Genomic DNA, 144,179 nt, shown 5'->3' on the forward strand with positions numbered 1-144,179 from the left:
ACTTATAATGTTTTCTTTGACTTCACTTGAAAAGTCGTTAATCTATATAGTAATTATCTGTCAGACGACTAAATTGACATAAACCACTTGAGTGTTACCATCACTAACAAAATTTCCGTACAATATACAGTACCGTCAATGGATCTTGGCAGGTCTGAACTACGTGCAGAAGGCTGCGCAATAAGTCTTTTTTAGAACCAAATGGTGGCATGAGGCGAGGTGCGGGGGCGGCGATCTAAGCGAGAGATTGACCATTTCTAAATACAATTGACCCTTTATCGATCAAATCAATCGCAATCGATATTTTTATTTAGAGTTTATTGTTTTTTTATATGATATATTTATTAAACGAAACAAAATTTAGAAATATAGTTAATTTTGTCATTAATAAACGATATTTCGACATGAAAATAAAACTAAGAGAAAGTATTTTCTCAATTGAAAGTTATGATTTACTCGAATATCAATTATCATTAACGACTATTTGAGTAAAGACTGTTTAAGAAAATTTAAAACATCAATATAACATTGAAAATAAATATATTTTTGTGTGATAAGTAATTTGTCTCGAAGTAATCGATTTTAAGAAAATCGATTAAACAACGCCCTCACGCACGCCACTTGGACATCCCTTTTTGGTTACTTCGTGAATCTTCGTGCTTATTCGGCAATACTCGGTACCCGGTAATATGTCTCTGTCACACGTTAGGATCGGCGTTGTGTTAGTGTCACTATCTCTTTCTGAGTGCAGTCGGTAACAAAACTTTTCGTATATTTCATTATTACTGTTGTTAATTTTTATAAGTTAAGTATTTTGTTTTTTTTTTATGTTAAATGGGCCGACGTTTGGCCGCTATCTCGCATGATGGTAAGTGATGATGCGGCCTACGATCTACGATCGTCTGCCCATAAGCTACCTATTCACTCGGGCTTTGAAGACACCCAGGTTATACCCATCAGGAAACACAGACTCCGGCAAGGAGTTCCGCTCTCTAGCAGTTCGCACAAGGAAGCTTGAAGCGAAGCGCTTCGTGTGTATGGGTGGGATATCCACCATGAAACGGTGACGCTTCGCCGATTGTCTTGTGGTTCGATGATGGAAAGGACTAGGAGGAATCAAGTTGTGCAATTCCCCCGCACACTCTCCGAAATGTATCCGGTAAAAAACGGAAAGGCTTGCGACCTTGCGCCTGTGTTCAAGGCTTTGAAGCCGGGCCTCCACAAGCGCATTGTTAGTTTTTGTTTAGTGTTTAAGTTTGCAATTAATTTGTGCAAATGTCAGTTGGCACTTATATTATTAAATATGCCACCAAAATACAATAGAGTTTTAAATCGCCAAGCGAGAAAACTCATTTATGATTTAACGCAGTTTATGAAAAAATAATATATTTGGTTTATTTGTACTTCGTCACTGATTAGGGAATTTTATTAGTACATTAGGTTTATAAAAAATAATATTGCAGTAATAGTTTTGAACACGAATGTACCTGCGCGAAAGTTCGCAAAGCCTAACTTCAGACCTGCCAGGTCTCGTTGACAGCACTTGTACTAATCTGCATTTACGTTTCATTTCACACAATTTCATTCAGCAGTATGGATGAGCAATAGCAATTAGGGCTATATTTAACCGGGATACCATAGCACCGCTACCAACAAAATGTATCTATAGATAGTTACTCACCTGGTGTCCGCTTGCTTGCGCAACCAATCTGGCGGTTTGACCAGCTCGTAGCATGGTAACACAAAATGTTACTGGTCGCACCCAAGCTGTGCACGCCACCACTAATTAATATCGAGCCGTATAGTGTTTTACTTACTCAGCCGCCATCGCCAGTCTGGCCACTAGTGCTATCTCTTCCAGGTCCATTTTGATACTGTCGCAGTGTAGTGTGGCGATTCTGGTGTCTAGTTTAGTGTCTTACGGACACCACGGTGGTGCCTAATGTCCTTCATGTCAATGTGAGTGTTCTACGCAACGTTCTTTTTTTCAACGTCCTTGGTTCTACGTAGATAAATAGGTCATAGTAACTAAGTAATAATAATAAGTATAAAATCCAATGCCGAAATCCTAAACTTGTGCGAAACTTCTTGCAAGAAAATGCCGTTGGAATCGAGCCCCACCATGAAGCTCATTTGGTCTAGGCCCGGGAACTTCATTGTATAACCGAAATTCTTGGAATTACGAGAATAAAGAAATAACTGTAACTAAAATATTAACAACTTAATAATAATGTCCATGGGCGGCGCTGATCGCTTACCATCAAGTGACTCGTATGCTCGTTTGCGTCCTATTCCATAAAAAAAATAGCTCATTGCTTCTGCGTGTAAGTCTAAAGGTGCTCCCACACAGCAGTTATATAACGTTATACAACATTGTGTAACATTTATAATAGCATGTAACATACTCTACAACCACTGTTATAATTTATTTAAACACAAATGTTATTGTTACACATTGTTGTATAACGTTATGTAACCACTGTGTGGGAGCACCCTAAGGTTGCCAGAGTGTCACATTCGTTGTTTCAAAAGACTAAAAGACCTTTTATCCAATTTCTTGTTGATATTTTTAGTTCAAGGACGTTCCTTTTTTCAACTTCCTTGTGTTAGTGCATAGTTTAAATATGTAAAACTATTTTTTAAATAAATAAAGTAAACAAAAATTGTGGGAAAGACAAAATCAAAAAAAAAAAAAAAAAAATAAATAATAAAATTATTTCTGGTACAACTAAAAGAAAATTAGAAATAGAAATTACAAATAAAAAATACAAATATATTATTATTTATCTTTTATTAATTTTATTCGGAGAACAAGTATTCAACCGTTTTTTATAATATTACGGCCAGTAATAACAATTTAAAAAAATATGGGCATAGATTATAAACTTGCGATGCCGTTTTAAGATGGAAAAAAGAGTCTATAAATGATGGCACCAAAAAAAAAATTCATTGTTTGTAAAAGAAATCATAAAATATTAATGATTGATTGTTGTTTACAATAAATTAAAATGCTTCATGTAATGCGTAATAGTGAATTCGTAATTTGATAATATTGAAGTGACAATGATTGAATTGTATTGTACTTATGTAACTAAATTTCTTTTGAAAATTATTTGAATTGTTGGGGATTGGAAATGTGATATTGGGTAAGTACTTTGATAAACGGATCCTCAGAAATCACAACCTGTTTATTTTCTTCACCGTCATTTTCATTTCTAAGTACGTTTCTCCTGAGTGAGTAAGATTTATTTAAGTTGTCTTATTTCAAGTTTATTATAGTTTACGGACTATTAATGTAATGTGGTGGTGCTCGGCAACACAATATTTGACTGTACGATTCGGTGGCTGGGCAACGTGTAGTGGTTTCGATTCCCGCACGCTACAAGTTTTATGTAATCCACTAGTGTTGTGGTTCCGGCTCTAGGTGTCATGTGGTATGTAAGATTCTATTGTATGTTTTTTATTTTTATTAATATTAGGTATTTCTTCGTCATTATCATCATTGTCATCATATTAGCCAGAAGACGTCCACTGCTAAAGATAAGATAATACGTATTTGCTCAAACTAGTAACGACTTTATCGAAAAATGTTGATAATTATTCCGTAACCTAATACCGTAAAGGTAGCGATGTTTGTTTTCGTATCGTAACACCAAAACAATAACATCTTATTTGATAACATCACACCTATTGTCCCCACAACTATCTTTATTTTCCCGCCAAAGTTGTATAAACTATATATAACAATCATTTTTCGCCGGTAGTCATAAGAGTCGAGAGTTAACGAATGCAAATCTAAATGCTATAGAAAAGTTTCGCAAACCCTAAAAAGCATTTGGCTTAACTTGAGAATAAACGGATAATATTATATTATAAGTTTTTAAACTGACATGGTCACTAACACTATTATTAGAACTTATTACGGGATATTTACCATGTTTATTTAATTTGGCGAGTTTCCGATATTTCGGCACTGTTCTGTTCAGTTAATCCGTGATCATGGCGCTTGCAACAGTGCCGAAATATCGGAAACTCGCCAAATTAAATAAACATGGTAAATATCCCGTAATAAGTTCTAATAATAATATTATATTAATTATATTTGCGTAATCCATAGAAATTGTTATACAAGGTCTGGATGCGATGTATAGGTAAAGTTTATATTATGTTTATTTCATTAATTACCAATTCGTTTAGTTTTTTACGGATCTTGGTCCCGAATTCTGCTGCAGACGAGTAAACTCTGGTACAATTTCTGGCAGTCACGTTTTCTACCACTCGAACAATCAGATAGCTCATACAATGTTCTACCACAAAATAACTCTTTTTATCTGTACAGGTTCCATAAAAAGGAATAAGTTGTTCAAAAGCAATTTTCGCTAATGTATAATTTCGGCCCCATGGAACAAAAGCGCGGAGCCACCATGGATGGACATGAATCCTGTACAATTTCAAAATACATGCCACCGAAAATGTGCTGGCGGCCGGCCACCCGGTGCGGTCGGGAAGCGAGAGGACGTTCACACTGCGTCGTATAATAATGCTTGCCTAGCGAGTTGCTACCAGTAGGTATTATATTATTATGTATACTGTCGCATTGAAACAATTTCTTATCGAGGACATCTCTCAACTCATAGAAAAACATAAATGTTATAATATTAAGAAAACGCGTGCATTATGTTTATTATAACTGTTATTATTTCAAAGTCACATTTACGCCATACTTGGCTCTGATAACAGGTAATGAATCTAAAATATCTTACATTACTCTCGTCAGTAAGCTTAACTCCGCAACGGAGTCACGATTGGTCCGATGCAGATGCTTTCAAGGCAAGAAAGAAAAACTCATTAATGCCATCTAAGACACATTATCTGCAACTAGAGCACGCCGCGCCGCAGTATCTTTTAGGAGTAGAATCACAATTCCTCCGACCCATAGCAGGTACCTACGTAGTTGTGGGGTTACTTCCCTTCACTACTTGCGAGGGAAATCTTTGCATCGGGGTCGTGAATTAAGGGGACGTTGACCTCTTCTGATGTAATATTGTGTACACGTGTACAGTACTTATTAATATCATCTACACAATAAATGGCACCAGAGGTCCGTATCGTTGAGAACTTATTTCGATGATCGTAAAGCAACGATAAGAAAGACGACTACAGCGGACTGCTTGTACTCGCGTTCGCACAGAAAACGACCGCTTTCGGCAATGATCGTTGGAGGAGAAGTGATGACTCGTGTACCCCACTGAACTGCGAACCATGCTACACAGCGCCGAGTGTGCTCGCTATGGCTGGTTTCAGAAAAGTTAGAGACAGCGTTGTGAGTACACGTATTTTCAGTTCAAATAAGATAGAACAAATACTTAATGGATACGTTTCCATGGCGGTGTTGTGGTGATAGTGCGTAATGTGTATAGGTCAATTTTTCTCAATTTTAAAAGTGTTTTGTTTTACAGTGTTATAAAGCGTGTTAAATGTTATATTAATAGTTAATTTAAATGTTATAATTCGTATATATGTAAAATATTGACAACGGATTTTATTTATATTTATTTGTAAAACGGTACGTAAGCACTACTAAGTATTATTTGAAAACTTTGAATGAGTCTTATAAAATTTAACATTATTATAAGCCTGACGTAACTCGATACGAACACACCTATGTACGAGTCACGACTGAAAGCGTAGTGATACGGCGAAGTGCACTAGAATAATAATTATAGTGCAGTATTTAAAACACATTAGATATTACTTCCATTACGTTGGTTTCCTAAAATAAAATGTCTGATCACATATTTTTAGTTAATAATAATGTAATAAAATAATAATAAACCGCTTATCAGCTATCGTCATAACAACATCGGCATTTTTATATCAAAGAAAAAGATTTTAATTCTTTAGGAATAAAGTCTAAAATTGTTAGATCTGAGATTTTTTATATACAAACACATAGGTATGCTTTTGTAACTTATATGGCATGTTGTCCTTGTATAGATGCGGGCTTAGACAATGCGGATTATTTCAAAGTTGCATTTATTTTTATAAAATTTCGTTATCTTTTATTTACTTTCGAATGTAAACGTCTGACAATAAAATGGAATGAAAGAACAAAATTTTCGGCTTTCTACAAGTATTTTGTTCCCAATACTGAGTTGAGCTATTTACTTTAAATTAATTTGGTATTTTTTTGTTTAACTTTTGTCTCTTTAAGTCACATAATGAAGTATGACTACAATATACATTAGTGGGCAAAGCGTAGGCCCTGACATTTCACACGACACTCGTTTGTATAAATCCATAAAGTCCCAGTGGCGATGCCTTTGTCAGCATTGCGGTTCTATTCATTGTATACTTTTTTATTTTATGCTACTATTTTTTTTACATGTAGAGAAATGTGCACTTGCAATTTTTAACACGTACAGCAAATTCTAAGTTCCGAAGCTATACCAAACCGTGATGCATATATTTAAACACTAACTCGAGCATTATACATAGTTTGCACTATTGAATAAGTAACGTATTAAATATATTAATTGTCAATAATAATGACGAACATTTTAAGTAATTAATGTACTTGGTACATTGAGTTCACTTTCATGCTTACCAGCATTTATGTACGTATATGTACTTAAGACTATAGGTACTCTTTCCAATGGGAACGAATAATTCGTATTTTCTCTTTATTCGTACGAGAACTTCCGTTTCAAATTGATATCGAGCGCATGTTTGGGTGTCCTAGGCGTATATAACGCAATAGAAGCGTGGCTGTGTACTTTCAGACAGTCAAGGTTACGTCGTGTAACTCAATGTAGTTGACGGCCGTGGTCCTGCCTGAAATAAATGTTAATGTTACATAAATGCTACAAATATTTTAAATTCATTCAAAGTATTGTATTGCGATTTTGCATATATAACTTTTAATTATAAATTACAATTACTTTTTGTTTGTTAAAATTTATACCTGCTTTAGATTGCCGTTCAGTAACCCAATAAAAGTATTGCCGTGCAATTATCGCCATTGGGTTTGTTGAAATTGAATCGAATTTGAATAAACTACCCACCGACAGTTCATGACAGTAGGTATAGAAGCACCAACACAGAGTGTTTATTTAATTTAGGCTTTATGTCAATGCGGTTACTGTCGGAAATGGTTTGAGTGAGAAAACGGTGTTGTATTGCGGATTTTCCGCTACTGCAAGCATTTAACTTTGATATTTTTGGCGCAATGAACGTCATTATCTTTCGAGTAAATATTACAAAGGCTCTGCCACTTTTTGCTATGCTTGTTTTACTTGTATTGTATTTTATTTAAGATGATAATCTTTCATTAAATGAACGATTAAATGTGTCAAAATGTCAAGACATATTAATAAGATTATTTTAGTACTTTAAAAACCTTTGTTTCTTATGAAAAACTTTCTGTAACGACATACAACATACTTTTATGGTAATGTTGTTCATTACTGTAGCTACAGTGGCATAGCTAAATGAAATGAGCACGTTTATACACGATATGACATACAAGGCTATAACTAATGGTTATACGGTAGGTAAAGCCTGTTGTTAGTTAGCAGGTTTGCTGGAATTTTTACAGCCATTGGAATTCGGATACAACAAAAAAATTTAAAATAAAATAAATAATTTCGTCAAACCGTAGAGAAAGTAAATTGTACTTCTTACCCTAACAATATTTGTTCAGGTCAGTGAGCTTTGCTACTGTGGCAAAGTGTAGCTGGCTTTTAATGAAAACTGCAGTCGGCGCCACGAATCCCGCCGCTGCTTTAGTTGAAGCATGGTACCTATTTGAATAGAGGCCAACACTGGTGAAACATTCTCAATTGCACGGCAGAACTTATCAACATTTAGTTTATAAAAGTCAGAATTACGCAATAATTATTTAATAGTAAAATGTGGCGTAATTTTACCCTAGTCAGCTTTGTGAAAACTTTGTAACGTACTACGTACATTCTGTATGCTAGGGTTGTACTAAGATTGCAGTTAGACATGCTACTTAATGCAAGCGGCTGGAATCAAAAGCGTGCAATTTTCCACGTGAACCTTTACGTAACGACAGAAATTCCCGAGAACAAGCTGTGGACTGGGCGTTGCCTCTTGCCTACATTAGCATGTTTATTATATGGAAAGTGGCATCAACCACGCTACACAGTGTAGTTTGAAATTTTCAAAGTCAATTTACTGTAACTAGTCCTGAGGAAAATAGCTAAAAAAACACACTTAGTCAAAATGACTATGTACTACCAAAGTCGGATAACACAAAAGTACTACAAGTACCAAACATTATAAAATGTCTAATACTTCATAGGGATCCTAGAGTACGGTCCAAAGATTTTGTCGTCATGTCTAAAATGTGAACTAACTCTTTTTTACAGGTTGCGTGCAAGCTGGCCCCGTTTTGTCGAAACCAGATCAAAACGGCCTAGCCTCAAATAATGCGGCAAAAAGCTACAAAAGAAAATCGCCCTTATAAACTTAGGTATGTGGTTTAATGTTCCAGCGTCTCTAGTTTAAGTTGGCTTTGAATACTTTCTTTTCGTTCTTTAAATACCAGTTTTATATTTTTGGAACGGAATTTTTATTTTTAAATAGATTCGCTACGATGAACGACACGGGGTGTGCGATAACAATGAACTTATTATATTTTATTTAAATTTTGGAATTACATATTTTGTTATTTACAGTAAGGTTTTTTTTGGAAAAAAAAATAGGTGTAAAAGGTATATATACATACTCGAGTATCAACAAATTATGATCAAAATTTGTATTCCGATTGAAAATTATGTTCGAAATATGTGTTTCGAACAGATATGAATAGGACTAGGTTTATTATGGTTTAACATTTTACCAAATATTTTTGAATTTCCTTTTCCTTTCTTACAACAATTGATCGAGCCAGAAAGTTCGCAGTACCCAAAATTTAACCCAAAAGGTTCACCCTCGCTATTTTTATCTCTGTCACACGTTACCATCGAGGGAAGTCCCTCTCATACTTACCTAACAAATCGATACTTTCCGAGGATTACGTCACTCACCGAGGCCTAAATCTACTGTGGTTTCATCATCCAATTGACCTAATATGAAATTAGAAAATTAATTTATAATAATATTTTTTATATTACATACGCTGCAAAAATTTTCTAATTTATTAAAAAAAATAACTGTAGTATTGTCATGATGTTACATTTACTGATGTTTAAAATTAGTATATTAGTAAGCTGATATTATTTCAAATGTTATTTTATTAGTATATTCGAACAGGTGCAAAATAGCGCAATGCGTAGCATGAGTGACTAACGTGCGAAAATGAAATGTTCGCTCAGATTAAACTGGTAAAGGCTAAACACAGTAGTTACACAATAGGTTATTCATCCCATAACTATTAAAATTTAATCGGATAAAATTAAGTAAGCCTTGCATATTCCTCGATACTGTTCCTACGAGGATCAATATCCAAGCCGGTATTACAATATTGATATTAGAAAACTTTTTCTAATATGAATATTGTAATAAACTAGATGTTCACAAGTTCCAAATAAATGACTGTAGTAAATAACTTTACGATCGTCGACTCGTTCAATTTACGCTCGTATTTCTCGGTGAACTAATATAAAAGGAGAAAAGCTAATTATGTTGGCCTCAATCTCGCAAATTGATCACGCTGAACAGTTTTGCTCGTGTTGCATGGCTGCTCGCCTGTACCTTTTGCGCTAACACATTTTACACGCACGAGGCGAGCCGTATTAAACAAACCTTACAAGTGTCTAATCAACGTGGCGTTTAAAAATTAGTGTTTGCCTTAGTAACTAAATAATTTTGTCATTCATTATTCTTCCGTCCGTCGCGCGTCGTAATTATATTATTCCTTTATTATTATCGTGGTAGAAATATATTTATAGACATTTAATTTTAATTAATCAGTAACAATGCTCAACAAATTCTAGTAAGCTTTCGTTCAAATTATGGTTCTATGCGGCAAACTAATCGAACAGACTGCGACTCATAATAAGCAGAGTTCGATGCTGGTACCTCACTGAATCATAACTAGGCCATTGAACCGTTTTATGACACTCCTGTGAAAGGGGCGGTGAACTAAGCAGAGCTTATTCACACCTCTATCTACGTATGTACATCAGTTGAGGTACCAACCCTACTAGTGCCATCTCTGGAAGAGCGTACACAGCTCTGCGCAAATATCTCGTTGTGCTAGTCATCGGTAGTACTACAGCACAATTAGTTTTTATTTTAAAAGTTTGTTTCTTTTATAACAAATTTTATTCAACTTATACCTACTTGCTTTTGAATAGGTGATTACCTATTTCAAGTACTTACCTATGCTAACAACAAAACAAACATTTATTTTTGTCATGTAATTTATTTTTATTTACATAGAGGAATGTACACATTAATAGGTATTTTAACAAACGGGGATTAATAATTATATTGTGGTGCCCACGTCACATTGACTAAGAAACTGATACCAGCACCACCTACCGGTTTTAGAGACAAACATGCATACAGATGATATTGTATGAAACTTTAGGTAAATGTTTTCCCAACAACAACGCCATCTGTCGGACGCAACATATCTCCATAGTTTCACAATAATGCCTTTCCACACTAAAATATTTTACTAAGTGCGTTATACAAGAATAATATAGATGGCATCACAGTTTCCTTATCAACCTAATTATAATACATTACAACAATTCACAATACAATTTAACATATAAGTATTATTCACATTAAACACGATTTATTTCAATTAATAAAAATGTTATCCTGCTTATTTACAATGTCAATATAAATGAAATCACATGGTTTGGCTTCAATCCGCAAAGCGCATGCGTAAAATGCCGCGTGGCTTGGATTTCATTACTAGGAACGCGTGTTTATGTGAATAAGTTTTGTTTTTAAACAGATAAATGACAACAATAACAACTTAATCAATAATTTAGAAAACATTTTACCTTTATAAATATCTCGATCTCATGCTTGTTTTGCATGTCAATTCTGTAAGAATAATATGCAAAATATAAAAATAAAGATATATCTTAGCTCTCTAAGGTGAAAGACGGGGTAGTTGTGCTTAGTGATAGCGCGGGCTACCAGCCGGGGACCTAGCTGTACGCCAACTGCCGGTGCCTAAACTATATGAGAAGCTTGTATTTCAGTCATGCGCACTGTGCCTGTTTCTGCAGTTTGATTTATTGCAAAAATAACTTCATTTCAACCTGTTTAGGACCACTAATACTATTGGCTAATTCTGAATTAGCGTGTCAAATAGCATGTTTAATTGTTTTAAGGTTTACCACTACTAGATACAAGATTGTAAGATACTATCGTACAAACCTGAAACTTTTAAGAACCTGTTTTTAAGTTAACCATTTGTTAACTTAAAAACAGGTTCTTAAAGGTTCTCTTTAGTTGTTGAACCAACAAGATTATATACAAGATTATATAGGTCGGCTATCAGTGTTTACTACTTAGCAACTACTATTTATACTGATTAGTGTCTCTATACTGAATTAAGTTTGTTTTTTTTTTTGTACCTATATTGCCAACTCAGAAGGTAGATATTGTTACGCACAATATTCAAGACTAGCTACTTCCGCGCGGTTTCACCCGCCCTGCTCGGCTCCTATTGGCCATAGCGTGATGTTTTGTAGCCTATAGCTTTCCTCGATAACTGCACTATCCAACACAAAAATAATTATTCAATTCGGGCCAGTAGTTCCGGAGATTAGCGCGTTCAAACAAACAAACAAACAATCAAACAAACAAACTCTTCAGCTTTATAATATTAGTATATATTTTATAGATATGAATTTTGGGGTTCCGATTTGAAACTCACTTAACAACTATGAAACAGAAAGGACTACCGCCTGATCAGGAAGAAGGACTGCGCCTTAGATTGTTTGAAAACTTGAAACTCATGAAAACTAACTGGTGGTGCCAATCAGCGTTCGCGCTAAAACTTAACGGGTCAATCAAAGTTCAGTATTTTAATTCCCCGCGCCTATCATACCTATTGAATTCAATTTTTGGCAGGTAATGACAGAATCAAGACCTTTTTGAACCATTCTCCAACAACCAACTCAAAAACTCAAGCTTAAACACAAAAACCTCAAGAATCAACCAACTCTCAAAAACTCAAGCTTAAACGCGTAATAAACATATTTCTTAAACACTTATAATAATTAGATGAATAAGCAAACATGGGTTTGCAAAGTAATCAACCGTTTGTTGTAATCAATTCGGTGTATTTTTAATATCAAGTAACATATATTGTCATTATCTTACGTAATACGCCCTTGTTATACTCACCCTAATATAATAATTCTTCTCACATGTTCATATTAAAACTAAACTTAACACTCACATTATGTCGGACAGCGACACATTATAAGGAGAGCGAACAGCAACTAAGTAATCACTCAATGTTTCCGAACTCCTCCACATTTATGCCGTGCTAGTAACTGGGAAGCGTTTCGTTGCCATGGTTACGGCCGAGCGTCCGAGTTATAAGGACTACTGCGCATGTCTTTGTAAAAGAAATTTTTATTGCCATGATACGGGTTTACCGTGTTTACCATTTTATTATTGAAAGCTCTTGTGCTATTAAAGAGAGATTTTATGTACATACTTACGTAGACGTACCCAATATAGGATTTAAACTACGTATCTGTACGCAATATTACCTAATACAATCTAACAATTATTGTGTTTAGATAAAAAAAGGCACTTGGCATATAATTTTAACAAGTAGATAAAACACGATGAAAAGAAATAAAACCTTTTAGTACATTTCCAATTTCTATCTATAGTGTTCAAATGAGTTTCTTAAGCCTCAAGTGACCTCAAGTTTACGGCCTCAGTCAGCTACAGTCCACGGTAATTGCCTACGACAAAGTTTCTTGTAACTTTGCAGTCTCTAACAGCTATTCTACTTATTTATTTTCAAAAATCAAGGAAATTAAAAAAATCTTAAAAATTTATAGATTTATTAATTACATTTTATTCCATAATAGCTACTCCCTCGCGGTTTGCGCTGCTGGACCTTTATTGATAACTAGCTACTTCCGCGCGGCTTCACCCGCTCTGCTCGGTTCCTTTTAATCGTAGCGTGATGTTTTATAGCATATAACCTTCCTCGATAAATGCGCTATCCAACACCAAAATAATTATTTAAATCGGACCAGTAGTTCCTGAGATTAGCGCGTTCAAACAAACAAACAAACTCTTCAGCTTTATAATATTAGTATAGATTTTTCGTTAGTGCGAAAATTCTTACAAGAAGATGCGGTTGAAAACGAACCATGAAGTTCACTTGGTTTAGGCCCGTGGACTTCATTAATACCGAACTTTTTAAAATTTCGAGAAAAGGAAAGACCAATAAACTTATCATAAAGAATTATTCAATTAAAACCAATAGTTACGGAGATGAGTGCATTTAAAAATACTCTCACAAGAGCTCAGTTTCACAAGAAATATATTCTTGTGTAGCTGAAGAGTATAAAGAAGAATATAAAGCTGAAGAGTATACCTTCTATAGGTATACATTAAAGTAAAAATAAATAAATATTTATTTATTCCATATATTTATTTAAAATTATCTAAAATTTCATTTTTAAATACTATTAAAAAAATAAAAACATATTACATGTTTTTAATTTTTTGGCATATCTTTCCAAAAGATACAACAATTTTTAGGTAACGTCGTATTGATTTATCGTATAAAATGTGACTGCTTGACGTTATTTTTTTTTTTCAAATTGCGCTGAGGTCAATGATCTATCAGCCCTCACACATATTTTGGGTGCCGGGTGTTATAAAGAGGGGTGATCGAAACGAACTCATCTCGTTTTTGAATTTGGATAACTAAAATAAACATGCTTTTAATTAGGAATATCGTAAAATATCATGAAAATGTTTCGTGTACATAAACGCCAGATCGAGTGCCCAAGTGTTCTTGCGAGACTCATGCAATGGAAGAAAGAAAAAAAAGGATGAGATTGAGAGAGATGATAAATTTAGCACGTGCAAGTTGAATACGGGACTGGTACTGGGTGAACTAAAGTGAGAGCGAGAGGGAAGACTCGCGACGTCTCTTGTGTCACGTCACGTATTGTTTACAATTCAGCCTTTAGTAAGAACAAAGTAGTTGGATGACTCGCACGTACTTTAATTTTTTACTTTGAAATAAGTTTGTTGTGTAGTTTTAAACCTGAAATAGTTGTGTGTTCTTGTCTCTATTGGAAGAATTTGTTACTTATATCGTAAAATTTATAGAATGTGCCATCCTAAACAGTGTAATTAATAAATTATGTGATCTGTGGTATTCTGCACGAGCCTGGGCCGAGTGCAGCGCATCGGCATTCGCAGTTTAATTTAATAAGAGTAATGTTTGTCCATTCTTCTTATGTAAAGGTAAACAATGGATTGTGAATACTATAGTGGCATTCCTCTGCTATTGTATGGACTACGTACACAAGCGAACTCTGCACTGTAAACTGTAAATAATTTGCTAAAATTTGGAACTGTGCTAACTGTATATTTATTTTGTATTACTTACCCTTTCCTTACTCTGCTTTAGCGATTAATTATACTAATCAACTGTATTTGTGGATATTGCAATGGTTTTGGTTGGTTTTACAAACAAAACAATTATTACATAGAAGTCACTTCTATGTAATAATTATTTTGTTTGTAGCTACCTAATATACTAACATAGTGCACTAATATATGTCTATTTAGTTATTTGCTTATTGTACCTAATTGTAAATCTTGTTGGTTACCGTAATCTGTCAAATAACTGAACTTTTTATAAGAAGTTGCCTTTCGTAATAACTTACTAATATAGCAATATGTTAAATCATGTGTAATGTTGAGTAAAAATAAACTATTAAAGTACACTGTGTTTTATTGACTTCTTTTTTTTGCCATAGCTCAGCGATAGATATGTACCTACTAAGCTTAAATGTGGTTTGTCTTTATTTTACTGAAGTACAAATATATTGGTAGCATCTGCTATGTTTTTCCGACCCAGTAATAGATCCTTATAGCTATGTTAACACCTGCATAAAAGCCTCAGAGTACCTTGAGAGTCGAATATATTTTATATTAATTATCATCTATAAGTGTATATAAATAATACGATTAAATAACATAACTATCTGGTATGAAACTACTTTTGTTGATGATCTGATGATGAATGATCATGTTGTACCGTTAGGTCATTACTGTACCTACATATAATAATCTTTCCTTAATTTATTCAAATGCGAATTGAAGATTTACGTACTTTTTAAATTAATCTTTAAGTTTATTTTAAATACATAGGAAATTAGAATTATAATTAGCAAGGTTTTTTTATACCCATGTATACTAAAATTCAAATTATAATCTTTACAATTATCTTGAACTATGTATTTATACGCATATTTCACTCAAAAGTTAACTAATGTCGCAGCTCGCAGTACTCAATAATTCATCTCTCACGAACATATGACATCCTGGTAGTTAAAAATTGTTGCCATGTCGATTCGCTGCCCGCCGGAGTCAATGAGATCAGATGATAAACCAATTGATCGACTAGTCGTGCAACTTGACAGCTCAGTTGTGGGATGGTTTAAGTTAAAATCAGTTTTGTTAGGAATAACATCCAGATTGGTATTAGACTGTGCCCTAGATTATTAGTTCTGTCTAAGCCTTTGTCGGATGTTTGTTTCTTTATCTGATATGAGTGTAAACAGTAAACACACTGATGTCAATGGAATAGAGCCTATATGTATACATAATTTGCAGGTATAATTAACTGACATGTTTAAGTTAATCTGCAAACAATTATTTCGAAAGGCTTAATTATTATGGTTATTTATAACGTGATATTTCGATGATTATGTATAGTTAAATACCGAAACAAGTTCTAATTAACTCAGCTCAGTGATAGAAATGACTTTAAGGATATATATAGTATAAATGTAATTTATTTGCCGCTACCAGCTAATGTTATACATAGCGTGTTTAATCAATCGGTTCATTAATAATTCTTTTACAAGATCTTACTTACTTTTTCAGGAGCAATCAGCACGCTTCCAAACCTGCTGGCAAAGTGCGCAACACTATGCAGGTAAAGATAAAATACTTTCGTAAAGGATGGTAAATTAATTATTTTTCTCCTTAACAGTTAGAATAATAAAACATATTGGACAGTTGGATAAGATAATCTATAACATAACATATTAAATGAAAAAAACATTGTCTCATTTCAGTGTTATCAAGCAATTTCTCTTTACTTAAGTACGTGTGATCTAATCTAAAAGCGTTTCAAATAGCGTATTGTATTGTCCAATATTTTTATTTATCAAACTTTCTATACCAAAGTGTTTTTTGACTTCTTCATAATCATGTCCATTTTATCTCATTTACACCATGGGTTGTAAAAATTACTGTCGTGACAGTAGCTAATGTAATGTGTTTGTGGAATAGTGATATTACTACCTTGTGTACATTTGTGAACGTATTAGATTGACTCATTTTTGCTCAACCAACTTATTTAGTTGTATTACCTAAGGCTGGCGTAAAATACCTCTTACTTATGTTAGTTTAGTACTGAAAACACCTCGCATACTTGAGTAGTAATTATCAAACATACTTTAGGCTACGTTCCGTAGGATTCTCCACTTCGTCAAGATTATCACAATCACTCACAGAATCAAATTATTCCATTTCTCACTAGTTAATAACTTTTTACTTCTTTAAACAACAGTTGTGGTCCTCCATATAACAAAGGCATAATCATGCGTGTAAGTGCATGCACGTATGTATGTGGCACGGCTCCGCATTTGCATGCGGATAAACATGGTTAGAAAATCCCAACGAATAATCGTCGAGCAGAGAAAGCCCACCAGGCACGATTATCTTGCGTTGCGTGGTCAGAGGATTTTCCTTTTCCGAACTTAGGGAACTTTACTCCTATTTAATTTAATCTTAACTTAGATTTGGACATAGTATTATTTTGTATCAAAAATAAATTTACTTGTTGGCCGTCGATGTAATATTAGAACGCACAATTTATCGATTTTTCTATTATACTTAGGAACTGTAAAGCAAAATTTAAAATAAACATGTATTTACAAAAATATATAAAATTGCCCTCTTTTGGGACTTTTATGTACTTCTGCGCGATCTGTGCCGTTTTGAACGCAAACAGTTGGTATAGGGTTTGATAGATGGCGTTGTCTCTAATAAGTAAGGGTAATGTAAAAAGGTTAACAGCACGAAATTGTGTTTGACTAAAAAGAAACAAATGTTTTTTTTTTTGCTTTATGGTTATTTTGTACATCAACCTATTCATATTGTACGAAACTTAAAATAAAATATGTTATTCGTTTATAATTTTTATAACGTCAATCTGTTTAGTAGACAATCCTGGTTCAATTAACCATTATTTGTCAACATTATATTATAATTATAGATAAATCTTGAATGCGTCAGTTTCTATAATCATCATTTATTTTTTATTCAAGTTAAAGTTTAGTTTTTTAAAGTCTCTAAGAATGATTTCTAGCACCATAACTCGTAGTACTTGTATCATTACAAGACAAATAAATGCGATATTATTGAGATTAGCATTATATATAATGGGAATCAATATTTTGAGTTATGTTTGAATCGTTTTATTCAGTAAAATAAATACTTGAAACCTTGAAAATATAACAAAAATCATTCAAAAGAGATTTTGATTTATTCTAAAGGTCTTTTGTGAATTTGCATTAAAATAAAGACTAAGGTTTATAATGTTTTCAAAAACTTCCCGGTCGTAACTAACAAACTACTAAAATAGGAAGCAAAAGGGTGGCCAGCACATGCAGGACTTGAACCTGCGACCTTCGCGTTTCAACCACGTACGCGATGCTCTACACCATCCAACTGAGCTAATGTGCCAGGTACTAACCCTGTCGAAATTTGCGATCTCTTTCGTCCTTGCAGTGCAGCCAGCTACATCAGCGCCCTATGTCCTTGGATAATAACGGATGCAACTGCGGCCAGACACGGAACTAACGCAAGTACTGACAACCCCTCCCAACTCAACACACACACACGAATGTCCCTGTGTGTTGTTTAAATATCATATTGTTCTACATAAAAAAGTTCTGTAGATAGAAATAAATGAAATAGTTATTAATAATATTTTTTTAATATCTACAGGTTTCTCTGAATGTTGGAAAATGTTACCTTTATATTTTTGCTTCTTTTAAAATCAAGGAAAAATATTTGGGCCTATGAAAATTCTAATGCAGTTGGAATTTAATAATTGGTCAGAAATCATGAATATAATTGTAAAATAGACCTTTACAATTGAGTGACAACATTTTTATATCTTATATGTATATCTATTTTGAGAAAAAGAAAATATGTGGTACAAAAGTATGTATATATATATATAAGATTTTGAAATAATTCTATCAAAATCTATACTTTTTTACTAAGTAGATAACTAAGTTACAATATAATTAACCAGTTGTTTTAGTATATTGTGTACTTATGTATATAAGTCTATGAGTCTAGGTACATAATCTATTAATAGGAATCGCTGTTCATTTGTGTCTATATTGGCTAGAGTCTTGTCTAATTTTTTTGTCATTTCTGTTACTTGGGTGTGTGTGGTTTGGTCATGTTCTCATAATGAGCAATTCAGTTAAGGATATGGCTAATTTTCATCTTAAAATAGTTGTGAAATTAACTTCCACAAGGACAAGTTTAAAATGTAAATAAAATGTAAAGAGATGGTTTTATTTGTTCTTGTAAAGTGGCATCAAGGAAATTTATAAAATAATCGTCGTTGTTGGACCTTTACTGTTGACTGTTGGTAATTAAATAAAAGTGCTGGAAATACAGGTCAGATTTCTGAATTACAAATATTAAATTTAATGTTTGAATTTTCAATCACGATTTACGAGGTTATATAGGAACAATTTTCAACTCTAATTATTACATTTTGAATAGGCCAGTAAATATTTTCGTAACAGCATTCCAAAAACTACCCCTATGCTCGATAGATGGCGTAGCTCGATTTAAAAGCAAGCTATCGTTTGCTTCACTCGGTTTGGTTAGGGTGGATGGCTGCAATGAACAAAGGGCGTACATTTCTCTGGAAAGTACGTCGGGCATGATATGTGTTCATATTTTTGGATAAATCCATTAAACACGGCTAGTACGTGTTGTGGATTTGAGAACAACTAGAAAACACTCAATAGATAATAATTATACATATATATTTATAGGGCTAGGTAGATATATTAGGTCTATAAGAAGTACAACTATAATATCACATATTTATTCATTGCATTCGAATATTTATAAAATAAGCTCTACCTGTGTGAGAGTGACATCTCAATAAGGCTTCCCAAATCATGATTTATTCTAATCTTTGTATGAACGAATTATTTTTTAATCCATTATTTTCTTACGACCGCGCTGACATTATGCTTTACCTAAGGCTTCACCACACATTCAATAGACTTTAATAGAGTATGTAATTTTTTTTTATTTTGCACATTATGTAACTGGATTCAGCTTCTTATTAATATTTTGTTTTGCACCATTTCTCGGTGCCGTGCCGGTACGTCATGCCGCTTGTATTCGAGTGATCGCAGAGCTCAATACTTTGGGATTTGGATCAAAATGATGGGATCCCAATGTAAAGATATAATATTAATTTCTCATAAGTAACTAATGAGAAGTTGAAACCTAAATTATGGATCATTTTTGTCAATCGTTTTGTCAAATAATTATTGTTTGTTGCAAGTCTTTTTACATATTTTCGTTGAATAATTGACGACTGACGTTCAAATTAAACCAATACGAATCCAAGTTAGCCACGGAAGGGTGTAGATCATTGTACAACCCTAACATGGCCAAGAATTAAATGCATCGACGATATCCTTTACAAAAGTAATGCGATAAACTGTATTCGTGTTGGATTACACTTGGCGAGAAAGTGGATTGCGTCCAGATCAATGTTTCACATTTTAAATTGAAAAAAAAATTATGCAATGTCTTTATTCTTGCCGAAGTATTTTATATATAAAAAGTTACCTACTTTATTTTTTATGTAGGTATAGGATTTCGATAAAAGTAAAATACATAATACAACTTAGTATCTACCTATATCTAGTTTTGTTGTTTGTAATAATTAAATAGTAGTCAAGTGCTTTTTCTTGATCTTATCTTTAGGTGTTATCGTGTACTTCTGAGTCATTATCGTGATTTTTATAATTTTTCACCATCGAATTTTTCATACCGTTTTCAATCAGTTTAATATTTTTCCAGATGTTTGACAATTAGATGTCATTTACTGCAAACTCGTTCCGTAAGTTGCGGTTGCTCTCTCTCTCAAAATATTATATATTATAGATAGCATAGTGTTCTCTACTTCGTATATGCTCAACATAATTCGTCCGGCCCTGTTTCATTTGATAAGGTCGACGATAATAAATTAGGTTTTATTATTTAGTATTTATTAATAAATAAAAATTAATCCATTTACTGTAACTCTAATCCGGTATTTTACGGTTTTGAATGCTCCGGGTACTCCACTATATGTTCGGGTCGGCAAACGGTGTGCAAGACTATTATAAAATTTTTAATGTTTTCTTAAGTCCACGTTAGTGAACTTTACAAAAATTACGCTTTACCTTCAATACGAATTAAAGCGATGGCACTTCCTCACAGACGTCGCGCGCCGGCTACCCTAATGAAATCGCGGTAACGAAACCATAGCTCGCTTTTAAATCGAGCAGCACCATCTATCGAGCTTATGGGTAGTTTTGGAGTGAATGGTTGTAATTCGTTTTTAATATTAGATGGTAAATGAAATTTACGATTTTATAGCTTCCAAACGGTTTTATATAAATTGAAATTGTATAAAAATGTTGTTGATACTAAATTAAGCGTGCAGTAACTTGCTCTTTGATGTAGCACAAAGTTGTAGACAAAAGGTGTATTTTTTAGTATTAAATACTGTTTCTAAAGATAGGAAAAATTATAGGTAATTATTTACTGTTTAAATAGAACTATACACTAAATATAATATGCTATTAATTCGCCGTCTGTACCAATACAGTCAAAAACTACCCCTATGCTCGATAGATGGTGTTGCTCGATTTAAAAGCAAGCTATCGTTTGCTTCACTCGGTTTGGTTAGGGTAGGCCGCGGTGCAGCGATACGTTACTCCTGTCAGTTTTATTAACTTACCTCGAAACAAAAAAGAGGTGAATTTTTGTATAAGTCCATTCACGTGGGCTTAAGAATACCATAAAATCACCGAAGTTATGTTACTTCAGTTCATCAGACAATATAATTATAATTCATCGTATCTGTGCTGAAACAGGCCTCTTCCAATAAATCTCAAAACTGCCGGTTGATAGTATTTACATGTATATCATTTTAAATTGTACTATAAGGAACACTGTTTGTTCACTTGTTCACTGAAAATGTAGGGGCGTAATATTTTCTTGAACAACTTCTAGTCGTTTTTCATTATATCTTTTATTGAATAAAATGACACTCCTTTTTCTCCTATTACGGTTAAATATACTTCTCTTGGAGGACTAAGGGGGAGGACTTTGTTCAGCAGTGGTCGTCTCTCGGCTGATGATGATGATGATACTTCTCTTTATAATAAAATTTTGGTGTTTTGCCTCTTTGCGTAACAAATTTTGTTTTGTACAGTGCATTCGCTTCTTGATACGGCTGTGCCATGCCTCAACACAGTTATTGGTTCTATGTCTATCACCGACACAACTTACATTTGCATTTTTTTTTGGCAGCCTTTCGTTTACGAAATTATGTTTAAAATTTTCGACTTCTTTATTTTTCTTAGAATTAACATTAACAATTGCGTTCCACCCAGCAGAAATCAGGTTTTTGGCAAAGATTAAACTGCTTTGCCTTTCTCTATACAACTCTTTGGTAATGGAAAAAACATCCAGTTATTTCGCATTCTGGGATTACAGTTTTCATACCTAGCGTTAATTTGAGCCTTCTCGTAATCACATTTGAAATTGTTAATTACAATCTCAAATTTATCTTTTAGTACAGAGAAAACACGAATGTATGTTTCGGTGGTCTTCTCCGGGAGAAGTCCGTATACCATGGCTACTACAAAAGTATGCTTTTTGATACTTTATATATCCATGTGAATACTGTTCAGCTGATAGAAGGGTGAAGGTACAAATTTAAAAGTACCATTTGCTCGAAATAAGGGCATCCTTTATAGCCTTTAAAGAGAGAGCGGTATTAAAATTTAGTTACTTATTTGTGTTTCCATATTCAGTAATTAAAAACTTATCTTTCAGAATATCCGGTAATTTTACATCTTTCAGGTTGTTAAATTTTATCGATTTAACATTAAGCACATTTTGCGAGCCCTATACATTGAACACTTTTGGGAGTTGAATGAGGGTACGTTAGATGTGTTTGTATTGGAATTACTATCATCGTTCGAAATATCTAACCCAGTAAAACACTCCTCATACAACTTACGCACGGGCGAGTAGCGGGTGCTTACTTTTCTTTTAAAATCTTGTTGTGATAAGTGTATACGGATGCGTAGGTACTCTTCCTCAATACTCTGGTCCTTTCGCTATTTATGGTGATGGACACCGCACAGTCGCCTCGGTTCACACATCGACCCGTCTTTATTTCTCTCTTTGCTATTATAGTCCAGTCAATTTAGGAATTCACCTCGGAATTCGAGATACCCAGCTGTAATTTTGTATATACTTGTACAGGGTGTCCCTGAAGTCGACGTCCAACAGGCATCAGATGATCGGCAAGGTTCCAAAAGTTATCAGAAAAATATAAAAAAAATTCTAAGTCCTACAGTTTTTAAATTACAGTGACTTATATGTTATCCACGAAAAAGTACACCCTGTGCCAGTCTTTTGACTCTTGTTGCTACAAATCTTTATTTTTTCGGCTGCAGTCTTCCTTACATTATCCTGAATAGTGCTCCAGTAATATGGAATCATAAATTCTTAGCCAACTGCTTTAGATTGGAAAACATTGTTAGTTTTAGAGGAACCAAATACTCTGAATAAAATTTTCACCTTACTTTAAGTGACTGTACTGAATAAATTATGTATGGCGCTAGTAGTGGCAAATTTCACCAAAGTTGGCGCATTTAATAAGGATTATAAAATGGTATAGCACTTTGCACATTTTTTTTTAAATTCGACACAAAAAAAGATTTTTCAATGAAACTCCGTTTCGATAAATTTATTTGAACTTACTAAAAATTCTTCTAGTGTACTCAAATCATACGTTATAACCTCGTATGCACTAGACAGCACTTTGCACGCGATTTGTTATCATCATGTTGAAAATCAGCGAGGATCTCTTGTCTAACAACATTGTCTGTCTACTCATGATTTCGCTTGCAGCTTTCGTCGGCAATATTACTAGACTTACTAGAGGAACTGATGTTGTATAGGTATCATGTTTCACTAAATAATATTAAATGAATGCAATATGATGTTCATAGTGCATCAAACACATTATCGAATGTGTAGTAAAATCAAAAGGAACGGACGCGGCAGATTCATGTACACAGCATATCGACGCGGTAGTGGTATGGTGTACATGAGCCCTTACGCACAATTACTCGTCATATCCCCATCAAAAAAAAAAAAAAAGAAATGGGTGAATCCTCCGATTAAGTTACGTGTTCATGCCTTGTGATCAAATGCGGGATGAAGCATCAAATATTCTTTAGTTTGTCGAGAAAGAGTTATTTGCACCGTTACAAGGAATTGCAGGTAAAGCAAAAAATAATTTAAAAAATAAATAATAATCAACACGGCGCAAAAAAGCCAGTGCTCAGCTAAAATGCCGAAGCCCGAGTACGATGGCTCGAGATGCACAACACCAGTTCGTCTAGCGATAATATTGCTGACGAATGCTGCAAGCGAAGTCACGAGTAAACAGACAATGTTGTTTGACAAGAGATCCTCGCTGATTTTCAACATGATGATAACAAATAGCGTGCAAAGTGTTGTCTAGTGCATACGAGGTTATAACGTATGATTTGAGTACACTAGAAGAATTTTTAGTAAGTTCAAATAAATTTATCGAAACGGAGTTTCATTGAAAAATCTTTTTTTTGTGTCGAATTTACGAAATAATGTGCAAAGTGCTATACCATTTTATAATCCTTATTAAATGCGCCAACTTTGGTGAAATTTGCCACTACTAGCGCCATACATAATTTATTCAGTACAGTCACTTAAAGTAAGGTGAAAATTTTATTCAGAGTATTTGGTTCCTCTAAAACTAACAATGTTTTCCAATCTAAAGCAGTTGGCTAAGAATTTATGATTCCATATTACTGGAGCACTATTCAGGATAATGTAAGGAAGACTGCAGCCGAAAAAATAAAGATTTGTAGCAACAAGAGTCAAAAGACTGGCACAGGGTGTACTTTTTCGTGGATAACACATAAGTCACTGTAATTTAAAAACTGTAGGACTTAGAATTTTTTTTATATTTTTCTGATAACAGTTGGAACCTTGCCGATCTTCTAGTGCCCGTTGGACGTCGATTTCAGGGACACCCTGTATATTGACCCCCTAAAACTTGTCTCAAAACCTACATATGGTAGGGTGTAAGCAACCCTTAAAATTCAGGGTCAAAGGGCCCAAAAATCGATTTTTTGCGTTTTTTTCGAAATATCTCTTTTCCTATGGGTTTTTGGTAGTTGTATTCAACAGCAATATTGTGAAATACAAAATTTTCTACAACTTTTGTCTAAACTTTTTTTTTATACAGTGAACCGTTTTCGAGATAAAGGGCGGAGAGCGCGCGGTCACTGCATCTCTTCAAAAAAATTTTTTTTCGCCTAACCTATTCGTGATGGTTGTCTATGGATAGGACATTAAAAAATACGTCATGGTTCCTAAAACCATTTTTCGTCAAAATCAATCGTTTGAAAGATAGACGCTTCCAAAGTGGAAAAATGAGGTCTATAGAATGTGTCCTGCCCTCTAACTTTTAAAATAAGTGAGTAAGAAAACTAAAAAAAATATATGCTGTAGATTTTAATGGAAACTTTCAACGAAAATTGGTTTGAATGAGAATTGATTAACAATTGATTAAAAGAATTGAGAAAGTGGAAAATTAAGTTTTTTTTTAAATGTATCAATTCTTAAAAACTAATTATGATATCTCGTTCAAACCAATTTTTGTTGAAAGTTTCCATTAAAATCTACAGCATATATTTTTTTTAAGTTTTCTTACTCACTTATTTTAAAAGTTAGAGGGCAGGACACATTCTATAGACCTCATTTTTCCACTTTGGAAGCGTCTATCTTTCAAACGATTGATTTTGACGAAAAATGGTTTTAGGAACCATGACGTATTTTTTAATGTCCTATTCATAGACAACCATCACGGATAGGTTAGACGAAAAAAAATATTTTTTTGAAGAGATGCACTGACCGCGCCCTCTCCGCCCTCTATCTCGAAAACGGTTCACCGTATAAAAAAAAAGTTTAGACAAAAGTTGTAGAAAATTTTATATTTCATAATATTGCTATTGCATACAACTACCAAAAACCCATAGGAAATGAGATATTTCGAAAAAACCGCAAAAAAACGATTTTTGGGCCCTTTTTTTTTTGAGGGGGGAAAATCATCCAATGACTTTTCTCGCCTTGGGCGAGGCGAGAGGGAGTGTCAGGCTCTTACTGACACTGGGCCCTTTGACCCTGAATTTTAAGGGTTGCTTACACCCTACCATATGTAGGTTTTGAGACAAGTTTTAGGGGGTCAATATACAAGTATATACAAAATTACAGCTTGGTATCTCGCATTCCGAGATTCTTACCTAATTTTGCCTTATTTGACTGGACTATTATATCTGTACAATCCAAATAATAATGTTTCTTTTCCGACTCCATGTGTTGCCATGTAAATACAGCACAATTAAACCGCAAAGAAAATTACACTCGTAATAAAGATAAAATTGACAGGCAACGATTTTACTATCAAGCTCCTTTCTTAACTGATCTGGCACATGAGCATGTCTTTCACATCCAAATACTCTGGATGTGAAAGACATGCTCATGTGCCAGATCTATCTATAGGGATAATATCTGGAGTGAGATCATAAGTTTTTATGTTTGTTCAGGTTTGATTCTAGACGCGTCATCATCATTTTCTATATAATTTTATGAAAGTGTCATCTAATATACGTTTGATATTTATGACTAGATCTTTATTGAACTTTCATTAATTTCAACATCTTTAAATGTATATTTTGCTTCAACAAGCTTTGCTTGTTTAGTGATTTTAATGCATAGAGCGAGTGCTTCTTTAATACCGCTTCCTTGCATAATTTGACCTATTGCTCCTAGTAAGGAGTCAGACTTGGAGGATTTCATTTACTGGTGGTAAATGAAATCCTCCAAGTCTGACGATGTTTTTGCTACTTCAGCGCCCTCAGGTGCGGCTAATACGATTTCTTGAGCTTTGGCATATAGAGGGAGGTCGAAAGTCACAATGCTTACAGTGTGGCCACCTGGTCATATCGTTTTTCCTTTTTAAAATGCACAGAGTAAAGTCGTATACATAATATTATAATTACTGACTGGTTCTTCAAATAATTTATTGTCTTTCACGTATTCTCTTTTTAGATGCAGTAATAGAACACTTTCGAGTATAAGTTTTAGAATAGTGTTCATGTTTTGTCACAGATTTCAGTTATTTGAGATATTTCACAAAGACATCTGCTCTTTTAATACTTGCATTACATTGATTAATGCACGTTGCATTAATCAATGTAATGCAGTAACAAATTTAGAACAAATAAATCGTAATAGTCTTATATTCTTTATTTATTAATGATATAAAATTGATAAATAATATGATATACATTTTTTTCATACACGGGAATGATGGGGATCTCTTAGGTTTTGTTTATAATTGTATTTTGAACAATTGTTCTAATATTTAGCTTCTTGCGAATTTATATAATCTTTTGTCTAATTTGACTGGACTATATTGAGGATATTGATATCCTATTCAGTCCGGTACTAAGTTATTTCAATGAAAATAAATGTAAAATATCAAATTGAAAAGTACATTTAAACAGTTTATGACTATGTGATGATTCATTTATTGATATTTAGTAATTTTTAGTTTTCTTTATATCAAAACATCAAAAAGTTCGTCCGCATCGTCAGCATTGCCATGCTGTATGGCCAGGCCTCTGACCGAGGAACAGACCAGCCCTTTTTGCGCTCGGATCCCACGAACCTAAAGTCTCAACACCAATCTTCTGTTTTCTGCAGTAGCAGCAGTCGAACTAGCACAACCCACCGTTGCTGAAAAATGAGAAGCTGCTAGGGTTTCGATTCAGGTTGCGTCCCACACCAAAGACTTTTGTAACCAGGGTATAATGGACATAATTCTTGATATCATCGGGTGTCAAACCCTTTGGTTCCAAAACAGCTGGCATTCCGGCGATGATAAGAGCTAAATGCCGAGCTATCCGGGCCCACTTCTGCAGCGTGGTAGTCCGTGGATTCCGAGGTAGTTGACCATCCTACCGCATTAACCGCGATGCACTTGATAACATAGAGTGCACTTAGACGCAAACAAGCGGCAAGCCGACAAGTTAAGTCATCCAATATACTGCCAATATTGAGTGCTGGAAGTACCTGAAGTCATAGGCCTGACTCCCACTCACCCACAGCAACCAATAGGCGGGCTAGCTTCGCAGGATTAGTGCTCGTATTAATGAAATTGTATCGTCTCATTGTTTCTTGGAGGTTGGCTTCCATAGGACATGATTTCTTCCTGACACGGCGCACAGTGGGCTGAATTTCATTTTTGGGGAATTAGGGGAAAGTACATTTCCCACAAAATTCTGTCACCATTAACGAGTTTCATAGGAACTAGACTTCCCGTGAAAACACTCGAGTCGTTAGAATCTGCTTCATTTGTCTGCTTGTAATTTGACTGATTAGAGGCACCAACAAAACCCCATTTACTAATTAACTCAAGTTTTTTTTTCATCTTCTCCAATTCCAACAAATTTCAAGATCCTTTCAGTAGTTTTGTCCAGAATTGATTATAACTTTTGTTAATTCAAGATAAAATGAAGTTCAAAACTTTTGCAAATATAATTTATTTTCAGTCATCGACCAATTTCTCCATTAACAATTTCGCGCCATTTTTTAAATATCCCATTTGATGTTCCCTTTTTCAAGCAATTATTTTTAAAACAATCTATATAATTTATGGAATCATAAAAGAGGTTTAATATACCTGTTTATTATTATTTATTCCGATGAGTAATAATACTTAATAATTAAATAATATTTGGCTAGATCCGTCTGGTGTTACTAGTGGTTGTTAACACTTTATTACCGCAGAGGTATCTTTTGCCTTTTGAATAGAATAATATGATGGTAGTAACTCAACCGCTTCATCTCGAATAGACTTTCTCAACATAACATATTGCCATTTCGTCAATTTTAGAGACATCAGTTATGATGTCTAACCCTTCAGAAGGCATTGTATCTTTTTTTGTAGAAAAAGCAAAATCTTTAATTCGTTTGACCTCGTGGGGTTTTCAACATGTATTCTAATAATTCAGCAACATCATTATTACCACGTGCCTATAATGAAGACATAAATTTTGGGGCGAATCAGTAGTATCGTATTAAAGTGAAAGCACTATGTAAATAATTTTTGGAAAATTTAGATACCGGGAGATGGAGAGAGCATTTGTCTACAATTTGTAAGTTGTAAGGAGCTATAGTAGAAAACTTGTTAAAATTTTCTTGTTTGTCCGGAAAGAATATTTAGCATTTGGAAATATAGAATTTTAAGCCAGTATGATAGTATTATTCACCATTATTGAATTATAATCCATGGATCACGTGGCACTTAGAATAAAACATAATATACGTAATTTAGAAACTTGCACGGGCATACATAAAACATGACAAAAGAACATATTTTTTTTATTACATCTTCAACAAAATATTATTAGAAATCTGGAAAGCTGGTTCTTTACCCTTGTTGACAAACCGGTATAGGCGTCGGCCGTATTAGTTTAGTTATTCTTATTTTTATTTATCGTCATTATAATGTTACTCTAACAAGGTAGTGCGCTCAAAAGCATTTCAAATAACAATAATTTTAAATTACTGTATCAATATAATACATTTTACATATTTTTAGACTTGACTATGACTACCGCCATTATTTACATATTTTTACATAAATATATCAAAGATGAACAAGCTTATTCTATTGTTAACTTCGGATTTTCTAGGGGAATTTATAGCTAAGTATTTAGCACCTTCTTCCCAAATCTGTCACCCTGGTAGGCTACAGTGGTTTTGAACTTGTTTCTCCTTGCTAAGAACGGATCAATATAATTTAAACCAGAGTTACGTAACCATACTGCAGACTATCGTGACTTTGACCGACACGGAATATTTTGACCGCTATCGGTTTCAGTGTTTCTACGAACTTTTACTCGTATTGTAAACAATGATGTTATGTTCAGTTTCATTTTTGGGCACTGCATGCTTTGATGATGCTTCACCATCATTAATTAGTGGGAAAATATAGGCCCACTTTACTGCGAAAATTCGGAAAAATAAGGTATAATATTAACTTATATCATGTAAAATGCAATTGTAAATGGGAATAAAGTTTCACGATATTTAAACATAATCACCTTATTCAAAGTAAAAAAGAAAATATAACTAAAACGCTATATTTTTTTTTTGTAATTCACCCACCCCTGTATGTGTAGACTGAATAAAGATACGACTTGAAAAGTGTTAGAGCGGGACACGGAATGTATGAGTCGTCCAAGGCAGTTCGTGGCCTTCAGTCATGGTGTAGTTGCTGTGGGGATCGCACGTCTACAAGTTTTAGGATTGGTACAAGTTTTTAATTTTATTTTCATCGCAGAATGTCTGGTTTATAACTGTGGATATGACATAAAAAACGCTTTCCTGCAAATTGTATTGACAAAGTGAAGAAAATTGTGTAATTCCGACGATATGTGACAATAAATTTCAATACGGAACGTGGCACTCCTAGCTTTAGTTCTATAATGTTTTGAACTTCTCTGAAGTCTCTAAAAGGTAAAATATGCGATTACAGGCTATTAGAGACACGCGTGCATACCTATTTATTGTAATATATTGTATATACACTTATATTTATGACTGCAAAAGCGATTTTCTCATCTATGATCTGATCTATGGGATTATATTGTTAAATACCTTACGATGTATATCAAACATATGCCTAAAGAGGGTCTTTATTATTTAACAATTTAAAGACACAGCCTGAGCGAACGCATTTTCTAATCAGGTTCATGCTGAGTGCAACACTGTTTTCACATCAACATTGCGACCCGCAGTGCAGTATTGAATGGACTGAACTAGAATAAAGTTGACGTAATTTCGTATTTTTAAGAATGCAGTTGTGTTAAAGCAGTTAAATAAACTGACGCTACATAGCGCTGATTCATATTATTATACTCCGACCAATATTATATTATTGTTAGTTTATAATAATAAAAAAAATTGTAGCTAGCCTGCCTTTCAATTAATCATCCTTTTAGTCTGCATGCTTTTTACGCCCCTACTAATGATACAAAAAGAAAATAACGGACGTCATCAATTTGAACCGTGATTATGCCACAATCATGGAAATGTTCACGTATGATTAGACATTTAAAGCTGCTGAGTTCACAGCGGCCTCTGTTCTGGCATGCCTACTTGTGCTTCATTGAGCACACTCGTTCAATGAATACAACAGTATATTTAAGTACTAGCGAATGGGATCTATGGGATTATAATGCTAAAATTTGGATGGTTAATGCCGGTTTAGAAAATTAATAAAATAATAATATACCTAATCATACTTCTGAAGTACCCTGAAGTAAAAGTGGTGTTAATAGAATAGAGGTGCTTCGAATTTATGAGCTGACTATATTATTGAAAAAGAAATTCACTTGAGCACCAATTTAAAATTAAACTACATCACGTGACTTTGATTACTGAAACCGTATATTAGTGTGAGGTTTTAAGAATTGCTGATACAGGTGATCATTTGTATCTACGCCACGTAAGTATTCATGCCTTTAGGCGCAATCATTAATGGAAACTAAGATGGTAAGCAAATCACAACTCATTTGCTTTGCAATATAAATATGATTAAAGTAACCGTCACGAGAAGCTATAAATTATGTAAACAAACATCTTTTACTAAGTAAACATTTTATACTGCGAGATAATAATAACTTGAACATATTCAATCGGCATGAAATATAGACGAGTTATATGAAAGTAACAACCTATTTAATTTAGTCGAATTATATTTTAACGACGCAAAGCGCTATCGTTTGTGTTTCTTGGTACCGGAACGCGTCCGTCGCAGGGATTGTAAACTATCGGGACGTCATTTTGAAATATACAGTCATTCGAGTTTCGAATGCTTACGAGTTTGTTTCATTGCTTTGCATATATCGCGGATCTGGTTGTTATTGTTAATTTTGTTATTGTTTCGTTATCACTTTTTACTTTTACGTTGTGAACTCCTGAACACTTGTTTACAAAATTTATAGCTTCTCGTGACGGGGACTTTAGATAGATTATTATTAATATCTGTTATCAGATCAGCACTAAGAAAAGTATTTTTATTGAATCAATATGTTGTTGTATATTTATTATTGTGTGAATCTTTTACATAAATCTAAATAATTAATTCGTCCTTTTAGTGACCATTTTTTGACCGAATGACTTTGACTGTTGTTTTACTGTGTTGTTATTTATTTATATTCATTATATGTGTAATTTAACGTTCTCTTAAAATTATTTGATTCTTATTAAGAAACTACAATGTGAGTTTATGGAGACTTTTCTTGTGCTGAAATTAGAACCATTGCTCAATAGCTTTGCGCATATTCTTCTTAGCGGAAAAATAATTATAGATAAATGCACTCTAATGGAAATATAATCGTATGAAATGCTTTTGCGTTTCGAGATTTTTCTCGAAACATTTTAAGCGTGCTTAATTAAGTGTCGTATTTATCGTATTTTACTCATTTCTATAAAAAGCCAGTATCATGATGTTGTTTACAGTAATTGTTGTAAGTAGAATACAGGAGTTTATTATTTTGGCCGGGTAGCTTTTGATGATGTGGTATAATTTCAAATACATTAAGATATTGTTTGATATCGAGCATGAAATAAACGTAGTAGAGGTACATAAGAGCTTACACCAGTAATATACACATCTGTGTACTTAATTTTAAATCCATTAAACATGTTAATTATTATGTTATCGGCTTACTCACGTACTGTTTTGACGAGGAACTCGACTAGTTTCAAGCCATGCTAGAGGCTCATATTCATGAGCAGCATTCCGCGACACACGACGCGGCGATTGTCGCGCTGATTCCAGACAGAGGGCGCGATGGGCGCGATCCTCGAATTGCCAGTAGTAGTGAGTAAGCCGATAACATAATAATTAATTTAGTATGTCTCACGAAAGTTACCATTAAACATGATATAATCGAAATTCGTCCAGTTCTTCCGTAACATTTTTATCAATTACTTAATGACATGTAGGAGCAGGCCAGGTAAAATGGACAGTCTATTGCAATATATTATGATATCTATATTTCAACTTGACATATATTTTGAAGAAAATGGAAACCAATTGGGTAGTAGACAGGGTATGAAAACTACAATTTTGATTTGTTTGTAAATAATATTTATATAAATATTAGGACCGATTTTTCAACGCCATATATTAATCGTCATATAGTTTTTCCATAAGTAGTCAGACATCAATTTTATTTTATGAATAGGTATATTTTGTATTTTTTTATTTTGTAATGTAATGTCACAATTCTATTAATAAAATTGAGTTTGGTTTAGGTGTGGGAAGTTGTTACGTCCTGGGGCCGTATTATGAACTTTTAAACATCCATGCAAGTTCTAGGCAATTCACTTCACGCCCGTAAACTGCCTGGCTAAATTTCATATTATGACATACATTTATTAGGCCGCCTTCTGAATTGTTTACTTTGACTATGGCTGGTTTGTAATGTTTGCCGGCGACGTTCGGAAGTATACATTTCTTATTTTCGGTAAGTTACGGTTTTCTTTTAGTATTGAAACATAAGATAATATATTTCCAAAACAGAATATATCATAAAGCAATACGTACAAAACATAGTTAAATATAAATCAAATAATATTGACCTTGGATAACAATTTAAATTGGACTTGTACGTTATGTGATATAGATATAGTTTTCGAACGCAGCTTAAGCTTATTTTCGATACAAATGCGCGGCACCGGCGCGTTTAAAAAACGTGGTGTGCATAGGCCATTAGAAGCTTTTAAAAACTAAAAAAGGGACAGGAGGATATATAAATAAAACACCAATATTAGTATAAAATATGTATTATTCATCTTCAATAATTAGGAGAATGTCATCTTAGAACTGTGTAGGGGGTCGGGGTACGTATATTTTTTTGGTATCTTTCCCAACTGAGATACCATATTATACAGGCTGAGATGCACGCCACGGACGAATAACTGATAAAATCGTCTCATCTTCCAAGACATCACCAATAGAGTTACTGCGACCAGTCGCAATCGTACAATTTACACAGCGATCCATGTCGTCAATATCCGATTGATAGGCTTAAACAGTTGTCCAAAATAGAGAGTCAGGTAATTTAGAGATGCAAGATCCGTCAAAAGTCCTTTATAAAGCCGAGGTCGTGGGGTTAAACAATAAAACATGGAAAATACGTGCGCACTCAGAACGAACGAGTGTCATCCGTCAATCGGTGACTGACTGATGTCAGACAGAAGTGTTTTAAGAAGTTTAAATCACAGAGTACGTAATACATAAGTGATTATTTAGTTTTATAACTTAATTTAAGTTTTCTCGCTTCCTAGATAGAAACAAGGTACCATAATTTCCCTTAGAAAAAAATGACGGTTTTTTTAATATACATTTCAACTAGTTAACTGCTGGGCCCAAAAGTCCCCTTCTCCTTTATTTGCAATTTTATTCGGTTGCAACAAGTACTTGTTGAATTTTTATTTTCGATTTTCAATTTTTGTTTTCTTATTTCTATGAGTAGCCGGTGCACCTCTTCCTTGGTAATACCACGTCACCCACGTGAACATTCATGCCTGAGGTGGTATATTCTCCATTGTAGTTTCGGATTTCGTCAGACAATAAAAGCCTCTTCTGTTGATGTCGATGGGAAGTTTTGGCTGACATCTTCTGGATGTTTGGATGCAATTGATGTTTTTTTTTATGTTTTTTGCACATCGCAAAGATTCGCACTAAATCCTCGGTAAGCCTATACCTTTTAACCAATTCACGGTCAGTGATCGAGTTCAAATATTTTAAAGACTAATACTGCAGTATTTTCCTCTGTATACGAGTATATGTGGTCGACTAAATACACGAACTTAGCATCTCAGCTCACAAACACGAATTTATTAATACTAAATTAAATTATATATTATATTATATTAAATTTATTCTGGCGATAGTAATAAAATCAATAGTAAATATTACATAGAATAAGCTTTTTGAGTGTGAATTTATTTGGCTCATAATACTATCTTCCTGTCCTACGTTGTAGCTTCTTCTATTTATATATATCGAATTATATATGTATTTATAAACGCGTCCGCAACAGGAGAAAATCCTAATGTAAGGCAATGTTTTGTTTTTTTTATTTGTTTACTGTGGATTAGTTTGTATGCTGTGCCATGTGTAGGAATTATTTATGGACATGTGCCTGTCTATATGTTTTGTGTACGCTTGGCCAAATTTATGGATAACACTATAATTAGGGTAAACCATAACATGTGGTTATATCCTACTATTATAATTGAAATGCGAAAGTTTGTATACATGTTTGTTTGTTTGTTAATCCTACAAAACAGCTGTACAGATTTCAATGTCTATTAAACTGGTCTGGGATAACACAGGTTATTTATGATCCCACGGGAGCGGGTGAAATCGCTGGTGGAAGCTAGTATTATAAATAACAATAAACCCATCTTTATTGGTGTGGAATGTTTTATCTCATTTAAGTTTAATTACTTAAGAAACTTAGAAGAATCTCGAGTTAAAAAAAATCTGCTGAGCCAAAAGGACAAAATTTATGCTCCAAATTGTCATAAGGTTACGTACAATATAGAATGTATACTGAAGTTATTTGCTTTACATGAGTTAAACATTCTATTCTCTAAAGGTTTATTTTTATGGTTTTTACGTTATCTCTTGTACCTGTTATTTGTGATGATAAAAATATCCGAAAAAAATCTTTAAGGGGAGGTTTAGAACTAATTTAGAGCCCAGCATCTGATGCCGTTATTATCTCCATAATTTTAGCACTCTGGTTTTTCCTTTAGGTTTCGAATCAGGCAGTTGTCAGTGCGCCATTGATTCACACGCGCTGGGACCGCCAAAAAGTATGGAGATGAAGGTAAGAGGCCTTCATAAAAAAGTAAAAAATATTTCAGCAAATAAATTTTGATTCTATTCTGAGAATATCATAAAAAAAAATCCTTTTTGCTTTTTAATACATATAAAATTACCAAGAAACTCTCCTAAACAGGTACTTTCATACAGTTGACTAGACGACGTTATCTCTTTTTCCCTACCCATTTGTCGTTTTTTTAGCTTTCTTCTTCTGTAACATTAGGTAAATTTTGAACTGCATTGTCAGTAGGATCACTAATACGATTCTCATAGCGCTCGACTGAGGTATGTTACATAACTAAAGAAAATAATATACTTATGGCCGTTTTCATTAATTTATTTCAATAGTTAATGATTCGAAGTTTGAGTTATGATTGTGTTTTCACTTCACTATGGCTTATTTATTAATACTTGGATGGCAAAAATAACACTGAAGGTCTCCTTCATTTAAAGAACTTCTCTATCAAACAAAGACAAACGTGCTTTTTCCTATACCTGTTTCAAAATTTCCTTGCCCTTATGTCCCACGGTTTGAATGCCTGTTCAGATGCGGCCAGACACAGAACTAAAATGTGCATTACTTTTCGGCGTAGTGCAAGCAATCCGATCTAGATGGCACGCGTTTCAATAAAACTAAGGTTTCCTGAGAACTTTAAAAAGCTTTAAACCATAGTTTTTGCTTTATTTATTTTTTATCGTCATGATCGCGTTTTACACTGTCGTAGGTAGACAAAGGTGCACGTTATGACACGTGATTTGTACTGTACAATACCTATAACTTACGAGTATATTAAAGTAAACTATATGTGACTGTATTTTTGTACAAAATTTGCTTAATATAGTAATAGTTATTTCTTTTTCTTAATATTTTTAAAGTGGTAAAAATCCTATTGGTATACATTTACAATTACGTGGGAAAATATTTTTCTTTTTTTGTCATATCTCGTATGCTACTTACGTTATATTACTTACTTACTTATCTCACGCATGCGCTCTTAGCACTATGACGAAAGCGGTCGCAATTTTGGAAGTTACTTGCACATGGCACATTAGCTCAGCTGGATGGGATAGAGCGTCGTGTATCGAGACACGAAGGTCGCAGGTTCAAGTCCTGCATGTGCTGGCCAACCTTTTTGCTATTTTTCAGCTTACATTTTCAGGAGACTAGGTTAAAAACTATCATTCAATTTTTTGACGTTAATGCAATAAATTATCTTTCAAACTGTAAAATTCGAGATTGTTCCATCTTTTTGTTATGTACAATGACGTCAGCGCCCTTCGTCCTTGAAATATGATTTGCGGTTGCGGCCAGACATGGAACTAAATCACGCAGATGCAATAAAAGTGGTGCATATCATTTTAGCCAGATGTCACTTTTCAAGGACAGGTAGTTGAGTATCATTAAATTAACTTGTTCGTACTTACTATTGACAAAGTTGTATTTTCTTGGCTACAATTTTTTAAAGTTTCTGTTTTTCTGGAATCCCAACATCAGATCCTAACTTATGAATAAGGATATAATCCTCAATTGATAGTAAATTGAATAAAATATATGTAATATATAAGAAAATATCTTAATTGAAGAAATATAGCTTATTTTTGAGATTTTACTTTTATATTTCCTAGATCCTGGAGACCCCAGACTTGATTTTATTGCCTTGGTTACAGGTATTCTTTAAAGCGAAAAAAAAATTTTTTTAAATTGGTCCATAAATACTCATACGAACGAATTTTTCATGACATGAACTATACCAGATTTTTCAAATGAACGTGTATAAAACTGATGTTAGGAAGTATGCTATATTTTTTATACGTTTTTATAGGACGTGGGGCAATATTGATACATTTCATATTCGGTTTCCATTACCTTTCCATTCTGGCAAAAAACGGCTTAATATTATAATACACATGAGACCTTATAAGTTATGATAGGTCGTGAACATAATTATGCATCGCGTGATATGTACTAGTAAAATAATTAAATTTGATTCAACTATCCTTATTAAATCGTATATCTCGTCCTAGTATCTCACGCATGCGCCCTTAGTACTGTGACGAAAGCGGTCGCAATTTTGGAAGTTACTTGCACATGGCACATTAGCTCAGCTGGATGGAATAGAGCATCGTGTATCGAGACACGAAGGTCGCAGGTTCAAGTCCTGCATGTGCTGGCCAACCTTTTTGCTACAATTTTTTTTTACACTTCACCTGTACAGACGGCTAAGTTAGAAAATATTATATTTTTTCACTGATAATTTTCTTGTATTTTTATGCCATTTATTAATATTAAACTTAACCAAACTGGGTTGTACTCAATTACAGTTGATTTGTAGTTAGTCTATCAAAAGGCGCCATCTGGTACATGCCATTCGCATCACGTAAAGCCTTAATGCACATTTAAGTTTCGTGTCTATCCGCTGCTGAAATTTAACTCCATAACTTTGTCAATCAATAAAATGATGGGATGCAAGTGATGGTAAATTTCAATGAGGTTTTCACAAGCCAGTGTAGCGCAGCTTTATCCAGCTGAGTGTCACTGGCTTGTGTATTAAGTTTCTTTAGTTTACTTTTTTTTTCGAAAAACATAGAACCATTTAAAATATTTTTATTTAAATATTTTTTTAATTTTTCTTATTAATATGTTTAATAACGCAGAAGACTATCACGGAAAAATCAAACTAAATATATAAATGTCTATTGGTAGATGAAATACTGCGAAAATTATAATGAAAACATAGTATTTTTATATTTATCCTTTTCTTAGAGTCGGCCGTTAATATATCCTTGAAACTTTAAAGTGAGAACCTGAGAAGAAGAAATGTCATGAAATAAAAGTATACGTTTATGTTTATTTATATATTTTTTATTTACGAAACAAAGTGTGTCTTCGCCTTATTACGAGACGTAGTACTATCTTATTTAGTAGTTAGTTATTGCATTAATAAATTGTGCAGGTAACTTAAAATTTACAGATATTACGTATTAAAATATGTATGTATGATAAACAAAAAAAGTAATTGAATTTCATATTCATAATAAAAATGGACAAGAAGTAAGACCGAAATTTGTCTCTACAAGAGCAAAGTTCGACCCTACTAAAATGTGCAGCATTTCACTGAGTAATACAAACTGAATGAGCTAGATGGCGCATGTGCATTTTATTAAGTTTTCATTACGTAATCCGAAATTATTAATACTTATGTAAAAAGGACAAAATGTAGATGACGATATAAAGTAATTTAATTTATTGTCCTTAACTTCGTATAATATGCATATACTTCGTATAATGTACTTGTTTATCTCTTTCTAAAAATTTAACAAATGATAAATAAATCGTCGGTACTTTCTTCACTCACTTCACCCAATTCTTGAATGATTTGGGACTTATTTAGACCACTGCAAAGAATATTGTGATTTTCCTTCGTCAAATATTTGATAAACCCAATTCTTTAAAGAAATGTACATCGACTGCGACATGGTTTTACAGTTTAATTTATGTATTTTTACAGTTTAATTTCCCTTGTGAGTTAGTTGAACTTTAGTCCAGCATACATAATTTATAAAATAGATTACAGTTTTACAGTAAAATGAATAATATGAATTGTAAATAAACATTCTTTGCTATTAAAATAAACAGTATTTAATATATTATAGATTTCTCAATTATACCACAATCATGTTATGCCAAATTTCATTTTTATTTTGATAAGATACTTGCATCTTACAAAAATCGTAAAAAGATTAGATAAAAAGAGTAGATTTATTAAAAAAATTAAAACATAAAATCAAAAAGCTACGGGCGCATGCAGGACTTGAACCTACGACCTTCGCGCCTGAAACGCGACGCTCTATACCATCCAACTGAGCTAATGCACCCTGTAACTAAGATTCCCAAATTTTCGACCTCTTCCATCCATCTCGTTTTATACAGTGACGTCACCCCTTGTCCCTTTGTCCTCCTCTTCGAAGTAGTATATGCAGATGCTGGTGGACTTAAAACAAATTAAAAATAATTTAATACACATTGCTTCTCGCTTAGATCTGTATTTTGGCAAATCAGGAGTTTAAGAAAGTCTTTCTAATCATACATAATGTATAAACTGCACTATATTTTATTAAACGATAGGATAATTTAGAACCAAAAGCGTTTCAAAGTAGACTAAAAATATAAAACTATAACATTAATTGCCATACTCGCATGTTTTGTTAGAAAACTTAACAAAAAGGTTTTCGGCACATGCAGGACTCGAACCCACGACCTTCGCGTCTCGATACGCAACGCTCTAACCCATCCAACTGAGCTAATGTGCCTGTGAAAATCATTTCGAAAATGGCGATCGCTTTCGTCCTTTTGACAACACGAGTGCGACATTAGCGCCCTTTTTGACCTTGAAATTTGAAAAGCGACGGCCAGACGTAGAACTAAGAGGGTCCTTGCAAACGAAGGGATGCAAGCCATATTAAACAGATGGCACCTGTTTGAAACATTAAAGCATCATATATTTAACAACTGAGGCTTATCCTTCAATTAGAAGTATTTTTTAACTACATAATTCAAGATTTCTCATTGTCGTCAATTTCATCGCTTAAACCTAAAATTACTTTTACCTAACCCTAAAAATATACCTACTTTTAACGCCTTTTCCTTTCTTGTTTCGTATCCTTTTACTTTCTTGTTTCTTTACCAATTTAAAGGAATGTACTTTACCAGTAAAGCTAACGAGAATCAGGGTAATATTATTATACATTTATTGAAATTGACAAATAATGAATGACACTTCGTTATCAACATTGTCGAAGATCAGAAATTCAACAAGCTGATAAGGCCGTTAATTGTTTTAAATAAATACACATCGTTTGTTGTTAATTCTAACCTTAAGAATACTTTAAGACATCCTTCAGAACTAATAACTTAACGTTTTATTTAATCATCTTTAAAGTACTAATTTGATAATCATGTTGCGAACAAAATATCAAAAAATATAATCTTTTGATGAATTTTCTATTAGATCAAAATGTGGTGCTCTTGTCGATTCATTTAAATATACCTGTATAAGATACCAATGCAGGTATTGTAACGACACATCAGTTGACGAAAATATGTAACACAAAATTCTCTAACTCCTCAAAAATTGAAAATATTATCTTGATTTATATAATCTGTATGAATGGTGTAAGTTACATGGCCAATTTTCCCTAGTGTAACAATTTTTTACAATGAAAATTAAATTAATTTTCACGAAATCACAAATTTTACATTTAAAGCGTTCTAATTTTGATGATAAGAAATGCCGATTCTTGGTCAAAGTCTCAAAATAAAAATTACATCGATACCTCCGATAGTTATTTGTTTGTTTTTCGCCATTACTGGCGCATGCGTGAAATGCAGTTTGTAATAATTTGGAAAAGTAGGAAGTAAAGGTTTTTTACTATTAAACGCACGTATCACTGGGTAACACAAGCTTTTTATTAAATTTTAAGCAGCTATTGTGATTCTAATAGTGACACCATGCACCTATAGGAAGGTCCAACATATCCGCACACTGTAAAATAAAACCCTTATAACACCAAATATTAAAGAAGTAAGACGAAAATATTACAGCCAAGTTTCGTATTAGCATTTGAAATTAAACAATAATACGGTGTAGGAAAATATCGTGAAGAAACCTGGACTAATAAATTCTAATTATAAGTTCAAAATCGCCAACCCACCTTGAGTAGACGGAGTGATTCATTTTCCATCATAAACAATTTAAATAAAAATGTATTATAGTTTATTCTTACTACAAATATTTATCCCCAAAGGACGAAAGTGGTCACCAATTTCGAGCTGTTCCTACAGAGCACATTAGCTTAGTTGGATAGAGCATCGCATCCGGGGTTGTGAGCGAAGGTCGTAGGTTCAAATCCTGCATGTGCTCGTAATTCTTTTATACTTCTTTTTGAAAAATATACTAAATATTTATTTAACTCTTAAATTTTTCTGGTGTGTAGTTCGTAAGATCATATTTAGACGAAGAAAATGCGTGATTAAATTGAATTTTCTGTATTTTTCCTGAATTTTAGACTATAAATCAACGAGAGTACCTAAATGTATTGCAATATTATTCTAGAACATTATTCTTTGGATTTTTATAAACGTTCTTAGTCTGGACCGCTTTCACCCTATTTTAAACAAGTGCCATCTGGTTTATATGAATTGCATCGCTTTAGTTTGAAAGCGCATACATGCTTTGTATGCCGCTCACAGCGGCAGCTGTGAGCCACAGTTTCAAGTAAAAGAGCGCTATTGTCGTCATGTAATCAAAGGGTCGGCGATTTAAACACTATAATTTTAATAAAATTAAAAAAATTAATGCATAGGATGTATGTATAGTATATAAGTATAGGTACCTAGACAGTAAAAACTGCTTTTACCATGATTGTTCAAAATTGGAGGCTTCTAAATCGCTAGTGACATCTAACTGCAATTTATTGAACGAGTATGAAGCGAGCTTCGGTGGAACTTTATAGGAACTGAACATATCTCGGTACTACTGCACCAGTGCAGAGGGCTGTAAGCTATGAGACCTTATAGGTACATACCACACCACTTAAATAAAATTAATAATGTAGATGTTAGACGAATATTTACGTAATAAAAATCTATTTTAAATCTAAAAAGAAAAACTTTATAATTAAAAAATTTAATGATGCGCATGAGGGATTCGAACCCACGACTTCCTGGCCACTCCGCCAGACCAGGCACTCTACCACTGAGCTAATGCGCCTGTATTATAACAGGCAAAATAAGGGGTTACCTTGCTACATTTTGTGGTTTACTTTAACCTTGCAAATTTTAAAATCTTATTGAATTAATAAGAAGTATTAAAAATTGTATGAATGTTTCTACCTTCTTGGATAATATACAACATTTCTAATACAAAAGAAATGCTCGTCAACTTTTAATTTCTTTTTTATTGAATAGTTTTTTTGACTAATTCTTAACATGATTTATTTTATTTCACTAATATTATAATTATTATCGACTTTGACTAAGTATTTGTTTGTAAAAAGCCAACTAGTTGAGTGTTTGACTAATCGTTAAATTATTGTGGTGATCAAATTAATTTTTTTCTTTATTCAATTTCAAAGTTTTGAGAAGTGGTTTCACCAATACAAAGAGGCGTTGTCTTGAAAAAAAAAACGATCCTAATCTTTTTCACATCATACATATAAGGGAATTAGGAACTATGGTGACGCAATGCAACTAATTTGATCTGAAACTGCATTAGTTTTAGGTACATAAAGTACGCAAAACCGTTCAACGTCCTACCAGGCTCGACGTGATAGCCAGGAGTTACTCAGTTGTAGGGCGGCGCTAGTAAAGTTACGCCCACGTCACGTTTCAATACTACTACTAGTCGGGGAGCCTGGGAAGATATTACGGGAGATATTCAAACGCGTTTGATTTAACATTATTGAAACTTTTGATTAACCGTTTAGTTACAGTGAAGCAGCGTCCTCTGATAAACCCAACTTTTTGAACTACTATCTCCAATCCGCTGGCCAAGAGTGCCCATTATGTTACATTTTTTAGGAGCAGTAAATGTAATGATTTAAATAAATCAATATTTTAATTTAGTAAAATATAATTTTTCGAGAAAAATGCATATCATCATCATCATCATCATCAGCCGAGAGACGTCAGAGACGAAAAATGCATATAAAAACAGAAAATGATCCCGCAATGTGGCTTGAAATTAGTAGAGGTTTTAGCCAAAATTGAGTTCGTGTGTAAGCCGTTTAACATAATAAATTACTTTCAACACTGACTGTAAAGAGTTCCGATAACTACACACTGCGGCAATTTACTCCCATTTCTTACCAAAAATACTTGTTTTTCTGGCTGTGTTATTAAATGTTATAATGAGAATACATACGTCCTACGCTGTGGAGCCTATCTCAGAAAAAAAAAAATAATTTGACCCGTTAATCTCAAAAAAAAATCTTTTTACAACCAAATCTTCAAAATTTAGTAAGTAGGTAACTTCAAACTTAACATCTTCAGCTCTTATACTATTAATGAATGAAACGCTCAATTTTATTAAATTCCGGAATGGAAAGAGATAAAATATTTTCGCTATCGAAGAGACAGAGAAACACGATCATTTTCTGGATCGGTGGTATGGGGTAAAATGCTTTGGACAGCCTTCAGACAGGATCGTAGGTGTTACCCGTCCTCACCTACCGCCTGACGCAGGTGCTTACCGGACACGGAACACGGATTCGGCGGGAGGAAACGCCCATGTCGGCACGTGGATCACGGTGGAACATGTAGCGGTGTGCCCTGCATGGGCTGAGCAAGGGATGTGATCGGCGACGGTGACCTCTCGCGTCCGACTTTGGTCCAGGCCATGATGCGGAGCGAGAGGGAATGGGATGCCGTCTCCTCCTTCTGCGAAGCAGTCATGCTAGCTAAGGAGGAGGCGGAGCGCGTGAGGGAACGATCCTCCTCACGCCCCAGGCGCGGCAGAAGACACTCCGGGCGTCGGGGATCGCGTGACGATCTCCAGCCACCGTAAGTGCGGGTCTGCAGACGGCGAGCAAGGGTAGCTCGCCGCCCGACCAGAACCAGACCCGTGCGTACGGCGCGTCGCGTTCCGCGCGCGCCTCAAAGAGCCAGACCACCACAGATGGGGCCCAGTAGGGCTGATGCCTGATCCGGAGCTGCGGACAACGTAAAAGGTTACCGGGGCTCCGGCTCAAAGCAGGAGAAGGAACGGGGTGGTTTTTAGTCAGTAAGAGTCTGACACTCCCTCCCGCCTCACCCAAGGCGGGAGAAGTCATTGGATGATTTTCCCCCCTCAAAAAAAAAAAAAAAAAAAAAAGGTAACTTCAAACTTAACATCTTCAGCTCTTATACTATTAATGAATGAAACGCTCAATTTTATTAAATTCCGGAATGGAAAGAGATAAAATATTTTCGCTATCGAAGAGACAGAGAAACACGATCATTTTCTGGATCGGTGGTATGGGGTAAAATGCTTTGGACAGCCTTCAGACAGGATCGTAGGTGTTACCCGACACTACTCACACATACAACTTCACTGTGAAAGAAAGAGACAGTGATATAAATAAAGCCTATGTTTGCAAGGGAGGTAGGATCTTTGTATGTTTGAACATCTCCAAAGTATTTACACTATCCGACACGACACAAAATAATAATAATTAAGGTTAAATCCTATCAATATTTGACATTTTCTTGACGGCTGTCAATTTTGTAAGACCTCTATGACGATAATGATTTCCTGGTAGCTGAGGGCCGAATGTATGGCAAAACCGGCCGCGCGCCGTACTAGGCGTGCATTTTGCAAGGAGGTTAACCTGCGCACTAGGTGAAAACTGTGCCTCTACCCCCCCTTCTGCGCAAGTTCTGTTTACACCCAACGACAAAACTGACAGGTCGTGACGTCATCGGATCACGATTTTCGCATGGGGAGCAAGGCAGAAATGTTATATTTTTCATGTTCTTATTCATTAGATTGGAAGTTAGTTCTTTGATATATTTAATTTTTCAGAATCATTCACTTTTCACTTGATTTTTCACGTCACACGTATCTATTTTTGTTACGTTACTAAGACATTAGTAAATGATAAATGGTATTTATTTTTGCAAATAGGTTATAAAATAACACTTGTACACGTCAATCTCTTAAATAACTAGATGAGGCCTGCATTTCCTATCGGACTACTCTGAGAAGAAATGCCGAAACAAACTCAGAGGTCATAATCTCTTTTAAAGTCCAGAAAATCAATTAAAGATGTCGGAGAACCGTGCAAGTTGATTCTGTAGTGGTCTTTTGAGGAAAGAACCACAGCAGTTTGAGCGGACCTGTTCAGATGGCAGCACGCATGTGTCAGTTTATCATTAGCTCAGCTGACGGCTGTTGCTGAATGATCCGACGAACAATACTAACCAAAAGAACATTTGGGTAGGCCACACAAATGCTCAAACTGTCAGAATATAATTTACTAAAAATAAAATGACTAGCAAAAGTCTCACACGGTCCTCAAACTAACAATTTTAAAAGGAAATATAAAAATATAAAAGGAAAAATTATATAAAACAATGTCAAGTTATGGAAGAATGTTTGCGAAACGCGAGTCTCTCATTCATTGTTAAAATTATTGATTTTTTACTCAATGCTTTGATATGAATTGTGCTATGTAGGTAAGGTTAATTTGAGTCTCTGGAGGATATATTGCAATGTAGACGCTTGTATAGAGTACTAATATTGTTTCATAAGCTTATTGCGTTATATGGTATTAATTTTTAAAATATTTATCTATATGTAATTAATTATATAAATAATTATTTTTATTTATATGAGAATAGTCATCTGATCCTTTTTCATTTTTTTTTTTGGTTTTTTGATTCTTTTGATGATTATTTTGTTAATCACGCCTTGAAAGGGTAGGCAGAGGTATACACATTCAATGTGAAATACATTTTTCCCTATTTAAATCTTCGTTACTTTTGGTTATACATTTTTGTGACAACAATAAGATATCCTCACGCCTTTACATCCCTGAAAGGTTTGTTTGGTCTTGTTGAAATACATATAAAAACTAAAAGCCACTAACTCTGTTTAACCACTTTTGCCGCGTAAATTTGAATTATCCCCAAACAGAATTCACTAAATTCATATTTCAAATGTATTAATTCGCTAATACTGAAATAATATTCTTAAAATTAAAATGAATCGCCGATCATAATGTCGTAGGTCGTAGTATCATAATGAATCGAAATTTTTGTACGTGTAATAATTGTTACGTGTTATTAAAATGAAAATGTTGTTTAAGAGATTATGGTTTAATAATTATAATACACCAAGACAGGTTGTTATAAAATGTCATGGTAATTTCTCGATATTTTGGTTGGAAGGCATCCGTCTGATAGAATAACTTGATTTGAAGCTTAGCTTTACTTTAATCACAAGAATAATGAGTTGTTAAAAAATAATTTCGACCCAGCCAGGACTCGAACCTGGAACCTTCTGATCCGCAATCAGACGCGTTATCCATTACGCCACAGGGCCCGATGTTAAATGCGTTAAAAAAGGCTATCTGTTTCTGAATGTGTTGCACTAAAATGCATTTTGTGCATCATTAAACAATGCATTTAGGCTGATTCAATAAGTACCACAAGTATTGTCTCAGTACAGTTTTAGACAATGCATTGACAGCATGTTAGGCTAAATAAAATAATATGATAAATAAAACTCTTTTTTTTATAATCGTAAGTATCTCATAAACATGGTTATATTTATATAGAAGCAATAAATAAACGAGTATTACTTATTCGTCTTACATCATGCACTTTTGAATATTTCAAAACTGACATAACATTCTGAGTAACAGATATTCAGAATTATATATCAGTATGGTTTGGTTTTGTAAGATTAAACAAAATGTTTTTACTATCTAGCTAAATTTTTCCCTCAAATTTACCTAGTTAGATAATATCATGTAAAAATAAACGTTTAAAAACAAAAAGTGCCAATAAGTAAAGTCAAACTTTCTTTGTCAGTCATCTCCGTGTGCGTTTGCGCACTTGTTAATTTGATAATACTTACTGTAACAGATCATCCAAGATGATTGGTTTATAAGCTTCCAAATTTGCGACACGTTACGGTACGTTTTTATTACTTTACGACGTCAGCGCCCTTTATCCTTGAAATAAGCATTATTTCTATTGCGACCAGACAGGGAACTAAAATGTGCAGCTGTTGTGTTAAGTAATGTAAGTCGTAAAAACTAGATGGCACACATTTTAAATAAGCTGACAAACGATAAGATCTGTTTACTTAAATTATTATTTTTTAAGTTTTAAATTAAAGTGTTAAGGTTTGCGCTATTTAAATTTAAGCGCTGAATTTGAATAAAATATGATTTTGAACGAGCCCTATATATGTCGATATGCGACAACTGTTGTATCATTCGACCTTGTTGCCGGCCGCGAAATTTGCTTATATACCCACAATCATAAATCTTCGCTTAATCAAGTAACTGTCGGATTTTGTACCGCGAACAAAATCTTCGACGAGCAATAGCACAGAAATCGTTTGCTTTAAAATAAGCTTCGATTGCGAACGCACTTTCTTCACCCGTCCACTGCGACATCGTGGCTAAGGAATCCGCATGAATGACGAATCGAAAGAGACCACCCCGACCGCCCCTCCGCTAACGGTTCGAAAATAGTTTGAAATTTAAATCCTAATTCTGCCACCGGACACCCTGTATAAGAACACCGGATTAACAATAGTGTAAAATTAACCATAACAGAATTTTGAAATAATAATAAGAAATTAATATAAAAAAAATTCGAGTGGTGTTCAGCATTATCAGAAAATACAGTAAATGCCCTATCATTAACCTAATCTCCATATGATTAAAAAAAAGTAAAAGTATAAGGACGGCACATGCAGGACTTGAACCCACGACCTTCGCTCTCGTTAAGCGACGCTCTATTCCATCCAACTGAGCTAATGTGCCTGTGAAAATGACTTTAAATTTGGCGATCGCTTTCGTCCTTTTCATAAATTTGGCGACAGTAGCGCCCCTTTTGCGTGTAGATGCGGTTAAACAAAGTTACTGAAAAAAAACACACATGGTGTTGACTATTTATTTATGAATTCACTAAAATATTAATATTATATATCTGATTGTTCATTGTAGTTCATAATTGATTTTAGCGTAGTGAGTACTTCTATAAGATAATTCAATATAATAAAAAAAATTAAAACAGAGAATTGCCAGATGATTCTGCTAAACATTTTATCATTGACGATGATGAAAGAACATTAAGGTCTACATCGTGCAAGTGAACGTTTTCCAGCAACTGGTATAGAATAGCATAACGGTCTCTCCCTGGAGTCCGTGGCTTAGAATTCGATGTAACGTCCACAATAAAAGGTAAATTTCCAGGGGTTGTGTAAAGCCGTAAAGATATTTTCGTGGGAGACCTCACTGGTGGATCGCGAATTATTACTATAACAGCCGATATTTTTGTCTTTAAAGAAAATAATACTTCAAGATCTCTTTTTATATTTGTAGTTTTTAATCTATGTTTGAATATTTTCATTACACAATTTTGCGAAAGTATAAGTTTAGAACATTCTTCATCAACCTGCCCACATCATCAGATTAAAATAATATCATGATTTTTTATTGTTTTACTAATAATAAGTTATCTTTATTATCTTTCTTTTTTTAGCTCATGAGGTTGTAGACATGTGGGATGTAGATTCAGCAATCATTGTGCCGATAGTCGTATCTGCCAATGGCCTTATAGCCAAAAGCCTCGACCAACACCTGAGTAGGCTAACGTTAGATGGTTGGATCAAGAGCCTGATGCAGAAGGCAGTACTTCTGGATACGGCGCGTATTGGCCGGAAATTCCTCTCTCTTGAGCCCTGACTGCCGGTAGCTTGGATTTATCCCGATACTGGTGGGCTACTGCTTTTTATATTTTTAAATGTGTTTTTTTTTAAATTGAATATTTAATAATGTAAATATCAAGAAAGGTAAATAAATAAATGAATAATAATAAGTTATCTTTAAAAAATAAAGTTAATATTTCAAAATATAAAAAACAGCATAGTAACTACAACATAATAAAATATGTAATCAAATTATTTTCAATTTTAAAATAAATATTGAGTATGACAACAAAAGGAAAATATGTTGGTAGTTGTTGTACATAAATCATATATTTAAAAAAATATATAAGGCGTTCATTTCAAATCTCGTGGTGACTGACATCTAGCAGGGAAGTAGTCGAAGCAGTACCGAACGAGCATGGTACCGAACCATGTGATTCGTATGAATGACGTGGAGGGGCGTTGTAGTAGCCTCAACCAGATGAAATTGCAAATTTATGCTATATCTTAACTTATGCGGAGTTAACTATGTATATACATGCTAGTAATAGAACGAAATAAATATTTTTCAATCTGTGGAACCAAATTTAAAACCTGTAATGGTATTATTTAACAGTTATTTGAGATTTTCTATTGTACTTCGACGAATAGGAAGCCCAATTTCAGATTTTCAATCACATCCTCGGTAGTATAGTGGTTAGTATGGCCGCCTGTCACGCGGATGACCGGGGTTCGATTCCCCGCCGAGGAGAACGTTTTACATTTTTGAACGTTATTTTAAACTTAAAATATTATATATTTTTACTTAATTTATTATTATATTACGTGGCACTGTAAAATCCAAAAAAAAAATATGTTAAAACACAAAATATAGTCAATTTAATAAATTTTCGTTGTCTTTTCGAAGGTCTTCTATTTAAAATATTGTTCAAAATGAAGCTACGTTACACTTTAAATATATCTTATTAAAATTTTATTGCCGTGTGTTGAACTGGACTCAGTGATTCGTACCGATTTATTTTTTTTGTGAAGTAAGGTTAGTCTTTGTTAGTTTTAGTCTTTTAGTCTTTGTCAAAATAATATTAAAAAGAAATAAATTTAATATTAATAATGCACTCATACTTACATACATTCATAAACACAGGATACGTACGAAAGAAAATGTTTAACAATCGGGTAAAAAGATCGGTAATTTTTTTTTTAACTACATGGATGAAACCTGTATTTTTACTATTTTCTGTTTCTATTTACACACTACATAATGATTCACTAAATAACACTACATAATGGTTCACTAATTTACAAGAATATAAAATGTAATGCTAACAATAAAATTCTACTACGTGATATCTATTATAATGCTACGTCATAGCTAGACTCGTGCTACGTCGTAGCTAGAATCGCGCTCCGACGTAGCAAGACGCACGCAGTTGTAGCTACGCGCTTTCTACTTCGTAGCTGGTCTAGCTACGTCGTAGCAGAATAGAGTTACTTCGTAACTAGATGTAGTCTGTGTGTCTGATGTGTCTAGTTCTTGTCGTTAATTAATTTCATGTATATGAGTCGACCTCTGAGGGTAAGCCCTGCTTGCCGAGGTTAGTATTTGGATGGGTGGCAATTTATTATCGAACTACCTTCCAAATAGGTTCTAGTTGATGTAATGGGGATATAAACCTTGACTTTTGGAATGTTTATCTTATGATAACAGAGACAAGATCACTAATTACTTGATCAGGATCATATTTTTGATAATATAAGAGGCACTATATTGAAAATACTATATTTTATTTTCCATAAGAATATCTATCCAAAAAGAGGTATCTTATTTCTATTCAGTGATGCGCCCAACAGTATCCATTGTCCTTTAACTTTATACTTCTGTGTATTTTTTTAGCTTTAAGTTGGTGATTCCGTCAAACAACCCCCACCATACCCTGCTAACATACACATCCGTAATTGGCCACAGACCGTCAAAGACTACATTTAATAAATTGAAGACACGACTTAATAATTTGTTTATAAAATTCTGTAGGTATTTGTAGATTTATTCGTTTAAAGCATTGTCCATTTTTATGTTTTAAATTTACTTTACCAAATTTAGTTTCAGATAATATTAAAATGGAGGTAATTTTTGAGAATTAAAGATAAAATTGAGTAAAAAGATAAAATGAGGAATACAAATTAGCACTAGTTAACGAATATAATTATTAAAACGCATCATTAAACATAATAATATCAGCAGCCAGTACCTTTCCTTTCGTAAGTCAAGTCTGTTGTATAAAACATCTGTGCCACTCAACAAGATGGCTGACTGTGATATCCTTGCTAGTGTGGGGTAACAGACTGGGTTACCATTTTGCTAAAACTCCCCAATAATGTGTAAATGAAATGGTCTTAGAGACAAAAAACCTTCAATTAGCCGCTCAAAACGGATAATTGAAGGTTTTTGATAAAATTCATAAATAACGACTAAAGTTATTATTTGTAGAGACGGATATCAAAGATGTATATAAAGCATGTAATTACGTTACTCGGTAAAGGGCACTAAATCGATCACTTCATTTTTGTTTTTGTAAAATGGTGGCTAAAATATTTAATTTTCTTTTGTGTCAAAATAGCTCAATTATATTGTATATTATTAGATTTATGTGATGAGTTTTATTAAAATATTTCTCAAAATAAGCGCTCTTGAGCTGACCTATTTGTTGTTTTAAAAAGTATTCCGGGGAAATTGGCGCTTTCAAGCTGACCACCTTGATATTTCTCCGTCCTTGTCGCTCTTATGTATAATTCCATTTCGTAAAGTTGAAAGCTTAAATTTAAATTTATATGTTCAATCTATTGTTGGATGAAAATATAAATGTGGTCAAAAGATTTTTCACTTTGTATTTTATCATTATACTGTGTCACTTTTCGTTGAAGTTTTCTTTCGACGCTAGAAAATCATAAAAACCTGCATCGCGCAAGCGAAGTTTTCCTGCAACTCTGATAGGATAACAAATTTCAATAGCTTCCTTCGGGGGTCCGTTGCTACTCTGGAAACTGTTGAACCAGGCAGGTGTTACTAGTCTTGGTAGTTGACACAAGACCACAGTAGTAGCAGATTTGACCCCCACTTTTACTACTTTTTTTATACAAACAAACAAACATATGTTAGAATCACTTTTTATGATCCAGAAGCCTTATTTATTTATTTATTTTTTGTTATTATAATATATAGGAAGATCAGGTGTAGATAACTCTGCACCGACGCGCTTGCCGGACTTATAAAAGGTGTGCTTATTCTTGAAACCAATCTCAATACCGATGCAATTTCAATCCAATAAAATCTATTTGACTATTTAATGTCAAAACAGATTTTTGAAGTCTGTTATAAAGATTATCTAACGTTTAAATTATAAGTTAAATAGGACTACAACGCACCCCAACGATCACCATATGAAGTGCCTCGGCCAGCACAGGGTTTAAACGCTGTGGATTTAATTTACCCTGTGAATACTTCGTACTTCACCGACCCTCTGGTAGATGTCACTATATTACATTTCACTACTTCTACTCGCAAGTTGTAAGTTTTATTATTTTTGGGATCCATCATGACTTTGATATTTCAAATATTTTTATTACAGCCTAATAAGTGCTTTTAGAGTCATCCTTTGAGCAGTCTTCCTATACATGAGCACAATGACCATGTGAAATAATATTTGATTTTTTTTATAATTATATTAATGAGTCTTACAGGGATGACAAACTTACTGAAACTACTGGCGCTTACTTGATATCTACAAACACATACAAACTAACAACTTCCTCAAAGCCTGATCTCTGATCAAATGTGATCACTTTGTGTTGATGCGTGTTTCCGCAAATAATGTTTTTCATACGACTTGCCACTGATGTGATTGCTGAGCACAACCATATTCATTTCAGTTTGTATGTGACAGTTTTAAACCGCACTAAAATATATTTTCATTCGGTAGCCAGTTGGTCTATGCACTGCACCAACCAAGCAGTCGAATATGAAATCATTATTGCTAATTATTAATTTATAATAGACTTCCTCGTTGATTGAGTGGTCGCAAATGCGACTGCCGGACAATGATCCAGGAAATGTCCAGTATATGGCAATAGGCACACCCCCTATTACATCAAGGACTTATAACACAAATGGTGAATAGTGTACATTGTATAGCGGCATTACATGGTGTAATGTGCAGATGCACAGGTAAAGGCAGAGATCTGCCTAGCCCTTCGGGTATAAAAGGCGTGACTTTGTTTGAAAATGATACTACACGTATGATGTCATAGTAATTTTATTGCAAAACCATCACCATCAAATATTATTACATTCAAGGCGCACAGGAGCCATTCAAGAAACTGTTTAAATAATCTACAATTAATTGCCGCGACATGTCACAAATTGTTTAATTAATATCTTTTAGAGTATGCCATAATATTATATCTGCGGTATCGACAATCAAAAAACTCTTTAAATAATCTACAATAAGTTGCTGCTACACGTAACAAAGTTGTTATTCCACTCGATCTGGTGCTGCAGGTTTGTTCGCAGTCTCGAGTTGTCGTCCAACCACGACGCCATGATGTCAACTGAAAACAATAATAAGACACATATTTAATTTTTTCTAAACTCGCTGTTCGAGGATATGGTAGTCAAGATTAAGAATGTGTACCAACTTCCAACTATCAGATCGATCTCTCGACAGGAAGGGTGTAAAATAAAATTAATATTTTTTCCAAAACATATTAACAATCGGGTAACTAAACTAAACGAAACTGTTTCATATAAATATAATTCAAGAAAATAGAACAGGTGTCCGTTGCCTATATTCACTATTTCACATACTTTCAATTTGAATTGCAGAAAATTTGGGCGCATAATATACATAAATTTAAAATAATTTCGTAAAAAGTTTATGTTAAGGAGCAAATGTATACATACATGTAGTATAATCGCTACACCGACCCGTCGCTAGTGTGGCAGCCATCTTGGTCACGGACAGCGTAAACTGTAAAAAAAAACAATTGGAATTGGATCATCATCATTGACTTTCTCAAACACTTTATCTTGCTTCACTTACATTTGTACTATCAAACTAAACATTCTCTCATTCTCCACACCTGATATCTCATGAGTCATTCATTCACCCAATAAAACTATTAATATTATTCTTATTTCACTCATTCATCATAAACGTGTATTCAATTATTTACCTGTATTATCTCCCACCTTCGTTGTACTAGTAACTTCGTTCGTTCGTTAGTAATATTGAAATACAAAGAATAATCAATAATGTATTTATTTATTTTGTCAAATACGTCTGTATCGCGGGCAGTACGTAATGAGACTGGTTAGATTTGCGCGGACCAGGACGCTGCCCCGCACGAATGTAACTAGTCTTATTTACACAGTACATCTATACAACACAGACGTGTATTGTAGGGATGTACAGTGTAGCAGCAGTGTTATCGATAAAGTATCGAAATTTTCTCATAATTATCTACAAAACTAAATTTTATTAACCTCCGTTATATACAGGCTGACTATGAATTCGACGTATTCCTCTCGGGAGGTGATAACACAACTAATTTCCTACGAAATTAGCCCTGAGGTCCTTGGGCGGAAAGTGGCTAGTTTCTGAGATATCCAACATTATTGGTTTCGGTAAAAAAAATCCCCGAATTGATTACAAAAACATCAATCAATAAATAAAAAAATACTGGTTGGATTTTAGTAGTTTTAGTTTTAATCAGTTGCCAATACATCAGTTATCATTTATAAAATAATGGCAGAAATATCATTCGCTATAAAATAACAAGTAATTTCGTATTAAATTTTGTTTTGTGTCACTAATTTGGTCGATAGAAAACTGGATTTATTTCAAAAAATATATATGCATAGAGATGGACAGCATATGTTTTTTTTATGATTTGCTTATTATGAACGTTACATAAGATTTAACTGTGCAGTTCTAATCTATCGATACTATCGACATCATGTCTTCCCTGAGATTAAGCATCCGCTCTGCACACAGGTACACTTGCGTCGCACGCACACATTCAGAACCCTAACAGATGTTAATCGATAACTTGTATACAGAAATATACAATGTGATAGGCGTGGGACTTCTAACCCGTTAAGGCTGAGTACTACATCTAATTTTATCGACAAAAAAATAATATAGGGGGTTGAACCCCTAATTGAAAATATTGGAAAATAGTGATTTTTTCGGTAAAAATTATTCACAAATGATTTTTTTTCTCACCAAAACATTATCATACATATGAAAAAAGTAATGAATTAGTTAGCTAAGGTTATTAGCTACCGTTTGTCGTTTTTTTTTTGTTTCTACGACGCATACAACCTTTGATGTCAAAAAAAGTAAAAAAACTATTAAAATAGCCATAACTTTTAGGGGGAGGGGATTCGACCCCTTCGACCCCCGACTTTTGTCGATAAAATTAGATGTAGAACTCAGCCTTAACGGGTTAGAAGTCTCACCCCTATCACATTGTATAATGTACTTACATACAGTTCCTGGCCACATTAATAGACGCACCACGCTTTTTAGTAGGTAATTATTTTGAAGTTTTCATTGAGCGTAGCGTAATGTTTTATATCTCATAACCTTCCTTAACAAATGGACTATCTCCGACAAAAAGGTTTTTCAATTGGAACAAGTACTTCCGGAGATAAGCGCGTGAGTAATGTAGTAAAGATATGGGAATTAATTAACACTTTTGTTCTACAAATATAAAAAAGTACAAATCAAAAACATATAATAAAGTTTTAATAAATATACATATATGACACATTGAGTAAACACATCTAAACGTATTACAAATTGAAAAAAAATAACCGTGCGTCTAATAATATGGCCAGGGACTGTAAATGCCATACAACCCTAACCCCAACTCACCTCTGCTCTGCGTTTTCGTACAAAAGTGTTTTGGTCAAATTCGTAGCTACTGTAAGTTGTTTATACAGAAATTATTTATCTACATGGCTTGCAGCAGAATGGTATACCACTTAGGTTGCTAAAGTCAAGTCTGATCACTCTACTCAGACACGCTTACCAGACCAAGGCGCTTACGCTTGAAACCAATCTCAACGTCAATGCAATTTAAAGCCAATAAAACTTCAATATTATTAAACGTCAAAACAGATTCCTGAAGTCTGTTATAATTATTATCAAAATGTTTGAATTATAAGTTAAATAGGCTACATAGACTACAACGCACCCCAACGATCACCATATGAAGTGCCTCGGCCAGCACAGGGTTTAAACGCTGTGGATTTAATTTACCCTACAGGGTAGTACGAAGTATTCACAGGTGAATACTTCGTACTTCACCGACCCTCTGGTAGATGTCACTATATGAACATTTCACTGCTTCTACTCGCAAGTTGTAAGTTTTATTATTTTTGGAATCCATCATGAATTTGATATTTCAAATATTTTTATTACAGTCTAAAAAGTTATTTTAGTGTATCCTTTGAAAAGCCTTCCTTTACTTTTTTTCCTTACGGCCGAGTGAAATAATATGTGAAAATTTATTTTTAATATAACTATGGCTTATTTAATAAACTCTAGAAAACATAATAATTATTAACATCTAGAAGTCCTCCTTACGTGACTCATGTTTGTTGAATAAATGAAATGTATGCCACACAAAAACATGGCTGACGCGACCGTGAAATACCAGCTAGTACGGGGGGTATGAGGCTGGGATACCAACTTATAAAAACTCCTCCATACTAAGTAAATCAAATTTACTTCTGGTTTAGACCTAAAATACTTGATGGCAAATTGAAAGTTTTGACAAGCCGTATTTAAAGTTTGAAAAAAGAAGAAATGTGTCTCCGAAATGTCTGTTTCGTATATGCTATGGGTGCATAAATAGAATAATAACAACAAATTTCACAAAGTAGCTGGGCTCTATCATCGATGAAAAGAAATGTACGTAGAGAACTTTCGAATGGTGGCACTAAATTTGACACTTGCTTTTTCTTTCGTTTTCGCATAAAAAGGTTCCATTTGAGATAGAAAAATTGCAAAGTCATGACAAAACTGGGAAAAAAATAAATTTATTTGTTGTTTTGGTCATAAGTGGTTAAGGAATATTTCCGGGAAAATGGCGCTTTGAAGCTGACCACCTTGTTGTTTCTCTGTCCTTGTCAATCGTGTGTAAACTTCCATTTAGTAAATTTGAAAGTTTAAATTCTAATTTTTAAGTTCAATCTATAGTTGGATGAAAATATAAATGTGGCCAAAAGATTTTTGGCTTCGTATTTTGTCATTATACTGTGTAACTTTTCGTTGAAGTTTGTTTACAACGCTAGAAAATGTTAAAAACCTGCATCGCACAAGCGAAGTTTTCCTGCAACTCTGATAGGATAACAAATTTCAACAGCTTCCTTCAGGGGTCCGTTGCTACTCTGGAAACTGTTGAACCAGAGGCAGGTGTTACTAGTCTTGGTAGTTGACACAAGACCACAGCAGTAGCAGATTTGACCCCCACCTTTTGTAATTTTTTTCTACAAACAAACAATAATATGATAGAATCACTTTTTGTGATCTTGAAGCCTTTTTGTATTTATTTTTATTGGTTATTATTAGAAAAAGGTCAAGTGTGGACGACTAAGCCGTCTGACTACGTACTCTTTCCTGACCAGATAGAAGTACCCAAAAACGTATTTAGGCAATTAAAATATTTTAGGTGTAATTTTGATAATACATATTACACATGAATTAAACATCTCGTGGTAACTGGCATCTAGCAGATGAGTTGTGAAAGAAGAACGGCACGAGCTTGCTGCTGGGCTTATGTAATTTGAATGAGTGGCGTAGGAGGGCGTTGAGGCGTTAAACAAAATAAAATATTTCTAACATTTTCTAACAAGTAAGTAATTAACAAAATGCTGACTGAAATAAATTGGAGTTTGTCTGACATTCAAATCAAATTAATAGCCAATTTGAACCCTCTTCTTTTTTTTCTCAGAAACTAATACAAACATGTTTAAATGTATGTAATGAATAAACCAACTTTTTATGATTTTTAAACTTTTTTACAGTTTTTAATTAACCGTTTCTTGAGAAAAGCCAAGAATAGATTATAGTCCAGTCATTTGGTAGTTTTACCTGGAAAGTTTTCCGGGAGTTTTGAAAATTGGTGAATTTATAGATTTGGGTATGCTCTTTTCGAATTTCAACTTTGCCACCTCGTACAACCGCCGCTCGCGCCGCCATATTGAAAAAATGGCGGCTAAAAATGGTTTTTTATTAATATCTCCGTTCCGACGCATTTTACGAAAAAATATTTATTTACAAAATTAAACTAGAAAAAATTCCTACAATTTATGTATTGATAACTTTTTCATAAAATCAATAGTTTTTGGCGTACGAGCGCCGCAAAGTATTATTCATCTGCACCACCACGTGTACAAACTATGTGTGTTGTGCAGCAACGACTGTCGCAACCGAGGGCTGGGCTCGCTGTCATTGCAGAGGTAAGTCCCCTGTTTGAGGAGTGGCTAGAGAAGCGCCATGGCGTCCTCACCTACCGCCTGACGCAGGTGCTTACCGGACACAGGAGTTTCGGTAGGATCCTGTTTTTGATTGGGCGGGAGGAAACGCCCGGGTGTCATCACTGCGAAGACCGCCCGGAGGACACGGTGGAACATATAACATAACACATATAACATCAGAAACAGGAACCTACCGAAACTTCCCTGTTTGTACAACACACATTGTTTGTAAACGGTTTTTTATTAATATCTCCGTTCCGACGCATTTTACGAAAAAATATTTATCTACAAAATTAAACTAGAAAAAATTTCCTACAATTTATGTATTGATAACTTTTTCATAAAATCAATAGTTTTTGGCGTACGAGCGCCGCAAAGTATTATTCATCTGCACCACCACGTGTACAAACAATGTGTTTTTTTTAAATGTATCAATTCTTAAAAACTAATTATGATATCTCGTTCAAACCAATTTTCTTTGAAAGTTTCCATTAAAATCTACAGTATATATTTTTTTAGTTTTCTTACTCACTTATTTTAAAAGTTAGAGGGCAGGACACATTCGATAGACCTCATTTTTCCACTTTGGAAGTGTCTATCTTTCAAACAATTGATTTTGACGAAAAATGGTTTTAGGAACCATGACGTATTTTAATGGCCTATCCATATACAACCATCACGGATAGGTTAGACGAAAAAAATATTTTTTGAAATACAAAACCCATAGGAGGTGCAGTCTCCGCCCTCTATCTCGGAAACGGTGCACGGTATGGACTTGAAAAAAAGTTTAGACAAAAGTTGTAGAGAATTTTGTATTCTACAATATTGGTATTAAATGCAAATACCAAAAACCCATAGGAAATGAGATATTTCCAAAAAAGCGCAAAAAAACGTTTTTTGGTACCTTTTGACCTTAAAATTTAATAGTTGCTTACACCCTACCATATGTAGGTTTTGAGACAAGTTTCAGGCAGTCATTATACAAGTACTCTTGGGCTATACAAAATTACAGCTGGGTATCTCAAATTCCGAGGTGGACCGCCCTACTAATCCAATCCTGAGAATTAATTTGTACTGGACAATCGTCTTGATTTTATGAAAAAGTTAAAACAATCAATACATTCATTCTTAAATTGAAAAGTAGGATAATTAATTTTCTAGTTTAAATGGTTTGCTTTTTTCGGATTTGTGAGATAATGGATATTGTGATAGTTTATCCAGCACATAAACTACTGTGCAATGGTTGGATACGGTTCCCAGATATTGGCATGGGGGTCCAACTACATGGCAAGCGCGGTGTCCAGAATCGAACGCTGGTTGATTTTTACATGAAGTCCCTTGTTTATGCAGAGGGAATTGGCAGAATATCGAAATTCTTCTCCAAAACATAGTGACGAAATAAAACGCATATTCAGCCCAAGAGTGAACGTCATAGGGATAAGGAAGTGTGTTCGAGCAAGTATACGTCGTAGGGAAGATCATTTTGCAAAATTTAGCAAATTAAGATGTTTTTAAAATTCGCTTTTCTCTTTACACTCTACTTATCATCAAAAATTTGTTTTTGGGAGTAAATAATTTTACATAGCTAATAAACCCAAGGAAGTTTTTCAAATAGTTTGTACGCTTAGTGTCATATATTTTTTTCGAAATAAATCCAATCTATTGACCAAATTAGTGAAACAAAACCATAGGAAATACTTGCTAATTTAAAACGAATGATATTTCTGCCATTATTAGTATTCATAAATGATAACTGATGTATTGGCAACTGAAAACTAAAATAACTTCCAACCAGTATTTTTTTATTTATTGATGTTTTTGTAATCAAGGTATTTTTACCCCAAAAAATGTTTATTCAGAAATCTACAGGGCTATTTTTGTAGGAAAAGTTGACTGGAATTCAAAGTATATACTACTAATATGTTTCTATCTACTCTTAATATGTTTCCTTGAATCGAAGCACACCTGCCACATTATTTTTTAAATACAGAACGAAAGCAAAATACAAATAAGCTATGTTTTGGCCGCTTATTTTGTAAATTCTTCATAAAAAATATTTTTCTAGGTTTTAAATGTTCTTTAAGGACTCGCATGTCGCACATTATGTAGCTAAACAGGGTGAAAAATAGCGCGGAACTTACTTTACTTAAACGCACCTTAAGAACTTTATTTTGAGAATGTGGTTGATTAGGATGAAAAATGCAATTGTTTAAAGTAACGCGCTCAAATAAAGACTACAAACTAAGTTAGAAAACAAATAGGGTGTGCAATAATAATAATAATAATAAGTCCGCAAGGCAGCTTGTGGCGAGCTGTTGGGCAGTGGCGACCCCACGGACCTGACTCCCGGGAGAGGCCCTACTTTTTAACTCCGGTTGGTACTCGTGACTATCCGGAGTGGCCTCTCCTACCTCACTCTTGCCTTAATCGGCTGGTTTGAGTGGAGATTCGCAAGAGTGGAGTTGCCTTCAGCTCCACTTGGGGGAAGGACGTATCCCAGTAAGATGCTGGTAGGGGTCTTGACCGTACTTCCGGGATTGCTCTGATAGCCGTGGGATGCCTCCCCTTCCTCAAGCAGCTCAACGGATGTTGCTTCCCTTGTCGCTACATGCTAGCGGCCGTTTCCGGGGGCCCACTATTGAGTTTGCGAGTCACCCCCTGCCTGTTTATCCGTATTTTTCAATATTGGTCAGGGGCAGGGGCCATAGTCCCCATAGTTAACCGGTTAACTATTCCACAGCCACCCACACCCATATCCCTATCATTTCCTTTTACCATATCTCACAATAGTCCTGCATCAACCGGGGATTGTCCTTTGGTGTACTTCCATAGTGCATACAGGGATAATCGCCGGATGATGTCCCCTTACATTTAGATTAAAATTGTTCAACGGGCCTCTGCGAGTTGGCTTCGGCCCCTCGTACGCCTTCCAAAGGTCCGGGACCCTGTGGTCCCGTGATTATGTAAAGAACATACATAATAATAATAAATATTTATTTCAGAACAAATGTCCATACAGAAATTATACACACAATGACAAAACACAATTAAAAATGGTTACAAAGAAGAGAAATTACACATTAAAAAATTTACAACACTTGAGCACGTAAAAATGCTTGCAGGATATTTGCATCATGTTTTTCCGCAATCACTCTTAGGATGCTGTTAGTGCTACTCCTTACTCTGCTCAGTAACGACGCGAGGCGTTTGCGTACTATGGCATGAAAGCCATCTACCCTGGCTTCCGCAAACATACTGAAAGCACTGCAAAATCGGGGCAGCCCCAACAACATCCTAAATCCGTTGTTATATTGGACACGCAGGGCACTAAGCGTCCTCTGCGTATACCTGAACCACAGGTTGCACGTGTAGAAAGTTTGGCAGTAGGCTCTAAACAGTGTGACTTTAACTTGTTCACTACAACGCACAAACCTGCGGGCCAGCATATTGCTTCTAACCGCCAGTGCCCTCCGTTCCCTCTCAATGTCAACGTTGTCTTCAAGGTCCTCAGTAACGTAGTGTCCTAGATATTTAAATTTTTCTACCCGCTTGAGTTCAATGCCACTTAGCTTTATTGCGGGCACATTTAATCTACACTTACCAGGGGCCCTGAAGACCATATACACACTCTTGTCAGCGTTGTATTTTAAACCATGCTGAAGGCTATATGTTTGACATATTGTGAGCAACTGTCTCATAGCATTTACAGTTGGGGTCAGCAGCACCATGTCGTCCGCGTAACTAAAGTTGTTCATACAAACGTTGTCGATCCAGCATCCTACTCGAGTGCTGCTGAGCCCAACTATAAGCTCGTTAACGTACAGGTTGAAGAGCTTAGGAGAACTCAAACCACCTTGTCTCACTCCGCACTCCAACCTGTACGTGTCTGAGAAGGTGTTTGGCCATCTTACATAATTATTCTGGTTTCGGTACCAGAAATGAAAAATACGTTGCACCTGTGTAGGCACGCCAGTTTTCCTGAGTTTCTCCCATAACAAGTCATACGACACAAGGTCGAATGCTTTGGAGAGGTCAAGAAAGCATGCATACACAGGTGTATTTCTTTTCGTGTAATATTGAACCGTGTGCTTCAGGCTCAGAATTGCGCTTTCAGTGGAAAGTCCTGCTCGAAAACCGAACTGTGCGTCATGATGACGATATTAAGATGTTTATCAAGTTCTGAGTCGAGCACACTGTCCAAAACCTTGGCTACGATCGTAGCCAAAGAAATCGGCCGGTAGTTGTTCTTATCGGACAAATCGCCAGTTTTATTTTTAACAATTGGTACTATGATTGTTTTCATAAGATCTGGAGGCAAGTACGAGTGATTCAGACATAAGGTATAAAACATCGCGAGCACGCGTGGTAAATGAACACCAGCGTATTTTAAATGCTCGATACTGAGTCCATCATGACCCGGCGACTTGCCCCTAGACATGCTGCTCACAATTTGACGAACTTGTTTAGCAGACACGTTATACAATTCACCGGTCCGCTAGACCCAGGATCTGCAGAACACGGCCCCAGAGGAGACTTGGTGGTAAAATGTTCTCTAAAGAGTTCAGCTATATCTCTGCTATCACTCGCACCCCCACACTCACTGGAAGGCCAGTCTTATGGTTTAAACTATTTGTTGCTTTCCAAAAATCACTAAAGTTTTTAGAGGCACGACATTCTGAAATTATTTCCATTTTTAACTGTTCTTTATTGTTGTAACACCACTTTAATCTCTTTTTAAACAATTTGCGACTTTCACACATTTCCTCATATACAGTACCAGATTGTGGCCTATTTTGAGAAACCCAGTATAAAAATTTACTTCTAGCTTCCCTGTGAGCTTCACATACATACTTATTCCAGCCTATCACATGCTTTTTCTTACGCTTATGAGACTGAGTATTACAGGTGATAATAGCTGAGTCTGTTATTGCCCTTATTATATCCTTATATAGTTTATCTAAATATATTCTATGTTCCTTACAATTACAAATATCACAACTACATTGCCTTAACTCTACAGGAAAATCTATTAATTTAAGTTTACTATTGCACAATTTGGTATAACTTTTTATCTGCTCCTTAGTTCTATAGCCCCATACAGCTTTATTTATTCTATTAATACTACAATGGTTATTTTTACATATAATTGCACTTAACTCACACTCAATGACTATGGGCAAATGATCTGACCAAAACATATCATAATTAACATATACATTCTTAACAGTTTGTTTGGCAGATTGACTAGTAACACAGTGATCGAGCCACCTCACACACCCGTGAGCCTCGCTTATAAATGTATAATTATTTGCTACACTTCCTAGTACATCTATATCCACACAGGACCATTGTTGATCCATACATAAATTAATTAATTCGTTACCGAACAATTCTCCCGGATGAGCATTAAAATCTCCTAGTAAGTACACAGATTCTATAGAGTAATGGTCAACTATCGCACATACCTCGCCAAAACATGTCGTAAACTCCTCCAAATTGTCTATTCCATTTGTCGGCATGTAAATACTAAACACAAGGAATGCACGATCTCCTAAAGACACTTTTATTGCACTGATACGCGGATTATTGCACTCAATAACAGTTACCTCTTTGAACACACTTTTACGCCACAATATTGCCACACCGCCGTAAGGTCGTCCTTTAAAAACACCGGTTGAAAGATCCACCGCTGATGTGCCTGTGTACGCAAAGTCCTGGTCGATTGTGCCCAATATCGGTATGTCATAGGGAAATAGCCAGGTCTCTTGTAGGGCTACTATATCCGCCGAGCAACACAGTTTTCTAACACAATCAATTGATCTTTTTATCGATTTACAGTTAAAACTGACAATGGCACACCCTATTATTGGGTTAACTTATTCTTATATATCTTATTGGATTAACTGGTTATTGAACCAAGATTAGAAAAGTGAAAATCCTTCGATCAGGCCAGATGATCCTGGCTGGTGGGCGATGATGCCGAACATTTGAAGGTTGGAAATTACTATCTGTGCTAATTTGTGAGTGAATTTCACGTGTTGCTTGCGCGGCAAATGTTACCTAGTAAGATATGAGGACATACGCAACGCATGATGAGTGTATATTTTTGCCAAGTAGATACTAAGCTCATAGATCGATTGCCAGATTCTGGATGAATTATGAAATGATTCTATATTCAAGTGTCAGTCAGACAGTAATGACACCGCAGCTAGATTCGTACAAAATCGTAGCAAGACGAGTGCTACTTCGTAGCTAGACGAGTGCTACGTCGTAGCTAGACGAGTGCTACGTCATAGCTAGACGCGTGCTACGTCGTAGCTAGACGCGTGCTACGTCGTAGCTAGACACGCGCTACGTCGTAGCTAGACGCGTACTACGTCGTCGCTAGTCGCATGCTACGTCGTAGCTAGATGCGTGCTACATCATAGCCAGTCTGGCTACGTCGTAGCAGAATAGAACAACTCTTCGAGACCGTCAAAGACACGAAATTATTGTGTACAGATGGTAATATAGAATGCGTATTATAAATCATTTTTATCTATTAAATACTGCCTAAAAACTGTGCTGGATGGTCAAAATTTTCGTACCACGCGTTTGCTAAAAACCATACTATAGACATTACATGAGCACATGTGCCCAAAGTACGTCTGCCACTCTTACATGAACGATAATAATGATTTAAAGCCTCCAACCCAAGGTGGTCTGAGTTTACAAGTATATATAGGTATATTAACTGCAAGATTTGTCTTCAATAAATTTTAACCGTCCTAAGAGCCCTTTAAACATTGGATGTCATCTGTTGGTTATTCAACTTGTCACAAAAAATTTAACTATACCTGTCAACATTTTAAAAGCAACATTTTAAATATCCGAATGTGCATCGTTACAATTTATAAGACAAATTAAAACATTATTATGTTCGGTTCGGTAAACGGTGTGCTTTTGTTTAATTTTACAAAGTATTCTTAAGTCCACGTTAATGGACTGTACAAAAATTCACTCACTCAAAGAGTTGATGTGGTACGCGGAGGAAAAGTAGCCCCCATGAAGAACATCGCGCGCCGGCTACCCTAATGAAATCGCGGTAACGAAACCATAGCTCGCTTTTAAATCGAGCAGCACCATCTATCGAGCTTATGGGTAGTTTTGGAGTGAATGGTTGTAATTCGTTTTTAATATTAGATGGTAAAGCCCTTATTAATGAAATTTACGATTTTATAGCTTCCAAACGGTATTATATAAATTGAAATTATATAAAAATGTTGTTGATACTAAATTAAGCGTGCAACAACTTGCTTGTTTTTAAAGATAGGAAAAATTATAGGTAATTATTTACTGTTTAAATAGAACTATACACTAAATAAATGCCATTAATTTGGCGTCTGTACCAATACAGAAAAAAACTACCCCTATGCTCGATAGATGGTGTTGCTCGATTTAAAAGCAAGCTATCGTTTGCTTCACTCGGTTTGGTTAGGGTAGGCCGCGGCGCAGCAACACGTTACTCCTGTCAGTTTTATAAACTTACCTCTCAGCAAAAAAGAGGTCAATTTTTGTAAAGCCCATTCACGTGGGCTTAAGAAAACTTTGAAAATTTAATGTGCAATGATATATTTTGTTTCAGTCTTGTTGAAAATGCAAGAGATAATAATAAAATATGTATGCGTAAATACTTTAAATGAATAATTCCATGTTATGACGGTTATGTGAATTTCTACTGCCTGTACTGGCACTTTTTATTTTTTTTAGATAAATAGTAATAAAAAATAAACAATTATTAATATCATTATAAAATGGCTTACTACTTTGTACATTATTTGTTAAATTTGGCAGAAAACAATATTTCAACTACATTCAGTTTCGATCAATTTGTTTGCCCTTACAAAAAGGCTTAGGCCGCGGCGCAGCTACACGTTACTCCTGTCAGTTTTATAAACTTACCTCTAAGCAAAAAAGAGGTGAATTTTTGTATAAGCCCATTCACGTGGGCTTAAGAAAACTTTGAAATTGAATGTGAAATTTTTTCCTGATAAATGCAATCCGGGTCTTTTCTAGACCCGAGTGTATGTGTACTTTCTAAGTCTGTGTGCTCCGTCTTTTTCGCTTCGCCATCCTGGCAGTGAGCGAATTGATGGCCAAACGCAGACTTATCAACGCCAAACAAAAAATATTTCGATCGCGTTGAAAATTCAAGACATGTAATAAATTTATGCTTTCATATGTTTTGACGTTTATGTGAATTTCCTGAAAATCAGGATGGGCGATATTATTTATGAAACTTGTACTGGCATTTTTATCTTTTTATATAAAGAGTAAATAAATAATTAGAAAAAAATGTAATAAACTAGCTTTTGACCACGGCTACGCTCGTGTTAAGAAGTTTTATTATATATTCATGGAATTTAATAAAATCCTTTCTTAGGGAGTGCCAAAGTTGGCCTCGCTGTAATAGCAGCGGTAAGTCCCCTCTTTGAGGAGTGGCTTGAGCGACGTCACGGTGTCCTCACCTACCGCCTGACGCAGGTGCTTATCGGACACGGAAGTTTCGATACTACTACTTTCGGGCCTACTCCGGTTCTCGAATGCGAAGTTTCTCGTTTAATGTTCAGCCGTAGGTTTTATTGATTTACTAATAAAATTACTTATAATAAAGTTTTATTTTTAATTCCATATCAAAATCTATTTATTTATCCTCATTTCGCCAAAGGCGAAACTGAACGACTGCCTCGTTGATCGAGTGGTCGCAAGTGCGACTGCCGGCAATGATCTACAAAATGTCCAGTATATGGCAATTGGCTCACCCCCTATTACGGTGAAAAGTGTGCATTGTATAGCGGCATTACATGGTGTAATGTGCAGATGCACAGGTAAAGGCAGAGATCTGCCTAGCCCTTCGGATATAAAAGGTGTGACGTTGTTTGAAAATGATACTACACATATTATGTAAAAGTAATTTTATTGCAAAACCATCACCATCAAATATTATTACATTGAAGGCGCACAAGAGCCATTCAAGAAACTGTTTAAATAATCTACAATTAATTGCCGCGACATGTCACAAGTTGTTTAATTAATATTTTTTAGAGTATGCCATAATATTATATCTGCGGTATCGACAATCAAGAAACTCTTTAAATAATCTACAATAAATTGCCGCGACATGTCACAAGGTGTTTAATTAAAATTTTTTAGAGTATGCCATAATATTATATTTGCGGTATCGACAATCAAAAAACTCTTTAAATAATCTACAATAAGTTGCTCAGTTGCTGCTACATGTAACAAAGTTATTATTCCACTCGATCTGGTGCTGCAGGTTTGTTCGAAGGCTCGAGTTGTCGTCCAACCACGACGCCATGATGTCAACTGAAAACAATAATAAGACTCATATTTTATTTTTTTCTAAACTCGCTGTTCGAGGATATGGTAGTCAAGATTAAGAATGTGTACCAACTTCCAACTATCAGATCGATCTCTCGACAGGAAGGGTGTAAAATAAAATTAATATTTTTTTCCAAAACATATTAACAATCGGGTAACTACACTAAACGAAACTGTTTCATATAAATATAATTCAAGAAAATAGAACAGGTGTCCGTTGCATATATTCACTATTTCACATACTTTCAATTTGAATTGCAGAAAATTTGGGCGCATAATATACATAAATTTAAAATAATTTCGTAAAAAGTTTATGTTAAGGAGCAAATGTATACATACATGTAGTATAATCGCTACACCGACCCGTCGCTAGTGTGGCAGCCATCTTGGTCACGGACAGCGTAAACTGTAAAAAAAAAACAATTGGAATTGGATCATCATCATTGACTTTCTCAAACACTTTATCTTGCTTCACTTACATTTGTACTATCAAACTAAACATTCTCTCATTCTCCACACCTGATATCTCATGAGTCATTCATTCACCCAATAAAACTATTAATATTATTCTTATTTCACTCATTCATCATAAACGTGTATTCAATTATTTACCTGTATTATCTCCCACCTTCGTTGTACTAGTAACTTCGTTCGTTCGTTAGTAATATTGAAATACAAAGAATAATCAATAATGTATTTATTTATTTTGTCAAATACGTCTGTATCGCGGGCAGTACGTAATGAGACTGGTTAGATTTGCGCGGACCAGGACGCTGCCCCGCACGAATGTAACTAGTCTTATTTACACAGTACATCTATACAACACAGACGTGTATTGTAGGGATGTACAGTGTAGCAGCAGTGTTATCGATAAAGTATCGAAATTTTCTCATAATTATCTACAAAACTAAATTTTATTAACCTCCGTTATATACAGGCTGACTATGAATTCGACGTATTCCTCTCGGGAGGTGATAACACAACTAATTTCCTACGAAATTAGCCCTGAGGTCCTTGGGCGGAAAGTGGCTAGTTTCTGAGATATCCAACATTATTGGTTTCGGTAAAAAAAATCCCCGAATTGATTACAAAAACATCAATCAATAAATAAAAAAATACTGGTTGGATTTTAGTAGTTTTAGTTTTAATCAGTTGCCAATACATCAGTTATCATTTATAAAATAATGGCAGAAATATCATTCGCTATAAAATAACAAGTAATTTCGTATTAAATTTTATTTTGTGTCACTAATTTGGTCGATAGAAAACTGGATTTATTTCAAAAAATATATATGCATAGAGATGGACAGCATATGTTTTTTTTATGATTTGCTTATTATGAACGTTACATAAGATTTAACTGTGCAGTTCTAATCTATCGATACTATCGACATCATGTCTTCCCTGAGATTAAGCATCCGCTCTGCACACAGGTACACTTGCGTCGCACGCACACATTCAGAACCCTAACAGATGTTAATCGATAACTTGTATACAGAAATATACAATGTGATAGGCGTGGGACTTCTAACCCGTTAAGGCTGAGTACTACATCTAATTTTATCGACAAAAAAATAATATAGGGGGTTGAACCCCTAATTGAAAATATTGGAAAATAGTGATTTTTTCGGTAAAAATTATTCACAAATGATTTTTTTTCTCACCAAAACATTATCATACATATGAAAAAAGTAATGAATTAGTTAGCTAAGGTTATTAGCTACCGTTTGTCGTTTTTTTTTTGTTTCTACGACGCATACAACCTTTGATGTCAAAAAAAGTAAAAAAACTATTAAAATAGCCATAACTTTTAGGGGGAGGGGATTCGACCCCTTCGACCCCCGACTTTTGTCGATAAAATTAGATGTAGAACTCAGCCTTAACGGGTTAGAAGTCTCACCCCTATCACATTGTATAATGTACTTACATACAGTTCCTGGCCACATTAATAGACGCACCACGCTTTTTAGTAGGTAATTATTTTGAAGTTTTCATTGAGCGTAGCGTAATGTTTTATATCTCATAACCTTCCTTAACAAATGGACTATCTCCGACAAAAAGGTTTTTCAATTGGAACAAGTACTTCCGGAGATAAGCGCGTGAGTAATGTAGTAAAGATATGGGAATTAATTAACACTTTTGTTCTACAAATATAAAAAAGTACAAATCAAAAACATATAATAAAGTTTTAATAAATATACATATATGACACATTGAGTAAACACATCTAAACGTATTACAAATTGAAAAAAAATAACCGTGCGTCTAATAATATGGCCAGGGACTGTAAATGCCATACAACCCTAACCCCAACTCACCTCTGCTCTGCGTTTTCGTACAAAAGTGTTTTGGTCAAATTCGTAGCTACTGTAAGTTGTTTATACAGAAATTATTTATCTACATGGCTTGCAGCAGAATGGTATACCACTTAGGTTGCTAAAGTCAAGTCTGATCACTCTACTCAGACACGCTTACCAGACCAAGGCGCTTACGCTTGAAACCAATCTCAACGTCAATGCAATTTAAAGCCAATAAAACTTCAATATTATTAAACGTCAAAACAGATTCCTGAAGTCTGTTATAATTATTATCAAAATGTTTGAATTATAAGTTAAATAGGCTACATAGACTACAACGCACCCCAACGATCACCATATGAAGTGCCTCGGCCAGCACAGGGTTTAAACGCTGTGGATTTAATTTACCCTACAGGGTAGTACGAAGTATTCACAGGTGAATACTTCGTACTTCACCGACCCTCTGGTAGATGTCACTATATGAACATTTCACTGCTTCTACTCGCAAGTTGTAAGTTTTATTATTTTTGGAATCCATCATGAATTTGATATTTCAAATATTTTTATTACAGTCTAAAAAGTTATTTTAGTGTATCCTTTGAAAAGCCTTCCTTTACTTTTTTTCCTTACGGCCGAGTGAAATAATATGTGAAAATTTATTTTTAATATAACTATGGCTTATTTAATAAACTCTAGAAAACATAATAATTATTAACATCTAGAAGTCCTCCTTACGTGACTCATGTTTGTTGAATAAATGAAATGTATGCCACACAAAAACATGGCTGACGCGACCGTATATATTTTGAAGCTAGTACGGGGGGTATGAGGCTGGGATACCAACTTATAAAAACTCCTCCATACTAAGTAAATCAAATTTACTTCTGGTTTAGACCTAAAATACTTGATGGCAAATTGAAAGTTTTGACAAGCCGTATTTAAAGTTTGAAAAAAGAAGAAATGTGTCTCCGAAATGTCTGTTTCGTATATGCTATGGGTGCATAAATAGAATAATAACAACAAATTTCACAAAGTAGCTGGGCTCTATCATCGATGAAAAGAAATGTACGTAGAGAACTTTCGAATGGTGGCACTAAATTTGACACTTGCTTTTTCTTTCGTTTTCGCATAAAAAGGTTCCATTTGAGATAGAAAAATTGCAAAGTCATGACAAAACTGGGAAAAAAATAAATTTATTTGTTGTTTTGGTCATAAGTGGTTAAGGAATATTTCCGGGAAAATGGCGCTTTGAAGCTGACCACCTTGTTGTTTCTCTGTCCTTGTCAATCGTGTGTAAACTTCCATTTAGTAAATTTGAAAGTTTAAATTCTAATTTTTAAGTTCAATCTATAGTTGGATGAAAATATAAATGTGGCCAAAAGATTTTTGGCTTCGTATTTTGTCATTATACTGTGTAACTTTTCGTTGAAGTTTGTTTACAACGCTAGAAAATGTTAAAAACCTGCATCGCACAAGCGAAGTTTTCCTGCAACTCTGATAGGATAACAAATTTCAACAGCTTCCTTCAGGGGTCCGTTGCTACTCTGGAAACTGTTGAACCAGAGGCAGGTGTTACTAGTCTTGGTAGTTGACACAAGACCACAGCAGTAGCAGATTTGACCCCCACCTTTTGTAATTTTTTTCTACAAACAAACAATAATATGATAGAATCACTTTTTGTGATCTTGAAGCCTTTTTGTATTTATTTTTATTGGTTATTATTAGAAAAAGGTCAAGTGTGGACGACTAAGCCGTCTGACTACGTACTCTTTCCTGACCAGATAGAAGTACCCAAAAACGTATTTAGGCAATTAAAATATTTTAGGTGTAATTTTGATAATACATATTACACATGAATTAAACATCTCGTGGTAACTGGCATCTAGCAGATGAGTTGTGAAAGAAGAACGGCACGAGCTTGCTGCTGGGCTTATGTAATTTGAATGAGTGGCGTAGGAGGGCGTTGAGGCGTTAAACAAAATAAAATATTTCTAACATTTTCTAACAAGTAAGTAATTAACAAAATGCTGACTGAAATAAATTGGAGTTTGTCTGACATTCAAATCAAATTAATAGCCAATTTGAACCCTCTTCTTTTTTTTCTCAGAAACTAATACAAACATGTTTAAATGTATGTAATGAATAAACCAACTTTTTATGATTTTTAAACTTTTTTACAGTTTTTAATTAACCGTTTCTTGAGAAAAGCCAAGAATAGATTATAGTCCAGTCATTTGGTAGTTTTACCTGGAAAGTTTTCCGGGAGTTTTGAAAATTGGTGAATTTATAGATTTGGGTATGCTCTTTTCGAATTTCAACTTTGCCACCTCGTACAACCGCCGCTCGCGCCGCCATATTGAAAAAATGGCGGCTAAAAATGGTTTTTTATTAATATCTCCGTTCCGACGCATTTTACGAAAAAATATTTATTTACAAAATTAAACTAGAAAAAATTCCTACAATTTATGTATTGATAACTTTTTCATAAAATCAATAGTTTTTGGCGTACGAGCGCCGCAAAGTATTATTCATCTGCACCACCACGTGTACAAACTATGTGTGTTGTGCAGCAACGACTGTCGCAACCGAGGGCTGGGCTCGCTGTCATTGCAGAGGTAAGTCCCCTGTTTGAGGAGTGGCTAGAGAAGCGCCATGGCGTCCTCACCTACCGCCTGACGCAGGTGCTTACCGGACACAGGAGTTTCGGTAGGATCCTGTTTTTGATTGGGCGGGAGGAAACGCCCGGGTGTCATCACTGCGAAGACCGCCCGGAGGACACGGTGGAACATATAACATAACACATATAACATCAGAAACAGGAACCTACCGAAACTTCCCTGTTTGTACAACACACATTGTTTGTAAACGGTTTTTTATTAATATCTCCGTTCCGACGCATTTTACGAAAAAATATTTATCTACAAAATTAAACTAGAAAAAATTTCCTACAATTTATGTATTGATAACTTTTTCATAAAATCAATAGTTTTTGGCGTACGAGCGCCGCAAAGTATTATTCATCTGCACCACCACGTGTACAAACAATGTGTTTTTTTTAAATGTATCAATTCTTAAAAACTAATTATGATATCTCGTTCAAACCAATTTTCTTTGAAAGTTTCCATTAAAATCTACAGTATATATTTTTTTAGTTTTCTTACTCACTTATTTTAAAAGTTAGAGGGCAGGACACATTCGATAGACCTCATTTTTCCACTTTGGAAGTGTCTATCTTTCAAACAATTGATTTTGACGAAAAATGGTTTTAGGAACCATGACGTATTTTAATGGCCTATCCATATACAACCATCACGGATAGGTTAGACGAAAAAAAATTTTTTTGAAGAGGTGCAGTCTCCGCCCTCTATCTCGGAAACGGTGCACGGTATAAAAAAAAAGTTTAGACAAAAGTTGTAGAGAATTTTGTATTCTACAATATTGGTATTAAATGCAAATACCAAAAACCCATAGGAAATGAGATATTTCCAAAAAAGCGCAAAAAAACGTTTTTTGGTACCTTTTGACCTTAAAATTTAATAGTTGCTTACACCCTACCATATGTAGGTTTTGAGACAAGTTTCAGGCAGTCATTATACAAGTATATACAAAATTACAGCTGGGTATCTCAAATTCCGAGGTAGAATCCTAATTTGACTGGACTTGATTTTATGAAAAAGTTATCAATACATAAATTGTAGGAAATTTTTTCTAGTTTAATTTTGTAGATAAATAATTTTTCATAAAATGCGTCGGAACGGAGATATTAATAAAAAACCGTTTTTAGGCGCCATTTTTTCAATATGGCGGCGCGAGCGGCGGGTGTACGAGGTGGCAAAGTTGAAATTCGAAAAGAGCATACCCAAATCTAAAAATTCACCAATTTGCAAAACTCCCGGAAAACCTTCCAGGTAACCCCCTTTTTATCTACCAAATGACTGGACTATATACTACTAATATGTTTCTATCTACTCTTAATATGTTTCCTTGAATCGAAGCACACCTGCCACATTATTTTTTAAATACAGAACGAAAGCAAAATACAAATAAGCTATGTTTTGGCCGCTTATTTTGTAAATTCTTCATAAAAAATATTTTTCTAGGTTTTAAATGTTCTTTAAGGACTCGCATGTCGCACATTATGTAGCTAAACAGGGTGAAAAATAGCGCGGAACTTACTTTACTTAAACGCACCTTAAGAACTTTATTTTGAGAATGTGGTTGATTAGGATAAAAAATGCAATTGTTTAAAGTAACGCGCTCAAATAAAGACTACAAACTAAGTTAGAAAACAAATAGGGTGTGCAATAATAATAATAATAATAAGTCCGCAAGGCAGCTTGTGGCGAGCTGTTGGGCAGTGGCGACCCCACGGACCTGACTCCCGGGAGAGGCCCTACTTTTTAACTCCGGTTGGTACTCGTGACTATCCGGAGTGGCCTCTCCTACCTCACTCTTGCCTTAATCGGCTGGTTTGAGTGGAGATTCGCAAGAGTGGAGTTGCCTTCAGCTCCACTTGGGGGAAGGACGTATCCCAGTAAGATGCTGGTAGGGGTCTTGACCGTACTTCCGGGATTGCTCTGATAGCCGTGGGATGCCTCCCCTTCCTCAAGCAGCTCAACGGATGTTGCTTCCCTTGTCGCTACATGCTAGCGGCCGTTTCCGGGGCCCACTATTGAGTTTGCGAGTCACCCCCTGCCTGTTTATCCGTATTTTTCAATATTGGTCAGGGGCAGGGGCCATAGTCCCCATAGTTAACCGGTTAACTATTCCACAGCCACCCACACCCATATCCCTATCATTTCCTTTTACCATATCTCACAATAGTCCTGCATCAACCGGGGATTGTCCTTTGGTGTACTTCCATAGTGCATACAGGGATAATCGCCGGATGATGTCCCCTTACATTTAGATTAAAATTGTTCAACGGGCCTCTGCGAGTTGGCTTCGGCCCCTCGTACGCCTTCCAAAGGTCCGGGACCCTGTGGTCCCGTGATTATGTAAAGAACATACATAATAATAATAAATATTTATTTCAGAACAAATGTCCATACAGAAATTATACACACAATGACAAAACACAATTAAAAATGGTTACAAAGAAGAGAAATTACACATTAAAAAATTTACAACACTTGAGCACGTAAAAATGCTTGCAGGATATTTGCATCATGTTTTTCCGCAATCACTCTTAGGATGCTGTTAGTGCTACTCCTTACTCTGCTCAGTAACGACGCGAGGCGTTTGCGTACTATGGCATGAAAGCCATCTACCCTGGCTTCCGCAAACATACTGAAAGCACTGCAAAATCGGGGCAGCCCCAACAACATCCTAAATCCGTTGTTATATTGGACACGCAGGGCACTAAGCGTCCTCTGCGTATACCTGAACCACAGGTTGCACGTGTAGAAAGTTTGGCAGTAGGCTCTAAACAGTGTGACTTTAACTTGTTCACTACAACGCACAAACCTGCGGGCCAGCATATTGCTTCTAACCGCCAGTGCCCTCCGTTCCCTCTCAATGTCAACGTTGTCTTCAAGGTCCTCAGTAACGTAGTGTCCTAGATATTTAAATTTTTCTACCCGCTTGAGTTCAATGCCACTTAGCTTTATTGCGGGCACATTTAATCTACACTTACCAGGGGCCCTGAAGACCATATACACACTCTTGTCAGCGTTGTATTTTAAACCATGCTGAAGGCTATATGTTTGACATATTGTGAGCAACTGTCTCATAGCATTTACAGTTGGGGTCAGCAGCACCATGTCGTCCGCGTAACTAAAGTTGTTCATACAAACGTTGTCGATCCAGCATCCTACTCGAGTGCTGCTGAGCCCAACTATAAGCTCGTTAACGTACAGGTTGAAGAGCTTAGGAGAACTCAAACCACCTTGTCTCACTCCGCACTCCAACCTGTACGTGTCTGAGAAGGTGTTTGGCCATCTTACATAATTATTCTGGTTTCGGTACCAGAAATGAAAAATACGTTGCACCTGTGTAGGCACGCCAGTTTTCCTGAGTTTCTCCCATAACAAGTCATACGACACAAGGTCGAATGCTTTGGAGAGGTCAAGAAAGCATGCATACACAGGTGTATTTCTTTTCGTGTAATATTGAACCGTGTGCTTCAGGCTCAGAATTGCGCTTTCAGTGGAAAGTCCTGCTCGAAAACCGAACTGTGCGTCATGATGACGATATTAAGATGTTTATCAAGTTCTGAGTCGAGCACACTGTCCAAAACCTTGGCTACGATCGTAGCCAAAGAAATCGGCCGGTAGTTGTTCTTATCGGACAAATCGCCAGTTTTATTTTTAACAATTGGTACTATGATTGTTTTCATAAGATCTGGAGGCAAGTACGAGTGATTCAGACATAAGGTATAAAACATCGCGAGCACGCGTGGTAAATGAACACCAGCGTATTTTAAATGCTCGATACTGAGTCCATCATGACCCGGCGACTTGCCCCTAGACATGCTGCTCACAATTTGACGAACTTGTTTAGCAGACACGTTATACAATTCACCGGTCCGCTAGACCCAGGATCTGCAGAACACGGCCCCAGAGGAGACTTGGTGGTAAAATGTTCTCTAAAGAGTTCAGCTATATCTCTGCTATCACTCGCACCCCCCACACTCACTGGAAGGCCAGTCTTATGGTTTAAACTATTTGTTGCTTTCCAAAAATCACTAAAGTTTTTAGAGGCACGACATTCTGAAATTATTTCCATTTTTAACTGTTCTTTATTGTTGTAACACCACTTTAATCTCTTTTTAAACAATTTGCGACTTTCACACATTTCCTCATATACAGTACCAGATTGTGGCCTATTTTGAGAAACCCAGTATAAAAATTTACTTCTAGCTTCCCTGTGAGCTTCACATACATACTTATTCCAGCCTATCACATGCTTTTTCTTACGCTTATGAGACTGAGTATTACAGGTGATAATAGCTGAGTCTGTTATTGCCCTTATTATATCCTTATATAGTTTATCTAAATATATTCTATGTTCCTTACAATTACAAATATCACAACTACATTGCCTTAACTCTACAGGAAAATCTATTAATTTAAGTTTACTATTGCACAATTTGGTATAACTTTTTATCTGCTCCTTAGTTCTATAGCCCCATACAGCTTTATTTATTCTATTAATACTACAATGGTTATTTTTACATATAATTGCACTTAACTCACACTCAATGACTATGGGCAAATGATCTGACCAAAACATATCATAATTAACATATACATTCTTAACAGTTTGTTTGGCAGATTGACTAGTAACACAGTGATCGAGCCACCTCACACACCCGTGAGCCTCGCTTATAAATGTATAATTATTTGCTACACTTCCTAGTACATCTATATCCACACAGGACCATTGTTGATCCATACATAAATTAATTAATTCGTTACCGAACAATTCTCCCGGATGAGCATTAAAATCTCCTAGTAAGTACACAGATTCTATAGAGTAATGGTCAACTATCGCACATACCTCGCCAAAACATGTCGTAAACTCCTCCAAATTGTCTATTCCATTTGTCGGCATGTAAATACTAAACACAAGGAATGCACGATCTCCTAAAGACACTTTTATTGCACTGATACGCGGATTATTGCACTCAATAACAGTTACCTCTTTGAACACACTTTTACGCCACAATATTGCCACACCGCCGTAAGGTCGTCCTTTAAAAACACCGGTTGAAAGATCCACCGCTGATGTGCCTGTGTACGCAAAGTCCTGGTCGATTGTGCCCAATATCGGTATGTCATAGGGAAATAGCCAGGTCTCTTGTAGGGCTACTATATCCGCCGAGCAACACAGTTTTCTAACACAATCAATTGATCTTTTTATCGATTTACAGTTAAAACTGACAATGGCACACCCTATTATTGGGTTAACTTATTCTTATATATCTTATTGGATTAACTGGTTATTGAACCAAGATTAGAAAAGTGAAAATCCTTCGATCAGGCCAGATGATCCTGGCTGGTGGGCGATGATGCCGAACATTTGAAGGTTGGAAATTACTATCTGTGCTAATTTGTGAGTGAATTTCACGTGTTGCTTGCGCGGCAAATGTTACCTAGTAAGATATGAGGACATACGCAACGCATGATGAGTGTATATTTTTGCCAAGTAGATACTAAGCTCATAGATCGATTGCCAGATTCTGGATGAATTATGAAATGATTCTATATTCAAGTGTCAGTCAGACAGTAATGACACCGCAGCTAGATTCGTACAAAATCGTAGCAAGACGAGTGCTACTTCGTAGCTAGACGAGTGCTACGTCGTAGCTAGACGAGTGCTACGTCATAGCTAGACGCGTGCTACGTCGTAGCTAGACGCGTGCTACGTCGTAGCTAGACACGCGCTACGTCGTAGCTAGACGCGTACTACGTCGTCGCTAGTCGCATGCTACGTCGTAGCTAGATGCGTGCTACATCATAGCCAGTCTGGCTACGTCGTAGCAGAATAGAACAACTCTTCGAGACCGTCAAAGACACGAAATTATTGTGTACAGATGGTAATATAGAATGCGTATTATAAATCATTTTTATCTATTAAATACTGCCTAAAAACTGTGCTGGATGGTCAAAATTTTCGTACCACGCGTTTGCTAAAAACCATACTATAGACATTACATGAGCACATGTGCCCAAAGTACGTCTGCCACTCTTACATGAACGATAATAATGATTTAAAGCCTCCAACCCAAGGTGGTCTGAGTTTACAAGTATATATAGGTATATTAACTGCAAGATTTGTCTTCAATAAATTTTAACCGTCCTAAGAGCCCTTTAAACATTGGATGTCATCTGTTGGTTATTCAACTTGTCACAAAAAATTTAACTATACCTGTCAACATTTTAAAAGCAACATTTTAAATATCCGAATGTGCATCGTTACAATTTATAAGACAAATTAAAACATTATTATGTTCGGTTCGGTAAACGGTGTGCTTTTGTTTAATTTTACAAAGTATTCTTAAGTCCACGTTAATGGACTGTACAAAAATTCACTCACTCAAAGAGTTGATGTGGTACGCGGAGGAAAAGTAGCCCCCATGAAGAACATCGCGCGCCGGCTACCCTAATGAAATCGCGGTAACGAAACCATAGCTCGCTTTTAAATCGAGCAGCACCATCTATCGAGCTTATGGGTAGTTTTGGAGTGAATGGTTGTAATTCGTTTTTAATATTAGATGGTAAAGCCCTTATTAATGAAATTTACGATTTTATAGCTTCCAAACGGTATTATATAAATTGAAATTATATAAAAATGTTGTTGATACTAAATTAAGCGTGCAACAACTTGCTTGTTTTTAAAGATAGGAAAAATTATAGGTAATTATTTACTGTTTAAATAGAACTATACACTAAATAAATGCCATTAATTTGGCGTCTGTACCAATACAGAAAAAAACTACCCCTATGCTCGATAGATGGTGTTGCTCGATTTAAAAGCAAGCTATCGTTTGCTTCACTCGGTTTGGTTAGGGTAGGCCGCGGCGCAGCAACACGTTACTCCTGTCAGTTTTATAAACTTACCTCTCAGCAAAAAAGAGGTCAATTTTTGTAAAGCCCATTCACGTGGGCTTAAGAAAACTTTGAAAATTTAATGTGCAATGATATATTTTGTTTCAGTCTTGTTGAAAATGCAAGAGATAATAATAAAATATGTATGCGTAAATACTTTAAATGAATAATTCCATGTTATGACGGTTATGTGAATTTCTACTGCCTGTACTGGCACTTTTTATTTTTTTTAGATAAATAGTAATAAAAAATAAACAATTATTAATATCATTATAAAATGGCTTACTACTTTGTACATTATTTGTTAAATTTGGCAGAAAACAATATTTCAACTACATTCAGTTTCGATCAATTTGTTTGCCCTTACAAAAAGGCTTAGGCCGCGGCGCAGCTACACGTTACTCCTGTCAGTTTTATAAACTTACCTCTAAGCAAAAAAGAGGTGAATTTTTGTATAAGCCCATTCACGTGGGCTTAAGAAAACTTTGAAATTGAATGTGAAATTTTTTCCTGATAAATGCAATCCGGGTCTTTTCTAGACCCGAGTGTATGTGTACTTTCTAAGTCTGTGTGCTCCGTCTTTTTCGCTTCGCCATCCTGGCAGTGAGCGAATTGATGGCCAAACGCAGACTTATCAACGCCAAACAAAAAATATTTCGATCGCGTTGAAAATTCAAGACATGTAATAAATTTATGCTTTCATATGTTTTGACGTTTATGTGAATTTCCTGAAAATCAGGATGGGCGATATTATTTATGAAACTTGTACTGGCATTTTTATCTTTTTATATAAAGAGTAAATAAATAATTAGAAAAAAATGTAATAAACTAGCTTTTGACCACGGCTACGCTCGTGTTAAGAAGTTTTATTATATATTCATGGAATTTAATAAAATCCTTTCTTAGGGAGTGCCAAAGTTGGCCTCGCTGTAATAGCAGCGGTAAGTCCCCTCTTTGAGGAGTGGCTTGAGCGACGTCACGGTGTCCTCACCTACCGCCTGACGCAGGTGCTTATCGGACACGGAAGTTTCGATACTACTACTTTCGGGCCTACTCCGGTTCTCGAATGCGAAGTTTCTCGTTTAATGTTCAGCCGTAGGTTTTATTGATTTACTAATAAAATTACTTATAATAAAGTTTTATTTTTAATTCCATATCAAAATCTATTTATTTATCCTCATTTCGCCAAAGGCGAAACTGAACGACTGCCTCGTTGATCGAGTGGTCGCAAGTGCGACTGCCGGCAATGATCTACAAAATGTCCAGTATATGGCAATTGGCTCACCCCCTATTACGGTGAAAAGTGTGCATTGTATAGCGGCATTACATGGTGTAATGTGCAGATGCACAGGTAAAGGCAGAGATCTGCCTAGCCCTTCGGATATAAAAGGTGTGACGTTGTTTGAAAATGATACTACACATATTATGTAAAAGTAATTTTATTGCAAAACCATCACCATCAAATATTATTACATTGAAGGCGCACAAGAGCCATTCAAGAAACTGTTTAAATAATCTACAATTAATTGCCGCGACATGTCACAAGTTGTTTAATTAATATTTTTTAGAGTATGCCATAATATTATATCTGCGGTATCGACAATCAAGAAACTCTTTAAATAATCTACAATAAATTGCCGCGACATGTCACAAGGTGTTTAATTAAAATTTTTTAGAGTATGCCATAATATTATATTTGCGGTATCGACAATCAAAAAACTCTTTAAATAATCTACAATAAGTTGCTCAGTTGCTGCTACATGTAACAAAGTTATTATTCCACTCGATCTGGTGCTGCAGGTTTGTTCGAAGGCTCGAGTTGTCGTCCAACCACGACGCCATGATGTCAACTGAAAACAATAATAAGACTCATATTTTATTTTTTTCTAAACTCGCTGTTCGAGGATATGGTAGTCAAGATTAAGAATGTGTACCAACTTCCAACTATCAGATCGATCTCTCGACAGGAAGGGTGTAAAATAAAATTAATATTTTTTTCCAAAACATATTAACAATCGGGTAACTACACTAAACGAAACTGTTTCATATAAATATAATTCAAGAAAATAGAACAGGTGTCCGTTGCATATATTCACTATTTCACATACTTTCAATTTGAACTGCAGAAAATTTGGGCGCATAATATACATAAATTTAAAATAATTTCGTAAAAAGTTTATGTTAAGGAGCAAATGTATACATACATGTAGTATAATCGCTACACCGACCCGTCGCTAGTGTGGCAGCCATCTTGGTCACGGACAGCGTAAACTGTAAAAAAAAAACAATTGGAATTGGATCATCATCATTGACTTTCTCAAACACTTTATCTTGCTTCACTTACATTTGTACTATCAAACTAAACATTCTCTCATTCTCCACACCTGATATCTCATGAGTCATTCATTCACCCAATAAAACTATTAATATTATTCTTATTTCACTCATTCATCATAAACGTGTATTCAATTATTTACCTGTATTATCTCCCACCTTCGTTGTACTAGTAACTTCGTTCGTTCGTTAGTAATATTGAAATACAAAGAATAATCAATAATGTATTTATTTATTTTGTCAAATACGTCTGTATCGCGGGCAGTACGTAATGAGACTGGTTAGATTTGCGCGGACCAGGACGCTGCCCCGCACGAATGTAACTAGTCTTATTTACACAGTACATCTATACAACACAGACGTGTATTGTAGGGATGTACAGTGTAGCAGCAGTGTTATCGATAAAGTATCGAAATTTTCTCATAATTATCTACAAAACTAAATTTTATTAACCTCCGTTATATACAGGCTGACTATGAATTCGACGTATTCCTCTCGGGAGGTGATAACACAACTAATTTCCTACGAAATTAGCCCTGAGGTCCTTGGGCGGAAAGTGGCTAGTTTCTGAGATATCCAACATTATTGGTTTCGGTAAAAAAAATCCCCGAATTGATTACAAAAACATCAATCAATAAATAAAAAAATACTGGTTGGATTTTAGTAGTTTTAGTTTTAATCAGTTGCCAATACATCAGTTATCATTTATAAAATAATGGCAGAAATATCATTCGCTATAAAATAACAAGTAATTTCGTATTAAATTTTATTTTGTGTCACTAATTTGGTCGATAGAAAACTGGATTTATTTCAAAAAATATATATGCATAGAGATGGACAGCATATGTTTTTTTTATGATTTGCTTATTATGAACGTTACATAAGATTTAACTGTGCAGTTCTAATCTATCGATACTATCGACATCATGTCTTCCCTGAGATTAAGCATCCGCTCTGCACACAGGTACACTTGCGTCGCACGCACACATTCAGAACCCTAACAGATGTTAATCGATAACTTGTATACAGAAATATACAATGTGATAGGCGTGGGACTTCTAACCCGTTAAGGCTGAGTACTACATCTAATTTTATCGACAAAAAAATAATATAGGGGGTTGAACCCCTAATTGAAAATATTGGAAAATAGTGATTTTTTCGGTAAAAATTATTCACAAATGATTTTTTTTCTCACCAAAACATTATCATACATATGAAAAAAGTAATGAATTAGTTAGCTAAGGTTATTAGCTACCGTTTGTCGTTTTTTTTTTGTTTCTACGACGCATACAACCTTTGATTTCAAAAAAGTAAAAAAAATATTAAAATAGCCATAACTTTTAGGGGGAGGGGATTCGACCCCTTCGACCCCCGACTTTTGTCGATAAAATTAGATGTAGAACTCAGCCTTAACGGGTTAGAAGTCTCACCCCTATCACATTGTATAATGTACTTACATACAGTTCCTGGCCACATTAATAGACGCACCACGCTTTTTAGTAGGTAATTATTTTGAAGTTTTCATTGAGCGTAGCGTAATGTTTTATATCTCATAACCTTCCTTAACAAATGGACTATCTCCGACAAAAAGGTTTTTCAATTGGAACAAGTACTTCCGGAGATAAGCGCGTGAGTAATGTAGTAAAGATATGGGAATTAATTAACACTTTTGTTCTACAAATATAAAAAAGTACAAATCAAAAACATATAATAAAGTTTTAATAAATATACATATATGACACATTGAGTAAACACATCTAAACGTATTACAAATTGAAAAAAAATAACCGTGCGTCTAATAATATGGCCAGGGACTGTAAATGCCATACAACCCTAACCCCAACTCACCTCTGCTCTGCGTTTTCGTACAAAAGTGTTTTGGTCAAATTCGTAGCTACTGTAAGTTGTTTATACAGAAATTATTTATCTACATGGCTTGCAGCAGAATGGTATACCACTTAGGTTGCTAAAGTCAAGTCTGATCACTCTACTCAGACACGCTTACCAGACCAAGGCGCTTACGCTTGAAACCAATCTCAACGTCAATGCAATTTAAAGCCAATAAAACTTCAATATTATTAAACGTCAAAACAGATTCCTGAAGTCTGTTATAATTATTATCAAAATGTTTGAATTATAAGTTAAATAGGCTACATAGACTACAACGCACCCCAACGATCACCATATGAAGTGCCTCGGCCAGCACAGGGTTTAAACGCTGTGGATTTAATTTACCCTACAGGGTAGTACGAAGTATTCACAGGTGAATACTTCGTACTTCACCGACCCTCTGGTAGATGTCACTATATGAACATTTCACTGCTTCTACTCGCAAGTTGTAAGTTTTATTATTTTTGGAATCCATCATGAATTTGATATTTCAAATATTTTTATTACAGTCTAAAAAGTTATTTTAGTGTATCCTTTGAAAAGCCTTCCTTTACTTTTTTTCCTTACGGCCGAGTGAAATAATATGTGAAAATTTATTTTTAATATAACTATGGCTTATTTAATAAACTCTAGAAAACATAATAATTATTAACATCTAGAAGTCCTCCTTACGTGACTCATGTTTGTTGAATAAATGAAATGTATGCCACACAAAAACATGGCTGACGCGACCGTATATATTTTGAAGCTAGTACGGGGGTATGAGGCTGGGATACCAACTTATAAAAACTCCTCCATACTAAGTAAATCAAATTTACTTCTGGTTTAGAATTTTTTTTAATAAAACCTAAAATACTTGATGGCAAATTGAAAGTTTTGACAAGCCGTATTTAAAGTTTGAAAAAAGAAGAAATGTGTCTCCGAAATGTCTGTTTCGTATATGCTATGGGTGCATAAATAGAATAATAACAACAAATTTCACAAAGTAGCTGGGCTCTATCATCGATGAAAAGAAATGTACGTAGAGAACTTTCGAATGGTGGCACTAAATTTGACACTTGCTTTTTCTTTCGTTTTCGCATAAAAAGGTGTTTCCATCCCTTTTTCCAAGATCCATTTGAGATAGAAAAATTGCAAAGTCATGACAAAACTGGGAAAAAAATAAATTTATTTGTTGTTTTGGTCATAAGTGGTTAAGGAATATTTCCGGGAAAATGGCGCTTTGAAGCTGACCACCTTGTTGTTTCTCTGTCCTTGTCAATCGTGTGTAAACTTCCATTTAGTAAATTTGAAAGTTTAAATTCTAATTTTTAAGTTCAATCTATAGTTGGATGAAAATATAAATGTGGCCAAAAGATTTTTGGCTTCGTATTTTGTCATTATACTGTGTAACTTTTCGTTGAAGTTTGTTTACAACGCTAGAAAATGTTAAAAACCTGCATCGCACAAGCGAAGTTTTCCTGCAACTCTGATAGGATAACAAATTTCAACAGCTTCCTTCAGGGGTCCGTTGCTACTCTGGAAACTGTTGAACCAGAGGCAGGTGTTACTAGTCTTGGTAGTTGACACAAGACCACAGCAGTAGCAGATTTGACCCCCACCTTTTGTAATTTTTTTCTACAAACAAACAATAATATGATAGAATCACTTTTTGTGATCTTGAAGCCTTTTTGTATTTATTTTTATTGGTTATTATTAGAAAAAGGTCAAGTGTGGACGACTAAGCCGTCTGACTACGTACTCTTTCCTGACCAGATAGAAGTACCCAAAAACGTATTTAGGCAATTAAAATATTTTAGGTGTAATTTTGATAATACATATTACACATGAATTAAACATCTCGTGGTAACTGGCATCTAGCAGATGAGTTGTGAAAGAAGAACGGCACGAGCTTGCTGCTGGGCTTATGTAATTTGAATGAGTGGCGTAGGAGGGCGTTGAGGCGTTAAACAAAATAAAATATTTCTAACATTTTCTAACAAGTAAGTAATTAACAAAATGCTGACTGAAATAAATTGGAGTTTGTCTGACATTCAAATCAAATTAATAGCCAATTTGAACCCTCTTCTTTTTTTTCTCAGAAACTAATACAAACATGTTTAAATGTATGTAATGAATAAACCAACTTTTTATGATTTTTAAACTTTTTTACAGTTTTTAATTAACCGTTTCTTGAGAAAAGCCAAGAATAGATTATAGTCCAGTCATTTGGTAGTTTTACCTGGAAAGTTTTCCGGGAGTTTTGAAAATTGGTGAATTTATAGATTTGGGTATGCTCTTTTCGAATTTCAACTTTGCCACCTCGTACAACCGCCGCTCGCGCCGCCATATTGAAAAAATGGCGGCTAAAAATGGTTTTTTATTAATATCTCCGTTCCGACGCATTTTACGAAAAAATATTTATTTACAAAATTAAACTAGAAAAAATTCCTACAATTTATGTATTGATAACTTTTTCATAAAATCAATAGTTTTTGGCGTACGAGCGCCGCAAAGTATTATTCATCTGCACCACCACGTGTACAAACTATGTGTGTTGTGCAGCAACGACTGTCGCAACCGAGGGCTGGGCTCGCTGTCATTGCAGAGGTAAGTCCCCTGTTTGAGGAGTGGCTAGAGAAGCGCCATGGCGTCCTCACCTACCGCCTGACGCAGGTGCTTACCGGACACAGGAGTTTCGGTAGGATCCTGTTTTTGATTGGGCGGGAGGAAACGCCCGGGTGCCATCACTGCGAAGACCACCCGGAGGATACGGTGGAACATATAACATAACACATATAACATCAGAAACAGGAACCTACCGAAACTTCCCTGTTTGTACAACACACATTGTTTGTAAACGGTTTTTTATTAATATCTCCGTTCCGACGCATTTTACGAAAAAATATTTATCTACAAAATTAAACTAGAAAAAATTTCCTACAATTTATGTATTGATAACTTTTTCATAAAATCAATAGTTTTTGGCGTACGAGCGCCGCAAAGTATTATTCATCTGCACCACCACGTGTACAAACAATGTGTTTTTTTTTAATGTATCAATTCTTAAAAACTAATTATGATATCTCGTTCAAACCAATTTTCTTTGAAAGTTTCCATTAAAATCTACAGTATATATTTTTTTTAGTTTTCTTACTCACTTATTTTAAAAGTTAGAGGGCAGGACACATTCGATAGACCTCATTTTTCCACTTTGGAAGTGTCTATCTTTCAAACAATTGATTTTGACGAAAAATGGTTTTAGGAACCATGACGTATTTTAATGGCCTATCCATAGACAACCATCACGGATAGGTTAGACGAAAAAAAAATTTTTTGAAGAGGTGCAGTCTCCGCCCTCTATCTCGGAAACGGTGCACGGTATAAAAAAAAAGTTTAGACAAAAGTTGTAGAGAATTTTGTATTCTACAATATTGGTATTAAATGCAAATACCAAAAACCCATAGGAAATGAGATATTTCCAAAAAAGCGCAAAAAAACGTTTTTTGGTACCTTTTGACCTTAAAATTTAATAGTTGCTTACACCCTACCATATGTAGGTTTTGAGACAAGTTTCAGGCAGTCATTATACAAGTATATACAAAATTACAGCTGGGTATCTCAAATTCCGAGGTGAAATCCTAATTTGACTGGACTTGATTTTATGAAAAAGTTATCAATACATAAATTGTAGGAAATTTTTTCTAGTTTAATTTTGTAGATAAATATTTTTTCATAAAATGCGTCGGAACGGAGATATTAATAAAAAACCGTTTTTAGGCGCCATTTTTTCAATATGGCGGCGCGAGCGGCGGGTGTACGAGGTGGCAAAGTTGAAATTCGAAAAGAGCATACCCAAATCTATAAATTCACCAATTTGCAAAACTCCCGGAAAACCTTCCAGGTAACCCCCTTTTTATCTACCAAATGACTGGACTATATACTACTAATATGTTTCTATCTACTCTTAATATGTTTCCTTGAATCGAAGCACACCTGCCACATTATTTTTTAAATACAGAACGAAAGCAAAATACAAATAAGCTATGTTTTGGCCGCTTATTTTGTAAATTCTTCATAAAAAATATTTTTCTAGGTTTTAAATGTTCTTTAAGGACTCGCATGTCGCACATTATGTAGCTAAACAGGGTGAAAAATAGCGCGGAACTTACTTTACTTAAACGCACCTTAAGAACTTTATTTTGAGAATGTGGTTGATTAGGATGAAAAATGCAATTGTTTAAAGTAACGCGCTCAAATAAAGACTACAAACTAAGTTAGAAAACAAATAGGGTGTGCAATGGCACACCCTATTATTGGGTTAACTTATTCTTATATATCTTATTGGATTAACTGGTTATTGAACCAAGATTAGAAAAGTGAAAATCCTTCGATCAGGCCAGATGATCCTGGCTGGTGGGCGATGATGCCGAACATTTGAAGGTTGGAAATTACTATCTGTGCTAATTTGTGAGTGAATTTCACGTGTTGCTTGCGCGGCAAATGTTACCTAGTAAGATATGAGGACATACGCAACGCATGATGAGTGTATATTTTTGCCAAGTAGATACTAAGCTCATAGATCGATTGCCAGATTCTGGATGAATTATGAAATGATTCTATATTCAAGTGTCAGTCAGACAGTAATGACACCGCAGCTAGATTCGTACAAAGTCGTAGCAAGACGAGTGCTACTTCGTAGCTAGACGAGTGCTACGTCGTAGCTAGACGAGTGCTACGTCACCTACCGCCTGACGCAGGTGCTTATCGGACACGGAAGTTTCGATACTACTACTTTCGGGCCTACTCCGGTTCTCGAATGCGAAGTTTCTCGTTTAATGTTCAGCCGTAGGTTTTATTGATTTACTAATAAAATTACTTATAATAAAGTTTTATTTTTAATTCCATATCAAAATCTATTTATTTATCCTCATTTCGCCAAAGGCGAAACTGAACGACTGCCTCGTTGATCGAGTGATCGCTAGTGCGACAGCCGGCAATGATCTAGAAAATGTCCAGTATATGGCAATTGGCTCACCCCTATTACGGTGAAAAGTGAGCATTGTATAGCGGCATTACATGGTGTAATGTGCAGATGCACAGGTAAAGGCAGAGATCTGCCTAGCCCTTCGGATATAAAAGGTGTGACGTTGTTTGAAAATGATACTACACATATTATGTAAAAGTAATTTTATTGCAAAACCATCACCATCAAATATTATTACATTGAAGGCGCACAAGAGCCATTCAAGAAACTCTTTAAATAATCTACAATAAATTGCCGCGACATGTCACAAGTTGATTAATTAATATTTTTTAGAGTATGCCATAATATTATATCTGCGGTATCGACAATCAAGAAACTCTTTAAATAATCTACAATAAATTGCCGCGACATGTCACAAGGTGTTTAATTAAAATTTTTTAGAGTATGCCATAATATTATATTTGCGGTATCGACAATCAAAAAACTCTTTAAATAATCTACAATAAGTTGCTCAGTTGCTGCTACATGTAACAAAGTTATTATTCCACTCGATCTGGTGCTGCAGGTTTGTTCGAAGGCTCGAGTTGTCGTCCAACCACGACGCCATGATGTCAACTGAAAACAATAATAAGACTCATATTTTATTTTTTTCTAAACTCGCTGTTCGAGGATATGGTAGTCAAGATTAAGAATGTGTACCAACTTCCAACTATCAGATCGATCTCTCGACAGGAAGGGTGTAAAATAAAATTAATATTTTTTTCCAAAACATATTAACAATCGGGTAACTACACTAAACGAAACTGTTTCATATAAATATAATTCAAGAAAATAGAACAGGTGTCCGTTGCCTATATTCACTATTTCACATACTTTCAATTTGAATTGCAGAAAATTTGGGCGCATAATATACATAAATTTAAAATAATTTCGTAAAAAGTTTATGTTAAGGAGCAAATGTATACATACACTAGCTGGCCGGCAAACTTAGTACCGCCTCAATCACCTTTTAAACCTTCCCGGGACTTCCACAAAAAAGTCAAGACCAATTTTAGCCAAATCGATCCAGCCGTTTTCGAGTTTTAGCGAGACTAACGAACAGCAATTGATTTTTATATATACAGGGTGACTTTGAATTCGACGTATTCCTCTCGGGAGGTGATACTTAATACAACTAATTTCCTACAAAATTAGCCCTGAGGTCTTTGGGCGGAAAGTGGCTAGTTTCTGAGATATTCAACATTTTTGGTTTTGGTAAAAAAATTTTTTTTTAAACGTTGCCCCACACTCGGATTTTTTCCTGTGTCGTGGGTGCGTTTACAAACATACAAGTTCACATACACATGACACCCAGACCCGAAACAACAATTTGTGGATCACACAAAGAGTTGCTCCGTGCGGGAATCGAACCCGCTACCCGTTGCGCGGCAGCCAGTTGCCCAGCCACCGCACCAACCGTGCAGTCGAATTGATTACAAAAACATCAATAAATAAAAAACTACTGGTTGGATTTTAGTAGTTTTAGTTTTAATCAATTGCCAATACATCAGTTATCATTTATAAATACTAATAATGGCACAAATATCATTCGTTTTAAAATAGCAAGTAATTTCCTATCAAATTTTGTTTTGTGTCACTAATTTGGTCGATAAAAAACTAGATTTATTTTTAAAAAAATGTATGACACTAACAGTCAGTTGCAGGAACGATCATTAAATTTTTAAAGTGACTTTAAATATTAATGAAGCTTTAAAGTGTTGCACAAAGAAGTATTTCTATCTCATTTTAATGCCGGATTAACTTTAATTAAAGAAACGTCAAATCGGGACTTTAGCCTATTTTCTACGTTGCACAAAACGTCATTAGCGCTAAAGGAGCATTAATTTGACAGTTTGGGGTTATAATTTTTAATGCCTAGTCAAACATCCATTAAACTTGTTATTAAACTCTGAATTCTTTTGTAAATAGTGCTAGTAATATTTTTTTACTTTATTACAGTATTATTTTGTCCCTTTCATCTTTATCCGCTCCTTCCACGACGACGTCGTGTAATTCCAGATAGGATAAATTTATTTGAAAAACATGACGGAGAAGAGTTTCGTGTGAGATACAGGATTTCTAAAGCTTTACGCATTTGCGAGATACTCAATTTAGAAACAAACTCGAAGAAATAGAGCCATTGATGGCCTCACATAGTTATTGATATGTTTGAGATTCTTCGCTACTGGATCTGCCGAAGATCAGCTTCCTGCCAAACATAGGCCTTCCTTAGTGTTAACAACCACTAGCAACACCAGACAGATATAATGTAGGATGTAATTATAATATAATAGTATTTAATTACTGAGTACTATTCATAGGAATAATATTAAATAATAGTATTAAACCTTTTTCGTCATTTCATAGACTACATAAACTGTTTAAAATAAATGTTCGCTGAAATGGAACGTCAAATGATATATTTAAAAACCGGCCAAGTGCGAGTCGGACTCGCCCATGAAGGGTTCCGTAACAGCAAGTAGATGACATATTATAAAAGTTACAAAATAACTTGGTTTTACATAGTGTTTGTATGAACGACATAGTTATATTTGCGGTTTTTGAAAATGATTTATTGTTTAAAAACTAATAATGATATCCCGTTTAAACCAATAATTTTCGTTGTTATTTTCTATTGAAATCTACAGCATATATTTTTTTTTAGTTTTCTCACTCTCTTATTTTAAAAGTTAGAGGGGGGGACACTCATTTTTCCACTTTGGAAGCGTCTAACTTTCAAACGGTTGATTTTGACGAAAAATGGTTTTAGGAACCTTTATGTCTTTTTTAAAGACCTATCCATAGACACCCATCACGGATATGTTAGCTAAAAAATTTTTTTAATAATTTTTATTCAAAATTCGAATAGCGGTTATCGAAATAAATCAACCTAAAGTTTCAACTATGTAGGCCCAACAGTTTCGGAAATAAATGGCTGTGACATACGGACGGACAGACAGACAGACAGACATGACGAATCTATAAGGGTTCCGTTTTTTGCCATTTGGCTACGGAACCCTAAAAATGGCGGGAAATAATTAATTCGAATATTGGTCGATGAGACGGATTGTTGGTTTATAATTGTTCTGTAAAAATAAATTGTAATTCCTGAAATGTTATGAATTTCATTTAATTATTTTATATTATTTTACCTATTATTTCCATATCTTAACGTTAACTATTAAGTAGTTATTTTTAAGAATAAATAAAATGACTAATCTTGTTTTAAATTAATTTATTTTATTATATATTTATTTTACTAAAATACCAAGTCCCCTCATTACATGGGGGCAATTCGTACTTCCTCTGTGGGTGCAATATTATACCATTCTTTGGTTAATTCTTTGCTTAAAAAGTTAGTACAAGGGCGATGCATACTGCCTGAACCAGCCTGTGTTGCACCAGATACCATGGTTAATGAATAATGCTGAAAATTCTTTCTACAAAAGGAAAACTCGAGACGAGTCCAATTCTCAATTAATCACAACAATAACAAACACCTGGAAGCTACGTTAAATCTTCTCTCTTACAAACGCTACCAACGATACCAATGAAAGATAATTCAACACCACATTAAAGCAATTGATAATATTTTTATTGTAAAAATTTTGGATTTTTCCTAAATACAGAGATGACAGAAACGCTCATAATGACAATATTGACAACTAGGGCTGGCGAACTAGGAATTTCTTCCCGCGAACCAAAAAGGTTGATACCTATTTTAAATCGGAACACATAATTGAATCGGTCAGTGAATTAGAATAAGATTTGATATTTATATGTATTCCACTATTAAGACACTACAAAATACATTTAATAGTAGCTAATTAAAATAACACATATGCTTAATCTGTTAAATATAGAGATATTTAATCAAATACAAAATATAGATATAGGTATTACGTAAAGAATGTGATTAGCTCTGAAAAAACTCATAACTGAGTCTTAGTTTACAAGTAACTAAGTAGTAACAAATGGTATTGTATTGATTTTTATAGTGTCCTTTAACTACATGAAATAAATCGAAACACGATCGATAAATCGTCATTTTAAAAAATCGGTTTTTTTCGAAGCGGGATTCGCTTCCTTCCATCCTTAATGACAATTTACATTCAATTAGTTCCAGAGAGTATACAAATACTACGTAATCAGTTCATTCAAAATATGTGTTTTAAATTGCAACACTTTTTAATGTCGTCTTTAGTTAAAGCCCCATTAAAGGGACCCGCAACAGTTTTGTGCAACGTCTTTAAATTTAATGGAATATTAGCTATAATGACGGATTAACTAATGTCGATTTTAAAGACAGTTTTCTGCAACTGACTGTAAGCGTACAAACTATTAGAAAAACTTCCTTGGTTTATTAGCTACCCAGAAACATAAAATTATTTACAACATTCTCAAAAATAAATGAATTAATTGATGATAAGTAGAGTGGAAAGAGAAAAGGGCAAAAACATCTTTATTTGCAAAAATTTGTTCAAAGTAACCTTCCCTACGACGAATACATGCCCGAACACGCTTCCTTTTCTCTATGACGGTCACTCTTGGACTGAATATGCGTCTAATTTCGTCATTATCTTCAAATACGTTTTGGAGAAGAATTTCGATACATGGCCTATTCCGTCTGTATAAACAAGGGACTTAGGTAAAAACCAACCAGCGTTAGGTTCTGGTCATTGTGCATGCCATGTAGTCATGTAGTGGGACCGCCCTGACAATATAACAACATGGGAACCGAGACATCCTACCATTTCCGCACAGTGGATCGATAGTGCTCTGATCAAACTGTCACAATATCCATTATTAGCCCCAAAAAGTCAACGAAATCTAAAAAAGCAAAACCAACAAGTCCACGGATACGGTTTTGATTCAAATGTTTGGATAGGTATCATTAATAATGACTTAATTGGGCTCTAATTTTTACCCAATAATTTAAATGGTGAGAATTAAGATACATTTTTAAGGAATGAGCTAGGGTCATTGTTTTATATTTAAATTTAGAAACAAGATTATGAGTTTATTCGAACACGACGATTGTTTAGTGCACTATCGAACTACTATATACTATAAATTTTATTTATCTTTAGTTCGAGGAAGATGTGGAGAACTACCGATATTGGACAACAATGAAAGTGCGGCCGAAGTTGAAGACTCGGCTACCACAATCTCTTGTACCAAGTGAAGATACCAATTTCAACTGTTCATCAAGAAATTATTGAACTTCGACCCAGCACATCTTCAACAGCTTCCTCATCCCTTCATTCACTTTGTAAAAATCCATTCACTACAAAAGCCAGCAAAGGAGTACAAATGAAACCACATCAGATAGAACTACTTAATGCACCATTTCTAAAAAGAAGAAAAACCTTTATACCTTTATCTGAAACCTTTATCTGAAGTTGATGAGATGAAAGAAATGGTGTTGCCTTCAACACAAGGAAGTTCTACTTCTATGGAAATGTCAGAAATCTCATCAGAAATCAACACTAAAACTAATTCAGACACGGAGAACCTTTATGCTTGACCTTATTAAAAAAAAAACACAAAATTATATAGGCTTACCAAAGAATTATAATTGGTTAATTAGTTATTTAGAAAGTAATCTCAATATAAAATCTATAGATATAATAGTAACTTTGTATAAGATTAAAAATAATACCCCTTTCTACCAAATCTCGGACTTTTTTGAGATATCATTAACCACATTATGGAGAATATTTTTCAGAACTTTGTGTGTTCTATCCAAACTCTTCTCACAATTTATTTTTTCGTCTAAAGTCTATGATGTCAAAAGAAACTTACCAATCTCCTTCAGGACCAACAAAGACTACTCAAATGTATATTGCATTATTGACTGCTTTGAAATAGAAATTGAAAAACCTTCAAATCCTATTACCCAGACTCTAACTTGGTCACAGTATAAAAAACGCTAATACGTTAAAATATTTAATATCTACAACACCTGAAGGTTTTATCAACTTTGCGTCTGTTGGTTTTGGGGGTCGTGTATCTGATGCCAATATTGTAGACAACAGCGGTTTTCTGGATGTGCTACCACCAAAATGTACTGTATTGGCAGACAGAGGATTTAAGCACGTGGACGCATTGCTAAGTAGAAATCAAAATAATCTACTTCGGCCGCCCAGTGTTGCAAAAGATCAAAAATTTACAAAACAGGATGCTATCAAAAGCAAGGTCATTGCCAGTCTGCGTATTCGTGTTGAGAGGGTGATAAGGAGAGTAAGGCTATTCAAATTGTTAAAACCACACTCTGTACTAAATAATAAATTAATTCAACATTGTGATGATGCAGTCATTGTAGCATGCGGGTTGATAAATCTACTTAGTCCTATTATTAAAAATGAATAAAATGATGTTTATATAATGCCTTACTTCTTATCTCGTATCATGAGAGTAGGTATTTCACAATCCTCCCGCCCCGAGACCCTCAAGGAAGAGAAGGATCGCAATGAATGAGGTAATGATGAAAAACTGTGTGTACTTTATATAAGCAGTGTCATAATTTGCACCTCTGCCTACCCCTTCGGGGATAAAAAAGGCTATATAGCATAGTTTTAATATCTATTTTTGTCTGTAAATTGTATTTTGATTGATTAAACCATTGTAGACTACCCAAAAAAAATAAAAGATGCAAATACGATTTATACTGTTTTTTATTTAGCACTTTGTAAAACAGTTTTAAAAATAAATTGTTTCCAAAATTCTTCAGCTCCATCTAATAAACCTGTCACATACTGTTTATCATAATCTACCCAGTACTTATGTAGGAGTTTAGTTTGTTCAAAAGTATGATCAGCAATGCAAAACAGTCCTTTTAATTTTTTTGCAGCATGCATTTGAACCATAATCTGCGCTTTATATTTTTCACATAGTACACCATCTCTCACATAATTTTTTATTGTATTCTCACTTATAGGGCATTTTACTTCGATCACAAAGTCGCTACAAATCCCATCAGGTGATTTAAAATCATTCCTGTTACAACTTTACGTTTCTTGCATTCATCCGAAAACATGCCAATACTAACAGTCATGCCCACATTATCTGGAGTTATCTTCTTTTCGCCAATGTTTTTTGCCAAGATGAAGTTCTGGTGACTTACAGCTCCAGCTAATTTTGGTTTACTCCAATAACAGTGAGTAGATGTAGTCGATGGTTCATCTGACCGTTTTATCAGCCACATGGCAAAGCATATGACATGCTTGCAGCCTCCTGCAGAAGTTACACAGTCATTGCATTCTACTGTGATAATCTTCTCAACAGATTCATCAATTACAGCTGTAACCTGATAAAGCCTAGCTTTAACCTTATGTTCCGGTGTTACCCTGCATTTAACAGGGCATAAGTTTCGTTCTCGTTTGACTTCTACGTATCCTACAGCTGTGTCTACATATGCTTCACGTGACGCTAGTAATGCTTTGGCGCTACATGTTTCTGCAATATTATAGCATTCATTTTCGTGCATATATTATAATAGCATTATATAGTCAACTTTCGGCAAGTTTCTGATATCTGCAACTAGGAATCTTTCCGAAACTTTCATGATGAGTTAGTAATGAGGATAACAACACAAAAATAACAAAATGTGTAATTACACAATCACAAGCTCGCCAACGAGTTTGACAAGTTCTCAATGACAGTAGATACATTTGACGTCTATGTACTAGGTTTTTTTACGCATCTCAGTGAGGCAAAGGTATTATCGCCATTCCACCGTAATTTGGCACTTACGTCTTTTTAGAATACACTGAATTTCAAACTCAAAATTATGAATGAAAAGTACATAATTTCGAAAAATTATAAAATATGGGTCGCCCTAGTTTACGCCTTAGTTTACGATTTACTTTTATATAACATAATAATACATGCATGTTAAAAATATGAAATGTTTTCAATTTAAAGCCAATAAAACTTCAATATTATTAAACGTCAAAACAGATTCCTGAAGTCTGTTATAATTATTATCAAAATGTTTGAATTATAAGTTAAATAGGACTACAACGCACCCCAACGATCACCATATGAAGTGCCTCGGCCAGCACAGTGTTTAAACGCTGAGGATTTAATTTACCCTGTGAATACTTCGTACTTCACCGACCCTCTGGTAGATGTCACGATATGAACATTTCACTACTTCTACTCGCAAGTTGTAAGTTTTATTATTTTTGGAATCCCTCATGAATTTGATATTTCAAATATTTTTATTACAGTCTAAAAAGTTATTTTAGTGTATCCTTTGAAAAGCTTTCCTTTACTCGGCCGAGTGAAATAATATGTGAAAATTTATTTTTAAATATAACTATGGCTTATTTAATAAACTCTAGAAGACATAATAATTATTAAAATCTAGAAGTCTTCCTTACGTGACTCATGTTTGTTGAATAAATGAAATGTATGCCACACAAAAACATGGCTGACGCGACCGTATATATTTTGAAGCTAGTACGGGGGGTATGAGGCTGGGATACCAACTTATAAAAACTCCTCCATAATAAGTAAATCAAATTTACTTCTGGTTTAGACCTAAAATACTTGATTGAAAGTTTTGACAAGCCGTATTTAAAGTTTGAAAGAAGAAATGTGTCTCCGAAATGTTTGTTTCGTATATGCTATGGTTGCATAAATAGAATAATAATGACAAATTTCACAAAGTAGCTGGGCTCTACCATCGATGAAATGAAATGTACGTAGAGGACTTTCGAATGGTGGCACTAAATTTGACACTTGCTTTTTCTTTCGTTTTCGCATAAAAAGGTTCCATTTGAGATAGTAAAATTGCAAAGTCATGACAAAACTGGGAAAAAAATAAATTAGTTTTGTTTTGTTTTGTTTTAGTCATAAGTGGTTAAGGAATATTTCCGGGAAATTGGCGCTTTGAAGCTGACCACCTTGTTGTTTCTCTGTCCTTGTCACTCGTGTGTAAACTTCCATTTAGTAAATTTGAAAGTTTAAATTCTAATTTTTATGTTCAATCTATTGTTGATGTTAAATATAAATGTGGCCAAAAGATTTTTGGCTTCGTATTTTGTCATTATACTGTGTAACTTTTCGTTGAAGTTTGTTTACAACGCTAGAAAATGATAAAAACCTGCATCGCACAAGCGAAGTTTTCCTGCAACTCTGATAGGATAACAAATTTCAACAACTTCCTTCGGGGGTCCGTTGCTACTCTGGAAACTGTTGAACCAAGCAGGTGTTATTAGTCTTGGTAGTTGACACAAGACCACAGCAGTAGCAGATTTGACCCCCACTTTTTGTAAATTTTTTCTACAAACAAACAAAAATATGTTAGAATCACTTTTTATGACCTTGAAGCCTTTTCGTATTTATTTTTATTAGTTAATATTAGAAAAAAAGGTCAAGTGTAGACGACTAAGCCGATACGCTTTCCTGACCAGATAGAAGTACCCAAATACGTATTTAGGTGATAAAAATATTTCAGGTATAATTTTGATAATTGGTATAAAAGTTACTAGACGTGAATTAAACATCTCGTGGTAACTGTCATCTAGCAGATGAGTTGTGAAAGAAGAACGGCACGAGCTTGCTGCTAGGCTTATGTTATTTGAATGAGTGGCGTGGGAGGGCGTTGAGGCGTTAAACAAAATAAAAGATTTGTAACATTTTCAAACAAGTAACTAACAGAAATGCCGACTGATATAAATTTGAGTCTGTTTCAAGGAATTGTCATTATCGTGTTACACCTTACAAAAGTATCATGCAAACTAGAATAATAGCCAATTTGAACCCTCTTTTTTCTTATTTCTGAGAAACTAATTCGAACATGTTTAATATGTGTAATGAATGAACCCACTTTTTATGATTTTTAAACTTATTTTTGTTGAACAGTTTCTTGAGAAAAGCCAATAATAGGCCACTCTATTTGGACGTTAGTGGCGCAATTTTTTTATTATTTTATTTAGTTAACAATATATTGTGAATATTTTTTAATAATATTACAAAACAATAAATGGAACAACTATTATGACAGCAATAATTTGCCGTAGTTGTCATTCATCTCATTACTATCCCTTGAAATGAAACTAAATGTGCATCTGTCAGTAAAACTTAAGATCCAGATCATTCTGTTGCGTTGAGTGTGTAGAAACAGATAGCCATTTTTAATTCATATATCATCGGGCCCTGTGGCGGAATGGATAACGCGTCTGATTGCGGATCAGAAGATTCCAGGTTCGAGTCCTGGCAGGGTCGTCTTATATTTTTTCCTTCTTTTGCTTTTTATCCCATCTTCCTCAATAACCCAAAGTTGAATTCAAGTCGTTAGAATTGTCTTAACTTTGTAATTTTATCATTCAAATTTAATAACCAACAGTTCAGTTTATAACAGTACTATTCTTGTGGTATGTGTTTTAATATTAAATTTTCTCATACTTTTTTCTTTAATATGTTTTTTATTTACAATGAGAAACACAAAAAATCCTAGTAATGAAATCGCTATATGGCTTCATGTGATGACATTTGAAATGGCGGGTAATTAATTTATGTATATGTGTTAAATTACGGATTAGTGAATAGTCCCGTTGGACCGTTTTGAGTACGCCGTAGCAACCAAGTGCTACGCCGTAGCCAAAACGCTATTAGGTAAACTTAACCATTGGTTCATGTGCTACATCGTAACAACACGTGATGCAATGGTTAAGGGATATTGGGAATAACTTTATATTTATCATTTTCTTATTATCATTACCATTTTTATTTTTTGTTTCAGAAATCCATTAAAGTAAATAATTAATTTTAACCAGGGACAACTCGTTTCACCTATTTTATCTTTCCTAAAATATTAATTTTCTAAATTCATTAGATTTGAAAAGGTTCTACAACTTTCTTCATTTTAGTAATTGTAAAAAATATCCAAGATCAAAAGAAACAACCAAATGTAGTAATGGAATCCCTTATTTTGTCTCTAATATCACAGGCGCATTAGCTCAGTGGTAGAGCGCCTAGACAAAAACGGAGAGTCTAGGAAGTCGTTGGTTCGAATCCTTCATGCGCTTATCACTTTTATTTTTTGGATGGAAAAGATTTTCTTTTTTATTATTAAGTTTTTTTTGTACATAGGAAGTTTTCTGTTTTTCTAATTAAAATATCTAAATATCTCTGCCAGCTACAGCCCTCTAGGGTGACAATAACGAATTATTTTCAGTTTCCTAAGAGTGCTAACAGAGCTCGCTACATACTTGTTTCATAATTTCTAAAATAAGATGTTCCTCAATCAGAATTTCTTGAATACACACAGTATTTTGAAAATTATTCTAATCTCAACTTTTTGTAGTACACTAAATAACCTATGTTTACAAAACCACATAAAACTAACGTAGTAATTGCTTTTGATTCTTTGCTCAACAACACGTATATGTGCGCTTTAAAGTGAAGCAATGCAAACCAAGTGAAACAGATGGCTCTTGTCTAAAATAGGGTGATGTCAGAGAATTATGCCATAAAAATATGCAGGAATATTATTCTACAATCAAAATATTAAAACACAACTAATCTCCCGCATACATACTCGTACTTAAGAATTTCTTTAAAAAATATTAATACATATTTTCACTGACTCATGCAGATTACACAAACTAAAATTATTTAATATTAGTTTAAAAGTTACCCGTAAATAAAAGAAATACGTAACTAGCCCAGTCAAAATATAAAAAAATCTAAATTATTAAGATCAGCAATTAATAAGAACTTTTCAAAATTTTATGAATTTGTCTACCTTCCCAAGAAAAGTTTTTATTCAATAAGTTAATAAAATATACAAGGTCAAAGTAAACCACAAAATGTAGCAAGGTAACCAAGGGGCTACCTTGCTACATTAAAACAGGAAAAATAAGGATTTTGCCTGTTATATTACAGGCGCATTAGCTCAGTGGTAGAGTGCCTGGTTTGGCGGAGTGGCCAGGAAGTCGTGGGTTCGAATCCCTCATCCGCATCATTTAATTTTTTAATTGTATAGTTTTACTTTTTAGATTTAAAATAGTTTTTTTTACGTAAATATTCGTCTAACATCTACATTATTAATTTTATTTATGTGGTGTGGTATGTATAAGGTCTCATAGCTTACAGCCCTCTGGCGCAGTAGTACAGAAATATGTTCAGTTCCTATAGAGTCCCAACGAAGCTCGCTTCATACTTGTTCAATAATTTGCAGTTAGATGTCACTAGCGAAAAATTTTTTTTGTATACTCTATATTTATAAAAATGATGCATTTTTAACACTGGCTTTTGTGTATGCTATGCTAACATAAGTGTAATAGAATATATGGAATGGTAAATCGTATAAAACTAGCTTAATAAGCATCAGAAAAGCTGTAGAAACGTGTCAACTAGGTCAAATTTTGAACAATCATGGTTAAAGCAGTTTTACTGTCTAGGTACCTATACTTATATACTATACATACATCCTATGCATTCATTTTTTAAACTGTATTAAAATTATAATGTTGAATTACTGCTTGATGTCGACCCTTTGATTACATGACGACAATAGCGCCCTTTTACTTGAAACTGTGGCTCACAGCTGCCGCTCTACAAAGCATGTATGCGCTTTCAAACTAAAGCGATGCAATTCATATAAACCAGATGGCACTTGTTTAAAATAGGGTGAAAGCGGTCGAGTCTAAGAACGTTTATAAAAATCCAAAGAGTAATGTTTTAGGATAATATTGCAATACATTTAGGTACTCTCGTTTGATTTATAGTCTAAAATTCAGGAAAAATACAGATAATTCAATCTAATCAGGTATCCTTTTCGTCTAAACATGATCTTACATACTACACATCAGAAAAATGTAAGAGTTAAATTAATATTTAGTATATTTTTCAAAAAGAAGTATAAAAGAATTACGAGCACATGCAGGATTTGAACCTACGACCTTCGCTCACAACCCCGGATGCGATGCTCTATCCAACTAAGCTAATGTGCTCTGTAGGAACAGCTCGAAATTGGTGACCACTTTCGTCCTTTGGGGATAAATATTAGTGGTAAATAAAGATGGAGGAAATCTTAAACACTTCTATAAATAACCTTGACTAATATTTTGGTAGACGATTTCAAAAAAGTTCTAATGTACAATATTAACTCTACATAGTGATGAAATGCCTAATATATGATGACATCTACCAGAGGGGTAGCAAAACACATGCAGAAGGGTGTAAACAAAATCTTAGCGTTTAAACGTTGTACCGGACGATGTATTTCGTATGAATAACGTTGGGGAGCGTTGTAGTATCCCCAAATAGACTAAAATGGTGAATTGTGCCTCAACTGTGTATAGGATAACGTTTAGATTACTATGTAATTATTAAGTATTTATTTTACAAAGTATAAAATCATGTCACACCGTATTATACAGCTATTTTACAGATATGTATATCACTAATGGTTTTGGTAACTGCAAAGTCAGTCTCAGAACTGTACAAAACTTAATCAAGCCCTTTTAGTCCTTTATTTATATCTCGCTAGTGATTACTACCTTATATAGGCTTTCCGTGCTATTCTTATAATATTTGTAAACGAAACCACGTGTACAAAACAATGTTCCTGCGTAAATCTTTATTATTATCCTGTTGACAAATCCCGTTTGGGCCAGACAAGCAGAAAACGTAGGGAGAGGGTTAATAAAATTATTATTGATTTATTGAATAATGTAGTATTACTACTAGTTTTATTGTATTTTTATCTTTGATACATACGAAATAGAAATATAACATGTTTGGTGTGTTTTGCTAGAAATCTAGGTCTACATGAAGTTTAATCAATATTTAGGTTTACTATATTTATTTATTTTTATCAACTGGTATATTAATAGCGTGTCGCATGCAACGCCCACCTCAGAGAGAGAGTCATCAGACCACCACCAAGTGCTTATGCCCGTTACGTAGCCACGGAAGACTTAACGCTTTGCTGGGACTCCGGCTTGAAGAGCAGGAGTAGGAACGAGGTGGTTTTTAGTCAGTAAGAGTCTGATACTCTCTCTCGACTCACACAAGGAAAAGTCATTGGATGATTTGCCCCCCTCAAAAAAGTATTTTATCCACCACAAACGGTTGTCTGAAAGTAATCACCGTATGTGATAAGACCACCCATTGTACTTAAATTACTATTATAATTTAAACGTATGTTATGTATATGTGCACTAAAGTATGAAATAAAATTAATAATATAACTTTCATAAACACAATGTTCACGTAAGCGCTATGATCACAATATCACGGTGCGGTGTTGTATCGACGCTGCAGTTTGTTCGCCACGTTGCCAAAACAAATAATCTCTTTTAACAATCTGCTATCCTGGTAACCTAGACGTTACGGGAAGTGCTCTTTCTGAAACGAAAGCCTTATTTTGCCAGCCGTGAATATGAAAATGGAGCATCTATTTAACATGGCTCTAGTTATGATCTTTGTTTTACTGATAACCAACAAATGAAAACAAAGGTCATAACATGAGTCGTTACGTAGTAGGGTAGAGCCACCAAAGAGTGCGCATTTTATAAACTTTTATTTATTAAAAAATCAACTTAAAAATTACACCATGTACTTATTATTAATTTTAAGCTTTGGTTATTGAAGAATACAATTTTAAACTTTAATCTAAGGTAACCGATCTCAAATAATTTGAAATAGTCTCAAACATAATACTCGTCCCGTTTCGGACTTTCTTTGCGTTTTTGTCATTTTTCCATTTTGATCTACGTTGGATGACAATAATACCATAATGTTGTATGTAACTAGACCTATGCGTGATGTTGAATCATGTACAATATACTTAATATACAATATAATTGTTTTTAAATTTTGAAAGATATACAAGTAAGAAAAATACGTTTACAAAATAATAAAATATGTTTTTTGTATACAGCGTGTTTAAAAAAATACGTTTAAAAAAATACCAATTTTTGTTGTTATCTAGAAACCGTGCACTTGATATGTATACCCCTTTTTGTTACACCGTGTATATTTATTATTATTTCTAAAACAATATTTATGCCTAGGATATGGAGGTATGGAGGAAGAAAAACTACAAAAAACGTGTAAATAAATGACTAGAACGATTTCGTTAACTCATTTTTGAGATGTGTTTTACAATCAGTAAAAGGTTCTTGTGTTTTTTTTCATATAATTCATTAGCTAGTTTTGGATTTCGAGTGACAGCCAACAAAACAAAATACTAATATTGAATTCAGTAATCAAGATTCATGCTATAATGTACCAACATGCAATGCTACAGCTACAGCGCGTAGTTGAATTTCACCCCGCTTATTGCGACGGCGTGTAAATCGCTACCGCTCGGTCATCAACTCAGTGTCCGTCTGACTCTGGCGGCGAATGCACACGTTATTTTTTCCCCATCAAACCGCTTAAAGTTCGTTGAATGAACACTATACTTTTACCTGTTTAGGCCCCTTTTTCGTATCAGATTTTTTAATAATTAATCTGAAACTGCCTCATTGGTTGACTTGCGAACCAAGTGCGGTAACTGGGTGGTAAATAGTGGATTTATATTCTGTAGTCTGTACACTTTTTTAATGCACTGAATGCGATGCCAAATTAACAAAAGGGAGAAAGAAATACAGGGGCCTTAGACAAAGTAACAATTTAAAAACGATAACGAAGTTAGAAAAGTCTAAAATGTATGGAGCTGCGTTAAGTCACGTGGTCAATCGTCATCGTTATCGCAATTTGGTAGACAATGTAACATTTCATAACGAAACCATAAAGTAACGAATACGTTAGCGAACGTTATCGTGTTTATTCCATACAAATGCGTAGACAAGCCGCACTTTCAGTGTTCGTCTTCGCCTCGATCGTGATCGTCATTAAGGATAACGAAACGAACGCTAAAACGTTGTAGTTATCGACTAATATCGACACAAGATGGCCGGATTTCATTCTACAGCTGATTTTTGACCTTGGTTAATGACATACCCTTGAGTATTTATTTTATGTTAGAAGCATTACTGCAGGTTAAATAAATTATAAAATGCATTCTCTTCGTTTATTGTGGGCTGTGCACAATGAGAGCGCCTGGGAGAGGCGTCAAAACCGATTAAATCAGCGATGGCTATTGGAAACAATTGGAGAAATGCCTGAATTGTTGTTCATCTAACATTTCAGACTTAATATAAGAGCATTTAGGAAATTATGCAAGGACCTAGAAGCTCATGCACGATTAAAGGGTTCTACTGAGATTCCCCTGGAACTTAAGGTAAGAAATTTTACATTAATTAAACAATATAATTATATGTATTGCAGGCAACCAGATACTTATGTTGTTGGTTATTGATCCTAATAACTTGAGTTAAAGCATTATTCGTCTGGTTAGTTTCATATATTATAGGTACTAATTATAACAAAAATATTGTGGCACGACACAATACTTTATTAACTGCTGTAGAGGTAAGTAAAAATAAAACCACATAATCTAAATCTGTATTATTATAATTTTCAGGTGCTGTGTGCTCTTAGCTTTTTAGCTACTCGCTTGCCGCTGTCTCGAAGGGGGTCGCTCAAACGAGGGTGGTCGGGAGAAACAGCAGACTGCGGTGTCGCTGGCGATCTCAACCGCGGACCACGCCTGGTGGATGGAGAAATATTATTTATATTAAATATTTATGTATAAGATTTTTTATAAATACTAATTCATCATTTATATAATAGGTAATATTTATAAATAATAATTCATAACCAGATTAACCAAGTTAAAAACTAATTTATCAAAAAATTAAATGGTGTCTTTCATGTAAGTGAAGTTACTTGGTTGACTAATGTTATTAAGAATATTTTATAAAACATTTCGATTTATTTATTTGCCATCTACCTACTAGAGACAATTAAGTAGCTCATTTTTGAGCAGATCCCTTGAAGGTGTATACCTAGTACTTACATTAAATCCTAGTTTTTCTATAGTCTTGTCCATAGTTATAAGTATAATATATATATATATATATATATATATATATATATATATATATATATATATATATGTTATAAGTGTAAATGAGATTAAAAAGACAATTTGGCATGAACTTTTGAAAAATAACAATAACATGCGGGTTTGGACACCAAAGTATAGCTTGTACTATACTATATAATATGTACTTGTTTGAATTTTTGTAGTAAGGAGTTTAATGTTTAAGTTTAACTAAGAAAGCAAATGTTTTATGGTATATGCCAATAAACATTTCTTGTTTCTTTCTTACTATGGGTGTCAGAGATTGATCATCATCATCATAATTATAAAAAGTCCCCAGTCTAGTTATAACAGAGAAAATTATTACAAGCCAATTTTCATAACTTGTGGTTATGAAAATTGGCTTGTGTCCACTTATCCAAAACCCTTTAGTAAATAGCTTGCTAGCCACTCTACCATCACACCAGTCTTTCCAAAAATGTTCATTAAATCCTTACTTTTTATCACTTGTCTGTAGTCTTGCTGCCACCACCACCAACAGCATTCAATATGTTTGTCAGTTCAATCCACAGTCGGTCTGACCGTACCCAACCTAGTGATGCAGCAAGAGGCCTCGCCGGGTCACCATGACTGTAACATAAACAAACAAAGATTCAGTATAAGTACTTCATTGTTAAGATTGCATCATTGTGTACATTACATACTAGTGAATACAACTTGGATTTACTTACTTTGCCATATCCTCAAGCAGCATTGACAATTGTTGGGAACTTGTTCGCACTCTTGATTCCATGTTTCATCACTATCACTAAAAATTATAATAGATTAGAACACCAAGCATTTATAAAAATGAGTCTATTTTGATTATCATTAAGTCTAAAACTTAATATCAAAGTTAATGATAATTAAAACTTAATACTTATAAACAAAAATTTAGAATAATAATACTCTATTCACTTACTTACTAGTATAAAGTTTTGTTTGTATTATAATTTACAATACTTTAGCTACTCTTTATTTCTATGATTTCACTCAAGTAAAACGACTTTACTTAAAACAAAGACTATATTACTTACTAGAAATAACGTGGACTGTCTTATGCGAGGGCTAGTTCGAAATTGAACTAATAAAGTCATATTTCTCTTGGGAAGCACTTGAGCCCAGCATTTTTCGGATATTTACGTCTGGACTAAGGACATTGCAGCACAACCACTTGAAGCCCACCGGCGCGGCGATCACCGTGCCAATCCCGTGACGTCACCCAGCACTGTAACGTCGCTGACTGTGATAACATCACCCTCACGAAGTACGGCGATCGCCAACAACTCACTTATTCTTATCAGTAAAATTCGAAAACAGTAATAACTCGCGGGAATAATCCGATTTGAACTTCTTGAGTGACACTGACAGCTAAATTTTCGCTACCATAAACAATATTTTTGCTTTTTAGCGAATTATCGATTCGACACAACGATAACGATCGCGATGTTACTTTGGCTAAGAAATGTTTGTCGTTATCGTTGAGACGATGACGATTTTAGATATCGTTTCGCTACCAAGCGATGTTACTTTGTCTAAGGACCCAGAGAGCTTTAGCATAAGTTCTAAAAAGTAGGACTTGAGTTGTGGAACAACGCTTTTGAGTATTAATAAAAAACAAATTTAACAAAAAAAAACCGACTTCAAAAAATAAATATTCAAAAACAAATTAATATGCATTAAAAAGTAAAAAAATAATTACATAGTTTTCAACAACTTAATAGACCAACTAACTTTACTAACATAGGTACCTATGAATAACAAACAATTATCAAAATATTTTCAGAGTTATCCTACACACACAACGTCACGCCTTTTATCCCGAAGGGGTAGGCAGAGGTGCACATTACGGCACGTAATGCCGCTATACAATGTACACCCACTTTTCACCATTTTGTGTTAAAGTCCCATGTAGAGATGTGCCGTTCCCGGTAATATTCCCCGAGGTGGGAATATTGGTGGGAATATTGCCGGCAATATTCCCGGGAGTGGAAATATTGGGGAATATTGCTTAATTGCAAGTCAAATTAACCTCGAAAACGGTGTTTAATACTTGAAATTAGCATTTAAAGAACAGTGTACATTATATACAATAATATATTGTTTTGGGTAAAATTGCCAATATTCCCAGCAATTTTGGGCAATATTCCCGGTAATTTACCGGGAATATTCCCAATGTTGCCGGGCACGATAGCGAATACAAGAAATAACCATTAATATTAATCTATGAATTGAAGATCGGTGGGTATTGAATAAAAGGCACAAATAGAATCAATTCTTTTAATGTTTTTCTGGTTTCCAACGTCAAATCACATAACCAAAACGTTATCAAAACTACAAATTATAAAAAAATAACATTATTTTAATACACAAATTCGTGACAAAATACGATGCACCTCTGTATTATCCAATGATGTTCCGGTATTATCAGTCACTGATGGCAATTGTGTCACTATAGTCGTACTGGAAGAAGCACCGGAGGTACAAGGTACATTGTCCACTGTTTTTTTATCGAAGTCATTCTTAATTTCGACCGGTGCTTTATTGCACTTTGTTATATGACGTGCAAATTTTGTTGCATTTTTAAATGCATACACTGTATCACAATATTTACAAGTATATTTATCTTTATTATTTTCTGTACTAATAATAAAGTGTGACATAATCTTGCTCCGCGGTCTCATATTGTCGGTTAGGAATAGACGCTAAAGTGACGTGCGCATTCTCCGATAGATGCCTGGATACTGTTGTCCCTACCCCGTGCCGTGCACTTGCAGCGCGAAAGAAATTGTGTCCTATTTTTTTGCACGACACGCGTATGCGTATTTGAATTATTTTATTCTCAATGTAGGTACTTACACAAATACAACTGTGGCGACACTCTGACAAGTGACAGATGACAGAAGTACATAGACATAGTATGTACATAGACTATCGACGATGATTACACCTGCACTAATAATAAAATAAGTAGGTATTATTTGATAGGGAACATTGGGAATATTCCCAATGTTGCCGGGAATATTGGTATTTTACCGGCAGCGGGAATATTGGAAATATTCCCGGTAGTGGGAATATTTCCATCAGGCACATCACTAGTCCCATGTAATAGGGGGTGAGCCTATTGCCATATCCTGGACACAATTCCAGACTCCGTGCTACTACTGAGAAATTTTTCGAAAATCCGAAAAAAGCCCAGTAATACTTTGCCCGACCCGGGAATCGAACCCGAGACCCCTTGTTCGGCAGTCGCACTTGCGACCACTCGACCAACGAGGCAGTCAGTTATCCTATACAGTTATCCTATACTAAGTAAAATGAAAAGAAAAATATTGGACTACTTAAAAAGCAATCAAATTATTACGATAACATTATAATGTAAGTAGGTACAATTATTGTTATATCTGAAGGCGGTGTCAGCCAACTATAGCCAACAGATAGGTTTGTTATTTACCCATTATCCCAACAAAATATTACAGTTTTACACCAGTTGTAGGTAGGTACTTAACCACCACTCCGCCCGTGCCGTGCTAGTTGTTGGCGTTTGAAGTCGGTTTTTTTTTTGTTAAAATTGTTTTTTATTTTTTGATTTTTAGTGATTTATTATTTGAGTATGGGTAGACCTATTAAACGCGCTGCTCATATGAGACAGCGCCATTTAAATGAATAATATTAATATCTATCCATATTGATGCATAAGTACATTATTTTCAAATGTATATTAACCTGATACCCTTACTTATGATCTACTGAGCCGACAGCTGACAGTAACCTGTTCATAAGCTACATACATAGTCAGTTGTCAAACACACAAACAGATTAGATATCTACATATACAGTCATGTAACTCACACAGCACATCAAGCTACCCATCATTCTATACCAGATATGTTACTATCTGTCCTGAATTTTATGGTTACTCAGAAAGATAAGCTAATATACATCACTAGCACATTCTGTTCATTTTTGAGGAGTTACTTGGATTATCTTCCACATTTATGGAAGACTTTAAAAAACTGACATCGTACTCTTTCAAACACAAAAATAATTTCTCAAATCAGTCTATAACTGCCGGAGATATGGATTAACATACCTACATAAAAAAAATACGGTCGAATTGAGAACCTCCTCCTTTTTTTGAAGTCGGTCGGCTAAAAAGCGTGGCGTTACACAACATAGTAATAACTATTCTGCTAGAAACTAGTTTAACAGCGTACTTAGTATATCTAAAAACGCCTGCAGTCGCACCATATTTTAAACAGCAACTTAGTGACCTTCTTTTTTTATGTTGCTCTAGTAATTCTGGCACGAGTCTGTATTTTCTACACTGTTTACAAACAAGACTATGAGGCTTTAATCTCGGGAGTTTCTTATATAGAGACAACTATAATCTACTGGAGAACGTAATTGAACTATTTACGTTGATATGTTTAAAAAGGTTTATTAATATGAGAGAAAGGGACATTTGAATTACTTTAGATCATAAATACATTAAAAAACACGCAAAAATATATATACAGAGTGACCTGTTTTAAGGGTTCAAATTTTAATCTCTCAGGAGCATAAATACCTTGGTGGAGAGGGAAAAAAGACATTTATTACTTATAAATCATTTTCAAAGTGACCACCTTGATATTATGAACGCATATACACATTCTATTCCCTAATTCGGCTTTTACGATTCTCAGACTTAAATTAAGCTTAATTTGATTACATGTTGCAAGGATTTTTGTTTTTCATTCGTGGATATTAGCTGTAGATATATAGTCTTTGTATACTAATGAATCAAGTAGGCTCAACTATCATTGCTAACAACAGTAGCGTAAAGCCACATGATAAGGTCTAGTTATTGATCCATCTAGACTACTGACTATTTGGAGCACTCGGCGTTCATAAAATGAATAGATGTCGGAAAAAGCAGGTTTAACGTCTTTTCTCTCAAGCTTGTTCAATTTTCATGAAAGTAATATTATTAGATATATACTTATATTTATCACTACTACAAAAAATATTATTTATGCTAAATAATTCGAGAAATGTAATGAAAATAACAGCGAACAGATAAAAGCTCTACGTGTTCACGCAAGCGCACTGGCCATAAACCCGCGTGCTTTGTCCACACTACATTCTTGTTGCAACACATTTCACGCAAGCGCTTTGATCACAATACCACGTGGTAAATTGACAGTGCCTTTCGTTTACCATATTTCCAAAACAAACTATCTCTTGTAATGTTCTGCTATCCTAGTACTTTGGTTTGTTCGTAAAATACTTCGCCTGAAACGGAAGCCTTATTTTGCCAGCTACCGCTTTCAAACACGTTAGGTAGCTGTAGTGCTTATAAAAATATTGCGTAGGCTTACCGCTTGTTTTTTTTTGAGGGGGGAAAATCATCCAATGACTTTTCTCGCCCTGGGCGAGGCGAGAGGGAGTGTCAGACTCTTACTGACTAAAAACCACCCCGTTCCTACTCCTGATTTTCGAACCGGAGCCCCGGTAAACCCGCTAGGTAGTCCGCAGCTCCGGTAGGCTTACCGCTAAGATAATTTATAAGGCTTACTCTAGTAAGTACTTAATTTAAAAAAATAATGTTGCTGTCCTACAATATATGTCCTTCCGTTCAGTTTTAGTGACATGTTTGATAACATGAATTATATTTAGGCCTGAATCAAGATAGTTTTTTCCTGTTTAGCCGTTCCAGGTTTTGTTCATTAGATCTTGATATATTCGGCTTAGTTGAGATAGCTGAGAGGTCTGAAAGGCTTTTCTCTTCCTGACCCATAAAGAGCGATTCTAATAACATCGAAGTATAACATCGAAGTCCCGTAAATACAAGAATAGGTGCCCTTTTACTCTAGTCGTCGATAGGTATCTTTTTGGCCCTTTAGGCCGTTGATGACACTGGGACATGAACAATTTTGGGTAACATCCTGTATAGTGAAAAAGATAGTCTCTGCACTTGTAGAACATTTTTGAAACATCTCGGTGGACTTATGGTTATGTCATCTTCTATTGTAATCTAGCTGTCTGTTCTGTCTCCATTAGGTTGTTCATTAACCCCGAAAGTCCTCCTAGAAGGGATCCTGTATTCAGGGACTGTGTTACATTCATTATAGTCTTCATCCCTATTAAGCATCCAAAAGAGCCGAGACTCCCTTACTAGCCATATTGGATAAACAGAGGGCTAATTGATGTTTTCCACCTGGGGTTCGAATTCCAAGGCTTTCAATATTAACTCCGGATTACTCAGGATATTCTTGTCGTTGTTAAAAAATGAAAATTAAGTAAATTTTTTCTTACTTTTCAGATACATCGGACAACAAAAAGACCTGACCTCTACTTCTACTTTTGTTCCCGGTATTCTTATAAGGTAGGAAGATATTTATTAGAAAAAACCTCCACAACTGACTGATACATCAACTCACAAGCTAAACCGCTACTTATTGGTAGAGACTTAAAAGTTGGAGAGTGTGTTCATTTTATGAACGATAGTACAATTTAGTACTATATTGCTAGCGACCTGCCCCGGCTTCGCACGGGTGCAATGCTGTTACTAAATATACTACAAATAAACTGAACGTTGTATAGAAAAACATAGCTCTGGCTTGTCACGGGTATAAAATATATAGCCTATGTCACTGACAAAATGATTAAAATCGATCTAATAGTTTTGATTTATTCGTTACTGCCCGTGGCCTGCACGTGTTAAATAGCAAAACGATGCCCCTTACCTTAAATCATGAAGATTTCCTGCTGTCTTTGGAATATCTAAATTCATACCTACATTACTAATTTACTTTTTACATTTTTGGTAGCTTTTCTTTAATTTATGGAATTTGCCAGAAGTAAATCCAAAAAGTATTCAATCATAAAGCATACACATTGAGAGATCGAGTCGTTTCAGAATAAAGTAAACGAGAGTGTTTCGCGTTGGAATTGTTCGATACCGGTATTCATGGCGCCGTTGTTCGCCGTCACCGTGAACTTGTCTTGTTGCGGTTGCATTCAAAGTCTGATGTTACTACATTTTTATAATTTGTTTGCATTTTTGCATATTTTCAATTTAATTTTCGTGTCGGAATCAAGTATTAATCAGAACATGAGGCGTCACCAAGAGTCGTGCCGTATTTTAAACTGTAACTTTCCTCGTTTATGTTGCCCTAGTACTTCTGGCTAGAGATAGCTTGTTTACAAACACGACCACGTGGACTCACGTGGTGGCACAGGACCTCTGGTGTCTCTTCACACAAGAATAGTAATGTTGCATAATGTGTTTGGTTATTTATATTTGCGTTATTAAAATCATTATTTAATTATTAATATCTGTTGGATTATTTATTAGAGGTAGTGATTACTTTAGTTAAAATAAAGAAAAGATTATTTTGGAGGAAAAAACAAAAGTATAATGACATGCAATAAAAACAAAAGTAACAGAGTAAAGTTGCCAACATAAAAAATAAAATAACTGCCAGTGTAATGAAAAGAGTTGCGTTCATTATTCAACACCCCCTCTAGAATGCAAACCCATTTTCCTTACACAATACAAGTGTTTTTCATACGTACCCTTTGTCAATATGTCAGCAACCATTTCACTACCCTTACAATACATAAAGTTCATAAGTTTATTATTAACATTGTCTCTTAAAAAATGGTAACAGATATCTATATGTTTCGTTCTAGATTTATAACACTCATTCATAGCTAAACGAATTGCACTTTGGTTATCACAATAAATAGGAAGAGTACCATCCATTGTACAAGTAAACTTTTATATTGGTTCACGCAGGCGCTCTCTGTTCACAAACCACGTGCTTAGTTGACGCTGCGAAATCTCTTATTACTACTTACTCTGCTAGCCTAGTAAATTGGTTGATTTGGATAACGGTCCGCCTTAAATAGAAGCCTTATTTTGCCAGTCGCGAAACAGATGGACGGACAAACCAAAAATCAAGTGGATCCATCCAGCGCGCATAGTATTAGTGCGCATTTTATCCGTACAAGCCAGACAGATAGCCCGGACTCTAATCAAAAAGCAAGAAAGACAGCATTTTAAAAAGTATAAAAGATCCTCTTTCTTCAAATCGCTCTTGTCGCGTCCGCAAACCAGCAACAGTAGGCATAGACATACATGACAGATATGGCATAAAATTGGTTTATGACAAAACTACATGCTTGATTTTCCCCGCTTAAAAAAGGTTGTCTTTTAATTTTGCTTGAAAATATCACATTCACATACATACGTCGATCTATTGTAACGATCTATTATCTACATTTTCTTATACCATTGGCAGACTCATATATCAACTGTTATTTACACGTTTATACGTTATTATTACCACAGTTATTAATTTGTTTTCTGTACCAGACATCAACAACAAAATATTAACTCCGGTGCACGCAGGCGCTCTGATCACAAAACCACGTGGTCAGTTAACGCTGCAAGCTTGCTTATTCGTGTCACACTCGCATAATTTATCTCTTTTTGACTCTGCTATCCTAGTAAACCTAGTTGGTTTGTATGATCCTTCGCCTGAACAGGAAGCTTTATTTTGCCAAGAGCCGCTATACGCTTATACAGGCTAATGTTTGTGTTTACTTGCAATGGCAGTGAATACAACAGAGAGACTATTCTCTCGTACTGCCCAGAGTGCCAAGTACGTATTAAATTACAACCCTGATCTTTTCGTATAATGCAGTTTATTTGTGAGCAGGAGTTTTCTCTACTGCATTCAAAATAGGTGTCATTAACTATAGTCATTGTGGGTGGGTAGCCAGAATCACCTGTAAAAAATATTTAATGGAATACATAATAATATATACTAGGTATTTCCATGCAGTTTTACCCATTGCTCGGCTTATTGATTTAATTTTACCATTATAGTATCTAGAAGGTATCGATCTAGCAAGTGTGATTACCCTTGCTAAGTTGCTATATCAATATAATAGGATTATTATACAATAGTTGTCAAAATGTACATGTACAATAGCTGTTCAAATCTGATAGCAAATTCTTTCGATAGCGATACGAATACTTTCTCAATAGCTTTCGTGCTTTTTTTTTGAGTGGGGAAAATCATCCATTGACTTCTCCCGCCTTGGGCGAGGCGAGAGGGAGTGTCAGACTCTTACTGACTAAAAACCACCCCGTTCCTTCTCCTGCTTTTCGAGCCGGAGCGCCGGTAAAACCGCTAGGTAGTCCGCAGCTCCGGATCAGGCATCAGCCCTACTGGGCCCATCTGTGGTGGTCTGATGGCTCTTTGAGGCGCGCGCGGAACGCGACGCGCCTCACGCACGGGTCTGGTACTGTTCGGGCGATGAGCTACCCTTGCTCGCCGTCCGCAGGCCCGCACTTACGGTGGCCGGAGATCGTCCCGCGATAGCTTTCGTGCTTAGCAGTCAGTCCGCTTGTTGAGAATGTAGACCCAACGTTGTAAACTGTGCTTTAGTTACAAGATCAAAATACAAATTACTAAATCAATAAAAAAAGTAGCAATCTTTAGTTAAACTTGGCAATATCAGTATGCATTGGTGCCCTTAGATTATATGTATCATAATTATAATAGTCTTAACGTATATTATTATATCAACGGTAGTTTTAGTAGTGCTTTCATAAAATAAACGACAGTTTATTATTTACAATAAAGTAGACAGTAACTTTAGTTCACGCATGCGCTCTGATCACAAACCCACGTGCTCAGTTGGCGGTGCAGTTCCACTTGCTCGTATCACAATAAAGCAATCTCTTTGCGTGTCTGCAATCCTAGTAATCTGGCTGATTTTTATAACGGTCCACCTGAAACGGAGGCCTTATTTTGCCAACTGCCGTATGCTGCTGTCTAGTGTCTACCAAAAGGTTGTAGTGATATAGAAAACGAGCTATTCGTCGTTTGACGACTTTAGTTTTTTGCCGACATTTGTATTTAATTATGACTTTGCCGACTTCTTGCCATTTCATATTTTTAGATCCTATTTCGTTGATTTTATAGACATTCCACTTCGTAATTAATTATATAAACTCAATACTGTGAAACTAGTTTTATTACGAGATTTGACCATATCTGTACAATTAAACAAATCAATTAATTGTTGTTCCTAAAATCCACCAACCAAATTTAAATTAATACTAATGTAAGAACATACACTATGTAATATTTATTTTAAACTTATTATTGGGCAACCCCAAAATATCATAATACAGGATCAATAGTACAGGAAGAATTAAAAGATTTGTGGAAATAGTTTACGCTGACAATCTTTTATTTTATTATAATTAACTGACATAAGACAAAGAACAAAAAGTTTTTAATGTAAGGTTTTAGTCGTTAACACTTATAATAATATATTGCAAACTTAAAAAAAAGCAACTAAAGAAATAAATTTTACTCAACCTCTGTATATATTCTTTAACATCGACGATATCAGAAAATCGTCCTCAATTTTTTAAATTCGTCTATCAGTTATAATATCTCTCTGTTGTCTTTTTTGCTATTAGTGACTTAGAGAGTAGCTTAACGTAAAATGTAGTTTTGTAAGTAGTTATATGATATGAAAATACAAATGGAAAATGTAAAGGAATTACATCTTTAAGACAGACACAATGAAGTAAACAATAACTTCAGTTCACGCATGCACTCTGATCTCAAAACCTCGTGTTTAGTTGATGCAACCGCTCGATACTGTTATATTCGCGTAAAGCGATCTCTGTTCAACTGTGCTACCCTAGTAATCTGGTTGGTTAGAAAAATGCTTCGCCTGAAACGGAAGCCTTATTTTGCCAACAGCCACATGCTGCTGTCAAAGAAAAGATTGTAGTGATATAGAAAATTTTGCAATTATACGTATGGTCTAGCATAAATTACGCAACTCTAGTTTTTTTTTGTGCCATTATTTTCCTTTGCCGTCTGTCAGGCAACGCATCTACTTCACGAAATTACTCTTGTAGCTCATGGTATCTAGAGAAATAAGATTAATCGTCATGTTGGAAAAGCCAGGTCGACTCTATGTGCTTATAATAGATAGGAAAATACAAAAGTGTTTTGTGAGAATAATTTTAATCAACATAAGAGTATTTATTAAATAACTGATTACCAACAAATAGCATACGATGCTAGTCCAGTCAAATAAGGTTAAATTAGGTAAGAATCTCGGAATGCGAGATACCCAGTTGTAATTTTGTATATACTTGTATATTGACCCCCTAAAACTTGTCTCAAAACCTACATATCGTAGGGTGTAAGCAACTCTTAAAATTCAGGGTTAAAGGTCCCAAAAATCGTTTTTGTTGCGGTTTTTTGGAAATATTTCATTTCTTATGGGTTTTTGGTATTTGCATTTAATACCAATATTGTAAAATACAAAATTCTCTACAACTTTTGTGTAAACTTTTTTTTTTACGGTGAACCGTTTTCGAGATAGAGGGCGGAGAGCGCGCGGTCACTGCATCTCTTCAAAAAATTTCTTTTCATCTAAGCTATACGTGATGGATGGATAGGGCATTAAAAATACGTCATGGTTCCTAAAACCACTTTTCGTCAAAATCAATCGTTTGAAAGATAGACGCTTCCAAAGTACTTTGGCTATATTTAAACCATTCTGACTAGCGCCACACAGAGCGTCAATTTTCTCATACTGACCAAAACATGTCGAGCTCTTAATAGAGTTCAATAGAGTTCAACATGTTTTGGTCATGAAAGATTGAAGAAGTAGAATTTTAGTAGCAAGGTATATTGTGATCACCGAGACAGATGCCGGCTGTTTACTTTTGTTCACACATGCGCTCTGACAACAAGACCACGTGTTGAGTTGACTCTTCACACATTTCCATAAAGCGATCCGTGTTAAACTATGCTACCCTAGTAACATGGTTGTATCATAGAACGCTTCGCCTGAAATGAAAGCCTTATTTTGCCAACTGCCACATCGTTCAAGTGATCTAAAACAAAAATGGCGTAGTTAAGAAATCTTATATACTTTACCACTAAAAATAATAATAAAAATATAGAAAAGCCTTTTATTTCTTACAGAATATAATAATGTATAAGTGAGATAAAATGTAATATAAATTCAATAAAAATATAAATGTAGTATTAACTAATATTATAGATAAGATCTTCCAGTCCTCTTTAGACCTCTCTTACATATCTATGCTTGAAAATTGTGTTTCTGAAAAATTTTGTGATTTTTTTCTTAAATGATACCGTGTTTTGAATTTTTTCTTATTACATAAAATATATTTTTATGATGAACGTGACTCAAAAATTAAAGATTCAACTGGTAAATTATATTTCTGGCATGTTTCAACCAGCCTGTGTAGTGCCTCATCGAGAGAATTGAAAGCTCAACATGTACTGGTCATGGAAGCTCTTCTACATTGCTGCTTTCCCAGTACAGCAGAAATTTGTGAACCAAAAATACCGACACAAGAATTCGACTGAAGCAATATTAAGCAGAGAAGCCTGTTGTGCCTCGTGCTTAGTTGACGCTGTAATCACGCTGCGCAGTCTCTTATTAAGCTCTGCTAACCTAGTAAACTGGTTAATTCGGATAACGGTCCGCCTGAAACGGAAGCCTTATTTTGCCAACTGCCATTTGTTACTCCCAAGCAATGGGTTGTAGTGAAATAGTAAAGATCAGGTGTGTTGATCTGCGATGACACATATACTTGGTGTAATCTAAATTGCGTACCGGTTATTATTTTCAGCGAGATGTTTTGTTTTATTGTCTGTCAGAAAAGGCATCTCCTTAACACTAAATTAAACCTCAGTAAATAACGAATATTAACTAACCATCGATATTTTTGTATATCGCCCTTTATATATTAGTGATTAACTTAATGTGGCCTGTGGTTTTGTTAGTATTTATAAAAACACAAAATACATTTTAGTAATCCAATTTTTATAACTGACACAACAAAGTAAACAGTAACTTCAGTTTACGCATGCGCTCTGACCTCAAAACCACGTGTATATTTTTTTCTGATGCAACCGCTTCATACTGTCACGTTTGCATAAAGCGACCTCTGTTAAATTATGCTACCCTAGTAACATGGTTAGTTCATAGCACGCTTTGCCTGAATCGGAAGCCTTATTTTGCCAACTCACGTTTCCAAACAGGTGGTTGTGATTACAAACAAAACCTTATCGCCAATGGTACCCGAAAAGTTAACGCCCTTCTTGCAAATCCGTCTCGTATCCCAAATTTGATAATCGGTTTTTGAATTCTATGTTTCCTTTAACATAACATTATATGTGGAATCCATGTAAATTATTAGTTTTAAGCTTTTTTACCTCATGAAATGGGAGAATAAAATTAATAGTTAGTTGCTTATTAAAACAGAATTTTCTAACCAAGCCGACACTGAATTTTGTTTAGTAAATTGGTGTATGTCTGTGTGTTAAAAATTCTGACTGCCACACCAAGAAACAATTCTCTCATACCGAATTCATGTCATGAAAGATCTTCTGCATTGCTGTTCTCCCAGTACAGTCAAACCTGAACCACGAATGCAGATAACTGAAGAATTCGACTGAAGCAATTTTAGCAGCAAGGTATATTGTGATCACATTCGCATAAAGCGGTCCCTGTTAAACTATGCTACCCTAGTAACGTGGTTGAATCATAGAACGCTTCACTTGAAACGGAAGTATTATTTTACCAAGTGCCGCATGCCGCTATCTAAGAAAAGGATCGGCGATGATACACATGTAGTCTTAATTGCGTAACTTAAGAATATTTTGACAAGTTCGGTCTTGTAAAATAATAGTCGAATCATCTTTGTAAATGTCTGTGGACATGTTTGTATATTAGTGATTAACGTAACGTAACCTGTGGTTTTGTAAGTAGTTATGAAAACACAAACGACATTTTAGGAATAAAAAGGTATCAACTTGTATGGGACTATAGCTATTTTTAAACAAGCACTTCAGCTTATAATATATGTTTGATTTATTAGTTCATATCAGTAAGAATGAAGATATAAACTTAGTTTTGTATCAAGATTTATATTTAGATATTTTTTTACGTTTTATTGAAACTGGTTATGCATGAAATATTTTTTTTTTTCTATTAAAATGCATTATTAATCCGATTCATATGTAATGAAAATATGGTCAAAGAACTCGGGAGGTGGGTTAATAATTCTCTAGTACCTTGCCCAGCTCAAAAACCAAATAATAGTCATTATATGTGCACAGCAACCTACTGTTCTACGACCCACCATGCAGTTGCAGCAATATTGTTTTATGGCTGTCCTGCCTCCAGTGTTATTTTCATATAATATATATACAAAATATGTTTTCCTACTACTGTGTCTATTTTGTATTTCCCCACGCAATAAACTGCAGTTGCGACACTCACAATGCAAAAGAACAAAGCGAATAATATCTGTCATTTTGACGAAAAACACAACAGATTGACAGCAGATTGGCAGCACTGAAGTCATATTCAAAGCCAACTACTACAAAGACTTGGTCTTATCATAACAAATCCCAATAAAAATCGATTTTTTTATAGTTCTTATTTGTACAAAGTTATTAGCATCAGACATTTACTAAAATATAAATAAAATTATTGGTAAATTACATTTTTGTTGAGCAGCCTGTTTAAAAATTTGAATTACTAAATTTGACCCAAGAAAGAATAAAACAAACGGGGTGAGCTAAATAAAACCGTTTAAAAATAGCCAGCTTTGAACAATCTCCTTTCTATGACATTTACAATGAAGTAAACAGTAACTTCAGCTCACGCATGCGCTCTGATCTCAAAACCACGTGTCTAGTTGACGATGCAACCGCTTGATACTGTTACATTCACATAAAACGATCTTTGTTAAACTGTGCTACCCTAGTAATCTGGTTGGTTCATAGCACGCTTTGCCTGAAACGAAAGCCTTATTTTGCCAACTGCCACATGTTAAACAGGTGGTTAAAGTGATCTAAAACAAAAATAACGTGGTTAAGAAATCTTATTTACGTAGCCAGTATACGTGTGGGAGATCCATGCTTCGGCACAAATGGGCCGGCTTGACCGGGGTCATACCACGGCGTCATAGAAAAGGGACGTGAAACAACGCTTGCGTTTGTTTCGTTGTGTGAGTGAGGTTATCGGTAGCCCAAACACCCGGGGTTTCCCAATTCCCAATCCCCGATTCCCCAACAACCCTTAGATTCCTAACCCCCAAAGGGCCGGCAACGCTTTTGTAATGGCTCTGGTGTTTCGGATGGGCGGCGTTGATTACTTACCATCAAATCTGTCAGATCGTTTACCGGTTTCTATCATACAATCCATCATTAAAACCTTTTTAAATTTTTTTGGAAAATACATCATTGCAAACATCAACATCATTTAATTTATTAAAAGTCTAATTACTTCATTATTGGACCAAATAAACGGTGTGATTACTATAAATAATATAAATAAATTTTAGAAATCCAATTTTTATGACAGACAGAACGAATTAAACAGTAATTTCAGTTTACGCATGCGCTCTGATCTCAAAACCTCGTGTTTAGTTTACGATACAACCGCTTGGTACTGTCACATTTGCATAAAGCGACCTCTGTTAAATTATGCTACCCTAGTAACATGGTTAGTTCTTAGCACGCTTTGCCTGAATCGGAAGCCTTATTTTGCCAACTCTCGTTTCCAAACAGGTGGTTGTGATTACAAACAAAACCTTATCGCCAATGGTACCCGAAAAGTTAACGCCCTGCCATTCTTGCAAATCCGTCCCGTATCCCAAATTTGCATAATCGGTTTTTTAATTCTATGTTTCCATTAACATAACATTATGTGTGGAATCCATGTAAATTATTTGTATTAAGAGCTCTTTTGCCTCATGGAATGGAAGAATAAAATTAATAGTTGCTTATTAAAACAGAATTTTCTAACCAAGCCGACACTGAATTTTGTAAAGCGAGTAGTTAGGAGAGAAAAAATTTGGAACGGGGTTGTGTGAAAAATCTTTATTTAATAAATAATTAATCAAAATGAAGTATCATACTTTTAGGAGGAATCATAATAATTATGATAGCTACAAAAAATAAAAAATCAATTAGTAAATTGGTGTATGTCAAAAATTCTGACTGCCACACCAAAAGACAATTCTCTCATACCGACCAGAAAATGTTGAGCTCTCAGTAGAGATCAACATGTTCTGGTCATGAAAGATCTTCTGCATTGCTGTTCTCCTAGTACAGTCAAACCTGAACTACGAATGCAAATAACTGAAGAATTCGACTGAAGCAATTTTAGTAGCAAGGTATATTGTGATCACCGAGACTAACGCCGGCTGTTTAATTTTGTTCACGCAGGCGCGCTGACAACAACACCACGTGCTCAGTTGACTCGTAACACATTTGCATAAAACGGTCCCTGTTATGCTACCCTAGTAACGTGGTTGAATCATAGAACGCTTCGCTTGAAACGGAAGCCTTATTTTGCCAAGTGCCGCGTGCAGCTGTCTAAGAAAAGGATCGGCGATGATACACATGTAGTCTTAATTGCGTAACTTAAGAATATTTTGACAAGTTCGGTCTTGTAAAATAATAGTCGAATCATCTTTGTAAATGTCTGTGGACATGTTTGTATATTAGTGATTAACGTTACGTAATCTGTGGTTTTGTAAGTATTTATGAAAACACAAACGACATTTTAAGAATAAAATTTCTATGACATATACAATGAAGTAATCAGTAACTTCAGTTTACGCATGCGCTGATCACAAAACCACGTGTTTAGTCGACGATGCAACCGCTCGATACTGTTACATTCACATAAAACGATCTTTGTTTTATTATGCTACCCTAGTAATCTGGTTGGTTCATAGCACGCTTTGCCTGAAACGAAAGCCTTATTTTGCCAAAGATATGGTATGGGATATACAGGTGTCCCTGAAATCGACTTTTGACACAATGTTTATAATTGTGATTTAAATATTTATACCAATTTTCAGCTAGGTGTGAATTTGGCGTGGATTTACTGATTTTTTGGTCTAATTTGACCGAACTACTAGCTGTAATAGCAAGTTGTAGCGACAGACGTAGCCAATATCTGTTTAATTTTTGTATTACATATTTTAATTATACATTTTTCCTAATGGTACACCTAAACCTACATTGTATTTGGTTTAGGATTAGGCCCTATTTTAAACCTTAACTAGGTGTGTAACTTTGGGCGTTTATGTTGTCCTAGTAATTCTAGCTTGAGATAGTTTCTATTGTATACATTGTTTAAAAATAATATCCTATTGAGTATCTTTCTACACAATTTGATTAAAATATGCACAGACAGTTTAAAGTACACATGTGCATGAATAAATTTAATCATCATTACATTATTAAATTTACATTGTATTTGAACACTAAAGTTTGTTAAAGTAGTAAGTTTCGGCTATCAATGCTAACCACAGTAGCATGGGGCCACGTGCTCAGTCGGTTTATATTGTCACGTGACCACTGACTGGCTGGCAATTGTGTTCATAATACGAATTAGCCAGGCAATTAATTTCACGGCGTAAACTGACTGGAATTAAGAGTTCATAATAGGGCCCAGGTCTAGTTATCGATCCGTCCAGACTGCTGACTATTTGGAACACTAGGGGATCATGTGAAAGATGAAGTTGTATTTTATGTACATATAAGTAAATATTACTTTGATTTATATGACTTCGTCAATTACAGTCAATTGAGTTTCTCCGTAAGAAAATAATTATCGTTTCATTTTTACAAGTACACAAAGTAACAACAATTCCCTGTCTCATATTTTACCACAATGTTTTTTTTTTGTGACACTCGATGAGGTTTTGCTGTGGAAATTTTATAAAGAAATTAATATTTTCTTTACATACATATACCAATGTACAAACTGATATCACACTTAATTTAACACTATTCGATACTAAAATACATTTACCCTATATAATGAAAAGCAAAGTATACGTTTCAATAAAATATATTTTTCTCCACTGACCTTTAAAATGACGTGTACAAAGTAGGTATATTTTTTTTTTATTTACTTGGCTCACTAACAATTATTTACACGATAGAAATATAAATACATTCAATATAAGACAAATATTTGTGTAACAATCTCTTACAGGTAAGCACAGCATGCGTTATAAAACTTAGTTAATGTTAACATTTATATATAATGAGACATGCGAAACTTAACAAAATAACATTGTGAAAAATGAGTTAAATTATATTTTAGAAATTAAATACAAAAAAAGGCTAATTATTCAGTTTCAATTAAACACCACATTTCGGAGACGAATCCTTTTGAGCTTGCTAATTGGGTCAGATAATACGCAAACACTATCCATTAAGTTAAATAGATACTTTATTATAATGAATTTTATAAATTAATTCTTTAATTGTATATATATGTGGGATAGGATTTGGAAAAAGAAAATAATAACTCTTCTATATTTTATTTTTCGTCTTAACGTCTTCGTGCCAAATCTTATAATATCAATATAACACAACACTCTCTCTTACACTTCCTCTTGCATTCCGTTTCCCACACATATACACGGTGTAACAAAAAGGGGGTATACATATCAAGTGCACGGTTTCTAGATAACATAACAAACGATACGGAAAGGATTTTTTAAACTCATGTTTTCATGGAACGAAGTTATGAATCTTTCCCATACATAAAATTCCAGAAACCGAACATTAAAATTAGGTAGATACTGATACTAGGCGATCAGATTTTCAGAAGAAATGTTTCGTAATGTTAGCGAGTAACCCCTGTAGTGTTGTGATACGTTTTTATGATTTAAAATCAAGAACCATGCGACATCAAGTATTTGGTACCAATATTTTTTTAAACGTATTTTGTGCTAAAACTTTGTGTAGAGATTCTATTCAATCTGTATTCTTCAGTGCTTCTTGATGTATATGGGTATTTTGTTACACGCTATATAAACATAAAATACTTGATTGGGTTCACGCAGGCGCTCTCATCACCAAACCACGTGCTCAATTGACTCGTATCATATTCGTATAAAACTATCTCTGTTAAGCTCTGCTACCTTAGTAACCTGGTGGGATCGTATAACGCTCCGTCTGAAACGGAAGCCTTATTTTGACAACTGCCGCTATTAACCAGGTGACGGTTGTAGTGATTCTAAAATAAAAATGACATTATATAACTATCACAAAAATGTTTACAAAAATATATTTGTTTTCGGGAATCCTCAAAGTTCGTTCCTCGTATGACGCTCGTGAATATGAAAATTTAGCGTAATCCGTTATCGGTTTGTAAGTTTACAGTGACAACATACAATGTGGAAACAATACAAGTTATTAGTATTACTCTTTTACTTTATGAAATGGAGTTTGAAATAAAATTACACGTCGCTTATCAAAAAGGATCTTTCAACCAGGCTGACTCTGTGTAAGTACCAGGAAAAAATTAAATAGAGTAAGTATTCAATAAGAAAATGTTTAGTCACTAGGGTTTTACTTTTGTTCACGCAGGCGCTCTGACCACAAAACCACGTGCTTAGTTGACGATGCAATCACATAGCGTAATCTCTTATGAAACTCTGCTATCCTCGTAAGCCGGTTGGTTTTTATAACGGTTCGTCTGAAACAGAAGCCTTATTTTGCCAACACCAGCAGTTCTAGTAACAAAAAACGCAGAGCATGCAACCAATGATATGCTAATATTTAAGTTTCAGATACTTACGGGTCTAAGTAAGGGTATCTTTTTAAATCATACATTTTTATTTTATTACTAGCTAACCCGCGCCGTATTTTAAACTGTGACTACGTAACTTTGTTCGTTTATGTTGCCCTAGTAGTTCTGGCTTGAGATAGTTTCTATTCTGTTTACTGTTTAAAAACAAAGCCACGTGGCAGTTAGCGTATCCTATCAAAACTCTTTCTACACAAGTCAATAAAAAAAATATACAGAGAAACTTTGAACATTAATTATTAGTCATCAATATATTATTATAATGTACCTAATTTACTTTTAAATCATAATATGTCAAGTAACAAGAAATATACACGAATTATTTATTATATTATTATGTAAAATTTTATAGTTCGCCGTCAATGTACTGTAGTAATTGAAACTAAAAGTTTACATTACATTTGAGGTATATAATTGTGGTAGTATTTAAACACTTTACATAGTATTAGTAAGTTTCCACTATCACTGCTAGCCACAGTAACGTGAGGTCACGTGCTCGGGTCTAAGTATTGATCCGTTGAGACTACAGACAACTTGGAGCACTAGGGGTACATGAAATGCATAGATGTTGGTGAAAGCACTGTCGAATATTTTTCTTTCTTAAGTATGTTGAAATTAATTTATTGTAAATTATATTATGAAGCTATACAAATTAACAAATAATGAAACTTAACATAAGATATCGAAATAAGATACAAAATATCAAGAAAGTAACACATTCACCATATTTTATAGTAATGAAAAGCAAAGTATTCGTGTTCGACTCAAACTTTATCGTTTTATCTGTTTGTTCCAACCAAATAAAGATCTGATAAAATACATTTTCTCCGTTGACCTTGGATATGATTTGTTTATTAAGTGTAATACTCAAAAAATAGGAATTAATTTAAAATTTAATAAATCTATTCAATAATTAATTATCAATTATAACCATACAAGTAAGGTGGGATGTTCGAGTTCACGCAGGCGCTCTCATCTCAAAACCACGTGCTCAGTTGACTCGTATCACATTCACATAAAACAGTTTCTGTTAAGGTCTGTTCTCCTAGTAACCTGGTTGGTTTGTATAATGTTTCGCCTGAAACAGAAGCCTTATTTTGCCTTCACATACAAAAATCCATGATAACTTAGAAATACTATAGGTATATTTTAAAATATTTATATACATATTATTACATTATCATATAAAGCCTCATTCTTATATATATATATATATATATATATATATATATATATTAAAAAAATATGTATAGATACTATATCGTAGTATATAGTAGTGTTGATGAATATAATTCTTAGTCAGATGAAAATGGGCAACGCGTCCCGCGACCCGCAGAAAAAACGGTGCGCATTGCCCCCTGCTAAATTTAATTTATAACTCTACTCCTTCCTTCCTTATAATATATTATGTAGAAAAGTAAAATAAAAATATAAATAAACCCTCATTTATCATTATAGTTGTAAATCGTGTAGTCGTTTAATCATTTTTTTTCTCAACGATTGCAGTCTAAGATTTGCTTGGGAATGTGGTCGTAACTGTTTTATAGCATGTACTTACTTGTATGTGACCACTCAACCCCTATTTTGCGGCGTTTGCTATGGCGGTAGATCGGACTTTCGTTGCATTTCTTGAAGAGGTTAGATAATAATATGGTCTCGGACCAATAAACAAACTGGCCGCGGATAATGTTTAGTCGTGATACAAATACTTGCCGGTAAATAGACGTCGTCTTTTCTGCATTCCACATTTAAAAAACAAACAACTTATTACAAACGGTCTGATGTCCTAGTAACCTGATTAGTTCTGAAACAATTTAATTTGAAACGAAAACCTTATTATGTCAGCAGTTTATTCTTCTTACAGCATGCAGTACAGTAATTTTACGCGCGCGCAACTGCACCCTATTCCAAACTGTAACAACTTCATTCTCTTATGTTGCCCTAGTAGTTCTGGACTGAGAGCCTGCATTTTGTCTACGCTGCTTGTTTACTAACAAAGACCACATGGCGTTTAACGTTTCCAGTAAACTCTTGAAGTTTATTTCTAGTAGAAAACTATATCTTCTGTAAAAAATATTAAGTTAGTAACAACTAAACAGTATATAACACTATTAACAATTTGGCAATTTTTTTTTAATCACTTTTAAAGCATACTAAATCTTAAATAATTAGCTGAGAAATTTCTTTTGCGTCAGGCTGTCAGGAAAGGTGATAAGGCCATGTTGTCTCTTGAGCTACTTCTTAAAGAACGTTCCTACAATGACGATAACAGCGAGCCCAGGCAAATGATGGAAATTTAACTTCAATAAGTGAACTTTACGCAGGCGCTCTGTCTAGAAAACCACGTGCTAAGCTGACGGTGCAATCAATATCACATTCGCATAGAGCAATCTCTTGCTTGGAACTGCTCTCCTAGTAACCTAGTTGGTTCGTATAAAACTCTGCCTGAAACGAAAGCCTTATTTTGCCAACCGCGAAAACGCAACAGGAAAAGACAAAAAACAAATATCACAAGTGTCGACCAGCGATGATACACGAGTTTAGTACTAATTGCGTTATTTAAAAGAATTGTAAACTCGTCATTTTGTATTTTTAAAGTTCTACGATCAATCATCTATATATTAATACGTGATGCAAAAACTTTCGGACCCTTTTTACGAAAATTGCGCGGACGTAGGAGCATAAAATTTGGTACACTTATAGTTTATATGCAGGAGAAGTGAAAAATGCTAATATTTTTCAAAAATAATGCTTATAAAGTACATTAAATCAATAAATAAAACATTACACACACTACCATGCATAGCATCCTATTTGACAAAATGTCAAAATTGACAGACATTGCGATGATATTCTCACGTCTCATATGAAAAGAGGTTTCTCATTGAAGGAGGTTTGGTTATTCATGATCCGCCGGAATATATTAATTTGAATTTCACAAAACTAAAAGCAATTTGTTAAATAAAAATTATCCTTGAACGTTTGTTAAGTGGTATTGTAAATTAAATCGTATATGGTCGAATTTCGACCACTAGGCGACCACTAGTTTCTAATATTCTATGATAATGTTGGTATTCCAGTAGTTTTATAAACAAATCATGATGATTGAAGTGACCAAGTAAGTGCATTCATTGTTCAAACATGACAGTCGTGTTGGTAGTTTTAGTTAAAGAAAACATTTTATTCTTTTTGTATATAAAATGTTTATTATTTATTAGTTTATATATTATATCAGCCATAAGTAAACTGCAGGAAAGCATCAAACAATTGTTCGTTCGAAAGTTATTCTTCATTGTAGGAGTGCGCTTATCCTTTACTGGCTTTCCTTTCCTCATTCTGAATCCAAAAGTCAAAAGACCAACGGAAGTAACTTTTACACAAACAACAGCTTTGCCGCCATAAACAGAAGAGAAAGAAAAAAATGTTGCTAACCTAACAATAACAATAATGAATTAATAACTAATAAATTAATAATGAATAACGGAAATTCCTCTCTCTTGAGCCCTAACCGCCGTTTGAATTTATCCCGTTACTGGTGGGCTACTGCTTTTTATATTTTTAAATGGTTTTTTTTCTAATTAAATATTTAAAAATGTAATTAACAAATAAGATAAATAAATGAAACAATAATAATAATTATAAACTGGGCTAAATTAAAACAATAAAGGTTACGTTCTCAATTACCACCATTTAACGCAATCAAGATAAAAATGCATATAATAATTAGTGATGGAATCAGCGAAGTAAACAGTTCACGCATGTGTTCTGATCATAAAATCGATTAGTTTACAATGCGATTCTTTTACTCGTGTGTAAATTAATATGTTTAGTGTTAGTACAGCGCTCTCCGACGATTTCCATTCGAAGCAGCTAGTCCGGCACAACGATAGTTAGTACGCTCAGGATTCAAATACTACATCGTGAATACTTCTTACTTCACCAACCCTCTGTTAGATGTCACTATTTTAGCATTTCTTAACTCCTACTTGCAATTTTAGTAAGTTTTATTCTGTCTAAAATAACAGTTAAAGTCATTTTAGTTAATTCATAAATGCCAATACTTTTTACATGAGAAAAGTGATCAACAATTTCGAGGTAATTTTCGAACTTATTGACTAAACTTATTGATGAAACTTAAAACTTTAAATACCAACAGAATGGAATCAACTGCTAGTGGTGGTCAATATTGAAGGGATAAGAGTGTTTTCAAGAGGTGATAAATAACTAAAATAACTAAATGTCGTGATGTTTAAGACGTCTGTTTCTCATGCATGAGGGTGCTAGCTATCACAATGAATCGAGAAAAGGATAGTAAATACAACGTATATATTAATAAGGTGATGAAATGTTTTTATTACAATGATGTGGAGACATCTAACAGAAATTTTGCGAATTGAGTAGGCTGCGCCTTAGTAGTACCATAGTAGTATGTATATGGGTGAAACACCTGAGATTGTGGTTCTTATCAAGAACACAAGGGTGCGCTGTAGATGTAAAAATTGGATAAAATTGTATTTTAATGTGATAACTCGAGTATTTTAGCTTGGGAAGATGCATAATTGTTTCAGATACGTTTCCCGAACCAATGCAACAAATTTTGCTATAAGTGAACTAGTTTTTCACAAGTAAATTAACATTTTCTCTCAAAAGTTGTAACAAGCAAAGCCCAATTTCAAGATTTAACTCATATCCTCGGTAGTACAGTGGTCAGTATGCCCGCCTGTCACGTGGGTGACCGGGGTTCGATTCCCCGCCGAGGAGTATCTTTTTTCTGAATCAAAATTTGTTTTTATAAATGTCTACATATTTTTAAGGAATTTAGACAGCATCTTTTTCTTCATTTCCATAGACTGGTTTATATTTTTGAATAAAATTAGAATAATTGGAAATTGTGTTGTTCTTGCTACTCTTAGCAGTGTACTGGAATATAACAACTTTCCCTTAAAGTATCACTGCCGGACAGACTGACGAACAATTTTATTCCATCAAAAACATTCTGCGAAATCTAGCCAAGACTCGAAGAAGCTGGTTGTTTATCTATAAATATTAATGAAATCTCTAGACAGAGCTGTAGTAAGGCATGTGCTTTACTGTGATTTCTTTATTATTATAGTAAATAGGTAATTGTATATTATGTCTTGACCGTTCTTAACGCGTAAAAAAGTGTTCGTCTGATTAGACCTGAGAATCCCTTGCCTGCCAATCAACGAAGTAAAGGTTGTATAGATCGTTTACGTCATGTAAACTTTTAACTACATTTTACTCTACAGGGTATCCCCACAGCCATGAAGTAATTTCCCACATCGTACCGCTCTTTTTTACTTATATAAACCAATTGCTTACGATTAAGGTGATCCGTCTATTCGTTTACTAAAATAGTCTTTCGAATATTAAAAAACTGATTTCAACCTCTTCTTGTAAGGCGATTAATATAATTCATTTATCAGGGATATTATATTCATATTACATTCAGGGAAACCTGTATCCATACCCACACCCACACCTACACCCAGACTTACAGCTATAGCCACACCCACACCCCACACGCGCCACTACCAGATCCAAACCCACAGCCACACCCAAACCTACACCCACACCCACACCAACACCCCCAATCACATCCACATCCACACCAACACGCACCCAAACCCACAACTACACCCACACCCACACCCGCACCCATACCCGCACCCACACCCGCACCCATACCCTGTTGATTCTGAAACTGCAGTACAATTTCAATTTATATGCATTTTTTTAAGTTGGTTATTTATAGGACCTCTTATTGATTTCATAATTAAAATAGAGTAGTTTGGGATGACAGTTTTCATCTCGCGCTACCGCTCGGAGCGCGGGATGAAACCCGTCTGACGATTCTAGCCAGTAACGCCGAGAGCTTGCCTCGAAAATAGGGGCTTTGACCGCGTAGGACAGTGGTAAAATACTATCGACAATTTAAATTATAAGATTATTATATCAGAGAATTAAGATAATTATAATCAGCCACAAAACGACCACTGCTGAACATAGGCCTCTCCCAATCACTTCTAGATATGCTGGTTGAAAGTGACTTGCCATTGGATAATGGCTCCCAGTGACTTTATTCGGGTCATCTGTGCACTTTGTAAGTGGCTTTTGATTCCACTGAAACTTGGGCGGTGTCAAGGTTTCTCCAGTGTCACGTCTATCGGCTAAAACTGAATAAAAATATGTTAATAAATAGAAAATCCCCGAACGGAATTTAATGCACTTTACCACAATGAACCACGATTTCCAAACAAAAGTAATCCGAACTATAGCGGAACTGAGTGTATATTTTCCTCTGTAATGTATTTAATAGGTTTTTTCTTGAAGTGAATAAAGTTGCTTTCGATCGTAAAATTATCGATACATTGTTGCGCGCGGTGGTGCCCGAGCCTATTGTCGATAAATTCAGAGACATGCGCACTAGACACGTACTTTTAACTCAGGATATTATATGTGTAGTTGTATAGAACATTATTTACCCACATTAACATTAAATAAAAGTACTTTTGCATTTTTTATTGGTATATATCATATTTTCAATTGCTTTGAAATTATTATTAAATCTGTTAAATATAAAAAAAGTATCTATCTATCACTTCCAGATCCAAAATCAGTGACTCGATTCAAAGTACAGAATACATATAATGTGTTCTATAATTAATTAACCTTAGATAATACAGTGACCAGTAAAACGATAAGAATTGAGTTGCTCTGAAAAGAGATTTATTACATAAACTAATGTTTACAATATTACAAACATTCTTTAACATTAAACAATCTAACACAAACTCACCTGAAAAGAAAAACAAAATAACTATTGCTTTAATTACCAGTGCGTATTAATAATGAAATATTCAAAATATATTGTTATTATAACGTCTCTTTATTATAATAAAGAGACGTTATAATAATAATATATATAATCATTTATAAATGATGCGGCATTATGACAATGTGACAGCCAGCTTCATAGACTCACACATTATACGGTTCACCGCATAATAACAAATTATAGTATAATGTGTGAGTCAAACTTAATGCTAAATAAAGTGTCACACACTTTGTTTACATCTTTTTAATAATCCCTCTTATTAATTATCAATTATTACTGGAATGACTTCTATAATATGGAAAGATTTGATTGTAACTTTTTGTGACCCGTGTTTACTTTGTAAATTGAATTGGATATTTTCCCTTCAATCGGGTGCAATTTCAATTCTTTTTTTTTTCGGTTTATCCAATTTCCGTTTTCAATATATACCAAATCTCTGACTTTTAATTCATAGTATTTATACTATTTTCTAAGGCAATTTTGTCGGTCTCGTATTAGATGAGGGTTCTATATTTTATTTTTTGTTTTAGTTCTAGTGGTAGAATGTCCACATTTTTTCCCTGCAATCAATATTTTGGGGAAAATCCTGTTATACTATGTTCAGTTTCATAATCACTATCCAACGGAGGATATACTTCGTCTGTCTGTTTTTGCATTTATTAGCGTGATATACCTATATTTTATCAGTTTGGGAAAGGTTGTGTGAAATTTTCAAACTTAATGTTACTACAACGCTATCCGACGTTTTCCATTCGAAGCAGCTAGTCCGGCACAACGATAGTACGCTCAGAATCCAATTGACTACATCGTGAATACTTCTTACTTCACCAACCCTCTGTTAGATGTCACTATTTTATCATTTCTCTACTCGTACTTGCAATTATAGTTAGTTTTATCCTTCCTAAAATAACAGTAAATGGAATTTCAGTTAATTCATATATATGAATGAAGAATCTAGTAATGCCAATACTTTTTACATGACAAAACTGGTCGCCGATTTCGAGGTAACTTTCGAACTTATTGATCGATGAAACTTAATACACTTAAATACCAACAGAATAGAATCGTCTGTTAGTTGCGGTCAATATTGAAGGGATAAAGTGTTTTCAAAAGGTTAAGAAACTGCCCGTCGCCTCCGACTAGTGAAGGCTTCGTCACCACCGCGCAGTATCGCTGGGCAATCGGTATGAAGCGGAGTCTCGCCATACCCTGGCTCCTATTCCGCTTCCTACTTTACTATTGCCGATCCCCTTTACTTCTACTATTGCAGATCCCACAGATGATATTCGTGGTCTAATCAGATCCGAATTTCTAGTTACCACACAATTATATAACCCAACATACATAACATACCCAATTTTACTTCTAAATAGTCTTTTATCCACAAAAAAAATCGAAGAATCACTTTTTTTCGTAAACCGTATGTGATTATTCACATTAATGTCTGTATGTTGTAATCCACTACTGTTTACGGTCGAGTGTGTGACAAAGGTCAAGAAGAATTTGTTGATTTCATGAGAGGTCAGGTATATAATTTTTTATACTAAGTTTTGCTTATCCCATTGGACAAGGGTGTGATTATTTATGTTTGTGTTTTAACACATATACAGTTTTCTAGTTTTGAGATCGATGTTCTACCAACTGCGCTAACGTGATATTAAGAGGAGGATACATCGTCCGACAATCAAACCACAAAACCAACAATATCTACTCGTATAATATTGGCGCTTACTATGATAATCAACTAAATGACGTGGTGACCCGGAGGTTTGGTTTGGAGGCATGCATGAGGGTGCTAACCATCACAATGAATCGAGAAAAGGGTGGTAAATACAACGTATATATTATGTATAAGTAAACGGTGATGAAATGTTTTTATTACAAATTACTTTTTACATGAGAAAAGTGATCAACAATTTCGAGGTAATTTTCGAACTTATTGACTAAACTTATTGATGAAACTTAAAACTTTAAATACCAACAGAATGGAATCAACTGCTAGTGGTGGTCAATATTGAAGGGATAAGAGTGTTTTCAAAAGGTGATAAATAACTAAAATAACTAAATGTCGTGATGTTTAAGACGTCTGTTTCTCATGCATGAGGGTGCTAGCTATCACAATGAATCGAGAAAAGGATAGTAAATACAACGTATATATTAATAAGGTGATGAAATGTTTTTATTACAATGATGTGGAGACATCTAACAGAAATGTTGCGAATTGAGTAGACTGTGCCTTAATACACAATATTTGCGTGAAACACGTGAGATTGTGGTTCCTAACAAGAACACAAGGGTGCGCTGTAGATGTAAAAACTGGATAAAATTGTATTTTAATGTGATAACTCGAGTGTTTTAGCTTGGGAAGATGCATAATTGTTTCAGATACGTTTCCCGAACCAATGCAACAAATTTTGCTGTAAGTGAACTAGTTTTTCACAAGTAAATTAACATTTTCTCTTAAAAGTTGTAACAAGCAAAGCCCAATTTCAAGATTTAACTCATATCCTCGGTAGTACAGTGGTCAGTATGCCCGCCTGTCACGTGGGTGACCGGGGTTCGATTCCCCGCCGAGGAGTATCTTTTTTCTGAATCAAAATTTGTTTTTATAAATGTCTACATATTTTTAAGGAATTTAGACAGTATCTTTTTCTTCATTTCCATAAACTGGTTTATATTCCAGAATAAAATTAGAATAATTGAAAATTAGTTTGTTCTTGCTACTCTTAGCAGTGTATTGGAATATAACAACTTTCCCTTAAAGTATCACTGCCGGACAGACCGACGAACAATTTTATTCCATCAAAAACATTCTGCGAAATCTAGCCAAGACTCGAAGAAGCCGTTTGTTTATCTATAAATATTAATGAAATCTCTAGACAGAGCTGTAGTAAGGCATGTGCTTTACTGTGATTTCTTTATTATTATAGTAAATAGGTAATTGTATATTATGTCTTGACCGTTCTTAACGCGTAAAAAAGTGTTCGCCTGATTAGACCTGAGAATCCCTTGCCTGCCAATCAACGAAGTAAAGGTTGTATAGATCGTTTACGTCATTTGAACTATTAACTATATGTTACTCTACAGGATATCCCACAGCCATGCAGTCATTTACTAAAATAGTCTTTCGAATATTAAAAAACTGATTTCAACCAATTCATCCTCTCGTTCATTCCATTTTGCTCTGGAGAGTAAGGTATAGTAAATTGCCGTTTGACACCGGATTCCTTACAGAATTTATCAAATGTTTCATTTACATACTCTTTGCCATTGTCACTCCTTAGTATCTTAATTTTTGCCTGTAGCTTTCTTGAATAATCATCAATGAATGTGACATAATATCTGGCACCACCGAGAGACTTTTCTTCCACAGGGCCGCATCATGCATCTGAATGTATTACCTCTAGAAGACTGAAGCCCTTGTACCAGTATGTTTGAACGGTTGTTTAGTTTGCTTCCCCTGTAGACAAGTACTGCAAGTCACATTCCTCTCTAGATCAATTTTCACATCTATTTTATTCCTTTGCCTGAAGGTTTGTTAGCCTTTGCACTATTCTTGTGGAAATTAGAATAAAAAGCCGCTGAGTCATTTACATTCTTGACATCTTGTAGAATCTTAGTTTTAACTAAATCGCCATTATCATAGGTTTGTATGATTCTGGTAGCCCTGCAAATAGAAGCGTACCCAGCCACTCATCGTCTACCTGAAATTCGTTGTTCCGGAGCTTGTGTGCACAAGTAATTACCTTATTTATATAATTTTCTACACTTCCACAGCTCTCTAAATCTGTAGTTATCAATTCTCGCAGTAAACCAACCTTCCTGGTCAAGCCGGAGTCATCAAAAGCTTTGCGCAAATAATCCCATAACTGTTCAGAAGTTCTTGCTTCCTGTATGTGAATGTTATGAATTGATAGGATCTACCAGTAATATAATTTTCGTTCTAGCTTTTGTGCCGTCGCTTTTGCTGAAGGCGGTTTCGTCATCCTGTTCTACGCATTTCCAAAGGTCTTCGCGTTCCAAGTATGTCTTTACAGCAAAACTCCAAGTAGCGTAATTTTTTCGGCCTTTAAGTTTTTCAATGTTGATCATATTTCTATTTGACGTCATGATTACTTATCAACAATATATATTTTGCTGAAAAAAGAACCCTGAAAAACGCGACCACGCAATTTCGCACAAAAAACCTAACCTAAACCTAACCTCAAAAGGTTAGGAAAAACTTCAAAATATTTTCAACCCCACCAAATTTTTTCAAAATATCAATAAAACTGTCCCTATTCTAATCTAATCGGGCGACTGGGCCCATAACCTGATGAAAACTATCGGATGATTATGGATTGACTAGTTAGATGAAGGATTATTGAAATAAAAGGACGGAGCGTAGTTTGAACGATGAGCGGTTTAATTCGAGAGACAGACAGAGGCGACATTTATAGTCATAAGTTACAAATTAGGATGCGTTCACTAATACATATATTTAAATAGGGACTGCGTTCATATTTCAACAGGTTTTTTCCTGAATTGAATTAAGTTGCCTTCGTTCATAAAATTATCGAGACGTTGTTGACGCGCGGTAGTGCCCGAGCCTATTATCGATAAATTCAGAGACATGCGCACTAGACACGTACTTTTTAACTCAGGATATTATATGTGCAGTTGTATAGAACATTATTTACCTATATTATAAAATAAAAGTACTTTTGCTATTTTTTTAAATAACTATATTTCTACTTTTCAATTGCTTTAAAATGATTATTAAATCAAAAAAAAGGTCTGATGTAACATTCCAATTCTAGAGTTGAAAACAGTGAGTTAATTCAAAGTATAGTATAAATAATTTGTTTTATAATTATCCTTGGATAATATAAGTCGATTTCGATTCAATTTCGATCGGTCTTGAGTTTCCCGCTTTACTTCGTTCCACGTCATGCCGATGCCCGTCGTTTCCGTCACTCCACACAGTGTTTTTTAGACCCTTAAAAATTTCCCTACTCAGATTATCGCAGTAATCGATCAATCTAACCATTCTAAATGCCCGACAAGAACACCCGAGTGACAGTTCTAAATAGTTTATTTTATAAAAAATCGCAAAGTTGACGTGACCTTGCTAGGGTAAAACCATATAATAATTCATAGAAAAAAAACAACCCAAAAGATATCTATTTCAATTAAATATGTTCAGATAGAACATACTTAGGCGCATATTTTCAATATTTGATTATTCCAATCCGCCGCCAAAATTGGGCGTAAAAAATTTTGAATTCAAATTGATATTTGAAGGTGATAAAAGATCAATGACCTTCTTCGTTTCTTTACGTGAGCCATAGATATGACTGGATCCGATGACTCTAGTGCACGATGAAAGAGGTCCGTCGTCGTACTTATGCGATCCATTTTAAGGCAGTGATGTTCCCTGTCTGATCGCCAGAACTTGTTACGCGACTCGGCCGCTTGTTCAGAGAGCATCCCGACAGGAAGGGAACAGGATTCAATAATTTCTTCACCGTCCACTAGAATTTTATGAACAGTCACAGTCATAGGATGCCAATTATATGTTTCGACGTATCTTTCCGCAAGCGAACGGCAAAAGCAACCAAACTTTTTTGCATCTATTGAAAACTCGCAAGATATTGCGACAAGGATCACGTATAATCCATTAAGAAGCCATGAGTCCAAACCTAAAATCTCAGAAAATATGTCACGGTATTCGTCTGACAATGCTGTACGTGCCGTATTGCCATCGTTCGTTGTTCCAGCGTTTGGTTTCACAACATCTACTAGTAATCCGATCCTATTTCTTATTTCCATTTGGATATGTTTTTTTTCGTTGCTCAACTATTTGAAATTCGTTGCTGCCTTTACTTATTCGCCATTTTTTTACAAGAGGATCATTTTTGTAACCTAGATGCAACAAAAACTCGAAAATGCGAATCCACGCATGGAGTGGATTTATTCCATGTCGCATGTTTTCTTTTATGGTTGGCTGAGCGTAGCATGTCACTAAATTATTGAATTGACTTGCCGTTAGCTTACAAAATGGACATCTTAATTGCGAGTTTGTTCCAGTGATAATATTTAAAACCTTTCCATCTATCACACTCAACGTCAAATCACATGTAAAATTAAATTTATGACCTTGTGAAGTTTGTAGATTTATAGGAGCCAACTGATTCATTTGTTCCGTGATGCAGTTTTTTTCGCTAAGAATACCGTCCGCGGTCTCCTTTACATACTGTATATGTAGTGGTCTACAAAATCGGTAGGACTGTGATGATGGATTAAGCCAGGCTACGTATTGTTTGTCCACAACGATACGTAAAGGAACTACCGTAGCACAGTGTTTTTTAGACCCTAAAAAAATTCCCTACTCAGATTATCGCAGTAATCGATCAATCTAACCATTCTAAATGCCCGACAAGAAACCCGAGTGACAGTTCTAAATAGTTTATTTTATAAAAAATCGCAAAGTTGGCGTGACCTTAAACCATATAATAATTCATAGAAAAAAAAACACACACAAGATATCTATTACAATTAAATATGTTCAGATAGAACATACTTAGGCGCATATTTTCAATATTTGATTATTCCAAGCCTCCGCCAAAATTGGGCGTAAAAAAATATTTTAACGATTTTCTTTTTTATCTTTTTTCTCCATAATAACAAAAAAAGACAACATGGGACTAGCACAGAAAAAATGCGTTTATTAAAGCCTACTAAACCTAAAAATACCATGTCTTACTATGGCTGCTTTTACGAGATATACAATTTTATATTTTTAAGTTAGGGTTGCCTCTTGAATTTTTTTTTTTTTTTTTATGGAATAGGAGGCAAACGAGCAAACGAGTCACCTGATGGTAAGCGATCAGCGCCGCCCATGGACACCCGCAACACCAGAGGAGTCACAGGTGCGTTGCCGGCCTTTGTTTTTTAAAAAGGAGTATGCTCTTTTCTTGAAGGTTTGAAGGTCGTATCGGTTCGGAAATACCGCCGACGACAGCTCATTCCACAGTTTTGCTGTGCGAGGCAGAAAGTTGCGCGAGAAGCGCACAGTTGTGGCCTGCCAACCATCTATATGGTGGGGATGGAAATGCTGTCGTGTGGGTCGATGGCGAAAAGAAGCGGCAGGAATAAGACCAAACAATTCCTCAGAGCACTCCCCGTGGTATAAGCGATAGAAAATGCACAATGAAGCTACATCTCTACGCATTGCCAAAGTGTCAAGTCGGTTTGAAACTTCCTGACACTCAACAATCCAAACCGCACGCCGCTGAACGCGGTCCAGAGGATGAAGCTGGTACTGGGGTGCCCCCGCCCAAAGATGAGAGCAGTATTCCATATGGGGCCGAACTTGCGCCTTATATAGAAGCAGGCGATGGGCTGGAGTGAAATACTACGATCTGTTGAGCACACCAAGCTTTTTCGAGGCTAATTTAGTCTTATCCTCCAGATGACCACGGAACTGGACGTCGCTCGAAATGTTGATGCCAAGTATTCCAATACCGGCTGAGGGGTGCTTTGAAACTGAGGTGAGACGACCAACGGTAGTTTCTTAGCGGTAAACACGCAGACCCAATTGACCTCAGTTAGATTATTTTATTGGGGGAAAAATTTAAATGGTCTATGGTGCTTGATTATCAACAAAAAGAATGGGTAAACCTTATTCGTAGATTTCGAAAAACTGACAGGAATCAGAGAAATATCGAAACTTTTTTTTAGTGTTTATTATGGGTTATTTTGACAAATTTGATATTTGATAGAGTGAAAATCAACAAGTCACTTATAAGAATGCCATTAAAAAAAAGTCACTTATAAGTTTTGTTAAAATAACATATTATGTTCATTTCATATTTCAAACATAAAATACTCAATCCAATTGAGTCAGAGAGTATGGAGTCGACGAAGTTAACTTTTTATTGAGGCACCATGGAGCCGTTCCAGACCCATGGCGCCACTTTGCTTCAGCAGGGGCTTACCCAACCTGCTGGGGGATGTCCGTCCGGGCCCCGACCGGAGAACTTACTGCTAGAGGGGCATGAGGGCGCGGGGATTGTGCGGTCCATGGCCCTCTATGGGGCCCCGGTGTGGGCGCCAAATCTACGGCGACGACCAGCTCGTGCGTTGGTTTCATCCCAGAGGGTCATTGCCATTCGGATGATCCGTGGATACCGCACGATCTCCGGGGAGGCGGCTAACCTCCTTGCGGGATCACCGCCGTGGGATCTGGAGGCGAAAGTGCTCGCGCACGTATACAGCCTACGTGCGGAGGCGCATCGCCGGGGCGAAAGTCCACTGCCGCGCCAGATTAGTGCGTGGCGGGATGAGCTCCGGCGCGATCTCATGGCGGAATGGAAGCAACGACTGTCGCAACCGAGGGCTCGCTGTTATAGCAGCGGTAAGTCCTCTCTTTGAGGAGTGGCTTGAGAGGCGTCACGGCGTCCTCACCTACCGCCTGACGCAGGTGCTTACTGGACACGGAAGTTTCGGTAGGTACCTGTTTCGGATTCGGCAGGAGGAAACGCCCGGGTGTAGGCATTGCGTGGACCACCCGGAGGACACGGTGGAGCATACAGTAGCGGTGTGTCCTGCATGGGCTGAGCACCGCCGTGTCCTTAGGGATGTGATCGGCGACGGTGAACTCTCGCGTCCGGCTTTGGTTCAGGCCATGGTGCGGAGCGAGGGGGAATGGGACGCCGTCTCCTCCTTCTGCGAAGCAGTCATGCTAGCTAAGGAGGAGGCGGAGCGCGTGAGGGAACGATCCTCCTCACGCCCCAGCCGCCGCAGAAGACACTCCGGGCGTCGGGGATCGCGTGACGATCTCCGGCCACCGTAAGTGCGGGTCTGCGGACGGCGAGCAAGGGTAGCTCGCCGCCCAACCAGAACCAGACCCGTGCGAACGGCGCCTGCGCCTCAAAGAGCCAGACCACCACAGATGGGGCCCAGCAGGGCTGATGTCTGATCCGGAGCTGCGGACTACCTAGCGGGTTTACCGGAGCTCCGGGTCGAAAAGCAGGAGAAGGAACGGGGTGGTTTTTAGTCAGTAAGAGTCTGACACTCCCTCTCGCCTTGCCCAAGGCGGGAGATGTCATTGGATGATTTTCCCCCTCAAAAAAAAGGGGGTACTCCAAAGGCATCTAAAGACTTAGAAAAAGTTATAATCACTTGTTTAACGTCTTCAAACCAAGCATCAATAGTGGCTAAAAAAATCGAAGAAGCTCCGAAACCTTACACACCAGAGGAAGCCTTGGGGGTAATTACTGACCGCAAATTAAGTGTCGAAACATATAATTTGCTTAGACGTGACCTAAAAAGTCGAGGATACCCTGCTTTTCCTCCGTATACAGAAGTGTTAAAGGCAAAAAGACAATGTTATCCATCTGAAGATTTAACGGTTTCTGAAGTTGAAGCATCAATTTCCGTACGGGGTTTGCTGACACACACTCTTCAACGAATCGTACTGGACTGTGAATCAAGTTTCATTGAATACTGCAACAAGAAAGGCACAAATGAAGTGCCTTGTATCTTGGAGGGGTCCTGGGGATTTGATGGCAGTACAGGACAAGTATTATACAAGCAGCGCTTTGAACCCTCAGATTTTTCAAGCAACGAGAATAGTCTTTTTGCAACTACTAGTACGTCGCCAGGTTTGCTGAAGACGGCCACGCTTCCTTTTCCCCTGGGGATTGCACTCTAAGGCTTGTTTTGGAATGTGGTCGGGGCTCTTCGGAGAGTATGGCCAATCAATCCCCGCTGTTTTAATTATTATATTTCAACTTTTTAGATGCTTTGAAATGATTATTAAATCCGTTAAATCAAAAAAGTAACTTTTAATTATAGAGCTAAAATCAGTGAGTAGTTTCAAAGTACAGTATACATATAATGTGTTTTATAATTATCCTTGGATACTATGCCAGTAAAACAACAACTAGAATTGAGTTGCTCTGAAAAGAGATTCATAACATATACAAATGTTTACAATATTTCATACATTCTTTAACATTAAACAATCTAACACAAATTCAACTGAAAAGAAAAACAGCATTTGAAGCTATTGCTTTACCAGTTCGTATTAATAATTAAATATTTAAATTATATTATTGTAACGTTATTATAATATGATCACGACATCACGACATTGTGACAGCCAGCTATTACTTAAGTTATTATGTGGTAAATATAAATCCCATCAAAAACATCCTGTAAAAAACCCAAGTCTCGCAGCTCAGTCTTTCTACCGTCAAAAGTTGTGAGATCCATGTAATACCAAGTCGGTTAATCTATTTAGTGTCTACTTGAAGGACCTTCTGTCTTAAGTTATTACATAAGTTATTTTCATGCCAATATTAAAAATATTTAACGTTTTAAACAAATAGATCGACTTGGACATCGCTTGATTTGATTATTAGTATGTATCAATACACAGCACGACGGGCCAGCGACCAACAGGAACGAAATTAAATCGCGTGAGGCGCGAGAGACTAAAGAATCTAATATAATATTGTAATATTCATTTTGTTTTCATGCGATGTCCAAGTCGATCTATTTGTTTAAAACGTTGGTGGTTGATGCAGTTGGTGTATTTGGAAAACTGGACCGAAATTACAAAATATTTAAGTTTTCCCATGATTAAGACACTAAACTCTATATGTATTCCAAATATGAAGCTTCTAAGTCTGCTAGAAGTGCCTTGGACTTTTGATGATCGGTGAGTCAGTGAGTGACAAAATTTAGAAACTTTAACAAGTTAAAACTACTTAAACTACTGGTTCAAATTGACTGAAATTTTAAATATTCCGTGTTTATACAATGCCGGATTAGTTACTGAAGATTCAGGTTTCTTGCTTTATCCACAACCGAATTATAGTTTGGGGTCGAAAAAGGCCCGAATTGCTTCGAGAAAAGGATGGTACGGCCGTGCCGCTTTTTTTTTTGCTCGACTTTGCGGGGGCACTGCCGTGCCCCCAGACTTTATTCAACTTTCTTCATTTTCACATGGTTCTCACACTGGGTTTCTGCTTAAAGTATCTACTTCTATATTATTTTTTTCCGGAGCATATTTTATTTTAAAATTGATTTGTGCTTCTGGCTTTGATATTCATATTTTCTAAAGGCTTATAATCTGCAAAAACTGTGAATGTTTTTCCTGTAAGCCAATGTTTCCAGTATTTAACGGGTTCTTTTATAGCCAGACAATCAAGTTGCATAGGTTTTGTTTTTTGGAATTCATCATATAAACAAGTATAATAAAATTAATAGATGTACTTAAAACAAGTTTTATGACAAAATAAATATCGTTTCATTCAGTTCGAGAAAGTATAGTCGTGATCATAATGATTTATGTACTTAATTTTATTTATCTATAAAAACTTTACAAAAAAATTATCTAATCTACCATTACCGTTACCAATAAAAAGGAATTCTGTCAGGTGGACTTAATGCCTTGGGCATTCTCTACCATTCGACCTTGAGTTAGTACAGTGGCACGTGATTAAGTTCACTTAATAAATTAATATAATGACATTAAACTAATATAAATTATATAAAATAAGTTATATCTGGACATAGTATAAACAAAAATGCTGTTTCTGTCCCTATTTCCCTTTGGATTCT

At 35.0% G+C, this 144,179-nt stretch overlaps 1 protein-coding gene, 4 long non-coding RNA genes, 4 other non-coding genes and 1 pseudogene across 15 annotated transcripts; 5 read left to right on the forward strand and 5 right to left on the reverse strand.

Annotated features, from left to right (window-relative positions):
- Positions 1-2,898: 2,898 nt before the first annotated feature.
- LOC118274597 (uncharacterized) lies at positions 2,899-95,663 on the forward strand. 4 transcript variants are annotated; one of them, XR_007706947.1, is made up of 6 exons: positions 2,899-3,146; positions 3,270-3,434; positions 4,340-4,565; positions 8,394-8,497; positions 16,099-16,150; positions 30,428-30,617. XR_007706947.1 is itself a non-coding variant. In XM_050704021.1 (4 exons), exons 1-4 carry the CDS (start codon positions 14,422-14,424, stop codon positions 94,233-94,235), a joined length of 285 nt encoding a protein of 94 aa, XP_050559978.1. In that variant the 5' UTR covers positions 14,130-14,421; the 3' UTR covers positions 94,236-95,663. The 4 variants fall into 4 exon arrangements, 1 of the variants encoding a protein (XP_050559978.1); XR_007706945.1 differs by lacking the exon at positions 30,428-30,617 and adding an exon at positions 18,013-18,301; XR_007706946.1 differs by lacking the exon at positions 30,428-30,617 and adding an exon at positions 16,790-17,514.
- On the reverse strand, positions 46,596-46,668 carry Trnar-gcg (transfer RNA arginine (anticodon GCG)). The gene has a single exon. It is a non-coding gene; the product is annotated as a tRNA-Arg (tRNA).
- Positions 53,306-55,065, reverse strand: LOC118275216 (uncharacterized). Its single transcript, XR_004783557.2, has 3 exons — positions 54,241-55,065; positions 53,969-54,035; positions 53,306-53,616 (listed from the first exon to the last, which is right to left on the reverse strand). It is a non-coding gene; the product is annotated as an uncharacterized LOC118275216 (long non-coding RNA).
- Positions 67,020-82,851, reverse strand: LOC126912331 (uncharacterized). 4 transcript variants are annotated; one of them, XR_007706958.1, is made up of 3 exons: positions 82,262-82,827; positions 81,989-82,055; positions 67,020-67,921 (listed from the first exon to the last, which is right to left on the reverse strand). It is a non-coding gene; the product is annotated as an uncharacterized LOC126912331 (long non-coding RNA). The 4 variants fall into 4 exon arrangements; XR_007706961.1 differs by lacking the exon at positions 81,989-82,055 and adding an exon at positions 68,276-68,342 and having other exon boundaries at positions 67,021-67,921; positions 82,262-82,851; XR_007706959.1 differs by lacking the exons at positions 81,989-82,055; positions 82,262-82,827 and adding exons at positions 68,276-68,342; positions 68,549-69,153 and having other exon boundaries at positions 67,022-67,921.
- Positions 95,664-95,843: 180 nt separating the features above from the next.
- LOC126912325 (uncharacterized) lies at positions 95,844-96,580 on the reverse strand (annotated as a pseudogene).
- A 2,596-nt stretch (positions 96,581-99,176) lies between these two features.
- Positions 99,177-99,249, forward strand: Trnar-gcg (transfer RNA arginine (anticodon GCG)). Its single transcript has one exon. It is a non-coding gene; the product is annotated as a tRNA-Arg (tRNA).
- Positions 99,250-104,627: 5,378 nt separating this feature from the next.
- On the forward strand, positions 104,628-105,848 carry LOC126912345 (uncharacterized). The gene is made up of 2 exons (XR_007706979.1): positions 104,628-105,262; positions 105,506-105,848. It is a non-coding gene; the product is annotated as an uncharacterized LOC126912345 (long non-coding RNA).
- On the reverse strand, positions 105,480-107,185 carry LOC118281468 (uncharacterized). Its single transcript, XR_007706957.1, has 4 exons — positions 107,044-107,185; positions 106,699-106,775; positions 106,465-106,597; positions 105,480-105,631 (listed from the first exon to the last, which is right to left on the reverse strand). It is a non-coding gene; the product is annotated as an uncharacterized LOC118281468 (long non-coding RNA).
- Positions 107,186-130,396: 23,211 nt separating this feature from the next.
- Positions 130,397-130,468, forward strand: Trnad-guc (transfer RNA aspartic acid (anticodon GUC)). Its single transcript has one exon. It is a non-coding gene; the product is annotated as a tRNA-Asp (tRNA).
- Positions 130,469-135,072: 4,604 nt separating this feature from the next.
- Positions 135,073-135,144, forward strand: Trnad-guc (transfer RNA aspartic acid (anticodon GUC)). The gene has a single exon. It is a non-coding gene; the product is annotated as a tRNA-Asp (tRNA).
- Positions 135,145-144,179: the final 9,035 nt, after the last annotated feature.

The sequence above is a fragment of the Spodoptera frugiperda genome, chromosome 25 (genome assembly GCF_023101765.2).
Source record: "Spodoptera frugiperda isolate SF20-4 chromosome 25, AGI-APGP_CSIRO_Sfru_2.0, whole genome shotgun sequence".
Lineage (NCBI taxonomy): Eukaryota > Metazoa > Arthropoda > Insecta > Lepidoptera > Noctuidae > Spodoptera > Spodoptera frugiperda.

Excerpts from the sequence above, each read along its gene's own strand:
- LOC118274597 (XM_050704021.1), top strand. The coding sequence starts at position 14,422 with ATGTTTGTCCATTCTTCTTATGTAAAG. Across the intron at positions 14,449-16,098 it reads TCCATTCTTCTTATGTAAAG|GAGCAATCAGCACGCTTCCA; the intron begins GTAAACAATGGA and ends TTACTTTTTCAG. Across the intron at positions 35,592-94,103 it reads CAAAAAGTATGGAGATGAAG|TTCGAGGAAGATGTGGAGAA; the intron begins GTAAGAGGCCTT and ends ATTTATCTTTAG.